The sequence below is a fragment of the Anoplolepis gracilipes genome, chromosome 17 (genome assembly GCF_047496725.1).
Source record: "Anoplolepis gracilipes chromosome 17, ASM4749672v1, whole genome shotgun sequence".
NCBI classification, from domain to species: Eukaryota; Metazoa; Arthropoda; class Insecta; order Hymenoptera; family Formicidae; genus Anoplolepis; species Anoplolepis gracilipes.
The window spans coordinates 3,783,837-3,928,015 of NC_132986.1; the positions used below are offsets into that span (position 1 = coordinate 3,783,837).

General features: G+C 36.1%; 7 pseudogenes; 5 read left to right on the forward strand and 2 right to left on the reverse strand.

Annotated features, from left to right (window-relative positions):
* Positions 1 to 69,091: 69,091 nt before the first annotated feature.
* Positions 69,092 to 71,642, reverse strand: LOC140675332 (NADH-ubiquinone oxidoreductase chain 5-like; annotated as a pseudogene).
* Positions 71,643 to 73,031: 1,389 nt separating this feature from the next.
* LOC140675333 (cytochrome b-like) lies at positions 73,032 to 100,012 on the forward strand (annotated as a pseudogene).
* Positions 100,013 to 106,292: 6,280 nt separating this feature from the next.
* On the forward strand, positions 106,293 to 106,964 carry LOC140675334 (cytochrome c oxidase subunit 1-like; annotated as a pseudogene).
* A 1,963-nt stretch (positions 106,965 to 108,927) lies between these two features.
* Positions 108,928 to 109,596, forward strand: LOC140675281 (ATP synthase subunit a-like; annotated as a pseudogene).
* Positions 109,597 to 109,666: 70 nt separating this feature from the next.
* On the forward strand, positions 109,667 to 110,444 carry LOC140675297 (cytochrome c oxidase subunit 3-like; annotated as a pseudogene).
* Positions 110,445 to 113,323: 2,879 nt separating this feature from the next.
* On the reverse strand, positions 113,324 to 115,664 carry LOC140675335 (NADH-ubiquinone oxidoreductase chain 4-like; annotated as a pseudogene).
* Positions 115,665 to 115,778: 114 nt separating this feature from the next.
* Positions 115,779 to 116,870, forward strand: LOC140675264 (cytochrome b-like; annotated as a pseudogene).
* The last annotated feature ends 27,309 nt before the right edge of the window (positions 116,871 to 144,179 follow it).

Here is a 144,179-nt window from a genome sequence, read left to right on the forward strand (position 1 = left end):
AGATATATATATCTCACTCTTTTGAATAACTCACAGTTCAGGCTATTCACACTTATAAAATTACAAATTGACTCACATTCTGATACTACTCTCAAGAATTATAAAGTTAAAATACTATATCAAGAAATTTGCAAATTTTGAATGAAATTAAATAATCGATCCATCAGTGTAAGAGAATTAATTACTCGCTATACTTAATTTAATAATAAAAATAACGGAGCATCCCTTGCTTAATCTCTTTTTCCTATTTTCCATCGGAGACAGTGATTTTGAAACAATAAATTATATCGCTGGCCTCCACCACATCATATTCCAGTGTACATTTCTTTATATGACACCTCACCACACAGTGCTGAACCTGCAAAGAACCATACTCTTATTAACATATATATACATCTACATAAAAGCAATAACAATTTTAATAATCTTTTCTTATTATATGAATAGATGCATCAACGATATTTATGAAAAATAAAATCATATTACAACAGTTGACTTAAGGAAAGAGATATCTACATTCAATACAAATCCAAATCATTTAATTTCTCAATTTAACTTTGTTCTTCATATTAAAGCAGTCATTAATTAATGAGAAATTTGCTCTTACATTATACAAGTCGTAGATTAAAACTTTCAAAATCAATACATTTGAAATTGCTCCGACGGTGAATTCTACTATACAACAGTAAGTACGTAATCCCTCATAATTACTATCATGTACCACCATAATCCTTATCCCAATTCTAATATAGTTGAAAATTTGTCAAACTAATCACAATCTATTTATAATTTCAAAATTGAAATTTTCTAATCATAATTATTGCTCCAACTTAAAAATTGAATAAATTCAGAACTAAATTGCAGATATAATTATAGAATCTTTTTTCCTTTCATCTTTAATTCGAGTGTCATTGTGCGTCACGTTCATTGTATATGCGATATTTGTCATGGTGTCATGGAGTTCCTAGAACTTCCTCAGCCTCTCGTTAGTGCCGAGTGAATTGTATTCTGACCATCAGACTATATCAAATATACAATAATGGGATTCAACGCGTCTGCTTAACATTCTTAATCATCTTCAAATACATATATCATAAATTTAATCGCTTTATTTCCAACTTTCTTAATTTTTTTTTCTTATCAAATAAAATAAAATAAATGAGGCTTCAGACAACTGATTTTGAAATTCAACAAAATCCTTTTGTTGACCCTGAAGTCATATTAGAAACTTTAATCCAATTTATAGAAGAAAATAGAGAAAACATTATTTACGATTTAGATAATATCATTAAAGAGTTTTTAAATCAAGGTTCTATTATTATCATTTCAGATCAGTAAAAAAATCCCCCGATTTATTAGTTCCTAGTACATATTGATCCTGCTCTCGGCGAAGCCCTGGGTATAGCCGATTTAGACAGATTACCCAAAAAACTAAATAGAGAGCAACCCTGTTATTGACACCTAGGTAGACGATAACAGTGGGTCACAGCACGTCACACTGCATGCCGGTGAAGTGACAGCGTCGTGGAACGGGTCAGGAGCCGAGGACTCCGCCGTATGGTTTCCCGGTGGAGGGTATGTGAAATATCCGACGGATGCTGGGTTCTGACTATCCGGTGGAGAGGCGGCTGTTCGGACCGTTAGGTAAGAGCCGTCTTGGTATAGCGACCGAATGAGGCGCTTCAGTTGATGAGCGCGCCCTGATCGACGTGACCGACCCATGACGCAGCTAAGGAAGTAAGCGAAATTATAATCAAAGCCATGGTTGAATACACGGGGGAATATAGACAGGGGTTAGGGATAGTAAAGCGAGTGATGAAAAAGGGAAAAGAAAAAAAAACATACACACAGAACCAAAGGGGTCGGTTATGATAGGTGATAAGGGGCTCGTACACGCGCTAATGTAAATTGCTAAACGAGTTAACTTGACTTTATCTGACGGGTTGTTGGGACAGGGTGACCCTTAATGAATTTGCTTTAATTTAATATTTATTTTATATTTCAGACCAAGAAGAGCGATCGGAGGAATTGTGAGAGAAGCCCTGAGAGAGGCGCGGTTCGTGGACTGAGAGGAGGCAGATCGCCCTGAGAGAGGCGCGCTGCACGCTAGGAGGCAGAATGCCCTGAAAGAGGCGCTCCTCGGAGATGAGAGTCGTTCGCCCTGAGAGAGGCGTGCGACGTAGATAAAGGTAGTCCGGCCCTGAAGGAGGCGCACTACGAGGGATGAAGGCAGAACAGCCCTGAAAGAGGCGCACTGCTAGAAGGGACGTAGAGTCGCCTTGAAAGAGGCGCATTACGTAGGAAGGATGTAGATCGCCCTGGAAGAGGCGCACTACGGTGTAGGTAAGGATGGTTATCGCTCTCTGTCTGATGACACTCCCTATGAAGACGTCCGAATAAAATATTAATCTCTTCAATTATAAGTTACAGATATCTGAGGCTCTGGGTATGTCAAGGCGGACGTCGCGGACCTTGCCACTGGTGAGCGGATAAGGAAAAAGAAAAGAAAAAAAATAAAAGAAGAAGCTATAAGGAATACAAGAACGCCCTGGAAGAGGCGCGCACTGACGCAGGATAACCGGAACGCCCTGGGAGAGGCGCGCGTCGCCGCAGGATGAAAAAGAGAGCCCGACGTAGGCGTGAAGGAATAATGACCTCGTCAGATAAGTAGCACTAATTTGCCCGATAATTTCAGTATTAAAATTAGAATAGAAAGCTTGTCTCTATATTTACAGGTGTGGACACGAGAGATTAACGGCGAGAAGAATTGACACCGAGAAGATGACCGACGCCCGGAATGGACAGGGGCCGCGAACTGACACAGGTATGTATATTTCGAGTAATTTACACGTAAACAATATGATTAATGATCACACGAATATATCTTAATAATAACGACAACGTACTCACTTCACTAAATTATTATGTGTTACAGGAACCACTGGGGAACACACTGTCACGCAGGTGTATACGAGAATGTGGATCTACAATAATATTAAGATTACAACATCAGTTAATAGAACCTTCCTTTGACTATAATTTCACGCGAGGACAGGTTTCGGACGCTTAAACGATATTAGATAGGCGGCATTAATAATAATCTGATTGTCTGGAGAAGAGAAGATATAACACTTATATTGTTGATAGAGGTAATTTACTGTGAATGAAAATTAAGATAAAATGTCTTTGAAAGTGATAGATAGAATTCGATATGTATTGTGAACGCCGTGAAAATCGAAAAAGAGAAAGGAAATATAATAGTGACAGTGGAAACAATTAATCAAGAATAAATTTATACGACAGTAAACGCAAGAACTGAAAGCTAATTAATAGTATTCGCGATATGCTAGTCTCGAAGTCTCTCTGAGTTAATGATTTTGTGTGAATAATACCGACTAATGAACTAGAAACACTGATTCGAAGATATAATATTAATTACACTGTGTGAAAATTTGCAAGAGCGTATGTATGATCGAATGCTATAAAGATAACTGATTATTAAATCGTATGAATGACTGTCTGTACGTACAATGAATTTACTGTATGAATCGAATATGAATATTGGGTAAACTGTCTAATTGATCGAATATCGACTGCTGATCGAATACTGACTATGCCGAATGAACTGTATGAATTAACTGTCGAAGCGTAAACTGAATGATCTGAACTGTCTGGGCGAAAACTGAATACTCAATGTTGAGCGCACGGTGCTCCCGTTTATATACCCGTGGTCGCTGAGGGCTCCCACCTTCTGAATTGTAGCGCGCGCAACGTGGTCCGATCCTGATCACGCTTGATTGTCATGGGTAACACGCGCCGGGCAATAGTAAGCGGTCACGGTGTTTGTCCGAAATTTTCACGTGATCCGGCGGTTCCTGAATGTTCTAGAAGCTTCGGGACTAGCATTATAATATAATATTTATATCGTTATTTCTAGATATATCGCAATTATTACTAGCGTTACGATAACTTATCTGATTAATTACTTATCGCCGCATTTTATTATAGCGTTGTACTTAAATAATTGTAGAGATATGAGAGCATTTCGCTGATTAACTTATTAATTAACAATTATCTATGATGTCGCATAATGTTATTCGTGGATTACAAGGTCTAAATTAGTCCACAGACGTTAAACTCGCTATTATATAATTATATGTATGTATATCATTATAACTAGTAGTAAAAGTTTATATATATATAAGTAATAATGGTATAAATGCACATGTAATATGCCGTGATATATTTACAATGAATGGATGAGGAGTGTGTAAGTGTGTATAAATGCATAAATTTATGACAAGTTTATATTGTGAGAGATTGAGTGTGTAATTTAAATAATGCGTATGTAATATATATGAATTAGCTATAAGATCCGAAACTATTGTGTTACCATGTATATGATACATTGATTATGCGTATGTTAATATATGAGTATGCCTGTAATAAGTTTATAATAGGTTTATTGAGAATGCGTCGTTTGTGCGTACTATTGCGTCACCGTGTATATAAATTATTTATAGGATGTGTGTATTTGCGTGTTACTGGGTGGATAACATGTCTATAATAGTCAAGATACTGATTAAATATTGTGTAGATGATAAGTTTATAACGCGCGTATTTTTGTATTACCGGGTATATTAGGTGACTTATGTTATATAATTTTATGTTGTGTTTATTACGGAGCGTGTATCTGTGTAATTATTTCTGGGTGTTCATTATGCGTTTATACTTGATTTATGTAATGTATGATGTGTGTATTATTGTACTACCGTGTATATAGGTATGATCATTTTGTTAATTATCCATATGTATATTGTAATTATTATTCATATCCAATAAAATAAAAAAGGGGTTTTAAGAATATTATCGTGTTCAAGTTATTTCGGACACCTTGTATAAGTAAGAGATAATTAATTAATTGTATATATTTGTGTGTGATTGTCTAACTTTCGTTATCTTCCAGAGCTTTATTCGTTTTAAATTCTTTATGGGATATGTATATTATTTTCACTATAATATGTATATATATATATATATGTATCATGAGTGGTCCATTTTAATTAATAATGATTTTAATTGATCACTTAAATGTTGTCTGAGCCTCGAGGCCCAGGTCATTATAATTTGCCTTTAAAATATCTGTGGATTATGATTTCTGCAGCGAGTCGCATATATATGTATATATATATATATATATATATATGTATATGTGTATGCCCCGAGTTATCTTCATGGTTGATATATGAAATAATTATAAATGATAGCTGAACGGATTTTTATTAGCAAACCAAATTGGATTCATGATAAGGAATTATTATGCAGATGATGGGTTTGATCAAATCTTTTATTGTTGTTAAAATTTGAATTTACTGAAATCACTGCGCTGCGGTGGAGTATGAGTAAAATTGACAAGTTATTATATTTGGGTGACAAAATCATTAGATATGTATGTTATTGTGGTATTAATTTGGCTTTGGGATATAAAACTGCATTTAATAGTGAAGGCATAATTATATATTGGAGGTGCGGATTAAAATAAATGAATTATTAAAATCGAAAGTATGAGGTGTTTCTGTAGTAAAATGGGTCTATAACAACGTACGCTTAACTTTTTATTACGGGGCTTTAGCCCTATAAGTTGCTACTTTTTTTGGTTCTTTATGAGTCGAGGCGCCAGGAAATAATTAATTAAGAACCCTGGGCGGGTTTTTTATGTGATGTTTAAACCATTAAAAATTGGGTACTTTTCGATGTTGCGACAACTTTTGATATATTGAGAAAAGTGATTTAGACTGTGCATAGAAAGTTGCAATTGCGCATACGACTTACTTGGCTTGCTCAGTTTTAATAATTAATGAAAGTTCATATATAGGGTGTCCCAAAAGTACCGATCGGAGTGTATCATATGAAGCTTATGGAATTTAACCAAATGAATCAGTCGGTTGTTAAACACTATTTTATACTAATGTTTGGATAATATGACAATGTTAGTTTATATACCGGATGTCAATTTATTAAGGTAAACATCTGTAAGGAGTTGTATTTCCGCTTATTTGCAGTTATGATCTCTTTCTATGCGTCATTTTAGCTTGTTATATAGATTTTCTTTATATTTTTGTTATACCGGGTGGTGGTTAATTCTCGATGCGTGTGTCTATGGTGATGTGTACGTGTATGTTTGTGTTTAGTAAGAGTGATGACGGCGAGGTGGAGTGAACATTGACTTATATTATCGCTATTACTTAATTTATGCTATTCTATTGACGCGTACTTAATATTATGTTTCCTTTTTATTTTTCAGGTACTGCAACTAGAGTGACAAAACTAAATGGGTAATTATAATGAAATTAAGATGTTCGACTGATTTAGTAGGCCGTTTCTCTTCCTTTTTTCATGTGCTGAGGATACGGACTAGAAGGTGATATACCGGGTGGCCGGAAAATAGGTAAGAATTTTCATTGGACAACTAATTAATTATTTTCCTTTATTTTTAGGTAGGTGATAGGAGAGAACCAGTGATGGGGATGAAAGAAGAAAAAGAAACAAAAAAAAAATGTTCTAGCCGGAAACATAATGAAAAGGTATTTATCGGCTTAATCTATTTTTGCTAATAAGTATATGTATATATATATATATATAAAAAGAAGAAGAAAAAAAAGATTTTTATAGGCGCTTAACGCTTACTATTGTCTACTTAACAGATGGCGTATGGCGTCAACGGACGGCGACTGGTGTCAAGCGGAGGCGCTGGACGTGACACGATTAATAATGCGTTCTCTGCTATGGCACTACGATAAATAATTTAATAAAACAAAAATAGAAAAGAAATAAAAAGTTGAAAAACGCGGTCTTCTAGTAATACATCAATAAACAAAGAATAAATAAAAAGAAAAGAGAAACGGCATTGTTCGTATGAATCAGACAGATATAAAGACCGATATATACAGGGTGTCCCAGAACAACCTTCCGTCCGTAAAATGACGTATTTCTGACACAATTCTAAGACAATTTTTCCTTTACCAAAATTTGATTTGAACCATAGTTTTTGAGTTATAAGCAAAAATAATTAGCAAATCGCACGTCGAGTATAGAAGGCAGGCAGAAGCGGCGCGGCGCACAGCGAGCGCGAGCGCAGCTGACCGTTCGACGAGTGATTACCGCGGTATGAGTCGCTAACTATTTTATCTTATAACATAAAATTATACTTTAAATAAAATTTTGGTAAAGAAGAAAATGTCTTATAATTACGTCAGGAATAAGTGTTTCTTAAAATAACGTTACTTTAATGACCAAAAGTTGTTCCGAATCGCCGGCCGTTAGACGCTGCGATCAGCTGATTGCTACACGCGATATGTGTATGTCTGAGTGTGTGCGTAAAAGGAAGGAACAGAGTGAGTGAAAGAAAGAAAATAAAGATGCCAAAACTTCATATTTGGACACCCCTAACAACAACCCCCGAACAAGATTTTCATCTCCTTTTCCATAAATTATAGTAAAAAATAAGCTTATTTGTTTATAAACAAATAATTAATTAACATATAAAATAATAATTTTAATATATAATTATATAGCTGAGTAATTATTAAAATACTCCTTATGCATAAAACCTACAAACAATCCATTTATTAATTAACAATAATTTATAAACAATACCTTATTTTTTTCATCTAAAATTCAATCAAGTCATTATAACTAAATTCTTTTATAATTACAAAAAATTATTTTCATCAACAAATCATACAATAACACAAAAAACAAGATACACGCTGAAAATAACAAAGAAACAAATTCATCATTTAACAAACAAAATACGCAACAAAAGCAAAACACACCTACCCTTTCATCTCCTCTTCGTAATACGCTAACACAAAACATTAATTTCGATCAGCATCCCTACGGGCAGGAGCACTGCCAAGGTGCGACGTCGACCTAGGTCGACATCCCAATACTCTCTCGATTATCCCTCATTTCCTACAAAAAACGTAACATTCCAAGCTATAATTATTTTTACGCACACATCTTTTGATTCCACTACTATTATTACAAATCACTCTCACATTACTTACATAGAAAGGGGATCCTTATCTCCGCCGGCGAACGACGATTCCGCTCTCGCGTCGGTGCGAACCCCTTCCTCTGTTCTCGGCCCAGGCGGTCGATCTTCTATAATTGCTCTCCCTTACTCTCCTCTAAACCCCGCAGATGCGGATGACTTACCTCCTTCGTGCGTAGTTACAAATAAGCAACCTAAGATAAATAATCATACACATCATTACATACCCACCAATCAGCGTGCACCAAATCATACGAAATACAGCGATCTACACAAAGTGCAAATAGTCAATATGGTAAATGAGAAGATACACTGGAACAACTTAAGAAACTCGCCGGAAATACTCACCCAGTGTGAACACAACTAGACGAAAGACTCTACACCGGACAGAATTACTCAAATAATACGACTCTTGCGCCTCGATCATCTTAACGACCTGGAAAAAGGAAACATATTCTAACTAATAAAGCGGCCAGTGACAGATTCTACATACCAGGGGAATATCTGGACCAAACTTCACTCAGCAATCACTCATAAAATAATCACTTCGGACGAGATACCGATACACACCAAGCAGTATAGATTCCCGCCCATACACCGAGAATAAATAAATAAGCAGGTCAACAGTTTCTTCAGAAAAATATAGTGACACCATCCACTTCACCGTACAGTTCCCTTGTCTGGATCGTTCCGAAGAAACCGGATTCAGCTGGAAACAAGAGATGGCGAATGGTCATCGATTACAGGAGGTTCAACAAAAAAAACGCTAGGAGATGCCTACCCTCTGCCAAATATCAGCGATATCCTCGACCAGTTGGGCAGTGCAAAATATTTCTCCGTCCTCGACCTCGCCAGCGGGTTTTATCAAATCCCAATGGATCCCAAGAATGCGCACAAGACCGCCTTCTCTACATCACATGGCCACTACCAATTCTCCAAGATGCCATTCGGGCTCAAAAACGCACCGGCCACTTTCCTACGATTGATGGACCAAATATTGACCGGATTGCAAGGTATAGAACTCTTGGTGTACATGGACGACATAGTGATATACGCAAGCTCATTACGGAACCTTGATATTAAAATGGATAAACTAATGAAACGTCTAAAAGCCGCCAATTTCACCTTACCAACCAGATAAATGTGAGTTTCTGCGACATGAAGTCGTCTACCTCGGGCACGTAATTACAGACACTGGTGTACGCCCAGATCTTCATAAGGTCTCAGCTGTTAAAAACTTTCCAGTTCCAAGGAGTCTGAAAAACATATGGCAATTTCTAGGGTTATCAGGCTACTACCGCCGCTTCATCCCTGACTATTCGGGAATAGCCAAGCCAATGTCGGACCTCTTAAAGAAAAATTGCACCTTCTCATGGAACGAAAATACACATGCTTTCGAAACTCTTCGAAAACGACTCTGCGAAGAACCAGTACTGCAATTCTCGGATTTCACGCGAGAATTTCTGCTCACTACGGACGCATCCGACTACGCTATCGCTGGAGTCCTAAGCCAAGGAACAATCGGCCAAGACTTGCCAATCGCGTACACGTCTAGAGTACTCAATTCAGCCGAAAGGAACTACTCGATGACAGAAAAAGAGCTGCTAGCCATAATTTATTGTGTCGGACACTTCAGACCTTACCTCTACGGGCGCAAGTTCACGCTCGTGACGGATCACCAACCGCTCGCCTGGTTAAACCGAGTGAAGGACCCAATCTCTCGCCTTATGCGATGGCGCCTGAAACTCGAAGAATACGAATACACAGTCGCATACAAAGCAGGTGTCACCAACAAAAATGCCGATGCTCTATCCAGGAATCCTATAACCGCTACTAGTTCCATCTTTTTAATCGAAAAGAAACGCATACATCTCCCTCAAAAAGTACGAGACCTAATTACAAGCACGGACGATGACAGTTCTGATGATGAAAGGTGTCGGAAAATACCTACCAGAAGGCCTACAGTCGAGAGTGAAATAACCACTTCACGGCCCTATATTGTAGCCTCCGATTCTTCTGAGGAAATATTCGACAGTAAACCTCCATCATCCGGTCTACCTCCACCCACATTTTCCCATCCTTCATCTTCTCCACATCTTACGAATTACCCGCAAACACCACTATTAACTACGAAAAGAGTCTTGGACCCCTTTGACGAACAGACGGACAATGAACATGACGATAACGCAGCGCAATTTCAGTCACGAGAAAAAACAATCACACTTACCTTCGATACCTTCAGAATCTCCACCCGATCCCGCCGCAGAACCGTCGGACGAAACCACTGGAGACGACAACAGCGATAAGGAACCCGACACCTTGGAAATTCTTCCTAAAGAGGAAACCCTGCAAATGAGACCAGAATTAATAACCACCCATAGCACAAGATGCCGTATTAAGGAACGCAATATACCATTACTGAATTGCAACGATAACATAATCATACTGGTCACCGTTGATAAACACCCCTTCGATAAGGGAGCTCTGGAATTAATGCAAGATGGATACCTACCTCCGCTAGACGACTTAATGCTCGGAAGAGCGCGAGTCTATCCATCCATAGACGTGGGACGTCACATCATAATACTACCTGCAAAAGAAAAAAGAACTACATTATTGGACGAAGAAATCTTAAAGGAATGTTTCAGATCAACCCTCGACGTGATGACGGATTTACAACTACACACTGTTAGCATACGAGAGACATCCAGCCTTGACACGATACCATGGGACCGAGTTTTACAGGCACTGCAAGCGATACTCTCCGAAAGGCCCGTCACCATCAGCGTAAGTCATGGACCAACCGTCACTCCTCCGGTAGAGGACCATACAGCGATAATCCGTGAAAATCACGAATATACCGTCGGTGGACATAAGGGCATCACGAAGACGTACCAGCGAATTAAACAAAAGTTTTCATGGAACAAAATGAAAAGCGATATAATAAACTATATCAGGAATTGCCGAACATGTCAATCTATGAAACTAGTTAGAAGAAAGACTCGACAATCAATGATATTGACCGACACACCTGGACACGCCTTCGACAAAGTGGCTCATAGTGGGACCACTCAGAACCACTTCTAGCGGCAACTCATACGTCCTAACGATGCAAGATCTCCTCACCAAATACTCAGTATACGCACCGCTACCAGACGCTAGAGGCGAAACCATGGCGAACGCCTTTATTCACTACTTTATCTGTCGTTTTGGATGTCCCCGAAGCATACTCACCGACCAAGGAACGAACTTCACCGGTACTCATAAAAAGCGTAACCAAAAAATTCCGTATCCAACACTTCCGAACGACTGCTCACCACCCACAATCTAATGGGTCACTCGAAAGGTCATACCTCGTTCTAATGGAATACCTGAAGTGCTTCGTCAATAAAGAAGAAGCCTGGGACCACCTCATTGAGCGTGCCAGTTTTTCATATAATACCTCGGTACACGAAGGTACCGGGTACACACCTCACGAACTAATCTTCGGACATATCGCCAGAGTTCTATCGGGATACAAACCCGAAGAACACCCTGAAACATATAATTCGTATTTAACAAATCTATTCGAAAGCATACAAAAGCACTACAAGAAGTCGCTAGAGCCAACCTCATTAGAGCTAAAGAACATTCCAAGACCTACTACGATAAACGCGTAAACCCGACGATTTTTAACGCAAACAATAACGTCTTTCTACTAAACGAGAGTAAAACAGATAAATTTGGAAAAGAATATCATGGTCCGTACCGCATTATCGAAATCCTCGATCACGAAAACGTGCGAATTCAAATTAATAAATCAACGCGAATAGTACACGTCAATAGACTATGGAAAGCCTATTACGGCGAACCACGATGACTACTTTTTTTGTTTCAGATTAGAATACTCAGTTACCTTCTCCATTTTCTGGTTCAGACAGGATCATGCCGTTCTACATTTTTCTCTTAAGCAGAATCAACATAGGGTTTACAATGACTCCACTGATCGTCTTCCTAGTGTATCTGGCAACCCAGGACTGTAACGCCCTCGTAGGCTACGACTGGAACACGCCGTGCGAGGACCACAATCTCGCTGCTCGATAACGACGCCTGTCGACTACACGGGAAGTTTCCAATCACTCGAGACGTGGAGATCCTCGCAACGCCCAGACTCTCCACAGCGGACGTCCTAGGCTGCCGCATAGAGATAAACTACGTGACCAGCCGCATGGACCACACCACGAGAGAATCTACAACACCTACCAGCAATAAACGACACATTACTTACCTGTATCTGCCCCGGTATGCATGCGCGTACACGCAGAAAGGAAACTGCAATTTGGGAACCTGACCCTCAACGGCCTTTCCGCCAACCGTGTGAATAGCCGCACTATTTCGCTGACCGAAGCTGGCAATGCCCACAACCCGCCACCAGATGATCTGAAAACAAAATGCATCATATACTTGCACAGAACGTTCAAACGGACCATTGTCAAGATCGACACGATGGAAAACAAGATATTCTTACCTAGTTGTGCTAGCTGCACATACACCAATCTAGAATGCACCGACGAAGAGGGCTTTCATAATTTCTGATCCCCCTTCGTTCATGGAGGATGCACTCAACTACGGCATACCGTCCTGTATAGAGGAATTGCCAAAAGACTACAAATCGCAGGACACCTCACAGCATACACCTTGACGGTGGAAAACACCAACCTGTTAGTGTTTGCTCAAGTGCGCTACGACATCTGCAACGTTACAATAATACAGACCGAAAACCCCCGACTAGTAATACGGGAAATCAACGACTCCTATATGAAGAATCAACCATCTGTCAATAAAATGCACCAATCTCATCACAATAAAGTGCAACGATCTCATCACATTCTTTTTTTTCTTTTCTTTCTTATATATGAGCCGTTTATTTTGAAAGTGGCGTAAGTCCATTTATGTTCGAATCGAGATATTGAAGGGTTTGCGTTGGATTAAATTTAAAAATATGGGTAGCAGATAACATAGTAGAATAATGTATTTGGGTTTCTAAGAGTGTTAAATTTATCATCCCAATTAGCATAATTAACATTATTTAAGAAATAATATGTTTTTGATGGCTATGAATGGACTTTTACGCCACTTTCAAAATCAATGAAATGACGTTTTCAATTCTTAAGAAAGCACAAGTCCATAGGAAAAGTAAATTTTCCTTGAAATAAAAATAAATGTATACACTTTTATGTTATAAAATCAAAAAAATATTCAACTTATATTCTTTGTTAAATAATTTTTACATTAAAATTAATAATGTTTTATTAATTATTATTCAGTCTTCTCCAGTTTGTGTATACGGGAGGGATTTAAAATAACTATGTGCAGGTGGTTAGGTTAGGTATATAATGTAATAAATCCATTAAGTCCTTGTATTTTAGGATTGCGAGTGGTCTCGTTTTTTTGTATAGTAGTACCAACTTGATATTATTAAAGTTTTTCGGTCTTCCTCATTGCGGTAGTACATCCAATGTTTTGAATGGTGCATCCTCGTTCATTGTCGTCTTGTAGAATAACTTATATGGATCGCTTCTCAAAAATCTTATCCAACATATTTTAAACCAATTTACTCTTTCTCCGTCAGTATTTTTTAGCCTTTTAAAAGTCGCGTTTTCTAGAGACTTAATTGAAATGAATTCCTCACGTTTCATTTCATTTAGAATGAACTTATTCTTTCGACACTTTTTTATGACTTCGTAAAATTCCTGAGGGACAAACAATAAATTGTTTTTTCTTAACGCCATTTCTACAACTCCGAAATCTCTATCATTAGGTAGAAATGAATGCCCTGATAGCAGGAACTTATGATCAATGATATCTACATTATTTTTGGTAGATTGAACAATTTTTAACCATGTCTATTTTAACCACAGCTATTTTTTTAACCACAGCTATTTTCATGTTCCTGTTTTGTCCTAAACACATATCGCTGTAAGCTATAATATGCCTTTCGTTCCTAAGAGTTTTTAGATGCTTCAGGATACATGATGCTACTTTCTGTGAACCTCTGGATGCGATGGTTCATCCCAGACATACATGTGAACATTATCATCATGGAAGTAGCGAAAACCCAGATTTAAAATGTACAAATTACGCTTGTAATATGCAACTGAAGTAATTAGCTTTGGATAAGGCAGTGCTTTTTGTAAGTCGAAAGAAAAACTGAAATAGTGACCAGAATTATGTAATGCCAAATTTTGGTCTTTTTTTAATGATTCTCTTGCCAATTCTGCCTGTCTTAAATGAGCATCGTGTTCGTTTATAAGATTTGTCTTTTCTTTATCATTATTCGATGCCTTTAATTTTAATGTTTAAAAGATCACACTTTTGGCAAGTATCTTTCCGCGGCTGATGAAAATGTAAATTGAAGTCTTCTTTAAAGATTCTCCTATAAGTCCATTCATTAACAGCGTTAGTATTATTTTCTTTACATTTAAGCAGGTATAGGTGAAACATCTTTCTTATGTTTAGATCCGGCTGTAAGAATTTCCTGTTAGGATAGTGGGATCTAGTGTAATGAGATTCAAATTGAGGAAAGCTTTGAATGTGATTATGAACAGATTGTTTTTCTTCTTCAGAAATTTTTCTGGATGATCCACTTTTACGACCCCGCATATCATTTCCTGGATTTTCAGATTTTACAATACGGTTTAATCGTTCCTCACTTATATTAAACGTGTTCAAGAAAAAATTTTTACAGACTGGGAATTTTCTGTGATCAGTAGATAAAAAATACTTAAAAGTATAGTTTCTTGGCGATTCTTTACCATTTCTTAACCGTTTTCTTTTGACACTCATGCGCTCAGTAGCCTCAGTAAAGTAATATATTTTGTTTATTAAAATCACCCAAATTCCAAAATCTATCGAAAATCTTTTTCCTTTCTTCTGCATGAAAGTATTTTATACAACTCTTTGCACAGTGGCAATCTTTGTTTTGGAACACTTTAGCAGGGATAATTTTTTAATTTTGGGTATAATATTTTTTTCCTACATTCCGTTGGACTTTTCGTAATTTTTGAATATAAGTGTTATCGTTCTTAGTATTTTTGTTGTGGAATCGTCTGCGTCATTAGATTCACTTTCTGTTGAAGAATATGTTTCTATAATTCTTTTTCTTTTTTGAATATTTCCAAAATTAAAATGAGTAATTTTTAGATCATCTTCACTTTCTGATTCCAAAAATCTTTTTTTGGTATTAATTCGTATGGGTATAATTTCTGTACATAACAAAAAAATCCAAATTTCCTTTAAATTTTTAATTATAATTTAATAATTATAATTAAAAATTTGAAGGAAATTTGGATTTTTTTTTGTTATGTACAGAAATTATAACATGTTAAATTATAACATGAAATTATAACAAATACACATGTTCACATAATATGTGAAAGTTATTTTAATTACCTGTGTCACTGTCGGATGTATCTTGAAGATGAGCATTTTCCAACATGTTGAAATTTATAATATTACAAGTAAAGCACAAATTAAGCAATCCGAATTTAAGAAAACTGTAGAAATAAGTAAAAATACTCAGCAAGTGAAACAACACTGTCCATCACTCTGGTTTTCAACGCAGACTGCGCGAAAACAATGTGCTTCTTTCTGTGGACAGGCGCTGTTTTGCGTGCTGTGACTCATCCGATACACGGAAGTTAAAGTCCTAAGTTCGAGACACCATTTCAGTGTTTTTTTATTTTTACATTGAAATTTACACTCGAACTTTCACAAGTTTTCTCTTCGGATATTTTAATATATTCAATATTCTTATACAGTTTTTTAATTTGTTACAAACAAATTATTAACAAATTGCTGAAAATTACAAGGGCATATCCGGAGATCCGTATGAATCCGTTAGCGGATCGAAAGTGAAATTTGAAATTAAATTGTTTACAACAAATTCATTGCACATTGATAATTCAACTGCTACTTTGATAATTAAACATAAAGCTGTGATCTCATAAAATTTTATTGCACAATATTTTCCATATCCATTTGAAACTCTCACAATGGGACTTACGCCACTTTCAAAATAAACTTTTTCATCATTTCATTAACCAGCAAATTTTCGTGTTACAAAATCTTAATGATTTTAAATATATTAGTAACAATTTGCTTTAGAATGAAAAGATCATGTAAAAATGTAACTATTAAGGTAGCTAACTCGATTTTTTTGGAAAATGGACTTACGCCACTTTCAAAATAAACGGCTCATATATATATATATATATATATATATATATATATATATACATATATATATATAATATATATAATATTAGTGAAATTAGATAAATGCGATAAATACCTTTTTATTATGTTTCCAGCTAGAACAAATTTTTTTTTCTTCTTTCTTCTTTTATCCTCACCACTGGTTCTCCCCTACCTGAAAGTAAAAAGAAATAATTAATCAGTTATCCATCGAAAATACTTACCTATTTTTCGGTCACCCGGTATATCATCTTCTGGTTTGCATCTTCAGCACCTGAAAAGAAAAAAAAATTAATTATCAAATCGGTCAAAATATCTTAATTTCATTTAACTACATTATAATTATCCATCTGGTCCTGTCACTCTAGTTGCAGTACTCTAGTTGCAGTGAAAAATAAAAAGGAAACATAATATTAAGTAAGTGTCACTAGAATAGCTTAAATTAAGTAATAGCGATAATATAAGTCAATATTCACGTCACTTCGTCACCATCACTCTTACTAAACACAAACATGCACGTACACATCATCATAGACACACTCACCAAGAATTAACCATCCACCCGGATGGGTATAACAAAAATATAAAGAACAAGCTAAAATCACGCAAGGAAAGAGATCATAACTGCAAGTGAGCAGAAACACAACTCCCGACATATGTTCACGTTAATAAATCGACACCCAGTATATAAATCAACATTGTCATATTATCCAAACATTCATATAAAATAGTGTTTAACAACCGACCGATTCATTTGGTTAAATTCCATAAGCTTCATATGATACACTCCGATCGGTACTTTTGGGACACCCTATATATGAACTTTCTTTAATTATTAAATCTGAGCAAGTCAAGTAACTCGTATGTGCAATTGTAACTTCCTATGCATAGCCTAAGTCACTTTTTCCAATATATCAAAAGTTGTCGCAACGCAGAAAAGCACCCAATTTTTAATGGTTTAAACATCACATAAAAAACTCGTCCAATGACCTTAATTAACTATTACCTGGCGCCTCGACTCATAAAGAACCAAAAAAAGTAGCAACTGATAGGGCTACAGCCCCGCAATAAAAAGTTAAGCGTACATTGTTATAGACCTATTTTACCCCAGAAATACCTCATATTTTCAAATTTAATAATTCACTTATTTTAATCCGCATCTCTAATGTATAATTGTGCGTTCACTATTAAATGCAGTTCTATATCCCAAAGCCGAATTAACACCACGTACATATATAATGGTTCCGTTACTCAAATATAATAACTTGCCAATTTTACTCGAACTCCACCGCAGCGCAGTGATTTCAGTAAATTCAAATTTTAACAATAATAAAAGACACGACCAAACCCATCATCTCCATAATAATTCCTTACCATAAATCCAATTTGGTTTGCCAATAAAAATTCGGTCAGCCATCATTTATAATTATTTCACATATCAATCATGAATATAATTCGGTGCATACACACACATATATGTATATATATATATATATATGCGACTCGCTGCAGAAATCATAATGCATAGATATTTTAAAGGCAAATTATAATGACCTGATAAGAACTCTTCGAGGTTCAGACAACATTCTCCTTGTTGTGCGCCACCTTGCCGTGTTGAGGAGGCTTAACCCTGAAACCCCATGGAACACCCACACGGCTTCGGCCAAGTTGGGTGAACCTCCGGGGTGGAAGGGGAACTAAGTGCGCACAGTACCCTTTATAAAGATATAAGGGGAGACCCAGCGACTCCCTTAGGGATGACGCCCACCCTTTGGGGTTTAAAGTGTCATCCCAATTACTGGTTGGCAGCCCCGACTTTAATTGCCCGGTGGCGCGGCACCGTTGGGGGAAGATTACTCCCCGCTCGCGATACGGCTGGGTGCTCCCGGCCCCATGAAAGTGCTACGTGTGTGGGTGCTCCCGCCGCGCAGCGTTCCTCCGGAGGAACGTGGGTGCCGGCTTCGGCCAGTGTCTCACAGTGGAGGAGGCTTTTCCCTCGTGGACAAGCGGCTCAGGGGTGGTTTATCCTTGAATGCGCGGCCGCGAGGGGGAGCCGTGCGGGTCGATGGTGTTCCGGAACTCCCGGGCCCATCGGGCCGGACGTGTTGGACGGGCCGGTATAGTTCCGGAACTCCCGGACCTACTGGGCTGGGCCGTTCCGGGTCGCTCGGACTTATTCCGAGGTCGGGGCTGGGACGGCGGAGGGGCCGACGCGGGTCGTGGACGGGCACAGCCCAGCGTCTCCGGGTCGGTCCAGCTGCTTGGACTTATTCTAAGGTGTCGGCCTGGCAGCGGTTATTGGGTGCCGCCGGCGGTGCATCGCGACCGTTTCCCCTTCCAAAGCGGTGCACCGTCGGTGCCCCCTTCGAGGACTTTGGCCTCGGAGGGAGCGATGACACGGTATGTTGGCTGCCATGGAGGGCAAGACTGGGCCGAGGAGCGGCGACCCAGTCCCATACGTCCATGGGGCCCCCCGGTTGGCACCACCCGCTGCGGTACCTGCGAGTGCAACCGACAAGTGGTTGCAGCCCGGATGAGCGAATTTCATCAAAAGACAACATGACAGTGACAACCCAGGAATAACCAACAACCTGAAAGAAGAAGAAAAATGTAAATATTGTAAAAAGTAGTGAGTAAGGAAAATAGATTAAAAATAAAAAATAATTAGAGAAATACAAATAAAACTTATATCTAAGTAAAATAATCACTGAAAGCGAGCGAAATTTATTTTATTAGCGTAACGTTTAAAACGATGAAAAGCGAGCGCAATAAAAAAGTCAAAGTTTATTTTCAATGAAATTGTGCGAAATTTACGAAAGATATTGCAATAGAATAAGTTTTAGTTTGTAAGGCAAAAGCGAAATTCAATCAGACTATAAAAGTTATTTTATATTCGAAAAACAAACTTTATATAGCGAAAACCGAAATAAAGTTTTTATTTTTAACAAATACCTAACAGAAATTAATTCATGTTAGAAGAATTGATTATAATTTTAATAAAAGATTAAAATTGAGAAAAATACTATAATTTTACTTTCAAGAATAATTATAATATAATCGAAATAAATAGAACCTTATTGATTTACAATTATGAATATATAAAATATATTATAAAAAAGATTAAAAGTTATTTTAAATAATAATCAAAAGTTACGAGTATAAATACATAGAAAAAAATTTCTTACCAAGCAATGGAAACAAAATTTTAGTTTATAGTAAAGATAAAACGATAGAAAAAAGTACTTCAATGTTCAGAATCATTATAAAAAATTATTAAAGTACAGATATGAAATATTCGATATATAGAAATACCTAAAATAATAAATGAACATTGAGATACTTATTTCTAAGGCAAAAAACAATAATAAAGAAGAAGAATTAGAATTAATAAAAGTTCATTTTATAAAATTAAAGAATCGTAACAATAGCGATAAGGACACATTATAATAAGTTAAGATAAATAAAATAAAATAAAAATAAAAATAAAAATAAAAAATGAAAAATCCAGTCCAACGCCAAAGCGCGAACCATGAAGAGCGACGCTCATGACCAGGCGTTCCGATTGGCAGGCAACATCACAGGGTTCTGATTGGCAAGCGATACCATGGTGGGGACTGCAAAAAGAAAAAAAGTATGTAAGAAGAGATGCTGGACGAGCGAGAAGCAGCATTTGTATGGCAAGCTCGGGCGGAAGCTCTTGCCGAATCTCTAACGAGTTTCACCATACCATCGCGAAATACGCGAGCGCTCAAAAACCACAAACACTTATAACGCGCACAATACAGATAAACACTGTGATACGTGATAATCGGATCGTTAATTAAATGTATTAATAAACACGTTCGAAAGTAAAACTACGCGATTATCGAAATTGTATGTTGCGAACAGTGACATTAACTTAACTTATAAATAGTCTAAAGCAAAGCTTGTATGACATTTATGGATCCGTAAAATATTATACGTAATAAATCACAAACGTGTGACTGTTGTAGCGAATATTAAAGTCAAAGTGTTGTGAGACATTGGTAAAGAATTATCAAATACCTGAAATCAACTATTAGTGATTTTAAACTGAATAAAAGTTAAAGTTTAACTTACCTGTGTGTAATTGAATATTCTAATCCCTGTCCGTGAATTGGTGATCCTGTTGCATCGTGGGAAAGCTGATCCTTGAGGCGGCGTTGTTCATCGTCCGTACCTGATGCTGATCCAGCGGAGACCTAAAACAAAGAAAGAGGGTTAATTAGGAGATAATCACGGAATTCCGAGTCGAATAGACGAGGCGATTATACCAGGACATCGAAGTTCAATCAACCTTGGTATTTGTATAGGATAAAGTATCTGGCGACCGTTAACAGTGGCGAAAGCAGTGCAACCTGATGACTGGTGAGTTCAGCATATTGTTAGTATGCGATACGAGTTCGGTCACACGAGATCGGAGGCGCAGGACCCCTGAAAGCTCATGGATGCGTAAAAACCTCCATGGGTTAGTAAGGGGCTGGGACCAGTGCCGGGGATGCCCATCCCCCGGCCCGTGTCGTATGCCACCCCCCCCGGGGGAACTTGGGGCCCCGTCGTGGAGTGATGCCGGTCATGTTTCGGGACACTCTGCGGCAGGTGAGAGTACAGCCTGGGTGGCGGAGCCGCAGCGGGGCGTGGGATTAATTCAGAAATGGATTTTGATTACGTTTCTAAATTGTCGGTGGCGGTAGAGGACGAGAAAATTCGTCTCTCTGAGGAGATAGGGGGAGCTGTTGACTTCGACGAGGAAGTTCTTGTCAAAAAGACCCCTCCCAAGGTCACTGGTGTGGTGACGATTAATCGTCAGGGGGAAGCAAAGGTCGCCTCAGGAACGGTGGCGAAGGGGACCTTGGGAGAGGCTCTGGTAGTGCTCTCCAGGCTCGACGGCCAGAACCCTGCGGGACCAACAACCCGGCAGCGAAGAAAGAAGGGGAGACCCGAGGCAAACCGGGTCTGGCATCGTCAAAAACGAGGTTAAAAGACGGAGCCGGGGGGGGTCCAATAAAGACCTGTGGTGGAGAGCCCTACTCCAATCCCCTATGCACTGCCAACTGGTAGTAGCAAAGGTAGCCGGAGGAACTCTGGTTCCAGAAGGTCCTCCAGGGTCGCGTCACCGACCGGTTGAGCGCGTCGCGCCGATCCCGATTGCGAACATCCTTCGCTTCGGAGGGTGAGGAGACGGCGCTGCTCACTGACGAGGAGCAGTTTGACCTGGAGACTCCTGAGGAAAGGGGACGAGGTAGACCGCCGACAGTGGAGCAATACTACCTCAAACAGGAAGCGGACAGGCTCGCCCGAGAGAGGGTCAAAGCCAACAAAACCTGGACACGTCCGTCCCGTTTGAGTACAAGGGAGGGAAAATCGTCAGGTTGGTGGACACCTTCAGGGAAGAGTTCAGCCAGGCCCCGGAAGACAACATTTTTGGTCGCCTCCTTATTGGGGCCAACTCCATCCTGAAGGTTGCCCGGCTCTTGGGGAACCTGCAGGGTCCGCTCCAGGGCCTCCTCAGAAACACGGCAGCGGAGATAAGAGCCGCTTCATGCGCTCTCAACAAGTACCTCGCGAGGGAGAGGGATCCGCCGGAGATGACCTCCGGAAAGAGGTCTCCTTTCTCAGGAGAGAGCTGGAACAGAGCTGGAAAGAAATCGAGGCCCTTAGGGTGGAGAGGTTCTGCTCTGTTGCCGCTGCGGCCCCTGTCCCTGCCTCACCCAGGGTTATCAATGTGGAGAAGGTCCACCTGGACGTTCATGGCCTGAGGAGTGGAAAAGTCCCTCCCCAAAGAGACGACGTCTCCCACCCCACGGGCCAGGAAAAACCGATGGAGACGGAGCCCTCCCCCGTACCCCTCGTATCCTCCGATCTCGAGCACCCCCCGGGAGTACTGACGAGCATGCTCGTCGCTAGATTGGGGGCCTGAAGAAGGACATGGAGGAGATCAAGACCCTCCTGAGGAACTTGATCTCCTCCCGCAAAGGCCTTAAGGAGCTCTCGGATGAGGCTCGTAAGCCGAGGAAGAAAGAAGTTGCCGGCGCGAAGGAGAGTAAGGTAGAGGTTATCTCTCTCCAGACCCCAAAGCCCCAAAGGGAGAGAAAGTACCCGAGGCGAGTGAGAGACAAGCCCCAGCTTAGGATAGAAAGAAAAAGAGTAATAAAGGGAGGGAAAGTGGATCCAACACCCCCGCCGCCAACACCGCTCACACCCCCATCCCTCCCGCTGCAGCCCCTGGGCCCAACGGGCTGAGGAGGCAGACCGGTGCCGATGCCCCATCCCCGGCAACCGCTAAGCCGCAGGTGAAGACCTGGGCCACTGTGGTCGGGAGGAAGAAGGGACGAAAAGGCGGAAGCACGATCGCTCCCCCCTCTACATCCCCTCCTTCCTCGAAGGTGAGGGACACTGCCCCCCGAACCCCAACGCCTGGAGCGAAAAGGAAGACCCCGGGGAAGACCACTGCAGCCAATAAACCAGTTGCTAGGAAGCAGCCACGGTCGGCTGCAGTGGTGGTCACCTGTGCCCTCGTCCTGGAGATCCCCGGGGTCGAAAGCGGGGAGAGGGCCGCTAAACTGGTCTCTGCCCTGCAAGAGGCTTTCGAGGAAAGAGAGGGAGTTAAAGTTTCGCGCCCTGTCAAGACGGCGGAAGTTAGAATCCGCCGCCTTGATGAATCCATTGCCGCGATGAAGCTGGCCGCGGAAGTAGCGCTGGCTGGCGGGTGCGGGGCGGCCGACATCAAAGTTGGCCGCTTCACACAGGCAGCTGATGGCCTTAGGGCCGTCATAGTTACATGCTCCGTCCCGGCGGCAAACAAAACTTGCCAAAGCTGGGACGATCTAGATTGGGTGAAGTAGAGGGACGGTCGAGCTACTGCCCGTCCGCCCTTTACAATGTTACCGTTGCCACACGCGTGGCCACGTGCAGGCTGTATGCAGCGGACGTGTATTGCGGCGGACAGGAGCCAGCAGTGCTACCACTGCGGCAAGACTCGGGCATGCTGTCTCGGACTGCACCAAACAGCCCAACTGCCCGGTCTGCAAGGAGAGGGGGCTCCCGGCGGGCCACAAAGCCGGAGGACCAGCATGCCCTCTTCTCCGTAAAAAAAAGAAGGTGAAATCACCTGATGACGACCGCTGGGTGGGTGATACCTTGGGATCGGTGGCTATTGTAGCCGGGCCCGCTGCAGGTGCCCCTCTCCCCGTTTTGCGCGCCCAGGAGGAGGAATTTGTAGCGGCGGACTTGGGGCCCATCACGGTGGTGGGGGTGTACCTCCTCCCAGCTTGTCCGTTCGGAAATACGGCGGCCGTCTAGACGAGGCTGCCTGCCTTCGCGGCCTGGCACCGCGCTCGGCCGTCGTCGCGGGGCACTTTAACGCCCACTCTCCTATGTAGGGTTCCCCTGCGAACGAATCCCAATGGAAGGCTGGTGGAGACTTGGGCCGCTGCCGAAGACCTTCGGATCCTCAACCAGGACAGCGGCAACACATTCGTGGGGCACCGAGGCGGTTTCATCGTGGATTTCACGTGGGCTAGCATCGCTGCCCTGCGAAAGGTGTCGGAGTGGTACGTGCTGGACCACGTAGAAACCGGATCAGACCACTTATACGTCTGGTTCCGGGTGGTCCTCACGTGCAACGACACCCTACTCCCGCCAACAACGGCGCCTCCGAGGAGGTTGAGATGGGCCTTAAAAAAGCTGGATGAGGACAAACTCCTGGCCTGCATCCATACGACCTGCTGACCCGACGAAGGCAGGACGTGTGATATCACCGATCCCAATGCCGAGGCAAATCGCCTCATGTCTGGGGTCGTCGACGCGTGCGCCGCGTCAATGCCCCTTGTCCTGGAAGGGTCGGTGAGAAGAAGGACTTAACCTACTGGTGAGCGCCGGAGATTGCTGCCTTACAATCTGAATGCGCCCACCAGGGTCGTCGTCTTCGTCGGGCCACTAGACGATTAGGACCGGACCACCCAGACACGCGGAACGAACGCCTAAACTATGGCGTGATAAGAACTCGCCTTGGCGCCGAGATAAGAGGCGCCAAGCGTCGGGCATGGGAGAAGTTTATCGCCTCCCTCGACGAGAATCCCTGGAGGTGCCCGTACAAAACCGTCTTCAGGAAACTGAAGAAGTCGGGCGCCCCAGTGATAGACTCCCTGGACCCCCAGCATCTTGACGATATCGTCGAAACTCTGTTCCCCGGCGACCCGTTAGAGCCAACTGGCGCGTTGGCCTTGATGCCCGCGACCGGAGCGATCCCTGCCGGGTGGACAGAGAAAATGGGGGTCACAGGGAGGGGATGGAAGAGATTCTCGAGAGGCTACGGGAGAGGCCCCCGGGACTGACGGAGTTCATCGAAGAATATGGAGGCTGACCTTCGATAAACTCGCGAGTGTCCTCAGTAGACTGTTTTCCGCGTGTCTGAAGAGGGAGGTGTTCCCGTAGCGATGGAAGAGGGGCAATCTGGTCCTTCTTCCAAAGGCGAGAAAAGGCTCCCTCAGCCCTGGGGCATATCGGCCCATATTCCTGTTAGACGAGGCCGGCAAAATGCTGGAACGCATCATAGCCGGCCGTATAGTCAGGCATATAAAAGAGGTAGGACCCGACCTAAATGACCGGCAGTTTGACTTCCGCGAGGGGAGATCTACGACGCGATCTTGCGTCTGAGATCCCTCGCGGAAGGTCATAGTGAGAGGAGCGGGGTGTCACTTGCGGTGTCTCTGGACATCGCAAATACATTCAACACTCTGTCCTAGGAGCGCATTCGGGAGGCCCTGAGAGATTTAGGGTCCCCGAGAATGGTCGGGGATTACCTCCGAGGCCGATATCTCCTTGCCCCGGAGCGGGACGGTCCGATGCAGGCCAGGCCTGTTACTAGGGGTGTTCCGCAGGGGTCAGTACTGGGCCCCCTGCTATGGAACATCGCCTACGACAGGGTCCTCACCGGCTGGCTTTCCCTAGACTGCGACCTAGTGTGCTACGCGAACGACACCTTGGTCGTGGCTGGAGGGGCCAATTGGATAGAGGCGCGCAACACGGCGAGGCTGGCGGTGACAGAGGTGGTGCGCCGAATAGAGGCGGTCGGGCTGAAGGTCGCGCTCCAAAAAACCGAGACCGTGTTCATGCACAACGGCTCTCATAGGGCGCCACCGGAAACCCGACTGACTCTGGGAAGAGTTATCCTCGTATCTGTGGAGCCGAGTTTTAAATATCTCGGCCTCCAGATAGACGGCACCTGGAGGTTCAGGGAGCACTTTGCTCTCCTAACCCCCAAAGTGGCCAAGGCCTCCGCGGCGTTGGGCAATCTCCTGCCCAACCTCGGAGGGCCTGGAGGCGTCGTCAGACGCCTCTGGTGCGGGACGGTCCAGGCCATGACCCTATATGGGGCCCTGGTCTGGACCGAGAGGGTCATGGGAGATCGCGTATTGCGCGAAACGCTTAGAAGAATTCAGCGTCTCATGGCCCTACGGGCGGCGCGGGCATACCGCACCGTTTCGCACAGGGCGGCCACGATCCTGGCTGGCCGGCCCCATGGGAGCTGGTGGCATGTTCTCACGCTGAAGTATATCGGCGGGTGCGTCAGCTCCGGGAGGCAGGAAATAACATCCCCATTACGGCCGAGATCAAGCAACAATTAAGGTGCCAGGCCCGACGGCTCTTTCTGGTGAGGTGGAGACGCCACCTCACCGTCGAAGAGACCCATGTGGGTCGAAGGACCGTCGAGGCCATAGCTCTCCGTCTATCGGAATGGTTGACGGGGAGCCAGGGTGTCTTTTTCAGGATGACGCAGGTACTCACCGGACACGGCTGCTTCGGTGAGTACCTGCACAGGATTGGAAAAGAGGGCACCACCTCTTGCCACCACTGCGAGGATGGGAGGGACACGGCGCAGCACACGTTGGACAGTAGTCCGGCGTGGGCAAATGAGCGCCGTGCCCTCACCGCAGTCATCGGTTTTGACCTTTCCCCCAGGGCGGTAATCGCCGCAATGCTGGAGGGGGAAGTCAAATGGAGGGCGGTGGCCTCCTTTTGCGAGATGGTTATGTCGCGGAAGGAGGCTGCCGAGAAAGATAGAGAGAGAGCGGCACGTTGTGCGACAACCTCGCCGACGTCGTCGTCTCCCTGCGAGACAGCCCGCTGTCCACGGGTTGCCGGCGGGGGGGCTATGCCACCCCACCTCCACCGCCTCGGAAAGGAAACGGATGACGGCAAAGGGGAGGAACGTAGCCCGGTGAAAAATCCACCGGGGTGCGAGTGCATTCCTCCCTCCTCTTACCACCTGCTGTCATCCGTTCAGGCGAAGGATGGACGGCCCCTCATGGATAGAGGGGCCGTATGACCTCCTCTCCCCTTGGTAAGGAGACAGGGAGAGTCCCCGGACCTAGACCCGGGACTGGGGGGGAGATCGGGGTAGGGACCCTGATCTTCGGACCTCGCACCTCCCCCCCCCATCTGGGGGGGAGGCGGGCTACGTGGAGAGGTGGTGTTCCTCCCGTAGCCCGAAATAATTAACATCACACGGCCGGAAGTCGGAGAGCATAGCCAGCTCTCCGACTAAGCGGTGTCGGCCCTCACCTGGCCGGCACCACGAGGAAGACATAAATGTCGAAGGGGGGAGTGTGGAAGATTATGCCACTGGCAATGCCCACGCTCCCCCCGTCAATCGACCAGGCCGGACACCCGCAAGAGTTTTAGTGAGTTAAAGTCCCACATAACCCGCCGACACTTCCTTCACGGGCTAATGTGAGGTCGGCGGGTATGCATGATGCATTTCCCCTGCCTTAACAAAAAAAAAAAAAAAAAAAGGCTCAGACAACATTTATGTGATCAATTAAAACCAATAATAATTAAAAGGGACCACTCATGATATATATATATATATATATATATATATATTATAATGAAAACAATATAAAAATCCCATATAGAATTTAAAACGAATAAAGCTCTGGAAGATAACGAAAGTTAGAAATAATAAGTGACAGTCACACGCAAATATATACGGTTAGTTAATTAACTTCTACTTATACAAAGTGTCTGAAATAACTTGAACATGATAATATTCTTAAAACCCCTTTATCATTTTATTGGATATAAATGATAATTACAATATACATATGCATAATTAACAAAATGATCATACCTACATACACGGTGGTACAATAATACACACACCATACACTACATAAACCAAATATAAACACATAATGGACACCCAGAAATAATTACATAGATACACATTCCATAATAGACACACCATATAATTATATGACAATAGTCACCTAATATACCCGGTGATACAAAAACACGTTATAGACCTATCATCTACACAATGTTTAATCGGTATCTGACTATTATAGACATATTATCCACCCAGTAACACGCAATTACACACATCCTATAAATAATTTATATACACGGTGACGCATTAGTACGCACAAACGACGCATTCTCAATAAACTTATTATAAACTTATTAAAGGCATACTTATATAATAACATACACATAATCAACATATCATATACATGGTAACACAATAGTTACGGATCTTATAGCTAATTCATACATATTCCATACACATTATTTAAATTACACACTCAATCTCTCACAATATAAACTTGTCACAAATTTATGCGTTTATACACACTTACACACTCCTCATCCATTCATTGTAAATATATCACGGCATATTACATGTGCATTTATACCATTATTACCTATATATATAGATATAAACTTTTACTACTAGTTATAATGATATACATACATACATATAGTTAATAGCGAGTTTAATGTCGGTAAACTAATCTAGACCTTATAATTCACGAATAATATTATGCGACATTATAAATAATTGTTAATTAATAAGTTAATTAGTTAAATGCTCTCATATCTCTACAATTATTTATGTTCAACGCTATAATACAATGCGACGATAAGTAATTAATCAGATAAGTTATCGTAACGCTAGTAATAATTGCGATATACCTAGAAATTAACGATATAAATATTATATTATAATGCTAGTCCTCAAGCTTCTAGAACATTCAGGAACCGTCGAATCACGTGAAAATTTCTGACAAACACCGTGACCGCTTACTATTGCCCGACGCGTGATACCTGCGACAAACAAGCGTGACCAGGATCGGACCATGTTGCGCGCGCTACGGTTTAGAAGGGTAGGAGCCCTCAACGACCGGGTATATAAACGGGTGCACCGTTCGTTCGACAGACATTCAGTATTCATTGGGCATTTGAGACAAATTATTCGTTCGATCCCGTATCGCTTAATTTCAGTATCCACACATCCACATATACCTGCGTGACAGTGTTATTCGCCCAGTGTTTCCTGTAACATATAATAGTTTAGTGAAGTGAATACGTTGTCATTACTATTAAGATATATTTGTGTAATTACTAGTCATATCGTATACGTGTAATTTATTCGAAATATACATACTTGTGTCAGTTCGCGGCCCCTGTCCATTTCGGGTGTCGGTCATCTTCGCGGTGTCAATTCTTCGCGCCGTTAATCCCTCGTGTCAACACACCTGTAAATATCGGGACAAACTTCATATTCTAATTTTGATACTGAAATTATCGGGCAAATTAGTGCTACTTATCTGACGAGGTCATCCTTCTTTCACGCCTACTTCGAGCTTTCTCGTTTTTCTTGCGTCGACGCGCGCCTCCTCCAGGGCGTTCTTGTAATCCTTATATTAATTTTTTTTTTCTTTCTCCTTATCCGCTCACTTCTGGCAAGGTTCGCGACGTCAGCCTTGACATACCCGGAGCCTCAGATATCTGTAATATATAAGTGAAAAGATTAATATTTTATTCGGACGTCTTCTTATGGAATGCTATTAAACAGAGAGCGTTAACCATCCTTACCTACATCGTAGCGCGCCTCCTTCAGGGCTGTTCTGCCTTCATCCCTCGTAGTTGCGCCTCCTTTGGGGCTACTACCTCTATCTACGTCGCGCGCCTCTTTCAGGGCGTTTTGCCTCCTAGCGTGCCTCTTTCAGGTTAGGTCGATCAGGTTCAGGGCGATCTACCTCCTCTCAGTCCACAAACCGCGCCTCTCTCAGGGCGTCTCTCACGATTTCTCCGATCGCTCTACTGGTCTGAAAAATAAATTAAATAGACATTAATAACAGTAAATTAAAATAAATTCATCAAGGCTCACCCTGTCCCTACATTTCGTCAGATAAGGTCAAGTCTAACCGTTTAACAACTTAGATCAACTCATATAGGTTTTTCCTTATTAGTTACCGTAAACAACTCTCCCTTTTTTTTGTGTTTTGTTCTCATCGTCGTTCGCGTTACCACCCCTAAGGTCTGCTTATATTTCGCCGCGTATTCAACCATGGCATTAACTATAAATTCGCTCACCTCCTTAGCAGCGTCATAGGTCGCTCACGCCGTTCAGGCCGTGCACATCAGCGGAAGCGCCTATCAGCTCACCTTCTAATACTCGTTCTTAATTTAGTCGTTCAGCCGTCCTGTAAGATATAAGTGTACATATACGTTTAACATAAAATAATAATAAACATACAAAAATTAGTTATATGTAATCAATCTGTATTCATTGCCCATTAACTTCACATCCTCCCCATTATCCATTACATCCCGACCGCTAGCTTCCGGTGCACCGCTACGCTGATCGTGACAAGGTTTACCGCTCGGCCACCGCGATCCGCGTACAACAGATCACCACAACCGCACCGCGCCCGCGCGCAGGACGTAACACCCTATTAGTTGTTACTTTTTTTGGTTCTTTATGAGTCAAGGCGCCAGGAAATAGTTAATTAAGGTCACTGGACGGGTTTTTTTATGTGATGTTTAAACCATTAAAAATTGAGTCCTTTTCGGTGTTGCGACAACTTTTGATATATTGGGAAAAGTGACTTAGACTATGCATAGGAAATTGCAATTGCATATACGAGTTACTTTGCTTGCTCAGATTTAATATTTAAAGAAAATTCATATATAGGGTGTCCCAAAAGTACCGATTGGAGTTTGTCGTATGAAGCTTATAGAATTTAACCAAATGAATCGGTCGGTTGTTAAACACTATTTTATACGAGTGTTTGGATAATATGACACTGTTGATTTATATACCTGGAGTCGATTTATTAACGTGAACATATGTCGGGAGTTGTGTTTCTGCTTACTTGCAGTTATGATCTCTTTCCTTGCGTGATTTTAGCTTGTTCTTTATATTTTTGTTATACCGGGTGGATGGTTAATTCTTGGTGAGTGTGTCTATGATGATGTGTACGTGCATGTTTGTGTTTAGTAAGAGTGATGGTGACAAAGTGACGTGAATATTGACTTATATTATCGCTATTACTTAATTTAAGCTATTCTAGTGACACTTACTTAATATTATGTTTCCTTTTTATTTTTCACTGCAACTAGAGTGACAGGACCAGATGGATAATTATAATGTAGTTAAATGAAATTAAGATATTTTGACCGATTTGATAATTAATTTTTCTTTCTTTTCAGGTGCTAAGGATGCAGACCAGAAGATGATATACTGGGTGACCGGAAAAAAGGTAAATATTTTCGCTAGATAACTGATAAATTATTTCTTTTTACTTTCAGGTAGGCGATAGGGGAGAACCAGTGGTGAGGATAAAAGAAGAAAAAAGAAAAAAAAATTTGTTCTAGCTGGAAACATAATAAAAAGGTATTTATCGCATTTATCTAATTTCACTAATATTATATATATATATATATATATATATATAGGTAAGAAAAGAAAAAAAAGAATGGGCGCTTAGCGCTTACTATTTCTACTCAACAGGTGGGCGTATGGCGTCAACGGACGGCGACTGGTGTCAAGCGGAGGCGCTGGACGTGACACCCCCCTCCTTAAAGGGATGCCGTACTGTCCTACCTTACCGATAAAACGCTAATATTTTTTAAACTCACCGATATCTTTGTTAATTAAAATGATTGATAAATCCTTTTCTACGATTGAAGTATTTTTAATAACAATGCGTGACAGCTATATTTCAAATAAAAAATCAAACATTTACAATTTTGTTATGACTTTCTTGCGTTAGGTCACAAGAATATTTATCTAATGTAAAAGTTCTGCAGCTTATTCATGCAGCAAATGTAGCTGGCTCGATAGGGATAACATAAGAGAGTATTAGTGAGCTTTTAGAAATAAGTTCGGAAGTCTAATAAAAAAGATAAATGTAGTTGAAATTTTCGTGTGCGTAAGATCAAGGCAAGAGAGAGAGACAGCGATAGATTTAATTCGCTGAAATTACAACAGATGGAGCTCAGGGATGTCAGTCGCTAACAGCAGTGACAGCACGCAGCACGCGGCAGCGTGGGAAAATATACACACTAAACTATATGCACATGAACACGGGCCATGTGTAATGTTGATTTGACAACTTTTGATAAGGTTAGATTGACATAACAAGGTTAGAATGACATAGGAAACAATTTCCTTTATGAATCAAAGAGGAAAGTAATAGTGCAGACTCTGCCTGAAGATTGAATTATTATATATATGCATATGTATAGTGAGTTATATTTTTGCATATGAATAGTGAATTAGAAAATTTACATATAATATGGTGCGAAAAGGATTATGGAGGCCTATATAAAATTGACAGTTTTGTTGTAACATATACAAATAATTTTGTGTATGACTCAAGGAGGAAAATAATTTTTACAAAATTTTATTTTTACAATTTTTAATTAACATTTTTAATTGTAATTAACTTAAGAATTATACACACCTCTTGACGTTGACGACTCTCTTCATTTGCATTGCTAGTAGATGGTTCATTTACAGTGCTAGAGCTGGTAATGAAGGTCGAAGACGACAGGAATTAGAGATCCTCATCTGTAAATTTTCATCATTTACTGGAATGTTCCATGCAGCTGCCTCTTCATGATTTGTTTCAGCGTTGATCCTTTCTTCTTACCGTGATTAGGCAAATTAAACGAATTAGAGCACTGGTCTGTACGCCAATGTACAGTTTCCTTTTTCCTCGCAACTTTCTGCATTGTGCTAAAAGTTTGTATATATTTAATAAACTTTTCAAATAATATTAAACTATATACTTTAAATAATTTACTTACTTTTTCTAAGTTCACAATTCTCGTAGAACGTACGTAAAACGAAATATTATACAAACAATAAAACACAAACGCATACACCGAATATTTTAACACGTCTATTCGTTCAAACGATCAAAATAGGACTGAAAACAGACGTGTCTAAACCAGTTTTGAAACGAGAGTTGCTAACTTCCCACTACAGGCCCGGTCCGGCCCGGTTTGGCGCGGCGGCGGCGCGGCACGGCTCAGCGGAGCGTCGCGCAGCGGAAGTTTATTTTATTTGGGATAATAAAAATAAAGTGTCCATTCTCGAAAAATACTTTTCTTTTAGAAAATTTGACGAGGAATTCAATGGTATTTTTTACAATTTCGTATCTATGGCGAGTGGTTGTTTAAACTAACTTTAAACAATTTATTTGTTAAACAATAGTGATTTTTCAAATTACATCAGGGACATCAATTTTGCGAGAAAACTGATGTTTTTAGCTTTAAAATAAAAAAAAAACCTTTTTGTTTCGTTAAAATTTACCGGAAATACGGCGATTTGAAAATGACCATGAAATGCATCGCGTTAAAATTTAAAATTTCGATATTTTCGAAAAAAATAAAAAAAAAACCCGATACACGTGTTCACTCATTTTGTATCTAGAACACGTCAAAAAATTATGAAGTGATTTAGCAATGGGTCAGTCAAAAACCGTTCGGTTTGTAAAAGAATGACTCATATATATATATATATATATATATATACAATAAACAATTATATTATCATTGAACCAAGCCTCAATTGTAGTGGTTCCTGACCAGTAAAAGAAAATCTCCTGATTATCAAAAGGGTCAAGACTTAGCTCTCGGCGACTCCCTGGGTATAGCCGGTTTAAACAGGTTGCCCTAAAAAACTAAATAGAGAGCAATAATTATAAACAATCCATTTGTTAACTAACAATAATTTATAAACAATATTATATTTTTTCTGATCGAAATTTTAGTCAAGTCATTATAATTAGACTCCTTTATAATTACAAAAAATTATTTTTCTTACATAAGTTAATTTACAAATTACTTGTAAAATCAAATAATAACGAATCTATTGGAGATACGAAATTAGAATTTTTTCTCAGTTATTCTATCCTACTTGTAAATTAATAATCTCTAACAAATTTTCTCCTCATGATTAATTAACACTAACGTTATATAATAACAATAAAAAACCACAAAATTTTATTACAAAATAAATATATAATTAACGAAATTTCTAATTTGCTTGAATTTTTGAGGATACACTTTTTAGCCAATTTTACATATTTTGGCCGCCATTTTGATTTTTTTTATTTCCGGACCTAATGATCCCAAATACCCTTAAAACTTCTTATTACTACTAAACTAAGATTTGTGCAAAACTTTGACTAAACTAAGACACCTTTAGAATTTTACTATTCAATAGATCACGATTTTGCACCTGTAAAGGTATCTACAATATACTCAATACGTGCACACAACAAAGATCAAATTTTTACCTCTATCTCTCTATATTAGCCTCAAATAAATTAATAATTAATGAAACCACAAGTAACCGACGCTGAAATACAACAGAATACTTCCCAAAAACCTGACACTATACTAGAAATATTAATACCATTTTTGGAAGAAAAAATAAAGAAAACATTATTTATAATTTAGACGATATTATCATTGAACCAAGCCTCAATTGTGGTTCCTGACCAGTAAAAGAAAATCTCCTGATTATCAAAAGGGTCAAGACTTAGCTCTCGGCGACTCCCTGGGTATAGCCGGTTTAAACAGGTTGCCCTAAAAAACTAAATAGAGAGCAACCCTGGTATTGACACTGAGGTGGACGATAACAGTGGATCGCGAGACGTGACACTCTTGAGCAAATATTTAATTTTAATTTTAATAATATCCTTTTGACACCCAGTATATAAGATATATATATAAGGTGATTTTTAATTTTAGTTCTAACAACCATTGCTTTGTAAAAAAAATAAATCTTCCATATAAATTTACTTTTTTAGTGGACGCGGATTAATATCGGCAGTATTTATATATTTTGTACATATATATATATGTTATATATATATATATATATATATATATATGTATACGGATAGATGTATTTTATTCGAGTATCGTCAGTGCGTCGTTTTTATATGTATTTAACTACTAGTTGTCCTTTTGAGAATAGGTGATTTTTACATCTAGTTTGATAAGTTTGGTCTAATTTTTGTAAGAAGTTAATTTGTTTAAAATTTATATTTATCAATATGAATATATAAAAATATATATATTTAGAATATATATATATATATATAACCGTAAGAGACTTTGACTTTAATTTTTAATTAATACTTATTATAATATAATTGAATAACTATGATTGTATGATTAATTTTTATATTCATTAAGGACAATATTACTTAATTATGATTTTGTATAAGCAAGCATTTGGTAATATGCCGAATTGTATATATATATAGCGTACATTTTATAATTGAACAGTATATTTGTGTTTTTTGAAAATTTTATTTTTGGCGGGACGTCACAAGAGTTAACTTTCGCAGCTGAATAAAATTAATATTAGAAAAACAAAAGCACCATATGTCAAAATAAAATCAATAAAATATACTAGAAATAAGAATATAGTCTCCCATATAAATATTTTCAAACATGTAAAATTAATCAATAAGACAAATGTGATGCAACGAGAGAGAAAGTATTCAAAATTCTTATAAGTAATATTATGTTGAGGAATAAATTATATATAACAATAATAGTCATTAAATCTCTCTCGCTGCAATACGAATAAGTCTTAGCGTGGTATGAAAAATTCCTAATTAATATGATGCACGCGGTAACAGCGACACAAAGACTCGTGAAATCACATATAATCAAGTAGCCTAAACATCCTAACGATCAGCGAAGAAGCTTCTTCTTAATCTAATAAACCGATACTTGATTACCATTTCAGTTGAAGCAAGTGATTATAAAGAAATCACTTGAGTATAATTGCGAGAGCTTCCTCGAAATATAACAATGGATACTTGATTATAAAGTTCGTATTATCTTATTGAAATTGATATCGAAGAACTCACTCGGTTCCAATAACTCCAGAGGAGGAGACTTCCCTCTCCAAACCAAAGTCCATCTCCATACGAACAAGATCAACCAACCAGAAGGAACTTGAGTCCTTCTAATAACTAGTGGAAGGAGAGGTTGAGAGTGGGGACGAACCTAAAGAGTCAGTTGAGCGTATGGACTGCTGAGCAGTCGTAATTCAGAAGTCGTGAAAAGTCGTCCTAAGTTGTAGAATCTCTGAGTCTTTGTTCGCTGCGTCCTAGAATATAATTCAACTTAACTTTTCTGACTACTACTTTGTGTCGTCAAGGTAGAGTCTTTTAATATTTTAAGATTTATCTACTCCGCGACTCGTTTTAAATTAACTTAGATTTAATACTATATTACCATTGATATCTTTAATCTCGGTACAGTGCGGACGTACCTCTCGTTTTAATTAATAACATTATCATAGCAACTTATATACTTGCAACCTTGTAAAATTATTTTGATATTTGAAATATACCAGCTTATTCTTGCATTACTTCAAGTGAATTGTTAGATCCAGTGTTCCTACATTCCAGAGCCAACATTTACTATAAACAATTAGATATTTTACAAATTATTACTACAATATTAACTAAATATCAAAGACATTAGAATCTTATCATTTACTCTATCTGGATAAAGCGATAGCGAGTCCCGAGCCTGGGAAAGAGCAAAGTGACGTGCCCCTCGTTACAGTTCAGGCAGAGCTGAGACTTAGTCGATGAGCTGGGCGTCGTTTAATCCAGATTATTAACAAAAGTTAATTTAGCAAAATAAAAATAATTTACGATAATTTATAGTAGATGCCTGGTACTCGCCGCGCCGGTAAAAAGTATAAACAGTTACGCGCCGCTTTACGCCAACAACGGCAGCTTCAAAACCAAATTAATGCTTTTAATCAAACAACTGGAAATGGTGAAGAACTTATTATAGACGTACCAAATAATCACAGAATCGTTGTTGACTCTTCGAGTGGCCGCAGGCCTTAGAGCCAGTTGACATCCCCAGCACCCGAAGAACCTTCGAGTTCATTGGATGGCCTGGACCACTGGCGCAGATTGAACTATTTCTTCCTGAGATCTCTGTCGCAGACATCCCCGAATCTGATCCACGAAGACCAGCACGCGAGAAAACACAGGAAAATTCACAATAATAAAATATTATTAAAGTAAGTAACATATATATATATATATATATATATATATATATATATATTTATAATTTTTTTTTATATATCGCTTAATATTATTTTAATTCAACATCATTTTAATTGCACGTTAGTAATCATATTACTACTTTATCTTTATATCATTAAAATTATAAAAAAAAATAAAAATATAAATAAATTTTTTTTTATTTGCAATTGCTTTCACTATATTAAAGTATTTTCTCTATCATTTAATAATATTATTCTAAATATAGAATACGTAAAAATTTCATCATATATATATAATATAATAAAATAAATAAAACATAGTAATAGTAATATAATTGTAAGTACACACATATATATATCATTGTTCATGTAATAAGCTGTTCCACCCTTAGCTCCTAGATATAACTCGCGAAGAAAAAATAAAAAAAAATTATTTGAAGCAACGTATATATATATACACATATTTCACTAAATAATTAACCATAACAATAAATCTTCATAATAAGGTTTTTAAGACAAATAAAGTATTAATAAGAATCTTTTTAAGCATACGTATAAGTATTTGTGAAAACAATAAACTTTTTCTTTATTTATAGATTAATATTAAATTATTAATTATTAGTCTTTCTAATTATAATAAAAGAATAAAAAAAATAGAAATATATATATATATATATATATATATATATATATATATATATATAAAAGGAAGATTCGCGATACTTATCTTAATAAATAATGTCATAAGGAGCATCCTTCTTATAACTACCACTTTCCTTCTCCATCAAAGACGGTGACTTTTTAAATAAATAATAGCACCGGCCTCTAATTAACCAGTGTGAATTCGTTTATTTGTACACCATCTTCCCTTGAAAAAAAAGAAAAAAAAAACAAAAATTAAAACATACTTTATTTAACACATTATTATTATTTAGCATATTATTATCATTTTATTATGAAATAAGAAAATCCATTCAAAGCATTCATGAGTCACAAAATCCCCTACATAATTATAAATAATCAATTCTTTCTCATACTCATTACTATATGAGTATGAGTAACTTGTTCATTTATCTCTATCTCTCTATATTAGCCTCAAATAAATTAATAATTAACGAAACCACAAATAACCGACGCTGAAATACAACAGAATACTTCCCAAGAACCTGACACTATACTAGAAATATTAATACAATTTTTGGAAGAAAATAAAGAAAACATTATTTATAATTTAGACAATATTATTATTGAGCTTATGAACCAAGCCTCAATTGTAGTGGTTCCCGATCAGTAAAGAAAATCTCCTGATTATCAAAAAGGTCAAGACTTAGCTCTCGGCGACTCCCTGGGTATAGCCGGTTTAAACAGGTTGCCCTAAAAACCTAAATAGAGAGCAACGCTGGTATTGATGCTGAGGTGGATGATAACAGTGGATCACGAAAATCGTGACACCGTACGATTATGTTATCGTTGCAATTTAGTAATGGTATATTGCGTTTAATACGGCATCTTGTGCTATGGGTGGTTATTAATTCTGGTCTCATTTGCAGAGTTTCTTCTTTGGGAAGAATTTCCAAGGTGTCGAGTTCCTTATCGCTGTTGTCGTCACCAGTGGTTTCGTCCGGCGGTTCTGTCACGGGGTCGGGTGGAGTTTCTGGAGGTATCGAAGGTAAGTGTGGTATTGTTTTTCCTCGTGACTGAAATTGCGCTACGTTATCGTCGTGTTCATTGTTCGTCTGTTCGTCAAGGAAGTCCAAGAGTCCTTTCGTAATTAACGGTGGTGATTGTTGGTAATTCGTGAAATGTGGGGAAGGTGAAGGATGGGAAGATGTGGGGGGAGGTGGACCGGGTGATAGAGGTTTACTGTCGAATATTTCTTCAGAAGAGTCGGAAGCTACAACATAGGGCCGTGAGGTGATTATTTCACTCTCGACCGTAGGCCTTCTGGTAGGTACTTTCCAACGCCTTTCATCATCAGAACTGTCATCGTCAGTGCTTGTAATTAGGTCTCGTACTTTCTGAGGGAGACGTATGCGTTTTTTTTCGATCGGAAGGATGGAAACAGTAGCGATTATAGGATTTCTGGACAGGGCATCAGCATTTTTGTTCGTGACACCTGTCTTGTATGCGACTGTATATTCGTATTCTTCGAGTTTCAGGCGCCATTGCATAAGGCGAGAGGTTGGGTCGTTCACTCGGTTTAACCAGGCGAGCGGTTGGTGATCCGTCACGAGCGTAAACTTGTGCCCGTAGAGATAAGGTCTGAAGTGTCCGACGCAATAAATTATGGCTAGCAGCTCTTTCTCTGTCGTCGAGTAGTTCCTTTCGGCTAAATTGAGTACTCTGGACGTGTACGCGATTGGCAAGTCTTGGCCGATTGTTTCTTGGCTTAGGACTCCAGCGATAGCGTAGTCGAACGCGTCCGTAGTGAGCAGGAATTCTCGCGTGAAATCCGGAAATTGCAGTACCGGTTCTTCGCAGAGTCGTCTTCGAAGAGTCTCAAAAGCGTGTTGTGTATTTTCGTTCCATGAGAAGGTACTGTTTTTCTTCAGGAGGTCCGATATTGGTTTAGCTATTCCTGAAAAATCGGGGATGAAGCGGCGGTAGTAGCCTGATAAGCCTAGAAATTGCCGTACGTTTTTCAGACTCCTTGGAACTGGAAAGTTTTTAACAGCTGAGACCTTCTGGGGGTCAGGGCGTACGCCAGTATCTGTAATTACGTGCCCGAGATAGACGACTTCATGTCGCAGAAACTCACATTTATCTGGTTGTAAGGTGAGATTGGCGGCTTTTAAACGTTTCATTAACTTATTCATTTTAATGTCATGTTCCCGTAACGAGCTCGCGTATATCACTATGTCGTCCATTTACACCAAGAGTTCTATACCTTGCAGTCCGGTCAATATTTGGTCCATCAATCGTTGGAAAGTGGCCGGTGCGTTTCTGAGCCCGAATGGCATCCTGGAGAATTGGTAGTGGCCATGTGGTGTAGAGAAAGCTGTTTTGTGCGCATCCTTAGGATCCATTGGGATTTGATGGAACCCGCTGGCAAGGTCGAGGACGGAGAAATATTTTGCACTGCCCAACTGGTCGAGGATATCGCTGATATTTGGCAGAGGGTAGACGTCTCCCAGCGTTTTTTCGTTGAGCCTTCTGTAATCGATGACCATTCGCCATTTCTTGTTTCCAGTTGAGTCCGGTTTCTTCGAAACGATCCAGACGGGGGAACTGTACGGTGAAGTGGATGGTGTCACTATATTTTTCTGAAGGAGTTCGTTGACCTGTTTATTTATTTCTTCTCGATGTATTGGCGGGAATCTATACTGCTTGGTGTGTATAGGTATCTCGTCCGAAGTGATTATGGGTGATTGCTGAAGTTTGGTCCAGATAATTCCCCTGGTATGTAGAATCTGTCATTGTGTCATTTTATTAGTTCGAAAACATTCTCTTTTTCTAGGTCGTTAAGATGATCGAGGCGCAAGAGTCGTATTATTTGAGTAATTCTGTCCGGTGTGGGGTCTTCCTTGTAATTGTGTTCGCGCTGGATGAGTATCTCGGGAGAGTTCCTTAAGTTTTTCCAATGTATCTTCTCGTTTATCATATTAACTATTTGCATTTTGTGTATGTCGTTGTATTTCGCAAGATTAGATGCACGCTGATCAATGAGTGTGAAATGATGTGTATTATTATTTGTTTCAGGTTGCTTATTTGTAACTACGCACGAAGGGGGTGAGTCATCCGCTTCTGCGGGGTTTAGAGGAAAGTAAGGAAGAGCAATTATAGAAGATTAACCTCCTGGGCCGAGACCAGAGGAAGGGGTTCGCACCGACGCGAGAGCGGCATCGTCGTTCACCGGCGGAGATAAGGATCCCCTTTCTGTGTAAGTAATGTGAGAATGATTTGTGATAATAGTATTAGAACCAAGGGACGTGTGCGTAGAAACGATTGTAGCTTGAAGTGTTGCATTTTTTGTAGGAAAGGATGGGGGATAATCGGGAGAGGTATTGGGATGTCGACCTAGGTCGACGCCACACCTTAATGCGACAAGAGGAAGGCAGTGCTCCTGCCCGTAGGGATGATAGTCGGGATCAACGTTTTGTGTTGGTGTATTAAGAAGAGGAAGAGAGAGGGTAAATGTGTTTTGCTTTTGTAGCGTATTTTGTTTGTTAAATGATGAGTTTGATTGTTTGTTGTTTTCAATGTGTATCTTGTTTTTTGTGTTATTGTGTAATTTTTTCGGATGTTTATTTTTGCATGTAGTAAAATTATCTTGACTCGTTGCAGGTGCAGTGCGTGCTTCTTGGGTGAGAAGGCTTTTGTTCGCTTGAATTTTGACGGGACTATTGCCCGATGGGCTAGAGGGTTGCCTCAGAGGCTCCCTGGCAGGGGGATCCTGCGATATTTTCGTTACTTCTGTTAACGTAACGGTAGGTATTATAATTTCGATTTCTTCGTCTAATGTATTCGTGATGCCGATATATGCCTTGTCGTTGATACACGTAACAAGCGCATCTCCGGCGAAGACCGCGTCGCGGGCGCGTATCGGGACGAGGTAACCCGTTTTAATTTCTGGATTAGCTATGCGGACCGTGATTCCCAGCTTCATACGTGAAAGTATGACGATGGACTCCTTGTCCTTGAATAGGAACGCGCAGTCGCGCCACGTGATTAACTTATTACCGTAATTAATGCACGCGTTATGTTCAGTGAAGAACGACGAACCTAATATGCCCTGTGTGATTATAGGGAATTCGTCGGCTACCACGTGGTAAACTACTGGGGTTTCCGAAACGTATGCTATGGCGGATCCCAGAGTGGTGACAACATTTTCGGTGATACCCGTTAATTGGATGGTCTCCTTGTTGTTGATTTGAATATCGGATTTAATGCAACCTTTCTTTATTATATTAGGCTGTGCTCCTGTATCGAGCATGAAGGCTGTTGGTCCTCGGAAAGACGGTGATGCGAGCTCGACGGCTGGTACGTTTCCGTCGTCTCCTCGGAGGACGTGAAGGGATCTGGTTTCCCTTCCATGCAGAGGGTGGAGCGGATTTGGAGAGGGCCTCGGGACGCTCCATTCACCGAGACCTCTATTCGGTTTCCCGAATTTCGCGGAGGTGAATTATTCATATTACTATTAGCGTGCGTATTATGAGAGTTATTGGAATAATTATTATTATTATTGAAATTATTATTATTATTATTGTTATTGTACTTTTCGCGATACTGTCGTTTACGACACTTGTGTATGGTGTCCGATCTTTTGGCAGTACCCGCAAATTTTTCGTTCGTGTGCATTCCCGGGACAGGACGGCGTATTCGCTACCACAGTCTGATTGCGTTGGAGAATTTGCGTCGCGGGGGCCGGTGCAGCGTTACTATTGTGATTATTGTTACCGTTCGCGTTTTGAGTGCTCTTATATCTTATCTCCTCTCTTTCTAGGCGTTTATTAATTGTGACCACTTTAGAGCAGGCGTCGAGGAGGCTACTAATATCCTTCAGCGCGAAGTTCTATTCTATATTCGCGTGGGAGTCCTTCGTAAAACGCTTCTAACGCGAAACCTTCTATTCCGGCAATCTCATTTTCGGATAACGGTCTACCGAGTTGGACTTGATCTCCTTCAATTATGGCCGTTTTCAGATCTTTAACACGCCCGATGTAGTCAAGTATGTGCTCGTTCGGCTTTTTGTATGCCATGCTTAATTGTCCGCGATAATAGTTCGAGCTTCTAGCAGGACCGAAAGTTCGCCTGAGGCAGTCGAGAAATTTCCACGGTCGGGTGGATTTCATCCTCTACGGCTAAATATGCGTGGTGCATTAATTTATTTCGTAGCATACGGACAAATAATGCTTCGTCTACCAACGGTACCGATTCTTTTGCCCTTTTGCATGCCCTAGCGAATTGTAGTACGGGAATGTTATGCCCATCGTATTTCGGCACCAGTTCGAGAGCGCAGATATGATTTCGGATATCCCGTAGGATAATGAGAACCGTCGATTCTGGCGGCTGAGGTCATGGGCTGGATACCGTTATACGAGGCGTTCGACATGTTAAACGATGGAGGCGCGTTATTTGTTACGTCCGCTGGGCTCGAGGCCTGCAAACCGGGTAGATTTTTAGCGAACGCGCGCATCATGTTTTCCAACATTTCAGTTCGGATTTTTAATTCTCTTTCTTTTTCGCGTAGGTCTCTAAAAGCTTCCTCATGATTTTCGCGTTCTATGTTCCCCGAGAGATCATCGGATTGAGCCATATTTAAAGGTAAGTATTTATTATCGATGGTATAGCAAAACTCGCGATTGCAAACGATTGTGCGTATATAATTTCTTTTTGTTGCAGGTATGCGAAACGGAATTGCGTACAATTACCAGTTGTCACGATTATGAACAGGTAATTATCACCAAAGAGGTTAGTGGTTAAATTAGTTTGGATACATATAACATGGATACATATATTTTACGAAGAATTTTGAAAGTAGTATTAAGGTATAAGGATTAATGGACAACAACCGATTTATTTATTTATTGAGGTTTGAAAAGACTTTAATTGTAACTTTATTTTTAATTTCCTTTGAGACTAGTAAAAGAAATAATTCGCGATGATGATTTTAAGAAAGAAAGATTTTCTTGGGAAAATGTACTCGTTTTCAATAACGAAGAGTAGTAACTTTTATTTTTACACTGATTTTTAGCGGTAATATCCCACCTTCTGTCACCAGATGTTACGTTCTGGCTCGCGAGCGAGGTGCGGTTGCGGTGGTTGGTGTACGCGGATCGCGGTGGTCGAGCGGTAAACCTGTCCCAATCAGCGTAGCGGTGCACCGGAAGCTAGCGGTCGGGACGTAATGGATAATGGGGAGGATGTGAAGTGAGTAGACAATGAGTACAGATTGTTTACGTATACTAATTTTTATGTATATATCATTATTTTATACTAAACATATATGTACAGTGATATTTTATTATATTTTACAAGACGATTAGACAACTAAATCACGGACGAGTATCGGGAGGCGAATTGATAGGTGCTTCACCGACCGGCAGGATGCATACTCGCCCAAAGAAAGGCTGGGAGGAAATGATCTTCGGTTGCGTAATCCCGAAGTCTATCAACGACGGGGGCACGGGCCACGGACGGTATTCGATAGGCGGTAAGAGCCTATGTGAGGAAGCGACAGCCCCGCTACTGGATGCCGGTGGAGTGACAGCGTCGTGTAACGGGTCAGGAGCTGACGGCTCCGCTGTATGGTTTCCCGGTGGAGGGTATGTGAAGTACCGATGGATGCTGAGTTCTGACTATCTGGTAGAGACGCAACCGTTCGGACCGTCAGATAGGAGCCGCCTTGGTATAGTGACCGGATGAGGCGCTTCAATTGATGAGCACGCCCTGCTCGACGTGACCGACCCATGACGCAGCTAAGGAGGTAAGCGAAATTATAATCAACGCCATAGTTGAATACGCGGAGGGGTATAGACAGGGGTTAGCAATAGTAACGCGAGTGATGAAAAAGGAAAAAGAAAGAAAAAAAAGAAAAAACATATACGCGTTAAAGTAAATTGCTAAACGAGTTGACTTGACCTTATCTGACGAGTTGCGGGGACAGGGTAAGCCTTAATGAGTTTACTTTAATATTTATTTTATATTTCAGACCAAGAAGAGCAATCGGAGGAATTGTGAGAGACGCCTTGAGAGAGGCGCGGTTCATGGACTGAGAGGAGGCAGATCGCCCTGAGCGAGGCGCGCTGCACTTTAAGAGGCGGAATGCCCTGAAAGAGGCGCTCCTCGGAGGTGAGAGTCATTCGCCCTGAGAGAAGCGTGCGACCTAGATAAGGGTAGTCCGGCCCTGAAGGAGGCGCACTACGAGGGATGAAGGCAGAGCCGCCCTGAAGGAGGCGCACTGCTAGAAGGGACGTAGAGTCGCCCTGAAAGAGGCGCACTACGTAGGAAGGATGTAGATCGCCCTGGAGGAGGCGCCCTACGGTGTAGGTAAGGATGGTTATCGCTCTCTGTCTAATGACACTCCCTATGAAGACGTCCGAATAAAATATTACACTCTTCAATTATAAGTTACAGATATCTGAGGCTCTGGGTATGTCAAGGCGGACGTCGCAGACCTTGCCACTGGTGAGCGGATAAGGAAAAAGAAAAGAAAAAAAAAATAAAAGAAGAAGCTATAAAGAATACAAGAACGCCCTGGAGGAGGCGCGCGTCGCCGCAGGATGAAAGAAAGAGCCCGATGTAGGCGTGAAGGAAGGATGACCTCGTCAGATAAGTAGCACTAATTTGCCCGATAATTTCAATATTAAAATTAGAATAGAAAGCTTGTCTTTATATTTACAGGTGTGGACGCGAGAGATTAACGGCGAGAAGAATTGACACCGAAAAGATGACCGACGCCCGAAATGGATAGGGGCCGCGAACTGACACAGGTATGTATATTTCGAGTAAATTACACGTAAACAATGTGATTAATGATCACACGAATATATCTTAATACTAACGACAACGTACTCACTTCACTAAATTATTATGCGTTATAGGAACCATTGGGGAACACACTATCACGCGGGTGTACACGAGAATGTGGATCTACAATATTATTAGTATTACAGCATTAGTTAATAGAACTTTCCTTTGACTATAATTTCACGCGCGGACAGGTTTCGGACGCTTAAACGATATTATAGATAGGCGGCATTAATAATAATCTGATTGCCTGGAGAAGAAAAGATATAATGCTTATATTGTTGATTGAGGTAATTTACTGCGAATGAAAATTAAGATAAAACGTCTTTGAAAGTGATAGATAGAATTCGATATGTATTGTGAGCGCCGTGAAAATCGAAAAAGAGAAAGGAAGTATAATAGTGACAGTGGAAACAATTAATCAAGAATAAATTTATACGACAGTAAACGCAAGAAACTGAAAGCTAATTAATAGTATTTGCGATATGCTAGTCTCGAAGTCTCTTTGAGTTAATGATTTTATGTGAATAGTACCGAGTAATGAACTAGAAAACACTGATTCGAAGATATAATATTAATTACACTGTGTGAAAATTTGTAAGAGCGTATGTATGATCGAATGCTATAAAGATAACCGATTATTAAATCGTATGAATGACTGTCTGTACAATGAATTTACTGAGTACTGTATGAATCGAGTATGAATACTGAGTAACTGTCTAATTGATCGAGTATTGACTGCTGATCGAATATTGACTATGCCGAATGAACTGTATGAATTAACTGTCGAAGCGTAAACTGAATGATCTGAACTGTCTGGACGAGAACTGAATACTCAATATGATCTGAACTGTCTGGGCGAAAACTGAATACTTTTAATGACCTGAACTGTCTGGGCGAGAACTGAATACTCTAATAATGAGCGCACGGTGCTCCCGTTTATATACCCGTGGTCACTGAGGGCTCCTTCTGAATTGTAGCGCGCGCAACGTGGTCCGATCCTGGCCACGCTTGTTTGTCACGGGTATCACGCGCCGGGCAATAATAAGCGGTCACGGTGTTTGTCCGAAATTTTCACATGATCCGGCGGTTCCTGAATGTTCTAGAAGCTTCGGGACTAGCATTATAATATAATATTTATATCGTTATTTCTAGATATATCGCAATTATTACTAGCGTTACGATAACTTATCTGATTAATTACTTATCGCCGCATTGTATTATAGCGTTGTACTTAGATAATTGTAGAGATATGAGAGCATTTCGCTGATTAACTTATTAATTAAGAATTATCTATGATGTCGCATAACGTTATTCGTGGATTACAAGGTCTAAATTAGTCTACAGACGTTAAACTCGCTATTATATAACTATATGTATGTATATTATTATAACTAGTAGTAATAAGTAATAATGGTATAAATGCACATGTAATATGCCGTGATATATTTACAATAAATGGATGAAGAGTATGTAAGTGTGTATAAATGCATAAATTTAAGACAAGTTTATATTGTGAGAGATTGAGTGTGTAATTTAAATAATTCGTATGGAATATGTATGAATTAGCTACAAGATCCGAAACTATTGTGTTACCATGTATATGATACACTGATTATGCGTATGTTAATGTATGAGTATGCCTGTAATAAGTTTATAATGTTTATTGAGAATGCGTCGTTTGTGCGTACTAATGCGTCACTATGTATATAAATTATTTATAGGGTGTGTGTATTTGCGTGTTACTGGGTGGATAATATGTCTATAATAGTCAGCTACTGATTAAACATTGTGTAGATGATAAGTTTATAACGCGCGTATTTTTGTATCACCGGATATATATTAGGTGACTATTGTTATATAATTTTATGGTGTGTTTATTAAGGAGCGTGTATGTATGTAATTATTTCTAGGTGTTCATTATGCGTTTATACTTGGTTTATGTAGTGTATGATGTGTGTATTATTGTACCACCATATATATAGGTATGGTCATTTTGTTTATTATGCATATGTATATTGTAATTATCATTCATCCTCAATAAAATGATAAAGGGGTTTTAAGAATATTATCGTGTTCAAGTTATTTCAGGCACCTTGTATAAGTAAGAGTTAATTAATTAATTGTATATATTTGTGTGTGACTGTCTAACTTTCGTTATCTTCCAGAGCTTTATTCGTTTTAAATTCTTTATGGGATATTTATATTGTTTTCACTATATTATGTATATATATATATGTATCATGAGTCCATTTTAATTATTATTGGTTTTAATTGATCAGTTAAATGTTGTCTGAGCCTCGAGAAGTTCTTGTCAGGTCATTATAATTTGCCTTTAAAATATCTGTAAATTATGATTTCTGCAGCAAATCGCATATATATATATATATATATATATATGTGTATGTGTATGCACCGAGTTATCTTCATGGTTGATATATGAAATAATTATAAATAATAGCTGACCGAATTTTTATTGGCAAACCAAATTGGATTCATGGTAGGGAATTATTATGCAGATGATGGGTTTGTTCGAATCTTTTATTGTTGTTAAAATTTGAATTTACTGAAATCACTGCGCTGCGGTGGAGTATGAGTAAAATTGACAAGTTATTATATTTGGGTGACAAAATCATTAGACATGTACGTTATTGTGGTATTAATTCGGCTTTGGGATATAAAACTGCATTTAATAGTGAAGGCATAGTTATATATTGGAGGTGCGGATTAAAATAAATGAATTATTAAAGTTGAAAATATGAGGTGTTCCTGGAGTAAAATGGGTCTATAACAATGTGCGCTTAACTTTTTATGGCGGGGCTGTAGCCCTATAAGTTGCTACCTTTTTTGGTTCCTTATGAGTCAAGGCGCCAGGAAATAATTAATTAAGGTCACTGAGCGGGTTTTTTATGTGATGTTTAAACCGTTAAAAATTGGATGCTTTTCGATGTTGCGACAACTTTTGATATATTGAGAAAAGTGATTTAGACTGTGCATAGGAAGTTGCAATTGCACATACGAGTTACTTGGCTTGCTCAGTTTTAATAATTAATGAAAGTTCATATATAGGGTGTCCCAAAAGTACCGATCGGAGTTTATTATATGAAGCTTATGGAATTTAACCAAATGAATCGGTCGGTTGTTAAACACTATTTTATACTAATGTTTGGATAATATGACAATGTTAATTTATATACCGAGTGTCAATTTATTAAGGTGAACATGTGTCGGGAGTTGTATTTCCGCTTATTCGCAGTTATGATCTCTTTCCTTGCGTGATTTTATATAGATTGCTTGTTATATAGATTTATATAGCTATATAGATAGCTTGTTATATAGATTTACTTTATATTTTTGTTATACCGGGTGGTGGTTAATTCTCGATGCGTGTGTCTATGGTGATGTGTACGTGTATGTTTGTGTTTAGTAAGAGTGATGACGACGAGGTGGAGTGAACATTGACTTATATTATCGCTATTACTTAATTTATGTTATTCTATTGACATGTACTTAATATTATGTTTCCTTTTTATTTTTCAGGTACTGCAACTAGAGTGACAAAACTAAATGGGTAATTATTATAAAATTAAGATGTTCGACCGATTTGATGAGCCGTTTCTTTTCCCTTTTTCAGGTACTGAGGATGCGGATCAGAAGGTGATATACCAGGTGGCCGGAAAATAGGTAAGAATTTTCATTGGACAACTAATTAATTATTTTCCTTCATTTTTAGGTAGGTGATAGGGGAGAACCAGTGATGGGGATAAAACAAGAAAAAGAGAGAAAAAGGATGTTCTAACCGGAAACATAATAAAAGGTATTTATCGGCTTAATCTATTTTTGATAATAACTATATGTATATATATATAAAAGGAAAAAGAGAAAAAAAATTTTATAGGTGCTTAACGCTTACTATGTCTACTTTAACAGGTGACGTATGGAGTCAACGGACGGCGACTGGTGTCAAGCGGAGGCGCTGGACGTGACAGAGGCTTGATTTAAAAACTCTTTTATGATATTGTCTAAATTGTAAATAATATTTTCTTTATTTTCTTCTATAAATTGGATCAAAGTTTCTAATATGACTTCAGGGTCAACGAAAGGATTTTGTTGAAATTCAGAATCAGTTGTCTGAGGCCTCATTTATTTTATTTTATTTGACAAGAAAAATTAAGAAAGTTGAAAATAAAGCGATTAAATTTATGACATATGTATTTGAAAATGATTAAGAATGTTACGCAAATGTGTTGAATCCCGTTATTGTATATTTGATATAGTCTGGTGGTCAGAATACAATTCACTCGGCACTAACGAGAGGCTGAGGAAGTTTTAGGAACTCCATGACACCATGACAATTATCGTGTATGCAATGAACGTGACGCACAATGACACTTGAGTCAATTAAAGATGAAAGAATTAAATTTTAAAATTATATCTGCAATAGTTCTGAATTTATTCAATTTTTAGTTGGAGCAATAATTATGATTGGAAAATTTCAATTTTGAAATTATAAATAGATTGTGATTAATTTGACAAATTTTCAATTATATTAGAATTGAGATAAGGATTAAGGTGGTTTGTGATAGTAATTATGGGGGATTAAGTACTTACTGTTGTAGTATAGTAGAATTCAACGTCGGACCAATTACAAATATATATTGATTTTGAAAGTTTTAATTTACGACTTGTATAATGTAAGAGCAAATTTCTCAGTAGTTAATAACTGCTTTAATATGAAGAACAAGGTTAAATTGAGAAATTTAAATAATTTGGATTTGGATTGAATGTAGATATCTTTTTCCTTAAGAGAAAGTCAATTGTTGTAATATGATTTTATTTTTCATGAATTTCGTTGATGCATCTATTCATGTAATAAGAAAAGATTATTAAAATTGTTATTGCTCTTATGTAGATATATGTATATGTTAACAAGAGTATGGTTCTTTGCAGGTTCAGCACTGTGTGATGAGGTGTCATATAAAGAAATGTACAATTGGAATATGGTGTGGTGGAGGCCAGTGATATAATTTATTGTTGTCAAAATCACGGTCTTCGATGGAAAATAGGAAGAAGAGATTAAACAAGGGATGCTCCGTTATTATTATTATTAAATTAAGTGTAACGAGTAGTTAATTCTCTTACATTGATAGATCGATTATTTTATTTCATTCTAAATTTGCAAATTTCTTGGTATAGTATTTTAACTTTATAATTCTTGAGAGTGGTATCAGAATGTGAGTCAATTTGTAATTTTAAAAGTCAATAGTCTGAGCTGTGAGATTCAAAAAAGTGAGATATATATATATATATATATATATATATATATCTTGTATGTATGTCTATTAACTATATAAAATTTTTATTTTGGAGCTTGAAGGTGGAACAGTTTATTGCATTAGTCGTAAAAGCATATGTCTAGATTGTAATTATAATTGTTTTGCAAAATTGAAGTTGTTAAAGTAATATGATGTCATATAAAGGTCAAGCACGATGTGTTATAAATAGTGGTTCAATTCGGAATTCTTTTTCTTTTTTTATTATATTTTGTTGGAATATGAGTGCGTTTTCTTTTTTATTAAAATAGTAATATTCTTCTTGATTGATCATATGCGCATGTGTGTGTATGTATTTAAAATAGTGACTTACATTTATTAATGTCTCTAGTTTTGCTGATTTTCCTGGGCCTATTCCTCGTACTCTGGACGTCGTGGATCTCCCTCAGGGATGTCAGTGGTAGAGGTTGAGGCAGGATGCAGCTTGATTTCAACCAAAATTCCGGGCCAGCCAATAAATTCGAAGGTTCTTCGCGAGATGGGAACTTCGACTGAGTCAGAAGCAGGAAGCTGATCGAAAAGTTCTACGACAATTCTTTGATTGTCCGGTACATTAATTGAATTATCTTTTTCTACTTGGCTGAGACCGTTATCACTGTTCGAAATTTGTCTCTGTCGACGTAAAGCGGCACGTAGTTGTCTATGTCGTTTATCGGCGTGACGAGAACCAGGCATTTACTATTAATTATAATCAAAATTTTATTCTAATTCGAAAAGTTATTCATTTCAGTTTGACAATCTGGATCAAGCGACATTCAAGCAGCTCATCGACTAAGTCTCAGCTCTGCTCGAACTAACACGAGGGGCACGTCACTCTGCTCTATCCCAGGCACGGGTCTCGCTAACGCTCAAGATCCAGACGTACGTTAAATATTTAATCGATATTAAATTAATTATAGTAAATACTGGTTGGAGGTGAAGGAATACTGTATTAAAATAATTAACTTGTGAATATTCTGAAATAAGCGACTATGTATTTTAAAAGCTTGAAGATTTTACAGAGATTGCAAGTAATGATTATAAATGTTGGTCACAATTCGAATGTAAAAGGTACAACCGCACTGTACCAGAAATTGGAAAATAATTAACAATAAAGTAGTAATTCTAAATTATAATGTAGAGTGAGTCGAAGCTCTAAATTATAATATAAGACGAGTCGCGAAGACGACAAAGTAGCTGACGAAAATTAAGTTAAAATTGACTTTAGGACAGTGAATGTATAAAGACACAGAGACGACTTTTCACGACTTCGGACTAACGTTTCGGAGAGATGTTGAAGTGACTTATTAAGATGAAGTTTAGAAAGCGACTTTTTAGGTTGAAGGTAGGAAGACGACTTTTTAGTTTGAATGATGGGGAGCGACTTTTAGGTTGAAGGTAGGAAGACGACTGTTTTAGATGACCGGTGGTGAACGACTGCCTTTGTCCGCAAGCTCGACTGACGTTCTGCGCTCCGTCCCCACTTTCGGGTCTCTCCCTCTAGGCGTCCGGTGGATCCAAGACTTCCCGGGTTGGCTATGTCATCCGGTGGAGATGGATTCTTGATCTTGGTGAGGGAACTCTCCGTCTTCGAAGACGTCAGAAGTGGTGAGCTCTTCTTAATCTCAGTTTGATATTCAACGTGAATATCAAGAGGCACGTTGTTATAATATTTAGTTTCGTCGAGTCTCTGCGTCGAGAGATATGAATAATATTCGGTTTCATTAGTCTCTTTGTCAATAGATAGGAGTAATATTCGATTTCACTAATCTCTGCGTTGATAGATAGTATTTAGTCTCGCTGAGTCTTTGTGTCAATAGATAAGAATAATATCAGGTTTCATCGGGTCTCTGCGTCAAGAGATAAGAATAATATTCGATTTCACTAAGTCCTTCTCGCCGTCGCCTATTGCGTCATCATGTGAATGAAAGGCTCTTTGTATTATAATAATTTCGCACTCTTATATTATAATTCTTTTTACAGCAAGAGAGACTTATTAATTTAACTATAGCAAGAGTTATTATTCGTTCTTAAAGTTATTATGTCTCATCATTAATATTTCTTTTCTTTTCACTTATTAATTTATGCTATTATATTTAAATTTCCTTTAATTTTCTCTCTTGTTGTATCACATATTTTATATTGACATATCTGCTTTTATAATAGTATCCATATGGAAGATTTAATTAATGCAATTTTAATACTGTTATTTTTAATTTATAATTCCTTTCTATCGTGATTCCTTATGGTTTCACTTTAGCATAGGAGACTAGCTCTCCTTTAAATATATATATATATATATATATAGACATATATGTATAATACTTGTCGTGCGTTATCTTTTTAGAATATTACTTTTTCATTAATTACACTAAGAGAAAGTCTTCCATGTAGATTTACATGTTGATATATAATATCAGCTTATTAATATTATTAAATATATTAACTTATATGTATTTCTCAATGTTAGTGTGCGTATACCTTTCGAAATGTGCTTCACTGAATAATATTTTTCTTTTTCTTTTATTATTTTCCTTTTGTTATAGTTATGAAAATGTAAAATTCATAAAGCGATTGTTAGTATGATTTAACTCTAATATAATTAGTTTGCAAGTGTTTCTGTTATAATCGCGTAATTGAATTTCAACGATTCTGATATTACAGTAATATTTTATTTCCATATATTTTAGTAAAGAGAATTTTAGCTTTTATTTGGAAAACTAATATATAGTAGTCTAATGATTACAATTTTTTTTTTATTTCTTTACTGATAAGGTCAGTATTATTTTGTTAATACTTCTATGCAAGCAACGTCCAATTTAATAGCTATATAATACTATGCTTGATTAAATATTTTATTAAGTTCAAGTTGAGATATATATGTATATCATACTTTGTGTTCATATTTCTAGTGGTACGTTTATATTTTGAAAAATTTAATTTGAAATTTTGGCGGGACGTCACACTAGCAATGTTTTCATACAATACAAGCATACATGAAAGCACTAAATTTTCTCCTTTTGAATTAATTTTTGGAAGAATAGCACGATTACCTTCATCTAACATTATAGTGGAAGAAAATATAGATCCTACATATACCGAATATTTAACAGATTTATTTAATCGATTGTGCGACACACAAGAAGAAGCGCGACAAAATTTAATTCAATCCAAAAACAGAAGCAAGCACTACTACGATAAACTCATTCACGTACAAGAATTTAAACAGGGAGATCACGTATTTTTATTAAAAGAACCAGCTAAAGGAAAATTCTCTGATCAATATATTGGACCCTTTGAAGTACTTGAAACATTGCCCAACAATAACATCAAAGTTTTATTTAAAAACTCGTCGAGAGTTGTTCACACAGATAAATTGAAGATAGCTCACATTGAACCAGGATGAAATGCTAAGAACGATTTTTTGATTTCAGATGTGTTGGCCCCGCCAATGATCAACAATAGATCCTTTATACAAAACTTCACCCGCCTTTTCACGAGTACAATAACGATTACACATTACGTGGTTCGTTAAAGCCACCGGATATACCCACACCAAACGCGGATACTTAATCTGCGCAACCTGTTACTCCTCCCTGCTGTCTGAATATTATAGATATAAACACCTAACATATAAAATACGAAAATACGAATAGAAAAATTTTACATACATATATAAGGAAGAAATAGATATAAAACAATAGAGAATAGAGTTATATATAAGTGCTTCTATTAAAGAAATATATATATATACAAGTATTATCTTTTCAGCAAAAGAATTCATTCCTTGAAGACATTGACGACCTAATAGTAATAACTTTTGAATACATGTAAATTAAATATATATATATATATTTCTACGTAGTAATAGTTATTCATAAAATGTGTAGACCTAAGCCTTATAGATATAAGCCTTATAGATATAAGCCACCTTATATTCTGACGCATTGCCCTGGAATTTTCTCTTATCATTGTTATAATGTTCAGTATATTAAAGTGGAAGATAATCGATATTGCGTCACCTGCTTCAGATTAATTCAACAAAATTTTCAAGCGTATGGACTTATACAATTCCATGGTATATATAGTGATATTTTTCAAGAAGAAAATTGCTATATTTGCGGAAATGACATAATTACCTATACTTCTGTAAAAGAATGTTCTACTTGCTTCATGCACTATTTAGCGATATGTTGCGTACTCAGAAAGAGAGAATTAGATCCAAATAATGTAGAAGAGTTATTATATGATTGCGATAAAACAGAAGTAAAGATACTATTAATGCATGAACCAACAAATGAAATGAAAAGACCATAAAATAAAGTAAAAATATATTCTATTCATACAAATATACATGCAAAAATAATAAATTGTATCTGCTTATTTACAGATATGATGTATCATTTAGTATTATTAATCACTGCGCAAACGTCCCTCGCCTTTCTCGGTTTTTAATGCGGAGGGCAACATTTAAATATTACATCAGTTTCGTTGTTGGATGTGGGAGAATGCAATCTTCCACATAAAACACCAAACTCTACGGATACTTATATCCAACTCCTTCAATTATCTGAGTATAATCATGCGTATATAATACAATGTAAGGTCGAAATTTCAAGAACTATATATTACTGTGGCATGCACTCGCATGTTTCGATCGTGCATAACGGACGTGCTGACTATATACATGAAACCGGACACTCACAGTGCAAACGAATGTTTCGTGATGGTACTCTTTCGCTAGGAGCAAGAGTTTTAATCGACGGCATCTGAGTCAACCAAACCGCCTCCTACAGCATCACCATGGCTGGAAGCGTAGGCAACGATAAAAAATGCAAAGGCACCCAGTATTCCGACCACTATGGAACATGGGACGACGTTGTCGTGCAAGCTGTCGCCAGAATATCTTTGAAATCAGCAACCAGCGTCGAACCGCAGTTCTTACTGTCACATCCGCCCTTTTCAACGTTTTGGCGCAGACTGAACCCACCACCCATCGGTGATAATACTTCGGGAGGAGGCAATCTCGCAGCAACCGTATCCTCTGTTGAGGTTTTAACGGTGCTTTCGTAAGTAGCTCGACGGCCAGAGCTAACGGCGGGATGTGTGCACATTCCCTAGCACCTTGGTAATCATTGCCCAGGTACGTCCAAATCTCCGTTGGGGATCTCTGCGGTATCACCACTCCCCCCAGTGTGAAGCTTGGTGTTGTTTCCACTTAACCTTCTTGTCTCGTCCTGAAGGCACTAGAGATAGGACGCCTGTCTTATTAGCGTTAATACTGAGCCCACACCGCGCTAAGGCTTCATGCAGCCGAGTCAAATTCTTCTGCAAGCCAACCTTGGTAGATGACAGGAGTACAATGTCGTCAGCGTAACCCAGCACGTCGACCACCCTTCCACCGATTCTATACCCAACATCCTCCAAGAGAAACCCAAGTGTCCGATCCACGACCAGATTGAACAGTAGGGGCGACAGAGGATCTCCTTGTCTCACACCACGTCCCAGTTGCATCCTCGACACTACACCATCGGCGCCTTGGATCACCGTGGCGGCATTATCATATGCGGCTCTGACATACTCTCGGAAGGCCAATGGCAACCCTGCTTCCTCGAGTGTCTTATGTATTGCGTTATGCGATACCGTGTCGAATGCCTTCGACAGGTCCACACACGCCACATGGAGTGCCCTCTTGCTCCTTCTAGCGTCGCCCAGCAATGCCGTCAATGTCGTGACGTTCTCGCAAACGCCATCGACCGGCCGAAATCCTCGCTGACGCTTATCAAAAATGTCCAGAGCCGATAGTCTCTTTGCCAATATCTTATGTAAGTGTCTCAACACAACGGAGCCTATACTCAGAGGTCGATAATCCGACGGCTTAGGCCGTTCCGGCATCTTCCCCTTTTCTAGGAACACCGTCCTGGTAGTGGTGATCGAGGCGGGAGCCTCTCCTGCTAGGAGCAACAGGTTGAACAGCAAGGCCCGGATCGGCATTCCAAACACGAGGCACTATGTCATCCAAACCTGGCGCAGAACCAATCCTTACGGAAACCCGACCAACCTCAGTAACTGAGATCGGGTCCCAGAGCGAGGACTTATCGGCCGGTGGGTTGCTAGACCCAGCCGCGCCCTCACCGACGCCTTCGAGATGAATCCCTCTGGCCATCGGTGGATGTCTCCGGGTGGAACTGGCTCGTGTCCTTGACTCTCCGTACCGCTCCCGCAACGACGCCAAGTCTCCATCCGCACCACTGGACGCCTCCATAATGGCACGCCAGTATTCGCGGAATTCAACCTCGGACGGCCGTGTACGTTCGGAGTTTCCATCGAGTATTCTCGCAAGGCACGTCTTGAAGTTTTTCTTATATAGAGATTGCACAATTGCATATTCTCTAATTCTCATTTGCTTCCTACTACTCTCTTTGTTCTTTGGAGGATTGCGCCTCGCTGTTTTTGCTCGTCGAGGAGAGCGCGCGGTCTGTACCGGGAAGACCTTGCCCAGCCATCTCTCAATGGCATGGACGTCGTATCTTCCCTCCAGAAATTCTCTAGCCGTAACCAATAGAGAACCAGCCTCGTAGCTACGGAAGCATCGGACCTGCTCTATGAGCTCCTCCACCGCGCTTCGAAGCCTCTCAACACCCGTACTTGGGTCGTGAGGTAAAGGCTGCGGCGCCGCCATCATACCAGGGTTTTCCCCTTCGTCCGTCTCAATGGCGGCAGGGCCAGCGACTCCTGTCATCATCGCTTCTGCCCTGTTGCTTGTGCCGTCCACGTCTGGTCCTGACGCGATTTCCTGGCTGAACTGAAGGACCAGCCTCCGGTAAGCCTCTTGTCGACGCTTACCTTTGACCGCTTCCAACGTTTTATGGGGGAACATCTCCTGGAGGTGTTGGTTCATGAAGAGAACCCCCGCTGAGGCGGCTGCAGCCTCACTCCTCGCCATGAGACGGATTTCCTCCTCTGACTATCTGGCCCTGACTCGCTCGACATTGATAGCGCTGTTGGCTTCCTCGGGGTGGGCACGTACAACGTGTAACCCCAGGCCACGCGTGTTCCGGAACTCCCTTCCGCAGTGCCTACAGTGAACTGGGTTCATCTGAGACACCTGCATGTTGGCATTATCGCTATTAATCGCGGGAGAACCGTCGCCTCCAACGGGGGTCGCTACACCACCCGCCACACCGCCTCTAGCACGCAGTGCCCGGGCCATCCGAGAACCCGGGCGGTGAGATTCTCTTTCATTTGTACTCATCATATTTACTGCGTGGTGGGGAGCAAACGGTATATCAACCGAGAGTCCCCGAAAAGCCTCACCTTTCTTGGCCCCACAACTCACCATAGGATTCGGCACATGGGCACAAGACCCTTTAGGGCGCACTAACGCTGAGACACCATTTAGCCGCTACGCAATTAAGCCGTAGTGTTACCAGAAGTACCACGAGGAGGTAGGATGCTCAACTTGAACGTGAGAGGATCACGGGCGGTACCTACGGACGACGCGCGGGTCTTCACGCCGAGCGACTGTGTCCCGACGCCGCCGTTCTCGGGCGGTACCTACGGACGGGATCACGGGCGGTACCTACGGACGACGCGCGGGTCTTCACGTCGAGCGACCGTGTCCCGACGCAGCCGTTCTCGGGCGGTACCTACGGACCTACTAATAGGCGCCGTATGGAGTTCGCTCACACATCTCTTACTTCACCTAGCACGAGGACCCGTGAATCAACGAGGAATGGAACCAGAAGAAGATCCATCTTCTCGGAAGCCAATGAGTCCTATCCCAATAACACCGACAGCACCCAAAAATGAGTCAACTATCGTGAATGCAACAACGGTAAATACAACCACCCCTATTCCCATTGTTTACACTGACCTTCGAGAACGATTGAATGATATCGAACAAATCCCTTCGATAACATCGGGAATTTGTTCTTAAATAAGAGGAGGGGGTGTGACGTCCCACCAAAAAATTTCAAATTAAATTTTTCAAAATATAAACGTACCGCTAGAAATATGAACACAAAGTATGAGATATACATATCTCAACTTGAACTTAATAAAATATTTAATCAAGCATAGTATTATATAGCTATTAAATTGGACGTTGCTTGCATAGAGTATTAACAAAATAATACTGACCTTATCAGTAAAGAAATAAAAAAAATTGTAATCATTAGACTACTATATATTAGTTTTCCAAATAAAAGCTAAAATTATCTTTGTAACAGAAACACTTGCAAACTAATTATATTAGAGTTAAATCATACTAACAATCGCTTTATAAATTTTACATTTTCATAACTATAACAAAAAAAAAATAATAAAAGAAAAAGGAAAATATTATTCAGTGAAGCACATTTCGAAAGGTATACGCACACTAACATTGAGAAATACATATAAGTTAATATATTTAATGATATTAATAAGCTGATTTTATATATCAACATGTAAATCTACATGGAAGACTTTCTCTTAGTGTAATTGATGAAAAATTCTAATATTCTAAAAAGATAACGCACGACAAGTATTATACATATATATCTATATATATATATATATTTAAAGGAGAGCTAGTCTCCTATGCTAAAGTGAAACCATAAGGAATCACGATAGAAAGGAATTATAAATTAAAAATAACAGTATTAAAATTGCATTAATTAAATCTTTCATATGGATACTATATATAAAAGCAGATATGTCAATATAAAATATGTGATACAACAAGAGAGAAAATTAAAGGAAATTTAAATATAATAGCATAAATTAATAAGTGAAAAGAAAAGAAATATTAATGATGAGACATAATAACTTTAAGAACGAATAATAACTCTTGCTATAGTTAAATTAATAAGTCTCTCTTGCTGTAAAAAGAATTATAATATAAGAGTGCGAAATTATTATAATACAAAGAGCCTTTCATTCACATGATGACGCAATAGGCGACGGCGAGAAGGACTTAGTGAAATCGAATATTATTCTTATCTCTTGACGCAGAGACCCGATGAAACCTAATATTATTCTTATCTATTGACACAGAGACTCAGCGAGACTAAATACTATCTATCAACGCAGAGATTAGTGAAATCGAATATTACTCCTATCTATTGACAAAGAGGCTAATGAAACCGAATATTATTCATATCTCTCGACGCAGAGACTCGACGAAACTAAATATTATAACAACGTGCCTCTTGATATTCACGTTGAATATCAAACTGAGATTAAGAAGAGCTCACCACTTCTGACGTCTTCGAAGACGGAGAGTTCCCTCACCAAGATCAAGAATCCATCTCCACCGGATGACATAGCTAACCCGGGAAGTCTTGGATCCACCGGACGCCTAGAGGGAGAGACCCGAAAGTGGGGACGGAGCGCAGAACGTCAGTCGAGCTTGCGGACAGAGGCAGTCGTTCACCACCGGTCATCTAAAACAGTCGTCTTCCTACCTTCAACCTAAAAGTCGCTAACCACTTATCATTTTAATAAGTCGTTCATCATAAGTTAAACAGTAGACGTGAAGAAGTCATCCTAAGTGATAGAATCTCTGAGTCTTTGTTCGCTGCGTCCTAAAATATAATTCAACTTAGTTTTTCTGACTACTACTTTGTGTCGTCAAGGTAGAGTCTTTTAATATTTTAAGATTCATCTACTCCGCGACTCGTTTTAAATTAACTTAGATTTAATACTATATTACCATTGATATCTTTAATCTCGGTACAGTGCGGATGTACCTCTCGTTTTAATTAATAACATTATCATAGCAACTTATATACTTGCAGCTTTGTAAAATTATTTTGACATTTGAAATATACTAGCTTATTCTTGCATTACTTCAAGTGAATTGTTAGATCCAGTGTTCCTACATTCCAGAGCCAACATTTACTATAAACAATTAAATATTATACAAATTTATTACTACAATATTAACTAAATATTAAAGTCATTAGAATTTTATTATTTACTCTATCTGGATAAAGCGATAGCGAGTCCCGAGCCTGGAAAAGAGCAAAGTGACGTGCCCCTCGTTACAGTTCAGGCAGAGCTGAGACTTAGTCGATGAGCTGTCTGGGCGTCGTTTAATCCAGATTGTTAACAAAAGTTAATTTAGAAAAATAAAAAATAATTTACGATAATTTATAGTAGATGCCTGGTACTCGCCGCGCCGGTAAAAGGTACAAACAGTTACGCGCCGCTTTACGCCAACAACGGCAACTTCAAAACCAAATTAATGCTTTTAATCAAACAACTGGAAATAGTGAAGAACTTATTATAGACATACCAAATAATCAAAGGATCGTTGTTGAACTCTTCGAGTGGCCGCTTAGAGCCAGTTGACATCCCCAGCAACCGAAGAACCTTCGAGTTCATTGGATGGCCCGGACCACTGGCGCAGATTGAACTATTTCCTCCTGAGATCTCTGTCGCAGACATCCTCGAATCTGATCCACGAAGAACAGCACGTGAGAAGACACAGGAAAACTCACAAAAATAAAATACTTTAAAGTAAGTCACACACACACATATAAATATATATATATATACACATATTTTTTCTTTTCTTTTATCTCTTAATATTATTTTAATTCAACATTATTTTAATTACACATTAGTAACCATATTACTACTTTATCTTATAATCATTAAAATTATAATAAAATTTTTAGAAAATTTTATTTGCAATTGCTTTCACTATATTAAAGCATTTTCTCTATCATTTAATAATATTATTTCAAATATAAAATACGTAAAAATTTCATTATACACACATATATATATATATATATATATATATATATATATATATATATATATATAATATAATATATAAAACATAGTAATAGTTAATACAACTGTAAGTACACATATATATATATTACTGTTCATACAATAAACTGTTCCTCCCTTAGCTCCTAGATATAACTCACGTATAAAATAGCAACGTATACATATATATATATATATATATGTCTATACTTCACTAAATTAACTATAACAATAAATCTTCATAATAAGCTTTTAGACAAATAAAGTATTAATAAGAATCTTTCCAATCATGTATAAGTATTTATGAAAACAATGAATTTTAACCTTATTTATAGATTAACATTAAATTACTAATTATTAATTTTTCTAATTATGACAAGGGAACAAATAAATAAATAGAAACATATATATATAAAAGAAAGATCCGCGATACTTATCTTAATAAATAATGTCATAAGGAGCATCCTTCTTATAACCACTTTCCTTCTCCATCAGAGACGGTGACTTTTTAAATAAATAATAGCACCGGCCTCTAATTAACCATATTCCAGTGTAAATTCATTTATTTGTACACCATCTTCCCTTGAAAAAAAAAAAACACAAAAATTAAAACATACCTTATTCAACACATTATTATTATTTAGCATATTATTATCATTTTATTATAAATAAGAAAATCCATTCAAAGTATTCATGAGTCACAAAATCCCCTACATAATTAAAAATAATCAATTCTTTCTCATATTCATTACTATATGAGTATAACTTGTTCAAAATTATATATTAATTCATATCAAGCAATTAACAAATCATATTGAGAAAGTTTTTAACCCCTTCTTCTCAATCTATAATAAAACCGAGTCAATTTGTTTATAAATAAACAATCAAGTGACATGTTAAGATAATAATTTTAACATACATTTGCACATTAGGGTAATTGTTAAAACCCTCCATACACATATACTTATAAACAATCCATTTGTTAACTAACAATAATTTATAAACGATATCATATTTTTTTCATCAAAATTTTAGTCAAATTATTATAATTAGACTCCTTTGTAATTACAAAAAATTATTTTTCTTACATAATTTAATTTATAAATTACTTGTAAAATCAAATAACAACGAATCTATCGGAGATACAAAGTTAGAAATTGTCTCAGTTATCCTATCCTACTTGTAAATTAATAATTTCTAACAAATTTTCCTCCTCATGATTAATTAACAATAACGTTTTGTAATAACAATAAAAACCATAAAATTTTATTACAAAATAAATAAATAATTAACGAAATTTCCAATTTGCTTGAAACTTTGAGAATACACTTTTTAGCCAATTTTACACATTTTGACATTTTTTATTTCCGGACCTAATGATCCCAAATACCTTTAAAACTTCTTATTACCACCAAACTAAGATTTATGCAAAACTTGAACTAAATTAAGACGACTTTAGAATTTTGCTATTCAATAAATCACAATTTTGCACCTGTAAAGGTACTACTTTAACTGGTTTATTTTATGCAGTATTCCCTGAATATCTTATAATCAAAATTTCGTAAACTCACCCTTAATTGGTTACAAAATATTTCCATTTGTTTATAAAACGTCAGCCATCTTGTTCTTACTGGTTCATCCTGGGAAGATCGGACCAATTCCATTATAAAGGACTTGAAATGACGATAATCTGTCCTTAATCTCGCCTCTCCAAATCAGTCTATAATAATTAATTAAATGAATTAATTATAAGTGTTATAGAATTTCTTAAATAATAAGTTAGGATAATTCTTAACAGTCATTACTAAATAATAAAGACAAAATCCTACTTTAGAGCCACCCTATATACATATCTCATATACCGGGTGTCAAAGAATCATTGATCATAGAAATTTAAATTTTCAATATCTACAATACACTCAATACGTACTCACAACGAACATAAAATTTTTATCTCTATCTCTCTATATTAGCCTCAAATAAATTGATAATCAATGAAACCAAGAGTAACCGACGCTGAAATACAACAAAATTCTTCCCAAGAACCTGACACTATACTAGAAATATTAATACAATTCTTGGAAGAAAATAAAGAAAACATTATTTATAATTTAGACGATATTATTATTGAGCTTATGAACCAAGCTTCAATTGTAGTGGTTCCCGATCAGTAAAAAAATCCCCTGATTATCAAAAGAGTCAAGACTTAGCTCTCGGCGGCTCCCTGGGTATAGCCAGTTTAAACAGGTTGCCCTAAAAAACTAGAGAGCAACCCTGGTATTGACACTGAGGAGGACGATAACAGTGGATCGCGAGACGTGCGAGCACGTAACACTAATATTCATGGCAAAGCTTACTTGCCTCTTTTTAATACTAATGATGAAGAGTATAACATAGAAATACCTTCATTCACTCTGCAGGAATTTGACACCATTGATACCCAAGAGAATCTATATTCTTCTTGTGGTGCCGACGGAACCCGAGGGTTATCCAAGGCTACAGTTCGTTGTGTCTCTGATTATGATTCTTCTTACCAATTCTCTTCTTCTTCCGAAGAAGACGAAGATGATTTTTCTACGTCTCATAAAGGCTTCTGCAATGTCGTTGATTTCCGAAAGCATCGGATGAGCACGAGCCATTCTTCAACTCATAATCCGTCTCAGTTAGACGAGATCCTTTTTGAAACACCGCCAGAAAGCGCGGAACTTATTTTAAACCTCCTAAGGTTGGAACATTTAAATAAGGAAGAAAGGAATAATCTTCAAACACTGGTTTATAATAATCTAGATAGATTCCATTTGCCTAATAATAAATTGGGAACCATACATGTAACCCATAATTCTATTTATACCACGGATGACTCTCCGATACACACCAAGCAATATCGCTTTCCTCCTATGCATAAAAAAGAAATTGACAAACAAATAACTAAATTACTACGAGACGATATGATAGAATATTCTCTCTCACCTTATAATTCATCATTATGGATCGTCCCTAAGAAACCCGATTCTTCTGGAAATAAAAAATGGCGAATGGTCATCGATTATCGCGCTCTTAATGAAAAAACAATTGGAGACGCTTATCCCCTTCCCAACATAACTGATATACTTGATCAACTAGGAAGCGCTAAATATTTCTCAGTTCTTGACCTCGCTTCAGGATTTCACCAAATACCAATGGAAAAATAATTGTTTCAAATGGCAAAAAGATCAAGAATATGCTTTTAATAATTTCAAAGACCAACTATGCAACAAACCGATATTACAATATCCCGATTTTAACAAACCCTTTAATTTAACTACTGATGCATCCGGATATGCAATCGGCGGAGTACTAAGTCAAGGACCAATCGTAAAAGATCTTCCAATCGCCTATACATCTAGAGTACTTAATAAAGCAGAACAAAATTATTCGACCATTGAGAAAAAATGTTTAGTTATGGTATATTGTACGAATCATTTTAGACCCTATTTATATAGCACTATATTCACCATCGTAACAGATCATAAACCTCTAGTATGGTTACATTCTATCAAAGATCCAACTTCAAGACTTTTAAAATGGCGAATCAAATTATCCGAATATGATTACGATATACGATACAAAAAGGAAACGTTAAATAATAATGCATTGTCAAGAAACCCAACTGTCCAAGTCCTGCCCTTGTCACGTGCTGTGACTCACTGTTATCGTCTACCTAGGTGTCAATAACAGGGTTGCTCTCTATTTAAGTTCTTGGGTAATTTGTCTAAGTCGGCTATACCCAGGGCTTCGCCGAGAGCAGGATCAATGTGTACTAGGAACTAATAAATCAGGGGATTTTTTTACTGATCTGGAATGATGATAATAGAGGCTTGATTTAAAAACTCTTTTATGATATTGTCTAAATTGTGAATAATATTTTCTTTATTTTCTTCTATAAATTGGATTAAAGTTTCTAATATGACTTCAGGGTCAACGAAAGGATTTTGTTGAAATTCAGAATCAGTTGTCTGAGGCCTCATTTATTTTATTTTATTTGATAAGAAGAAAAAAAAATTAAGAAAGTTGAAAATAAAAAGGTTAAATTTATGACATATGTATTTGAAAATGATTAAGAATGTTAAGCAAACGCGTTGAATCTCGTTATTGTATATTTGATATAGTCAGGTGGTCAGAATACAATTCACTCGGCACTAACGAGAGGCTGAGGAAGTTCTAGGAACTCCATGACACCATGACCATTATCGCGTATGCAATGAACGTGATGCACAATGACACTTAAATTAATTAAAGAGAAAATAAAATTCTAAAATTATATCTGCAATAGTTTTAAATTTATTCAATTTAAAGTTGGAATGATTGGAAAATTTCAATTTTGGAATTATAAATAGATTGTGATTAATTTGACAAATTTTCAATTATATTAAAATTGAGATAGGGATTAAGGTAGTTTGTGATAGTAATGGTGGGGGATTAAGTACTTACTGTTGTTGTATAGTAGAATTCACCGTCGGAGCAATTCCAAATATATACTGATTTTGAAAGTTTTAATTTACGACTTGTATAATGTAAGTGCAAATTTCCCAGTAATTAATGACTGCTTTAATATGAAGAACAAGGTTAAATTGAGAAATTTAAATGATTTGGATTTATATTGAATGTAGATATCTCTTTCTTTAAGAGAAAGTCAACTGTTGCACTATGATTTTATTTTTCATAAATATCGTTGATGCATCTATTCACGTAATAAGAAAAGATCATTAAAATTTTTATTGCTCTTATGTAGATATTTATATATGTTAATAAAAGTATGGTTCTTTGCAGGTTCAGCACTGTGTGGTGAGGTGTCATATAAAGAAATGTACAACTGGAATATGGTGTGGTGGAGGCCAGTGATATAATTTATTGTTGTCAAAATCACTGTTTTCGATGGAAGATAGGAAGAAGAGATTAAACAAGGGATGCTCCGTTATTTTTATTATTAAATTAAGTGTAACGAGTAGTTAATTCACTTACATTGATAGATCAATTATTTGCAAATTTATTGATATAGTATTTTAACTTTATAATTCTTGAGAGTAGTATCAGAATGTGAGTCAATTTGTAATTTTATGAGTCAATAGCCTGATCTGTAAGTTATTCAAAAGAGTGAGATATATATATATATATCTAGTATGTATGTCTAGTTAACTGTATAAAAGATTTTTATTTCGAAGCTTGAAGGTGGAACAGTTTATTGCATTAGTCGTAAAAGCATACGTCTGGATTGTAATTATAATTGTTTTGCAAAATTGAAATTGTTAGAGTAATATGATGTCATATAAATGTCAAACACGATGTGTTATAAATAGTAGTTCAATTCGGAATTCTTTTCTTTTTTTATTATATTTTGTTGGAATATGAGTGCGTTTTCTTTTTATTAAAATAGTAATATTCTTCTTGATTGATCATATGCGTATGTATTCAAAATTGTGATTTACTTTTATTAATGTCTCTAGTTTTGCTGATTTTCCTGGGCCTTTTCCTCGTACTCTGGACGTCGTGGATCTCCCTCAGGGATGTCGGTGGTAGAGGTTGAGGCAGGATGCAGCTTGATTTCAACCAAAGGTCCGGGCCAGCCAATAAATTCGAAGGTTCTTCGCGAGATGGGAGCTTCAACTGAGTCAGATGCAGGAAGCTGATCGAAAAGTTCTACGACAATTCTTTGATTGTCCGGTACATTAATTGGATTGTCTTTTCCTACTTGGCTGAGACCGTTATCACTGTTCGAAATTTGTCTCTGTCGGCGTAAAGCGGCACGTAATTGTCTATGTCGTTTACCGGCGCGACGAGAACCAGGCATTTACTATAAATTATAACCAAAATTTTATTCTAATTTAAAAAGTTATTCTTTTCAGTTTGACAATCTGGATCAAGCGACATTCAAGCAGCTTATCGACTAAGTCTCAGCTCTGCTCGAACTAACACGAGGGGCACGTCACTCTGCTCTATCCCAGGCACGGGTCTCGCTAACGCTCAAGATCCAGACGTACGTTAAAGATTTAATCGATATTAAATTAATTATAGTAAATACTGGTTGGAGGTGAAGGAACACTGTATTAAAATAATTAACTTGTGAATATTCTGAAATAAGCGACTATGTATTTTAAAAGCTTGAAGATTTTACAGAGATTGCAAATTATGATTATAAATGTTGGTCACAATTCGAATGTAAAAGGAACAACCGCACTGTACCAGAAATTGGAGATTAATTAACAATAAAGTAGTAATTCTAAATTATAATGTAGAGTGAGTCAAAGCTCTAAATTATAATATAAGACAAGTCGCGAAGACGAGAAAGTAAAGTATTATTAAAGATTTACCTTGACGACACAAAGTAGCTGACGAAAATTAAGTTAAAATTTATTTTAGGACGCAGTGAATGTATAAAGATACAGAGACGACTTTTCACGACTTCGGACTAACGTTTCGGAGAGATGTTGAAGTGACTTATTAAGATGAAGTTTGGAAAGCGACTTTCAAGGTTGATGGGTTGTTGGCGACTGTTTTAGATGACTGGTGGTGAACGACTTTTTAGTTTGAATGATGGGGAGCGATTTTTTAGTTTGAATGATGGCGAGCGACTTTTTAGTTTGAATGATGGGGAGCGACTGACTCGGTCCGCAAGCTCGATTGACGTTCTGCGCTCCGTCCCCACTTTCGGGTCACCTCTCTCTAGGCGTCCGGTGGATCCAAGACTTCCCGGGTTGGCTTAATCGTCCGGTGGAGATGGATTCTTGCTCTTGGTGAAGGAACTCTCCGCCTTCGAAGACGTCAGAAGCGGTGAGCTCTTCTTAATCTTAAGTTGATATTCAGCGGCGAATATCAAAAGGCTCGTTGTTATAATATTTAGTTTCGTCGAGTCGCTGCGTCGAGAGATAGGCATAATATTCGATTTCACTGGTCTCTGCGCTGACATAATATTTAGTCTCGCTGAGTCTCTGCGTCAATAGATAAGAATAATATTCGGTTTCATCGGGTCTTTGCGTCAAGAGATAAGAATAATATTCGATTACACTAAGTCTTTCTCGCCGTCGCCTATTGCGTCATCATGCGAATGAAAGGCTCTTTGTATAATAATAATTTCGAGAGAAAAAATTTGATTAATTTCTATTAATCTAAAAGAATCTCCCCAAATAAAATTTATTTTTTTGAAATAATATTTTTTTGAGCTTCTAACTCAATATTTAATGAAAGATTTCATTTTATTTCGTAAATTTAGTAAATATTTAATTAAAACTATTAGCTAAAACCAAAAAAGAGGTAAATTATTGTTAATAATTATATTGAATTTATAAAAATTCTAGTTCATTTTTCTTTATTATTTATTTATATAGTTTAATTAATAAAAACCTTATATTTTCATTATAAAAATAATAAATTTTGTATTTATAAATAAATTATTTAAAAATAAAATCTTATTATCTTAATATCTTCAATATTATGCTTTACAAAAATTTAAGCTATTTAAATATAAATTACTTTAAAAATTAATTAATAAAAAAAATAATCAATAAAATTAACACTGAAATAAAAATAAATATATAAATTTTAAATAATTTTATTTTAATTACTAACCTATTTATTATTCTATAAATAATTTTCTTTCCTATAAATTCAACCCATATTTTATCTATCTCATAAATGTTTAATCTACAAACTATAATAAGACTATAAATTCATATATATATATATATATAATTTATAAATCATATAGATCTAAAAAAATAACTAAATATTAATATATTAATTAAATTTTTAATAGATACAATCAACCTTAATAATATTCCCACAAATAATAATAACATTGTAGTTATTTTTACATTTACACTCATATATAAAAAATAATTATCAAAAAAAAAATATTCACATTAATATAGATCCTCTAATTAATCTTAAAATTAATAAAACAAACATTGATAAATTCATTAATTTATCTTCTTTATAGTAATAAAATCTTGAATTTTTAAATGAACCAAAATAAATATAATATATCAATCGTAAAGAATATGATACAGTAAGAGAAATTGACAAAGTAATTATTATTAATAAAAAAATATTAATATTATTTAAATAAATAATTTCTATAATTAAATCTTTAGAATAAAATCCGGCTAAAAAAGGAACTCCCATTAATGCCAATCTAGAAATATAAAATCTTATTATAGTAAATGGAATAAACTCATTTAAATTACCACATAATCGAATATCCTAATTATTATTCATTAGATGAATTATAACCCCCGCACACATAAATAATAATGACTTAAAGATTGCATGAGTCAAAAGATGAAAAAAGGCTAAAAAATTAAACCTTAAACTTAAAATTATTATTATTAATCCCAGCTGACTTAAAGTAGACAAAGCAATAATTTTTTTTAAATCATTCTCAAAATTTGCCATTAACCCAGATATAAATATAGTAAAAATTGAAATATATAATAAAATTTTCTCAATACCCCTATTCATTAAATATTTATTAAAACGGATTATTAAATAAACCCCCGCAGTAACCAAAGTTGATGAATGAATCAAAGCTGACACTGGGGTTGGGGCGGCTATAGCTATTGGTAATCAAACAGAAAAAGGAATCTGAGCACTTTTTGTAACTGCTGCTAAAACAATTATTCCTAAAATTAACTTATAATTTCCCATAAAACTTAAACCTCAACTCCCAAATGTAAATATTAACCCAATTCTTATTAATAATCCAATATCCCCAATTCGATTGCATAAAACTGTCACTATCCCAGAATTATATGATAAATAATTCTGATAATAAATCACTAAACAATAAGAAGTTAATCCTAGCCCATCTCACCCAAATAAAATTCTAATTAAATTAGGGCTGATAATTATTAAAATTATTGATAAAACAAATATAATTACTAACTTAATAAACCGATCAATAAATATATCATCGCCTATATAAATTATTCTATATAATATAATTATTGAAGAAATTAATATAACTACCCCAATAAATAATGATGAAACTCAATCAAATAAAATATAAAATTCTACATTAATTGAATTAAAATTAAAAAAAATCATCATTCCATCATATATCTTAAGTTCATTAGATTTAAATATAATCTTATAAAAAAAATAATATAAAAATAATTATTATAAAAAATGAATAAATAAATAAATTTATAATAATCTAAGATAAATTTTTTTTATATCATTAATTTCACAAATTAATATTTTATTTTAAACTACTTAAATAAATAACATTATAATAAAATAAAGTAAATAATAAACATTTACTTATTTATTAATTAATATTATTTATATTAACTAATATAATAAAATTAAATTCTATTTAAAAAAATTAATGTATTAAACTTAAGTTTAAAATTATTAAAATTAAAGGAATTAAATGAATCAAAATAATCATATAATCTTTTAAATAAATTATTGAAAATTTTTCCTCAAAATAGTTAAACCCATGCTGAATATATGAATATAAATATAATGAATAAGCACTCCTAAAAAAACAAATCATTATTATATAAATAATAACAGATATCTCCCATCTAATTAAAACTCTAATTATAAAAATCTCCCTAAAAAAATTTAAAGAAAAGGGGAAAGAAAAATTAGCAGCACATAATAAAAATCATCAAATTCTTAAAGATGGGAAAATATTTAATATTCCTTTATTAAAAAAAATCAATCGACTCCCTGACCGCTCATAATATAAATTCACCATAAAAAATAAACCCGATGAACATAGGCCATGAGAAATTATTAAAATATAGGCACTAATAAATCCTAATTTTATTATTGTTAATATTGAACATATTATCACATTTATATGCACAACAGATGAATAAGCCACCAAACTTTTTATATCAATCTCAACTAAACATAAAATACCAATAAACAATCTTTCTACAATTCCAACCCTAAAAATTACATATCTATACTTATTCCTTTGAAAAATAAATATTATAATAAAACGTAATAAACCATACCCCCCTAACTTTAATAAAACAGCAGCTAAAATTATTGACCCATAAACAGGTGCTTCAACATGAGCCTTGGGCAACCAAACATGAAAAATAAAAATTGGTAGTTTAATAAAAAATGCTATAAAATAAACTAAATAATTTCAAAACCCCATATTAATTATTATATTTTTTATCAATAAATTAAAATCAAATGTTATATTATGCTTATAAATTTCAAATAAATAAATTAATAAAGGTAAAGAAATAAATATTGTGTATATTAAAAGATAATAAGATGCTGAAGTTCGTTCAAAATTTAACCCTCAATAAATAATGACAATAAATATAGAAATTAATCTTAATTCAAACATTAAATAAAATAATATCAAATTTATAGAAGAAAAATAAATAATTAAAATTAATAATATAATTTCAAATATTAACATCTTTTTCTCATAATTTTTTTTAATTAACCTGTCACACCCCTCCTCCAATTGAATAACTATTCTTATTAAAGCTAAAATTCAAAATCTTAAAACTAATAAAAAAAAAATAAATAAAAATTAAATCCTATAAATACCCCAGCCCTAATTCAAATATCATCCTTAAATATAAATTTAAATAAAAATAAAAATCTAAAAATAAAACATGAATTATAAAAAAATATAATTTTTTTATTTTTTATTAATAAAATTATAAATATAAAAAAAAATAAAAATTTTATCATATTAATTCAAAAAATAAATAACAGAAATTTTATTACACTATAGTTTATACTAAAACATTAATTTTGTAAATTAAAGATATTTATTATAATAAATTCGTATAAATTATTAAATATTTTAATATAAAATAAATATTAAATAAATTTTTAATTTTTTTAATTAAAACTTATTAATATTAAATAGATAATATAACTCATTCCCATGAAAACGAACAATAATTACTAATAAGGTTAACCCCAAAACTCCTTCACACACCCTAAAAACTAAATAATAAATTATAAAAATCTCTTATTAAATTTAATAATAATAAAATAATTATATATATATATATATACATATAAATTAATAAATCAATATAAATAATTATATAATTATTTTATTATATAATTCAAAAAAATAAATCTATTTATGCCATTAATCTCCAAAATTAATATTCTTTTTCTAAACTATTTTTTGAAATTAATTAGATTTTCATTAATTTTTATCAATATATTCAATTTATTTAATTTAATTAAACTAATTTTTTTCAATTCCTCTTATTTATGAACAAAGAATTACTTACTTTTACTATTTTAATTTTTTTAATATTTTTTATTATTTTATTTTTCCTAGCTGCTAATAATAACTCTATTCATCCTATCTGAATAATTATTTCTATTTTAATTTTTAGAATACTTATTTGCATAAATCTTTCAATTTGACAATCTAATTATATTTATTCTATTATATTATTCTTAATTATAATTAGAGGCTTATTAATTATTTTTCTTTATTTTACAAGATTAATCTCAAATGATCAAAATAAACTTAATAATTATAATCCCTATTTGCTTATATTATTCATTTTAAATTGATTATTATTAATTAGATATATATATTTCAATTTTCCTTGATCTAACTTATTTAAAAATAAATTTAATTATAATGATTCAATAGTAATCTTAAAATTTAATGAAATAAATTTTCAAAATATTATTAATCTTTATGAATACCCATATAATAATATAACTATTAGCTCAATATTTTATCTACTAATTTCATTATTTACTATTATCAAGATTTGTTCTATTAAATTATTCACCATACGTAAAATCAATTAAAAATTTATTTATGAATAAAAACTTAATAATATTAATTAATAACTCCTTACTTAAACTTCCAACACCAATTAATATTTTTTATTGATGAAATTTTGGATCATTATTAGGAATATTTTTATTTATTCAAATTTTAAGGGGCTTTTTATTATCCATACATTATTGCCCTAATATAAACTATGCTTTTAATAGAATTATTCACATCATTCAAAATGTAAAATTAGGATGATTACTACATAATATTCATATAAATGGGGCTTCAATATTTTTTATCTGTCTATATATCCATGTAAGACGAGGATTATACTATAATTCTTATAAACTCTTTAATACCTGAATAATTGGAGTAAGAATCTTCCTAATCTCCATAGCAACAGCTTTTTTAGGGTACGTTTTACCATGAAGCCAAATATCATTCTGAGGGGCAACAGTCATTACTAATTTAATTTCTACAATTCCCTACATAGGAAATATAATCGTCCAATGAATTTGGGGAGGATTCTCTATTAATAACGCAATCTTAAATCGATTTTACTCCCTTCATTTTATTCTTCCTTTCCTAATTATATTAATAGTTATTTTACATTTATTTTTCTTACATAACACAGGATCTTCTAATCCTTTAGGAACTAACAGAAATCTTTATAAAATTCATGTTTACTTCACTATAAAAGTGTCACGTCCAGCGCCTCCGCTTGACACCAGTCGCCGTCCGTTGACTCCATACGTCACCTGTTAAGTAGACATAGTAAGCGTTAAGCACCTATAAAATTCTTTTATTTTCTTTTTCTTTTTATATATATAGTTGTTATCAAAAATAGATTAAGGCCGATAAATACCTTTTATTATGTTTCCGGCTAGAACATCCTTCTTTTTTCTCTCTTTCTCTTCTTTTTCTTCTCTTTTCTTGTTTTATCCCCATCACTGGTTCTCCCCTATCACCTACCTAAAAATGAAGGAAAATAATTAATTAGTTGTCCAATGAAAATTCTTACCTATTTACCGGCCACCCGGTATATCACCTTCTGGTCCGCCTCCTCAACACCTGAAAAAGGGAAGAGAAACGACCAAGTCGGTCGAACATCTTAATTTTATTATAATTACCCATTTAATTCTGTCACTCTAGTCGCAGTACCTGAAAAATAAAAAGGAAACATAATATTAAGTACGCGTCGATAGAATAACGTAAATTAAGTAATAGCGATAATATAAACCAATGTTCACTCCACCTCGTCGTCATCACTCTTACTAAACACAAACATACACGTACACATCACCATAGACACACGCATCGAGAATTAACCACCACCCGGTATAACAAAAATATAAAGTAAATCTATATAACAAGTAAAAATCACGCAAGGAAAGAGATCGTAACCGCGAATAAGCGGAAATACAACTCCCGATACATGTTCACCTTAATAAATTGACACCCGGTATATAAACTAATATTGTCATATTATCCAAACATCAGTATAAAATAGTGTTTAACAACCGACCGATTTATTTGGTTAAATTCCATAAGCTTCATATAATAAACTCCGATCGGTACTTTCGGGACACCCTGTATATGAACTTTCATTAATTATTAAAACTGAGCAAGCCAAGTAACTCGTATGTGCAATTGCAACTTCCTATGCACAGTCTAAATCACTTTTCTCAATATATCAAAAGTTGTCGCAACATCGAAAAGCACCCAATTTTTAACGGTTTAAACATCACATAAAAAAACCGCCCAGTGACCTTAATTAAATATTTCCTGGCGCCTTGGCTCATAAGGAACCAAAAAAGGTAGCAACTTATAGGGCTACAGCCCCGCCATAAAAAGTTAAGCGCACATTGTTATAGACCCATTTTACTTCAGGAACACCTCATATTTTCAACTTTAATAATTTATTTATTTTAATCCGCACCTCCAATATATAATTATGCCTTCACTATTAAATGCAGTTTTATATCCCAAAGCCGAATTAATACCACAATAACGTACATGTCTAACGATTCTGTCACCCAAATATAATAACTTGTCAATTTTACTCAAATTCCACCGTAGCGCAGTGATTTCAGTAAATTCAAATTTTAACAATAATAAAAGATTCGATCAAACCCATCATCTGCATAATAATTCCTTACCATGAATCCAATTTGGTTTGCCAATAAAAATCCGGTCAGCTATCATTTATAATTATTTCATATATCAACCATGGAGATAACTTGGTGCATACACATATACATATATATATATATATATATGCGACTCGCTGCAGAAATCATGATCCACAGATGTTTTAAAGGCAAATTATAATGACCTGACAAGAACTCCTCGAGGCTCAGACAATATTTGAGTGATCAAGTAAAACCAATAATAATTAAAATGAACTACACAAGATAAATATATGTATATACATATTATAGTGAAAACAATATAAATATCCCATAAAGAGTTTAAAACGAATAAAGCTCTGGAAGATAACTAAAGTTAAATAGTCACACTTAAATATATACAATTACTTAATTAACTCTTACTTATACAAGGTGTTTGAAATAACTTGAACGTGATAATATTCTCAAAACTTCGTTATCATTTTATTGAGGATGAATGATAATTACAATATACATATGCATAATAAACAAAATGACCATACCTATATATACGGTGGTACGATAATACACACATCATACACTACATAAACCAAGTATAAACGCATAATGAACACCCAGAAATAATTACATAGATACACGCTCCTTAACAAACACACCATAAAATTATATAACAATAGTCACTTAATATACCCGGTGATACAAAAATACGCGCGTTATAAACTTATCATCTACACAATGTTTAATCAGTATCTGACTATTATAGACATATTATCCACCCAGTAACACGCAAATACACACACTCTATAAATAATTTATATACATAGTGACGCATTATTACGCACAAATAAAGCACTCTCAATAAACCTATTATAAACTTATTACAGGCATATTCATATATTAACATACACATAATCAATGTATCATATACATGGTAACGCAATAGTTTCGGATCTTATAACTAATTCATACATATTCCAAGCGTATCATTTAAATTACACCCTTAACCTCTCACAATATAAACTTGTCTTAAATTTATGCATTTATACACACTTACACACTCCTCATCCATCCATTGTAAATATACGGCATATTACATGTGCATTTATACCATTATTACATATATATAAATATATAAACCTTTACTACTAGTTATAATGATATACATACATACATATAGTTATATAATAGCGAGTTTAACGTCTGTAGACTAATTTAGACCTTGTAATCCACGAATAACATTATGCGACATCATAGATAATTGTTAATTAATAAGTTAATTAGCGGAATGCTCTCGTATCTCTTCGATTATTTAAGTACAACGCTATAATACAATGCGGCGATAAGTAATTAATCAGATAAGTTATCGTAACGCTAGTAATAATTGCGATATATCTAGAAATAACGATATAGATATTATATTATAATGCTAGTCCCGAAGCTTCTAGAACATTCAGGAACCGCCGGATCACGTGAAAATTTCAGACAAACACCGTGACCGCTTACTATTGCCCGGCGCGTGATACCCGTGACAAACAAGCATGACCAGGATCGGACCACGTTGCGCGCGCTATAATTCAGAAGGTGGGAGCCCTCAGCGACCACGGGTATATAAACGGGAGCACCGTGTGCTCATCATCAGAGTATTCAGTTCTCGCCTAGACAGTTCAGACAATCAGAATATTCAGTTCTCGCCCAGACAGTTCAGATCATTAGACAGTTCAGATCATATTTAGTATTCGGCTTTCGCCCGACAGTAAAATCTGTTGTACGGTTCGTTCCGACCATTCAGTTTTCGCATAATCAGTATTCGATCAGCAGTCAATACTCGATTCATACAGTACTCAGTAAATTCATTGTACGTACAGACAGTCATTTATATGATTTAATAATCGGTTATCCTTATAACATTCAATCATACATACGCTCTCGCAAATTTTCGCGCAGTGTAATTAATATTATATCTTCTAATCAATGTTTTCTAGTTCATTACGGTATTATTCACACAAAATCATTAATTGAGAGAGACTTCGAGACTAGCATATCGCGAATACTATTAATTAGCCTTCAGTTCTTACGTTTATTGTCGTATAAATTTATTCTTGATTATTTGTATCCACCGTCACTATTATATTTCCTTTCTCTTTTTCGATTTCCACGGCTTTCACAATACATATCGAATTCTATCTATCATTTTTAAAGACATTTTATCTTAATTTTCATTCGCAGTAAATTATTTCTATCAACAATATAAGTGTTATATCTTTTCCTCTCCAGGCAATTGTTAATGCCGCTTATCTATAATATCGTTTACGCGTCCGAAACCAGTCCGCGCGGAAATTATAGTCAAAGGAAAGTTCTATTAATGTTGTAATACTAATATTGTAGATCCACATTCTCGTGTATACCCGCGTGACAGTGTGTTCTCCAGTGGTTCCTGTAACACATAACAATTTAGTGAAGTGAGTACGTAGTCGTAATTATTAAGATATATTCGTGTAATCATTAATCATATTGTCTGCGTGTAATTACTCGAAATATACATACTTGTGTCAGTTCGCGGCCCCTGTCCTTTCCGGGCGTCGGTCATCTTTTCGGTGTCAATTCTTCTCTCCGTTAACCTCTCGCGTCCATACCTGTAATTATAAAGACAAGCTTTCTATTCTAATTTTAATATTGAAATTATCGGGCAAATTAGTGCTACTTATCTGACTAGGTCATCCTTCCTTCGAGCCTACGTCGGGCTCTCTCTCTTTCATCCTGCGGCGACGCGCGCCTCCTCCAGGGCGTTCTTGTATTCCTTATAGCTTCCTCCTTTATTTTTTTTCCTTTTTTTTCTCTCTTATCCGTTCACCAGTGGCAAGGTCCGCGACGTCCGCCTTGACATACCCAGAGCCTCAGATATCTGTAACTTATAATCGAAGAGATTAATATTTTATTCGGACGTCTTCATAGGGAGTGTCGTTAGACAGAGAGCGATAACCATCCTTACCTACACCGTAGGGCGCCTCCCCCAGGGCGACTTACATCCTTCCTACGTAGTGTGCCTCTTTCAGAGCGATTCTACGTCCCTTCTAGCAGTGCGCCTCTTCCAGGGCGGCTCTGCCTTCATCCTTCGTAGTGCGCCTCCTTCAAGAGCCGGACTACCTTTATCTAGATCGCACGCCTCTCTCAGGGCGAACGACTCTAACCTCCGAGGAGCGCCTCTCTCAGGGCATTCCGCCTCCTAGCGTGCAGCGCGCCTCGCTCAGGGCGATCTGCCTCCTCTCAGTCCACGAACCGCGCCTCTGTCAGGGCGTCTCTCACAATTCCTCCGATCGCTCTTCTTGATCTAAAATATAGAATAAATATTAAATTAAAGTAAACTCATTAAGGCTCACCCTGTCCCCGCAACCCGTCAGATAAGGTAAAGTCAACTCGTTTAGCAATTTACTTTAACGCATATGTTTTTTTTTCTTCACTTTTCTTTTTCTTTTTCCCTTTTCATCACTCGCGTTACTATTGCTAACCCCAGTCTATACCTCTCCGCGTATTCAATTATGGCGTTGATTATGATTTCACTTACCTTCTTAGCTGCGTCATGGGTCGGTCACGTCGAGCAGGGCGTGCTCACCAATTGAAGCGCCTCATCCGGTCACTATACCAAGGCGGCTCCTACCTGACGGTCCGAACTGACGGTGCGTCGCCACCAGGTAGTCAGAGCCCAGCATCCGTCGGGTATTTCACTTACCCTCCACCGGGAACCCATACATCGGAGTCATCAACCCCTGACCAGCTACACGACGCCGTCACTCCACCGGCATCCAGTAGCGGGGTCGTCGCTTCCTCACATAGGCCCTTACCACCCATCGAATACCGTCCGTGGCCCTTGCCCCCGCCGTTGATAGTGTTACGTCCCGCCGCTGTCACCAGTTGTTACGTCCTCTGCGTTCGCGAGCGAGGTGCGGTTACGATGGTTGGTGTACGCGGATCGCGGTGGCCGAGCGGTAAACCTGTCACGATCAGCGTAGCGGTGCACCGGAAACTAGAGGTCGGGACGTAATAGATAATAGGGAGGATGTGAAGTGAGTAGACAATGAATGCAGATTGTTTACGTATACTGATTTTTATGTATTTATCATTATTTTATAATAAACATATATGTACAGTTATATTATATTTTTCAAGACGATTAGACAATTAAATCACGGACGGTTATCAGGAGGCGAATTGATAGGTGCTTCAGCGGACGACAGGATGCATACTCGCCCGAAGAAAGCCTGGGAGGAAATGATCCTCGGTTGCGTAATCCCGAAGTCTATCAACGGCGGGGGCACGGGCCACGGACGGTATTCGATAGGCGGTAAGGGCCTATGTGAGGAAGCGACGACCCCGCTACTGGATGCCGGTGGAGTGACGGCGTCGTGTAGCTGGTCAGGGGTTGATGACTCCGATGTATGGGTTCCCGGTGGAGGGTAAGTGAAATACCCGACGGATGCTGGGCTCTGACTACCTGGTGGCGACGCAGCTGTTCGGACCGTCAGGTAGGAGCCGCCTTGGTATAGTGACCGGATGAGGCGCTTCAATTGGTGAGCACGCCCTGCTCGACGTGACCGACCCATGACGCAGCTAAGAAGGTAAGCGAAATCATAATCGACGCCATAGTTGAATACGCGGAGGGGTATAGACTGGGGTTAGTAATAGTAACGCGAGTGATGAAAAGGAAAAAAAAAACATACGCGTTAAAGTAAATTGGTAAACGAGTTGACTTGACCTTATCTGACGGGTTGCGGGGACAGGGTGAGCCTTAATGAGTTTACTTTAATTTAATATTTATTCTATATTTTAGATCAAGAAGAGCGATCGGAGGAATTGTGAGAGACGCCCTGACAGAGGCGCGGTTCGTGGACTGAGAGGAGGCAGATCGCCCTGACAGAGGCGCGCTGCACGCTAGGAGGCGGAATGCCCTGAAAGAGGCGCTCCTCGGAGAAGAGAGTCGTTCGCCCTGAGAGAGGCGTGCGACCTAGAGAGGGGTAGTCCGGCTCTGAAGGAGGCGCACTACGAAGGATGAAGGCAGAGCCGCCCTGAATGAGGCGCACTGCTAGAAGGGACGTAGAATCGCCCTGAAAGAGGCACACTACGTAGGAAGGATGTAGGTCGCCCTGGAGGAGGCGCCCTACGGTGTAGGTAAGAATGGTTATCGCTCTCTGTCTAATGACATTCCCTATGAAGACGTCCGAATAAAATATTAATCTCTTCGATTATAAGTTACAGATATCTGAGGCTCTGGGTATGTCAAGGCGGACGTCGCGGACCTTGCCACTGGTGAGCGGATAAGGGAAAAGAAAAGAAAAAAAAAGAAAGAAAGAAAAGAGAAAAAAAAAAATTATATAGGAAGAAGCTATAGGGAATACAAGAACGCCCTGGAGGAGGCGCGCGTCGCCGCAGGATGAAAGAGAGAGCCCGAAGTAGGCTTGAAGGAAGGATGACCTCGTCAGATAAGTAGCACTAATTTGCCCGATAATTTCAATATTAAAATTAGAATAGAAAGCTTGTCTTTATATTTACAGGTATAGACGCGAGAGGTTAACGGCGAGAAGAATTGACACCGAAAAGATGACCGACGCCCGGAATGGACAGGGGCCGCGAACTGACACAAGTATGTATATTTCGAGTAATTACACGTAAACAATATGATTAATGATTACACGAATATATCTTAATAATTACGACAACGTACTCACTTCACTAAATTGTTATGTGTTACAGGAACCACTGGGAAGCACACTGTAACGCGGGAGTACACAAGAATGTGGATCTACAATATTAGTATTACAACATTAGTTAATAGAACTTTCCTTCGACTATGATTTCACGCACAGACTGGTTTCGGACGCGTAAACGATATTATAGATAGGCGGCATTAACAATTGCATGGAGAGGAAAAGATAATACGCTTATATTGTTGATAGAAGTAATTCACTGCAAACGAAAATTTAGATAAAATATCTTTAAAAGTGATAGATAGAATTCGATATGTATTGTGAGCGCCGTGGAAATCGATAAAGAGAAAGGAAATATAATAGTAACAGTGGATACAAGTAATCAAGAATAGATTTATACGACAGTAAACGTAAGAACTGAAGGCTAATTAATAGTATTCGCGATATGCTAGTCTCGAAGTCTCTCTGAATTAATGATTTTGTGTGAATAATACCGTAATGAACTAGAAACCACTGATTCGAAGATATAATATTAATTACACTGCGCGAAAACTTGCGAGAGCGTATGTATGATTGAATGTTATAAGGATAACCGATTATTAAATCGTATAAATGACTGTCTGTACGTACAATGAATTTACTGGGTACTGTATGAATCGAGTATTGACTGCTGATCGAATACTGATTATGCGAAAACTGAATGGTCGGAACGAACCGAACAACAGATTTTACTGTCGGGCGAAAGCCGAATACTAAATATGATCTGAACTGTCTAATGATCTGAACTGTCTAGGCGAGAACTGAATACTCTGATTTTTGAGCACACGGTGCTCCCGTTTATATACCCGTGGTCGCTGAGGGCTCCCACCTTCTGAATTATAGCGCGCGCAACGTGGTCCGATCCTGGTCATGCTTGTTTGTCACGGGTATCACGCGCCGGGCAATAGTAAGCTATCACGGTGTTTGTCCGAAATTTTCACGTGATCCGGCGGTTCCTGAATGTTCTAGAACCTTCGGGACTAGCATTATAATGTAATATCTATATCGTTATTTCTAGATATATCGCAATTATTACTAGCGTTACGATAACTTATCTGATTAATTACTTATCGCCGCATTGTATTATAGCGTTGTACTTAAATAATTGTAGAGATATGAGAGCATTACGCTAATTAACTTATTAATTAACAATTATCTATGATGTCGCATAATGTTATTCGTGGATTACAAGATCTAAATTAGTCTACAGACGTTAAACTCGCTATTATATAACTATATGTATGTATGTATATCATTATAACTAGTAGTAAAGGTTTATATATTTATATATATGTAATAATGGTATAAATGCACATGTAATATGCCGTGATATATTTACAATGGATGGATGAGGAGTGTGTAAGTGTGTATAAATGCATAAATTTAAGACAAGTTTATATTGTGAGAGGTTGAGTGTGTAATTTAAGTGATACGCTTGGAATATGTATGAATTAGTTATAAGATCCGAAACTATTGTGTTACCATGTATATGATACATTGATTATGTGTATGTTAATATATGAATATGCCTGTAATAAGTTTATAATAGGTTTATTGAGAGTGCTTTATTTGTGCGTACTAATGGGTCACTATGTATATAAATTATTTATAGAGTGTGTGTATTTGCGTGTTACTGGGTGGATAATATGTCTATAATAGTCAGATACTGATTAAACATTGTGTAGATGATAAGTTTATAACGCGCGTATTTTTGTATCACCGGGTATATTAAGTGACTATTGTTATATAATTTTATGGTGTGTTTGTTAAGGAGCGTGTATCTATGTAATTATTTCTGGGTGTTCATTATGCGTTTATACTTGGTTTATGTAGTGTATGATGTGTGTATTATCGTACCACAATATATATATAGGTATGGTCATTTTGTTTATTATGCATATGTATATTGTAATTATCATTCATCCTCAATAAAATGATAACGAAGTTTTGAGAATATTATCACGTTCAAGTTATTTCAGACACCTTGTATAAGTAAGAGTTAATTAAGTAATTGTATATATTGAGTGTGACTATTTAACTTTAGTTATCTTCCAGAGCTTTATTCGTTTTAAACTCTTTATGGGATATTTATATTGTTTTCACTATAATATATATATATATATATATGTATTATGAGTGGTTCATTTTAATTATTATTGGTTTTAATTGATTACTTAAATATTGTCTGAGCCTCGAGGAGTTCTTGTCAGGTCATTATAATTTGCCTTTAAAACATCTGTGGATTATGATATCTGCAGCGAGTCGCATATATATATATATATATGTATATGTGCATGCACCAAGTTATCTCCATGGTTGATATATGAAATAATTATAAATGATAGCTGACCGGATTTTTATTGGCAAACCAAATTGGATTCATGGTAAGGAATTATTATGCAGAAGATGGGTTTGATCGAATCTTTTATTATTGTTAAAATTTGGATTTAATGAAATCACTGCGCTGCGGTGGAATATGAGTAAAATTGACAAGTTATTATATTTGGGTGACAGAATCGTTAGACATGTACGTTATTGTGGTATTAATTCGGCTTTGGGATATAAAACTGCATTTAATAGTGAAGGCATAATTATATATTGGAGGTGCGGATTAAAATAAATAAATTATTAAAGTTGAAAATATGAGGTGTTCCTGAAGCAAAATGGGTCTATAACAATGTGCGCTTAACTTTTTATGGCGGGGCTGTAGCCCTATAAGTTGCTACCTTTTTTGGTTCCTTATGAGTCAAGGCGCCAGGAAATAATTAATTAAGGTCACTGGGCGGGTTTTTTATGTGATGTTTAAATCGTTAAAAATTGGGTGCTTTTCGATGTTGCGACAACTTTTGATATATTGAGAAAAGTGATTTAGACTGTGCATAGGAAGTTGCAATTGCACATACGAGTTACTTGGCTTGCTCAGTTTTAATAATTAATGAAAGTTCATATACAGGGTGTCCCGAAAGTACCGATCGGAGTTTATTATATGAAGCTTATGGAATTTAACCAAATGAATCGGTCGGTTGTTAAACACTATTTTATACTAATGTTTGGATAATATGACAATGTTAGTTTATATACCGGGTGTCAATTTATTAAGGTGAACATGTATCGGGAGTTGTATTTCCGCTCATTCGCAGTTACGATCTCTTTCCTTGAGTGATTTTAGCTTGTTATATAGATTTACTTTATATTTTTGTTATACCGGGTGGTGGTTAATTCTCGATGCGTGTGTCTATGGTGATGTGTACGTGTATGTTTGTGTTTAGTAAGAGTGATGACGACGAGGTGGAGTGAACATTGGTTTATATTATCGCTATTACTTAATTTACGTTATTCTATTGACGCATACTTAATATTATGTTTCCTTTTTATTTTTCAGATACTGCAACTAGAGTGACAAAACTAAATGGGTAATTATAATAAAATTAAGATGTTCGACCGACTTGGTGGGTCGTTTCTCTTCTCTTTTTCAGGTGCTGAGGAGGCGGACCAGAAGGTGATATACCGGGTGGCCGGAAAATAGGTGAGAATTTTCATTGGACAATTAATTAATTATTTTCCTTCATTTTAGGTAGGTGATAGGGGAGAACCAGTGATGGGGATAAAACAGGAAAAAAGAAGAAAAAGAAGAAAAAAAAAAAAAAGGAAAAGGATGTTTTAGCCGGAAACATAATAAAAGGTATTTATCGGCTTAATCTATTTTTGATAATAACTATATATATATATATATATATAAAAAGAAAAGGAAAGTAAAAGAATTTTATAGGTGCTTAACGCTTACTATGTCTACTTAACAGGTGACGTATGGAGTCAACGGACGGCGACTGGTGTCAAGCGGAGGCGCTGGACGTGACACCCCCCTCCTTAAAAGTGGAGCAGCGTGAAATGATGCGACGGTGAGCTCGTTGAACTCGGCTTACGGTGCGGTTGATAGACGGTTGATCTTTCGTTCCAAGTGCAAGTAGGCTTCTCGCAGGTTGGCGATCTCTGAAGATATGGCGGGAGTCCTCTCCTTGGAAGAGTGGTGAATCGTCATCGTATCCGTGGATTCATGAGAGATGTCCTTCTGGATTCGGTGATCTATCATTGGGCGCGATAATGGAGAATTGCTGAGTGTCTTGGCAGGTGTTTCCTGTTTGGTTGGTTTTTGAGAGTTGGCACTATCATCAGTCATTAACATATCATCATTTGTTAATATGTTTTTATTTTTCAGGCTCGAGTTTCGATAGCTTAACTTTCTTGCTAGGCTTTTCAAGATGATAAATAAGGTGAGTATTATAATTCCACCAATAACTGTTGTTGTTACCGAGACCTCCACGATGTATACAGGGCTCGAGTGGTCTGGTCGTCCTGGAGAGTCGTCTGTGCTTGGATTCTGTACGTCCGAGTGCTCGTGAATCTCGTTTAACTCGTCGATATGTTGACCCCATGGTAGCGTTCTTGATTGGAGGCCTTGAGGATCGATAGCAGACACTTTCAACTCTGGAGTGAATACGTACCATTTGTTTCTCATTTTGTACATTGCCGTAGCAAGCGGATCGCATTCAATTTCTGTGCCTTCGCCAGATATAACGCGTGTTCTTGGCTTTAGGTACATGGGCTTCCCGTCTATTATTACTGGGAGCTCCTGGAAACAGCTTTCCGTGGCCCTGATCCGTGCAGGTACAGGAGTACATCGAAATACTTGTACAGCTTCCCCTCGTACGCGCGCTGAGTATCCTGGTGTTTTTGTGACGGCGTACGCAAATGATGGAGGGTCTTGGTGAGCCATGGCGGTCAAGGCGTGTAATTTTGTTACTTCCGTGAGGCATTTCCTCATGACAAGGTCTTCGTAGGTATTTTCTACGCTCAGGTCTGTCTTTGTGTTACTCTTGTACGAAAAGTACGAGTGGTGAGATCGGTGCACCTTATTTACGGATGGTTGATTCTTTACGTAAGAGTCGTTGATTTCCCGTATTACTAGTCGGGGGTTTTCGGTCTGTATCACAGTGGCGTTGCAGACGTCGTGACGCGCTCGAGCAAACGCGAGCAGGTTGGTGTTTTCTACCGTTAAGGCGTATGCCGTGGGACGTCCCGTAATTTGTAGTCTTTTGGCAATTCCTCTATACAAGACGGTATGCCGTAGTTGAGTGCATCCTCCGTGAACAAAGGGGGACCAGAAATTATGAAAGCCCTCTTCGTCGGTGCATTCAAGGTCGATGTATGTGCAACTAGCACCACTAGGTAAGAATATCTTGGTTTCCATCGTGTCGATCTTGACAATGGTCCGTTTGAACGTTATGTGCAAGTACACGTTTATGACGCGTTTTGTTTTCAGGTCGTCTGATGGCAGGTTGTGGGCGCTGACGGTTTCGGTCGGCGGAATAGTGCGGCTATTCACGCGGTTGGCGGAAAGGCCGTCAAGGGTCTGGTTCCCGAATTGCAGTTTCCCTTGTGCGTGTATGTGCATGCATACAGGAGCAGATACAGATAAGTAATGTCGTTTATTGCTGGTAGGTGTTGTAGATTCCCTCGTGGTGTGGTCCGTGTGGCTGATCACGTAGTCTATCTCTATGCGGCAGCTTAGTACGTCCGCTGTGGTGAGTCTGGGCTTCGCGAGGATCTCCACGCTCACATCTCGGGTGATTGGAAGCTTCCCGTGTAATCGACAGGCGTTGTTATCGAGCAGCGAGATTGTGGTCCCGTTGTCGCACGGCGTGTTGCAGTCGTAGCCTACGAGGGCGTTGCAGTCCTGGGTTGCCAGATACGCTAGGAAGACGATCAGTGAGGCCATTGTGAACTCTATGTTGATTCTGCTTAAGAGAAAAATGTAGAACAGTACGTTCCGGTCTGAACCAGAAAATGGAGAAGATAACTGAGTAATCCAATCTGAAACAGAAGAAAGGTAGTCATCCTGGTTCGCCGTAGTGGGCTTTCCGTAGTCTATTGACGTGCACTATTCGCGTTGATTTATTAATTTGAATTCGCACGTTTTCGTGGTCGAGGATTTCGATAATGCGGTACGGGCCGTGATATTCTTTTCCGAATTTATCTGTTTTACTCTCGTTTAATAGAAAGACGTTATCGTTTGCGTTGAAAGTCGTCGGGTTTACGCGTTTGTCGTAGTAATTTTTGGAGCGCTCTTTAGCCCTAATGAGATTAGCTCTAGCGACTTCCTGTATATCACAGATTTTTTCGAACAGGTTTGTTAAGTAGGAGTGATATGTTTCAGGATCTTCTTCGGGGTTGTGTCCCGATGGAACTCTGGCGACACGTCCGAAGATCAATTCGTGAGGTGTGTACCCGGTACCTTCGTGTACTGAGGTATTATACGAAAAACTGGCACGCTCAATGAGGTCGTCCCATGCTTCTTCCTTATTGACGAAGCACTTCAGGTATTCCATTAGAACGAGGTGCGACCTTTCGAGTGACCCATTAGATTGTGGATGGTGAGCAGTCGTTCGGAAGTGTTGGATACGGAACTTTTTGGTTACGCTTTTCATGAGTACACCGGTAAAGTTCGTCCCTTGGTCGGTGAGTATGCTTCGGGGGCATCCAAAACGACAGATAAAATAGTGGATAAAGGCGTTCGCCGTGGTTTCGCCTCTAGCGTCTGGTAGTGGTGCGTATACTGAGTATTTTGTGAGGAGATCTTGCATCGTTAGAACGTATGAGTTGCCGCTAGGAGTGGTTCTGAGTGGTCCTACTATGTCGAGAGCCACTTTGTCGAAGGCGCGTCCAGGTGTGTCGGTCAATATCATTGGTTGTCGAGTCTTCCTTCTGACTAGTTTCATAGATTGACACGTTCGACAATTCCTGATGTAGTTTAATATATCGCCTTTCATTTTGTTCCATGTAAACCTTTGTTTAATTCGCTGGTACGTCTTCGTGACGCCCTTGTGTCCACCGACGGCAGATTCGTGATTTTCGCGGATTATCGCTGTACGGTCCTCTACCGGAGGGGTGACGGTTGGTCCATGACATATGCTGATGGTGACGGGCCTTTCGGAGAGTATCGCTTGCAGTGTCTGTAAGACTCGATCCCATGGTATCGTGTCGAGGCTGGGTGTCTCTCGTATGCTAACAGTATGTAGTTGTAATTCCGTCATCACGTCGAGGGTTGATCTGAAACATTCCTTTAAGATTTCTTCGTCCAATAATGTTGTTCTTTTCTCTTTTGCAGGTAGTACTATAATGTGTCGTCCCGCGTCTATGGATGGATAGACTCGCGCTCTTCCGAGCATTAAGTCGTCTAGCGGAGGTAGGTATCCATCTTGCTGTAATTCCATAGCTCCTTTATCGAAGGGGTGTTTATCAACGGTGACCAGTATGATTGTGTTATCGTTGCAATTCAGTAATGGTATGTTGCGTTTTTTTATACGGCATCTTGTGCTATGGGTGGTTATTAATTCTGGTCTCATTTGCAGAGTTTCTTCTTCGGGAAGAATTTCCAAGGTATCGAATTCCTTATCGCTGTTGTCGTCAACAGTGGTTTCGTCCGGCGGTTCTGTCACGGGGTCGGGTGGGGGTTCTGGGGGTATAGAAGGTAAGTGTGATATTGTTTTTCCTCGTGACTGAAATTGCGCTACGTTATCGACGCGTTCATTGTTCGTCTGTTCGTCAAGGAGGTCCAAGAGTCCTTTCGTAATTAACGGTGGTGATTGTTGGTTATTCGTGAAACGTGGGGAAGGTGAAGGATGGGAAGATGTGGGGGGAGGTGGACCGGATGATAGAGGTTTACTGTCGAATATTTCCTCAGAAGAGTCGGAAGCTACAACATACGGCCGTGAGGTGATTATTTCACTCTCGACCGTAGACCTTCTGGTAGGTACTTTCCGACGCCTTTCATCATCAGAACTGTCATCGTCAGTGCTTGTAATTAGGTCTCGTACTTTCTGAGGGAGACGTATGCGTTTTTTTTCGATCGGGAGAATGGAAACAGTAGCGGTTATAGGATTTCTGGACAGGGCATCGGCATTTTTGTTCGTGACACCTGTCTTGTATGCGACTGTATATTCGTATTCTTCGAGTTTCAGGCGCCATCGCATAAGGCGAGAGGTCGGGTCCTTCACTCGGTTTAACCAGGCGAGCGGTTGGTGATCCGTCACGAGCGTAAACTTGCGCCCGTAGAGGTAAGGTCTGAAGTGTCCGACGCAATAAATTATGGCTAGCAGCTCTTTCTCTGTTGTCGAGTAGTTCCTTTCGGCTGAATTGAGCACTCTGGACGTATACGCGATTGGCAAGTCATGGCCGATTGTTCCTTGGCTTAGGACTCCAGCGATAGCGTAGTCAGATGCGTCCGTAGTGAGCAGGAATTCTCGCGTGAAATCCGGGAATTGCAGTACCGGTTCTTCGCAGAGTCGTCTTCGAAGAGTCTCAAAAGCGTGTTGTGTATTTTCGTTCCATGAGAAGGTACTGTTTTTCTTCAGGAGGTCCGACATTGGTTTAGCTATTCCTGAAAAATCGGGGATGAAGCGGCGGTAGTAGCCTGATAAGCCTAGAAATTGTCGTACGTTTTTCAGACTCCTTGGAACTGGAAAGTCTTTAACAGCTGAGACTTTCTGGGGGTCAGGGCGTACGCCAGTATCTGTAATTACGTGCCCGAGATAGACGACTTCATGTCGCAAAAACTCACATTTATCTGGTTGTAAAGTGAGATTGGCGGTTTTTAAACGTTTCATTAATTTATCTATTTTAATGTCATGTTCCCGTAACGAGCTTGCGTATATCACTATGTCGTCCATGTACACCAAAAGTTCTATACCTTGCAGTCCGGTCAATATTTGGTCCATTAATCGTTGGAAAGTGGCCGGTGCGTTTCTGAGTCCGAATGGCATCCTGGAGAATTGGTAATGGCCATGTGGTGTAGAGAAAGCTGTTTTGTGCGCATCCTTGGGATCCATTGGGATTCGATGGAACCCACTGGCGAGGTCGAGGACGGAGAAATATTTTGCACTGCCCAACTGGTCGAGGATATCGCTGATATTTGGCAGAGGGTAGGCGTCTCCTAGCGTTTTTTCGTTGAGCCTTCTGTAATCGATGACCATTCGCCATCTCTTGTTTCCAGTTGAGTCCGGTTTCTTCGGAACGATCCAGACGGGGGAACTGTACGGTGAAGTGGATGGTGTCACTATATTTTTCTGAAGGAGCTCGTTGACCTGTTTATTTATTTCTTCTCGATGTATTGGCGGAAATCTATACTGCTTCGTGTGTATAGGTATCTCGTCCGAAGTGATTATTTTATGGGTGATTGTTGAAGTTTGGTCCAGATATTCTCCTGGTACGTAGAATCTGTCATTGTGTCGTTTTATTAGTTCAAAAATATTCTCTTTTTCTAGGTCGTTAAGATGATCGAGGCGCAAGAGTCGTATTATTTGGGTAATTCTGTCCGGTGTAGAGTCTTCCTTATGATTGTGTTCGCGCTGGGTGAGTATCTCGGGTGAGTTCCTTAAGTTTTTCCAATGTATCTTCTCGTTTACCATATTAACTATTTGCATTTTGTGTATGTCGTTGTATTTCGCAAGATTAGATGCACGCTGATCGATGAGTGTGAAATGATGTGTATTATTATTTGTTTCAGGTTGCTTATTTGTAACTGCGCACAAAGAGGGTGAGTCATCCGCTTTTGCGGGGTTTAGAGGAAAGTAAGGAAGAGCAATTATAGAAGATTGACCGCCTGGGCCGAGACCAGAGGAAGGGGTTCGCACCGACGCGAGAGCGGCATCGTCGTTCGCCGGCGGAGATAAGGATCCCCTTTCTGTGTAAGTAATGTGAGAATGATTTGTGATAATAGTATTAGAATCAAGGGACGTGTGCGTAGAAACGATTGTAGCTTGAAGTGTTGCATTTTTTGTAGAAAGGGATGGGGGATAATCGGGAGAGGTATTGGGATGTCGACCTAGGTCGACGCCGCACCTTGGTGCGACAAGGGGAAGGCAGTGCTCCTGCCCGTAGAGATGATAGTCGGGATCGACGTTTTGTGTTGGTGTATTAAGAAGAGGAAGAGAGGGGGTAAATGTATTTTGGTTTTGTAGCGTATTTTGTTTGTTAAATGATGAGTTTGATTGTTTGTTGTTTTCAATGTGTATCTTGGTCTTTGTGTTATTGTGTAGTTTGTTTGGTTGTTTATTTTTGCATGTAGTAAAATTATCTTGACTCGTTGCAGGTGCAGTGCGTGCTTCTTGGGTGCGAAGGCTTTTGCTCGCTTGAATTTTGACGGGACTATTGCCCGATGGGCTAGAGGGTTGCCTCAGAGGCTCCCTGGAAGGGGGGTCCTGTGATATTTTTGTTACTTCTGTTAGCGTAACGGTAGGTATTATAATTTCTACTTCTTCGTCTAATGTATTCGTGATGCCGATATATGCCTTGTCGTTGATACACGTGACAAGTGCATCTCCGGCGAAGACCGCGTCGCGGGCGCGTATCGGGGCGAGATAACCCGTTTTAATTTCCGGATTAGCTATGCGGACCGTGATTCCCAGCTTCATACGTGAGGGTATGACAATGGACTCCTTGTCCTTGAATGGAAACGCGCAGTCGCGCCACGTGATTAACTTATTACCGTAATTAATGCACGCGTTATGTTCAGTGAAGAACGACGAACCTAATATGCCCTGTGTGATTATAGGGAATTCGTCGGCTACCACGTGGAAAACTACTGGGGTTTCCGAAACGTATGCTATGGCGGATCCCAGAGTGGTGACAACATTTTCGGTGATACCCGTTAATTGGATAGTCTCCTTGTTGTTGATTTGAATATCGGATTTAATGCAACCTTTTTTTATTATATTAGGCTGTGCTCCTGTATCGAGCATGAAGGCTGTTGGTCCTCGGAAAGACGGTGATGCGAGCTCGACGGCCGGTACGTTTCCGTCGTCTCCTCGGAGGACGTGAAGGGATCTGGTTTCCCTTCCATGCAGAGGGTGGAGCGGATTTGGAAAGGGCCTCGGGACGCTCCGTTGACCGAGACCTCTGTTCGGTTTCCCGAATTTCGCGGAGGTGGATTATTCATATTACTATTAGCGTGCGTATTATGAGAGTTATTGGAATAATTATTATTATTATTGAAATTATTATTATTATTGTTATTGTACTTTTCGCGATACTGTCGTTTACGGCACTCGTGTATGAGGTGTCCGATCTTTTGGCAGTACCCGCAAATTTTTCGTTCGTGTGCATTCCCGGGACCGGGCGGCGTATTCGCTACCGCAGTCTGATCGCGTTGGAGAATTTGCGTCACGGGGGCCGGTGCAGCGTTACTATTGTGATTATTGTTACCGTTCGCGTTTCGAGTGCTCTTGTATCTTATCTCCTCTCTTTCTAGGCGTTTATTAATTGTGACCACTTTAGAGCAGGCGTCGGGGAGGCTACTATATCCTTCAGCGCGAAGTTCTATTCTATATTCGCGTGGAAGTCCTTCGTAAAACGCTTCTAACGCGAAACCTTCTATTCCGGCAATCTCATTTTCGGATAACGGTCTACCGAGTTGGACTTGATCTCCTTCAATTATGGCCGTTTTCAGATCCTTAACACGCCCGATGTAGTCAAGTATGTGCTCGTTCGGCTTTTTGTATGCCATGCTTAATTGTCCGCGATAATAGTTCGAGCTTCTAGCGGGACCGAAAGTTCGCCTGAGGCAGTCGAGAAATTTTTCCACGGTCGGGTGGATTTCATCCTCTACGGCTAAATATGCGTGGTGCGTTAATTTATTTCGTAGCATACGGACAAATAATGCTTCGTCTACCAACGGTACCGATTCTTTTGCCCTTTTGCATGCCCTAGCGAATTGTAGCACGGGGATGTTATGCCCGTCGTATTTCGGCACCAGTTCGAGAGCGTCGCGCAGATATGATTTCGGATATCCCATAGGATAATGAGAACCGTCGATTCCGGCGGCTGAGGTCGTGGGCTTGATATCGTTATACGAGGCGTTCGACATGTTAAACGATGGAGGCGCGTTATTTGTTACGTCCGCTGGGCTCGAGGCCTGCAAACCGGGTAGATTTTTAGCGAACGCGCGCATCATGTTTTCCAACATTTCAGTTCGGATTTTTAATTCTCTTTCTTTTTCGCGTAGATCTCTAAAAGCTTCCTCATGGTTTTCGCGTTCTATGTTTCCCGAGAGATCATCGGATTGAGCCATATTTAAAGGTAAGTATTTATTATCGATGGTATAGCAGGACTCGCGGTTGCGAACGATTGTGCGTATATAATTTCTTTTTGTTGCGGGTATGCGAAAGCGGAATCGCGTACAATCACCAGTTATCACGATTATGAACAGGTAATTATCACCTAAGAGGTTAGTGGTTAAATTAGTTTGGATACATATAACATGGATACATATATTTTACGAAGAATTTTGAAGTAGTATTAAGGTATAAGGATTGATGGACAACGACCGATTTGTTTATTTATTGAGGTTTGAAAAGACTTTAATTGTAACTTTACTTTTAATTTCCTTCGAGACTAGTAAAAGAAATAATTCGCGATGATGATTTTAAGAAAGAAAGATTTTCTTGAGAAAATGTACTCGTTTTCGATAACGAAGAATAGTAACTTTTATTTTTGCACTGATTTTTAGCGGTAATATCCCACCGCTGTCACCAGTTGTTACGTCCCGCCGCTGTCACCAGTTGTTACGTCCTCTGCGTTCGCGAGCGAGGTGCGGTTACGATGGTTGGTGTACGCGGATCGCGGTGGCCGAGCGGTAAACCTGTCACGATCAGCGTAGCGGTGCACCGGAAACTAGAGGTCGGGACGTAATAGATAATAGGGAGGATGTGAAGTGAGTAGACAATGAATGCAGATTGTTTACGTATACTGATTTTTATGTATTTATCATTATTTTATAATAAACATATATGTACAGTTATATTATATTTTTCAAGACGATTAGACAATTAAATCACGGACGGTTATCAGGAGGCGAATTGATAGGTGCTTCAGCGGACGACAGGATGCATACTCGCCCGAAGAAAGCCTGGGAGGAAATGATCCTCGGTTGCGTAATCCCGAAGTCTATCAACGGCGGGGGCACGGGCCACGGACGGTATTCGATAGGCGGTAAGGGCCTATGTGAGGAAGCGACGACCCCGCTACTGGATGCCGGTGGAGTGACGGCGTCGTGTAGCTGGTCAGGGGTTGATGACTCCGATGTATGGGTTCCCGGTGGAGGGTAAGTGAAATACCCGACGGATGCTGGGCTCTGACTACCTGGTGGCGACGCAGCTGTTCGGACCGTCAGGTAGGAGCCGCCTTGGTATAGTGACCGGATGAGGCGCTTCAATTGGTGAGCACGCCCTGCTCGACGTGACCGACCCATGACGCAGCTAAGAAGGTAAGCGAAATCATAATCGACGCCATAGTTGAATACGCGGAGGGGTATAGACTGGGGTTAGTAATAGTAACGCGAGTGATGAAAAGGAAAAAAAAAACATACGCGTTAAAGTAAATTGGTAAACGAGTTGACTTGACCTTATCTGACGGGTTGCGGGGACAGGGTGAGCCTTAATGAGTTTACTTTAATTTAATATTTATTCTATATTTTAGATCAAGAAGAGCGATCGGAGGAATTGTGAGAGACGCCCTGACAGAGGCGCGGTTCGTGGACTGAGAGGAGGCAGATCGCCCTGACAGAGGCGCGCTGCACGCTAGGAGGCGGAATGCCCTGAAAGAGGCGCTCCTCGGAGAAGAGAGTCGTTCGCCCTGAGAGAGGCGTGCGACCTAGAGAGGGGTAGTCCGGCTCTGAAGGAGGCGCACTACGAAGGATGAAGGCAGAGCCGCCCTGAATGAGGCGCACTGCTAGAAGGGACGTAGAATCGCCCTGAAAGAGGCACACTACGTAGGAAGGATGTAGGTCGCCCTGGAGGAGGCGCCCTACGGTGTAGGTAAGAATGGTTATCGCTCTCTGTCTAATGACATTCCCTATGAAGACGTCCGAATAAAATATTAATCTCTTCGATTATAAGTTACAGATATCTGAGGCTCTGGGTATGTCAAGGCGGACGTCGCGGACCTTGCCACTGGTGAGCGGATAAGGGAAAAGAAAAGAAAAAAAAAGAAAGAAAGAAAAGAGAAAAAAAAAATTATATAGGAAGAAGCTATAGGGAATACAAGAACGCCCTGGAGGAGGCGCGCGTCGCCGCAGGATGAAAGAGAGAGCCCGAAGTAGGCTTGAAGGAAGGATGACCTCGTCAGATAAGTAGCACTAATTTGCCCGATAATTTCAATATTAAAATTAGAATAGAAAGCTTGTCTTTATATTTACAGGTATAGACGCGAGAGGTTAACGGCGAGAAGAATTGACACCGAAAAGATGACCGACGCCCGGAATGGACAGGGGCCGCGAACTGACACAAGTATGTATATTTCGAGTAATTACACGTAAACAATATGATTAATGATTACACGAATATATCTTAATAATTACGACAACGTACTCACTTCACTAAATTGTTATGTGTTACAGGAACCACTGGGAAGCACACTGTAACGCGGGAGTACACAAGAATGTGGATCTACAATATTAGTATTACAACATTAGTTAATAGAACTTTCCTTCGACTATGATTTCACGCACAGACTGGTTTCGGACGCGTAAACGATATTATAGATAGGCGGCATTAACAATTGCATGGAGAGGAAAAGATAATACGCTTATATTGTTGATAGAAGTAATTCACTGCAAACGAAAATTTAGATAAAATATCTTTAAAAGTGATAGATAGAATTCGATATGTATTGTGAGCGCCGTGGAAATCGATAAAGAGAAAGGAAATATAATAGTAACAGTGGATACAAGTAATCAAGAATAGATTTATACGACAGTAAACGTAAGAACTGAAGGCTAATTAATAGTATTCGCGATATGCTAGTCTCGAAGTCTCTCTGAATTAATGATTTTGTGTGAATAATACCGTAATGAACTAGAAACCACTGATTCGAAGATATAATATTAATTACACTGCGCGAAAACTTGCGAGAGCGTATGTATGATTGAATGTTATAAGGATAACCGATTATTAAATCGTATAAATGACTGTCTGTACGTACAATGAATTTACTGGGTACTGTATGAATCGAGTATTGACTGCTGATCGAATACTGATTATGCGAAAACTGAATGGTCGGAACGAACCGAACAACAGATTTTACTGTCGGGCGAAAGCCGAATACTAAATATGATCTGAACTGTCTAATGATCTGAACTGTCTAGGCGAGAACTGAATACTCTGATTTTTGAGCACACGGTGCTCCCGTTTATATACCCGTGGTCGCTGAGGGCTCCCACCTTCTGAATTATAGCGCGCGCAACGTGGTCCGATCCTGGTCATGCTTGTTTGTCACGGGTATCACGCGCCGGGCAATAGTAAGCTATCACGGTGTTTGTCCGAAATTTTCACGTGATCCGGCGGTTCCTGAATGTTCTAGAACCTTCGGGACTAGCATTATAATGTAATATCTATATCGTTATTTCTAGATATATCGCAATTATTACTAGCGTTACGATAACTTATCTGATTAATTACTTATCGCCGCATTGTATTATAGCGTTGTACTTAAATAATTGTAGAGATATGAGAGCATTACGCTAATTAACTTATTAATTAACAATTATCTATGATGTCGCATAATGTTATTCGTGGATTACAAGATCTAAATTAGTCTACAGACGTTAAACTCGCTATTATATAACTATATGTATGTATGTATATCATTATAACTAGTAGTAAAGGTTTATATATTTATATATATGTAATAATGGTATAAATGCACATGTAATATGCCGTGATATATTTACAATGGATGGATGAGGAGTGTGTAAGTGTGTATAAATGCATAAATTTAAGACAAGTTTATATTGTGAGAGGTTGAGTGTGTAATTTAAGTGATACGCTTGGAATATGTATGAATTAGTTATAAGATCCGAAACTATTGTGTTACCATGTATATGATACATTGATTATGTGTATGTTAATATATGAATATGCCTGTAATAAGTTTATAATAGGTTTATTGAGAGTGCTTTATTTGTGCGTACTAATGGGTCACTATGTATATAAATTATTTATAGAGTGTGTGTATTTGCGTGTTACTGGGTGGATAATATGTCTATAATAGTCAGATACTGATTAAACATTGTGTAGATGATAAGTTTATAACGCGCGTATTTTTGTATCACCGGGTATATTAAGTGACTATTGTTATATAATTTTATGGTGTGTTTGTTAAGGAGCGTGTATCTATGTAATTATTTCTGGGTGTTCATTATGCGTTTATACTTGGTTTATGTAGTGTATGATGTGTGTATTATCGTACCACAATATATATATATAGGTATGGTCATTTTGTTTATTATGCATATGTATATTGTAATTATCATTCATCCTCAATAAAATGATAACGAAGTTTTGAGAATATTATCACGTTCAAGTTATTTCAGACACCTTGTATAAGTAAGAGTTAATTAAGTAATTGTATATATTGAGTGTGACTATTTAACTTTAGTTATCTTCCAGAGCTTTATTCGTTTTAAACTCTTTATGGGATATTTATATTGTTTTCACTATAATATATATATATATATATATGTATTATGAGTGGTTCATTTTAATTATTATTGGTTTTAATTGATTACTTAAATATTGTCTGAGCCTCGAGGAGTTCTTGTCAGGTCATTATAATTTGCCTTTAAAACATCTGTGGATTATGATATCTGCAGCGAGTCGCATATATATATATATATATGTATATGTGCATGCACCAAGTTATCTCCATGGTTGATATATGAAATAATTATAAATGATAGCTGACCGGATTTTTATTGGCAAACCAAATTGGATTCATGGTAAGGAATTATTATGCAGAAGATGGGTTTGATCGAATCTTTTATTATTGTTAAAATTTGGATTTAATGAAATCACTGCGCTGCGGTGGAATATGAGTAAAATTGACAAGTTATTATATTTGGGTGACAGAATCGTTAGACATGTACGTTATTGTGGTATTAATTCGGCTTTGGGATATAAAACTGCATTTAATAGTGAAGGCATAATTATATATTGGAGGTGCGGATTAAAATAAATAAATTATTAAAGTTGAAAATATGAGGTGTTCCTGAAGCAAAATGGGTCTATAACAATGTGCGCTTAACTTTTTATGGCGGGGCTGTAGCCCTATAAGTTGCTACCTTTTTTGGTTCCTTATGAGTCAAGGCGCCAGGAAATAATTAATTAAGGTCACTGGGCGGGTTTTTTATGTGATGTTTAAATCGTTAAAAATTGGGTGCTTTTCGATGTTGCGACAACTTTTGATATATTGAGAAAAGTGATTTAGACTGTGCATAGGAAGTTGCAATTGCACATACGAGTTACTTGGCTTGCTCAGTTTTAATAATTAATGAAAGTTCATATACAGGGTGTCCCGAAAGTACCGATCGGAGTTTATTATATGAAGCTTATGGAATTTAACCAAATGAATCGGTCGGTTGTTAAACACTATTTTATACTAATGTTTGGATAATATGACAATGTTAGTTTATATACCGGGTGTCAATTTATTAAGGTGAACATGTATCGGGAGTTGTATTTCCGCTCATTCGCAGTTACGATCTCTTTCCTTGAGTGATTTTAGCTTGTTATATAGATTTACTTTATATTTTTGTTATACCGGGTGGTGGTTAATTCTCGATGCGTGTGTCTATGGTGATGTGTACGTGTATGTTTGTGTTTAGTAAGAGTGATGACGACGAGGTGGAGTGAACATTGGTTTATATTATCGCTATTACTTAATTTACGTTATTCTATTGACGCATACTTAATATTATGTTTCCTTTTTATTTTTCAGATACTGCAACTAGAGTGACAAAACTAAATGGGTAATTATAATAAAATTAAGATGTTCGACCGACTTGGTGGGTCGTTTCTCTTCTCTTTTTCAGGTGCTGAGGAGGCGGACCAGAAGGTGATATACCGGGTGGCCGGAAAATAGGTGAGAATTTTCATTGGACAATTAATTAATTATTTTCCTTCATTTTAGGTAGGTGATAGGGGAGAACCAGTGATGGGGATAAAACAGGAAAAAAGAAGAAAAAGAAGAAAAAAAAAAAAGGAAAAGGATGTTTTAGCCGGAAACATAATAAAAGGTATTTATCGGCTTAATCTATTTTTGATAATAACTATATATATATATATATATATATAAAAAGAAAAGGAAAGTAAAAGAATTTTATAGGTGCTTAACGCTTACTATGTCTACTTAACAGGTGACGTATGGAGTCAACGGACGGCGACTGGTGTCAAGCGGAGGCGCTGGACGTGACAATAGACTTCGGGATTACGCGACCGAGGATCATTTCCTCCCAGGCTTTCTCCGGGCGAGTATGCATCTTGTCGTCCGCTGAAGCACCTATCAATTCGCCTCCCGATAACCGTCCATGAATTAGTTGTCTAATCGTCTTGAAAAATATAATATAACTGTACATATATGTTTAATATAAAATAATGATAAATACATGAAAATTAGTATACGTAAACAATCTGTACTCATTGTCTACTCACTTCACATCCTCCCTATTATCCATTACGTCCCGACCTCTAGTTTCCGGTGCACCGCTACGCTGATCGTGACAGGTTTACCGCTCGGCCACCGCGATCCGCGTACACCAACCACCGTAACCGCACCTCACTCGCGAACGCTCGAGGACGTGACAACTGGTGACAAATTACGGGACGTAACAAAAGATAATATTACTTTTATGGTTTTCATCATAATTTTTTGAATTATTAATCTAGAATATCCATATATATTTAGTGACCCTGATAACTTTCTTCCCGCAAATCCTATAGTTACACCTATTCATATCCAACCTGAATGATATTTTCTCTTTGCTTATGCTATTCTTCGATCAATCCCTAATAAACTAGGAGGTGTTATTGCCTTATTAATATCAATTTTAATCTTATATACCCTCCCTCTCCTAACCCCTAAATTCAATTCATTAATAATTTATCCTATTAACCAACTATTATATTGAATTTTTTTAAACACATTTATTCTCCTTACTTGAGTTGGTGCCCAAGTAATTGAATATCCATTTATTAGAATTAGTCAAATTTTATCAATTATTTATTTTCTTTATTTTATTCTCATATTTACTATAATAAAAATCTGAGATATTATTTTATTAAAATAAAAATTTATTTTTATCATTTATATTTAATTTATTAGTCAATAAAAAAATTATAAACTCATAAGTTAATGATCTTGATTAACAAGTTTATGTTTTGAAAACATAATAAAGAAATTCAAAATTTTCTATTAACTTCCAAATTACTTATTTTAATCTCACACGACGCAACATAAAAAAAAATATTTTTATATTTACCTTTTAATTTTTATTACACTTTTATCTAACTTACAAATTTAATCAATATAATAAATTATTTTAACCACTACACAACCTCTCCTATTATAAGACAATAATTATTATAAATTTTATCCTTAAAATTAAAACCAAATACATTAAAATAATGGGCAAAATAATCTTCCAACATAAATATATTAATTCATCATATCGCATTCGAGGCAATAATCCACGCATAAAAATAATCAAAGATCTTATTAAATTAATTATAACAAACATTAGTATAGGGAATAAAAACAAATTAGTAAATAAAATAACCCTAATAAATCTAAAAAAAATAATCATACCATATTCAGATAAAAAAATTAATGTAAACCCCCCTCTAAAATACTCAATATTAAACCCCGAAACTAACTCTGATTCACCTTCAATAAAATCTATAGGCCTACGATTTAATTCAGCCAAAACCCTAATAAAATATAACAAAAATAAAGGATATAAACTAACTACCAAATATAAATTTGATATTTATAAAAATCTAAAAAAGAATATCTTTCTCTTATAATCATTAAAATTAAAATAATTAAAATAAACCTTACTTCATAAGATAATATTTGAGCAACAGATCGCATAGACCCTATTATTGAATAAATTGAATTTGCTGACCATCCTATAAAAATAATGAAATACCCACCAATAGATATAAAAATAATTATTAATAAAATAGAATAATTTAAGTAATAAAAATTAATAATAAGCGGATATAATAATCACATAGATAATATAGTTACAAATCTCATCAAAGGAGTTAAATAAAATAATCGATAATTAGATTTATAGACATAAAATAATTCTTTATTTAATAATTTAATAGCATCACTAAAAGGTTGCAAAATACCAACTAATCCTACCTTATTAGGACCTTTACGTATCTGAATATACCCTAAAAATTTCCGTTCCAATAAAGTTAAAAAAGCAATCCCTAACAATAAAATTAACAATAAAATTAATAAATTTAACAAATTTAAAACTAAATAATAATAAATATTTTTAATTATTACTTATATAAATTATTTTTATATATTTATAAATTCTAAATTTATTACACTATTCTGCCAAAGTAATCTATTATTTTTATAAAATTAATATGATTCTTTACTTTAAAAAAAATTTCAAATAAAAAGTCCTTTCGTACAAATTTATTTACACTTTAATTATAGATAAAATCCGATCTGGCTTACGCCGATCTAAACTCAAATCATGTAAAATTTTAATAGTCGAACAGACTAAATAATTAAATTTTTCCATCTAATTTTTATTTTAATTCAACATCGAGGTCGCAATCATTTTTTATAATATGATCTTAAAAAAAATATTACGCTGTTATCCCTAAGGTAATTAATTTTTCAATAATTTTTTTAAAAAAACTTATTCATATTTTCATAAATATATGATTCATTTATTAAATAAAATTAAAAAAAGTTTATAAAATTTTTTTGTCCTCCCAACTAAATATAATTTTATACTAAATTTACAAACTAACCTATTTTAATAAAAATTATATTAAATTCTATAGGGTCTTATCGTCCCATAATATTATTTGAACATTTTTATTCAAAATTTAAATTTTTATTATTTAATTTAAAAAGCTTAAATCTCATCCATTCCTTCATTCCAGCCTCCAATTAAAAGACAAATGATTATGCTACCTTAGCACAGTCAAATTACTGCGGCTATTTAATATATATATCATTGAGCAGAACAAATCTTTAATTATTTTCTAAAAACCATGTTTTTATTAAACAGGTGAACTTAATTTTATTTAAATATATTAAATAAATTTATTTTGCCTAATTTTTTAATTAAATATAAATTATTAATTATTATCAAATATTTAAAAATATATTTTATAAATAATACTAATTTTATCATTATTAATTTTTAATTTAAATTAATAAAAATATTTTTTTAACTTATTAAATTTATTTTAATTTTAAAATCATAATTAAACTATGTTAAAATAAATAAATTATTAAATTTTTTCAAAAAATTTAAAATTTTAAAACCATTTTTATAAAATTTTTATAAATAATATTAATAAATTTTAAAATTAATTTATAGATTATCCCATAAATTTTTAATATAAATCAATACTTATTATAAATAAAAATTATTTCAAACTTTAATAAAAATTTACGTATTTAAATTTATATCTAAATTAAATTTATATAAAAAAAAACTAGATATCAAAAAAATTGATTAAAATATCTTCTCTAAATAAATATTAAAAATAATTTTTTTATATTAAATTTTATTTATTTATTTAACTCTTTTTCTTTCGAGAAATTTATTTATCAATAATTTTTTTTTAATAAACCCTGATACAAAAAGTACATTTAACTAAAATTACTTTAAAAAATTTTTTTTATTTTCATTTACATTACATTATCATTAAAATTAAAATAATTATTTTAAAATTCTTACTAAAACTTTTTTTTTTAATATAATTTTATTTAATAATTTATAATATTTTTTTCTACATTTATTTTATTATTATTAATTTATTTATTAATTATAATAAAAATTTAATAATTTTTAATTAATCTTTTCAATGTAAATGAAAAATTTTTATTTAAACTAAAATTTTTTTTTATTCTAAATACATTTTCCAATATATTTACTTTGTTACGACTTTTTCCATAAATTTTTATTAATGAAAATGACGGGCGATTTGTACATATTTTAATTAAAATTCAATTTAAATATTTTTTTAAATTTACAATTAAATTCAATATTTATAAAATTTTAAAAATTTATTTTAATTAATTAAAATTAAATGTAACTCATTTAAACCTTAATTATTCTACATTTTGATTTGAATTATAATTATAATTAAATTTTTAAATTATTAATCTTTTAATATAATTTTTCAACAACAATATATAAAAATTAAATTAAGTAATTCTATTCGTGGATTATCAAATTAATTAACAAGTTCCTCTAAATCATAAAATACCGCCAAATTTTTTATTTTTAATGAATAACATTTAATATTTAATTATATTTTATTTTCATTTAAATAATAGGGTATCTAATCCTAATTTATTAAATAAATTTTTTTAATTTTATTATTATTCTTTAAATAAAATTATTTAACTTTTAATATCTATTCATATTTCACCATAAAAAAATAAATTAGTTAAATATATTTATTTTATATATTTTATATTTATATATAATTATTTTAATTTATTTTTATTTAAAGTATAACCGCAATTGCTGGCACTTTATTTATTAATAATAAATTATAATTTTCTATTATAAATTTTCATTTAATTAATTATTATAAATATTAATTTATATATTATTAAATTATTTAAATTTTATATAATTTTTTAAGATTTTATTTATACTTTAAATTATAAAATAAATTTATAAAAAAAAAATTAATTTTTAATTATATTTATTAATTATTAAAAACAAATTATAAAAATAATTTAAATTTAATATTAATATAAATATAAAATTTAATTTATAATATATATAAAAAAAAAATTAAATAATATTTCCACCCTTTTTTTTATATTATCATTATTATTAATTATTAATAATTATTTAAATATATTAAAATATTTTATTAATAAATAATTTTTTTTTCTATATTTAAATTTTTAATATTTTAAATTAAAAATAATGATTAATAAGTTTTAATTAATTAATATTAAATAATTAATGTTAATTAAATATATTAAAAATAATTTATTAATTATATATTTATAAAAATAATTAAAATAATTTATTAATATTAAATAATAATTGTTAAATAATATTAATGTATATATAAATAAATACTTAAATTTTTAATTTTTTTTTACTTTTCTATAAAACCCTGCTCACCCTTAAATTTATATAAATAAGATTTTTAATTATTATTATTAATTATTTTATTTATAAATAAGTTTTTTAAATTTGAATTTTAATAATATATTTTTTTTTTTATAAATACATATAATTAAAATAGTCAATTATTAAATTTAAATAAAATTATCGCCCATCTCAAATTTTATTTTAACTAATTATACCTTTTTAATTTTATAATAACATTACTTTTAAAAAATCAATTTTTATAATAATTTTTATCTATAACCATTTTATTATTTAATTTATTAATTAATCAACTACTTAATAAATTCTTTTATCATTTTTTACTAATACAAATATTATTTACTTAAATTTACTTATAGCCTTTCTTTTAAATTAAGTTTACTTATATTTAATTTTAACTAATGATTAATAATTAATTTTTAAAAATATTATACTAATTTATACTTATTTAATTAAAATAAGTAAGCTAATTCTCTAAGCTTTTAGGTTCATACCCTAAATATAGAAATTTTATCTTTCTCTTATTTAATTAATTATTTTTATTGTTTAAATTTTATTAATAACTAAAAATTTATTTAATGATATGCCTGATAAAAGGATTATTTTGATAGAATAAATCATACATAATTTATATATGTTTTCATTTAAATTAATTTTTTTTTATATTTAATAGATTTAAACTATCTCAAAAAATTTCAAAAATTTTTATGCTTCATAATACATTAAAATATAATAACTAATATTTATTCAATATTTATCCAAAACTTAACATAATTAAAAAATTAATTTTATTTATACACAACATAATTTATTCATAAAATTTTTTCTAATATCTTATTTAATTTATTTTTCTTTTATTTCTTTATTTTTATACGATTTATTAATAATTTGATTTATTATAGAAATTAATAATTTTTTATTCATTTGTTTTTTATCAATTAAATTAAAAAATAAAAAAATTATTTTTTTATATTATCTTATTCAAGCCTTAGCTTCCTTAATAATAATGTTAACTTTAATTATTAATAATTTTATATACATACAAATAAATTTTATTATAATTAATTTTTTTATCTCTATTATAATTAAACTAGGGGTCCCCCCCATTTCATTGATGAATCCCATCTGTAGCTATTTATTTAGATTGATATTCATTATTTATTTTTTTAACAATTCAAAAAATTATTCCTTTATACATAATTTCACTTATTAATCCTCCAATTTTTTTACTATACTTTATAATTTTAACATCTGCATTTGTCTCCACCTTTAAAATAATTAATTCAATAAATTTTAAAATTTTATTAAGATTTTCTTCAATTAACCAAACCGGGTGAATATTAATTTTAATTTATTTTAAAACCCTATTTTGATTTTCATATATAATATTTTATACGCTTATCTTATTAATTATTATTATAATTTTTGTATATTTTAAAATTTCATTTAGATTTTCTTTAAATAATAACTTTTCTTCAATTAATTTTAATTTAATTTGTTTATTTTTAATTTTTAATTTAGCCAGAATTCCCCCACTAACGTTTTTTATTTTTAAGTGAACTATAATCTATATTTTTTTATTAAATTCAAATTTTATTTTTATTTTAATGATTTTAAATTCTTTCATTTTAATTTACGTTTATATTAATTTAATAAATCTAATAATATATTTTTATTCAATTAAAATTAAGCTCTTTAATAAACCAATATATATATTTAAATTTTCTTATTCATATAGATTATTTAATTTTTTCATGATTTTAAGCTTAATTTTTTCATTAATTATAATTTCAATTTAATTTATATACAATTTTTTAAAATTAAATATATTATTTTCACCATACTTAATTAATAAATTTTAAATATTAAGATTTTAAGTTAAATTTATAAACTTTAAACCTTCAAAGTTTACAATAAAATTTTTAAAAATTTTTAAATCTTAAAGTTGATATTTTAATTTTTTATTAAAAAATTTCTTTAAATTTGCAATTTAATATTTTTTAGTTAAACTATAAAATATATAAAAAATTTTATTTTTATAATATTTAATGTAATATCAGAAAATTAAAATTTTCTTAAATAAATTTACAATTTATTACTTAAATCAGACATGATATTTATTATTACCTCACTTAAACTTAGTAAATAATTTTATTATCAATAAAAATATTCTATGAATAAGTGACTTTATTCAACTAATCATAAAGATATTGGCATTCTATATTTTTTATTTGCAATTTGAGCTGGGATAATTGGATCTTCTATAAGAATAATTATTCGTTTAGAATTAGGATCATCTAATGCACTAATTAATAATGATCAAATTTATAATTCAATAGTTACTAGACATGCATTTATTATAATTTTCTTTATAGTTATACCATTTATAATTGGAGGATTTGGAAATTTTCTTGTTCCTTTAATACTCGGTTCCCCTGATATAGCCTACCCTCGAATAAATAATATAAGTTTTTGACTTCTACCCCCCTCACTTTCTTTACTTTTATTAAGTAATTTTATTAATGATGGAACTGGGACCGGATGAACAGTTTATCCCCCCCTAGCTTCTAATATATTTCATAATGGTCCTTCAGTAGATTTAACAATTTTTTCTCTTCATATCGCCGGAATATCTTCTATTCTAGGGGCTATTAATTTTATTTCCACAATCTTAAATATACATCACAAATATCTCTCAATTGATAAAGTACCCCTTTTAGTTTGATCAATTCTCATTACAGCAATTCTCTTGCTTTTATCTCTCCCAGTTTTAGCCGGAGCAATCACAATACTTTTAACGGATCGAAATTTAAACACTTCATTTTTTGACCCATCAGGAGGAGGTGACCCCATCCTCTATCAACATTTATTTTGATTTTTTGGTCACCCCGAAGTTTATATTCTTATTCTCCCAGGATTTGGGCTAATTTCTCATATTATTATAAATGAAAGAGGAAAAAAAGAAACTTTTGGCGCTTTAGGAATAATCTATGCTCTTATAGCAATTGGATTTTTAGGCTTTATTGTTTGGGCCCATCATATATTTACTATTGGATTGGATGTTGATATCCGGGCTTATTTTACTTCTGCAACAATAATTATTGCAATTCCAACAGGAATTAAAATCTTTAGTTGAATTACAACACTTCATGGCACAAAAATTAATTATAATTCCTCTCTTTGATGGGCCATAGGATTTATTTTTTTATTCACAATGGGAGGATTGACTGGAATTATACTATCTAATTCCTCAATTGATATTATTCTTCACGATACATATTATGTTGTTGCCCACTTTCATTACATCCTTTCCATAGGGGCCGTATTTGTCATTATTGCAAGATTTATTCACTGATTTCCTCTTATTACAGGATATTCTTTAAATAATTACTTTTTAAATATTCAATTTATCTCAATATTTGTAGGTGTAAATTTAACATTTTTCCCACAACATTTTTTAGGATTAAGAGGTATACCTCGACGATATTCAGATTATCCGGACACTTATCTCTCATAAAATATTATTTCTTCAATTGGTTCATTAATTTCCATCATCAGATTAATTTTTTTAATATATTTAATTTGAGAGGCCCTATCATCTAAACGCCTTGTCTTAAATATATTCTACTTAAATCCTTCATTAGAATGACTAAGAAAATTTCCACCCGTTAATCACAGATATAATGAAATTCCTTCAATTTAATTAATAATTATCAACTTTAAAAAATTTTAATATGGCAGATTAGTGCAATAGATTTAAACTCTATACATAAAGGTAAATTCTTTTATTAAAAATAAATACTTGAATAATTTCTCTTCAAAATTCTAACTCGCCTACATTTGATATAATAATTTTTTTTCATGATTTTACTATAATAATTTTAATTTTCATTACTTTATTAATTCTTTTTATTATAATTTCAATAATTAATAATAAATTTACTGACCGATTTATACTTCAGGGACACACTATCGAATTAATTTGAACTATTTTTCCAATATTTATTTTAATTTTTATTGCTATTCCATCAATTAAAATTTTATATTTAACTAATAAAATATTTAATAATAAAATTACCCTAAAATCTATTGGACATCAATGATATTGAAGATACGAACTCTCAGATTTTTTAAATATTGAATTTGATTCATTTATAATTCCTACTAATGAATTAACCCCCAATGAATTTCGTCTATTAGATGTAGATAATCGTTGTGTCCTTCCATATAATTATCCCATTCGTATTTTAACCACATCTATAGATGTAATTCATGCTTGAACAGTCCCATCCTTAGGGATTAAAATAGATTCAACACCTGGACGACTAAACCAATCAATGTTAATTATAAACCGACCAGGCCTTTTTTTTGGCCAATGCTCTGAAATTTGCGGTATAAATCATAGATTTATACCCATTGTTATTGAATCAACAAACTTTCTTAACTTCAAAAACTGACTTCTTTCTTTTAATTAATTTTTTATTTTAATTAAATAATTAATAACTATAAAATATAATTTTTACATTCATTAAATGACTGAAAGTAAGTTTTGACTTTTTAAGTCAAATTATAATAGATCTAACACCCTATTTTTAATATAAAGAATTAGTTTAATATTAAAAACATTAAATTGTCAATTTAAAAATATTTTCACCTTTACAAAAATATTCTTTTATACCACATATAATACCAATAATATGAGCAATAATGTTAATTTTATCTATATCTTCGCTTTTTGTAATTTTAAGTATTATTTATTTTTACCCTATCAATTTAAAAATTAGTTATAATAATAATAATAATATAATTTTAAACGGCCCTAAAAAATGAATTTGAAGATGATAATAAATTTATTTTCTATTTTTGATCCCTCAACTAGAATTGATCTTTCTTTAAATTGGTTAAGAACTTTAATTATTTTTCTTATTTTTCCATATCAATATTGACTTATCCCCTCTCGCTTACATATATTTTTTAATTTTTTATTAAATTTTCTAATAAAAGAATTTAAAATTTTAATTAATTATTCCTATTCTAATTTAATTATTTTTATTAGTCTATTTTTATTTATTATTGTAAATAATTTCATAGGCCTATTCCCCTATATCTTTACATCTTCTAGTCACTTAAGTTTTAATCTTTCTTTATCCCTATCCTTATGAATTTCTATAATATTATTTAGAATTTTAAATTATACTAATGATTTCTTTTCTCATCTTACCCCTCAAGGAACCCCATTCATCCTGATGCCATTTATAGTTATTATTGAATCAATCAGCCTGATTATCCGACCCTTTACATTGGCAATTCGTCTAACAGCTAATATAATTGCAGGACACCTACTTTTATCATTACTAGGGTCTTCTGGGCAAATTATTAATAATTTCTTTATTTTTTTAATTATAATCTTCTCTCAACTTTTATTATTTATTCTTGAATTATCTGTATCAATTATTCAAGCCTATGTATATTCCATCCTCTCTACATTATACAGAAGAGAAATTTAATTAATTTAACTATTTCAAATAAATAAATAAATAAATAATAATTATAATCAAATTTTGTAATATTATCATTATGACAAAATCACACCAAAATCACTCATTTCACTTAGTATCAATTAGACCTTGACCTATTATTATTTCTTTCAGATTATTTAATAACTTAATTTCAATAATTATGTGATTCCATAAATTAGATTATTTAATTATAATTTCTATTCCTTGCACATTATTATGTATATATCAATGATGACGAGATGTAAGACGAGAGTCAACATTTCAAGGATCCCATACAATTAATGTATATATTGGTCTTCGCTTAGGAATAATTTTATTTATTATCTCAGAAATTTTTTTTTTTTATTTCCTTTTTCTGAGCTTATTTTCATTCTTCCTTAGCCCCTTCCATAGAAATTGGCCAATTATGACCCCCCTTAGGCATTAAACCATTCAATCCATTTGATATCCCCCTAATAAATACTATTATTCTTTTATCCTCTGGCATAACAGTAACTTGAACACATCATTCTATCTTAAATAAAAACTTTAGTGAAAGGCACCAAAGTCTCTTATTAACAATTATACTTGGGATTTATTTTACCTCCCTCCAAATAATTGAATATCTTGAATCTCCTTTTTCAATTGCTGACTCTATTTATGGATCAACCTTTTTCCTAGCTACTGGATTCCACGGAATTCATGTAATTATTGGAATATTATTTCTTTCAATTTGTTTACTTCGCATAAATTTTCTTCATTTTAGAAGATCTCACCATTTTGGATTTGAGGCAGCAGCCTGATACTGACATTTTGTAGATGTTGTTTGATTATTTTTATATATCTCTATTTACTGATGAAGATACTAAAATATTATTTAATTTAAATTAATTTATTACCTTATAAATTTATATAGTATATCCCATATTACATTTAATTTCCAATTAAAAAAATTAATAAAATTTTAATATAAATAATTTTAACTTTTATTTACATAATTACATTTTTTACTATTCTATCAACTCTAATTTTATTAACTAATTTATTTATCTCATCTAAATCATTATCAAATCGAGAAAAAATCTCCATTTGAATGTGGGTTTGATCCCCTATCTAACTCTCGGCTCCCATTTAGAATTCAATTTTTTTTAATTAGTTTAATTTTTTTAATTTTTGATATTGAAATTACCCTACTAATCCAATTAATTTACATATTATATTTTATAAATAAAATTATTATTTTTTCCTCATTATTGTTTATTTTCATTCTAATTTCTGGCCTGATCATTGAATATTTAGAAAAATCAATTGATTGAAAAACTAATTAAAATTTATAATTCTTACATTCATAAATTTATTTTTATTCTTAATAAATTTTATCTAGGATTTTAGTTAATCATGAATAACATTTAAATTGCAATTAAAAATTAAATATCTTAATATTTAAATCTTAATTTTCTTTTAAAGTAAATAGTTACATTTAATTTCGACTTAAAAATTTGATTAATTTCTATTAATCTAAAAGAATCGCCCCAAATAAAATTTATTTTTTTGAAATAATATTTTTTTGAGCTTCTAACTCAATATTTAATGAAAGATTTCATTTTATTTCGTAAATTTAGTAAATATTTAATTAAAACTATTAGCTAAAACCAAAAAAGAGGTAAATTATTGTTAATAATTATATTGAATTTATAAAAATTCTAGTTCATTTTTCTTTATTATTTATTTATATAGTTTAATTAATAAAAACCTTATATTTTCATTATAAAAATAATAAATTTTTTATTTATAAATAAATTATTTAAAAATAAAATCTTATTATCTTAATATCTTCAATATTATGCTTTACAAAAATTTAAGCTATTTAAATATAAATTACTTTAAAAATTAATTAATAAAAAAAATAATCAATAAAATTAACATTGAAATAAAAATAAATATATAAATTTTAAATAATTTTATTTTAATTACTAACCTATTTATTATTCTATAAATAATTTTCTTTCCTATAAATTCAACCCATATTTTATCTATCTCATAAATGTTTAATCTACAAACTATAATAGGACTATAAATTCATATATATATATATATATATAATTTATAAATCATATAGATCTAAAAAAATAACTAAATATTAATATATTAATTAAATTTTTAATAGATACAATCAACCTTAATAATATTCCCACAATTAATAATAACATTGTAGTTATTTTTACATTTACACTCATATATAAAAAATAATTATCAAAAAAAAAATATTCACATTAATATAGATCCTCTAATTAATCTTAAAATTAATAAAACAAACATTGATAAATTCATTAATTTATCTTCTTTATAGTAATAAAATCTTGAATTTTTAAATGAACCAAAATAAATATAATATATCAATCGTAAAGAATATGATACAGTAAGAGAAATTGACAAAGTAATTATTATTAATAAAAAAATATTAATATTATTTAAATAAATAATTTCTATAATTAAATCTTTAGAATAAAATCCGGCTAAAAAAGGAACTCCCATTAATGCCAATCTAGAAATATAAAATCTTATTATAGTAAATGGAATAAACTCATTTAAATTACCACATAATCGAATATCCTAATTATTATTCATTAGATGAATTATAACCCCCGCACACATAAATAATAATGACTTAAAGATTGCATGAGTCAAAAGATGAAAAAAGGCTAAAAAATTAAACCTTAAACTTAAAATTATTATTATTAATCCCAGCTGACTTAAAGTAGACAAAGCAATAATTTTTTTTAAATCATTCTCAAAATTTGCCATTAACCCAGATATAAATATAGTAAAAATTGAAATATATAATAAAATTTTCTCAATACCCCTATTCATTAAATATTTATTAAAACGGATTATTAAATAAACCCCCGCAGTAACCAAAGTTGATGAATGAACCAAAGCTGACACTGGGGTTGGGGCGGCTATAGCTATTGGTAATCAAACAGAAAAAGGAATCTGAGTACTTTTTGTAACTGCTGCTAAAACAATTATTCCTAAAATTAACTTATAATTTCCCATAAAACTTAAACCTCAACTCCCAAATGTAAATATTAACCCAATTCTTATTAATAATCCAATATCCCCAATTCGATTGCATAAAACTGTCACTATCCCAGAATTATATGATAAATAATTCTGATAATAAATCACTAAACAATAAGAAGTTAATCCTAGCCCATCTCACCCAAATAAAATTCTAATTAAATTAGGGCTGATAATTATTAAAATTATTGATAAAACAAATATAATTACTAACTTAATAAACCGATCAATAAATATATCATCGCCTATATAAATTATTCTATATAATATAATTATTGAAGAAATTAATATAACTACCCCAATAAATAATGATGAAACTCAATCAAATAAAATATAAAATTCTACATTAATTGAATTAAAATTAAAAAAAATCATCATTCCATCATATATCTTAAGTTCATTAGATTTAAATATAATCTTATAAAAAAAATAATATAAAAATAATTATTATAAAAAATGAATAAATAAATAAATTTATAATAATCTAAGATAAATTTTTTTTATATCATTAATTTCACAAATTAATATTTTATTTTAAACTACTTAAATAAATAACATTATAATAAAATAAAGTAAATAATAAACATTTACTTATTTATTAATTAATATTATTTATATTAACTAATATAATAAAATTAAATTCTACTTAAAAAAATTAATGTATTAAACTTAAGTTTAAAATTATTAAAATTAAAGGAATTAAATGAATCAAAATAATCATATAATCTTTTAAATAAATTATTGAAAATTTTTCCTCAAAATAGTTAAACCCATGCTGAATATATGAATATAAATATAATGAATAAGCACTCCTAAAAAAACAAATCATTATTATATAAATAATAACAGATATCTCCCATCTAATTAAAACTCTAATTATAAAAATCTCCCTAAAAAAATTTAAAGAAAAGGGGAAAGAAAAATTAGCAGCACATAATAAAAATCATCAATTTCTTAAAGATGGGAAAATATTTAATATTCCTTTATTAAAAAAAATCAATCGACTCCCTGACCGCTCATAATATAAATTCACCATAAAAAATAAACCCGATGAACATAGGCCATGAGAAATTATTAAAATATAGACACTAATAAATCCTAATTTTATTATTGTTAATATTGAACATATTATCACATTTATATGCACAACAGATGATCAAGCCACCAAACTTTTTATATCAATCTCAACTAAACATAAAATACCAATAAACAATCTTCCTACCTAAATTCCAACCCTAAAAATTACATATCTATACTTATTCCTTTGAAAAATAAATATTATAATAAAACGTAATAAACCATACCCCCCTAACTTTAATAAAACAGCAGCTAAAATTATTGACCCATAAACAGGTGCTTCAACATGAGCTTTGGGCAACCAAACATGAAAAATAAAAATTGGTAGTTTAATAAAAAATGCTATAAAATAAACTAAATAATCTCAAAACCCCATATTAATTATTATATTTTTTATCAATAAATTAAAATCAAATGTTATATTATGCTTATAAATTTCAAATAAATAAATTAATAAAGGTAAAGAAATAAATATTGTGTATATTAAAAGATAATAAGATGCTGAAGTTCGTTCAAAATTTAACCCTCAATAAATAATGACAATAAATATAGAAATTAATCTTAATTCAAACATTAAATAAAATAATATCAAATTTATAGAAGAAAAATAAATAATTAAAATTAATAATATAATTTCAAATATTAACATCTTTTTCTCATAATTTATTTTAATTAACCTGTCACACCCCTCCTCCAATTGAATAACTATTCTTATTAAAGCTAAAATTCAAAATCTTAAAACTAATAAAAAAAAATGAATAAAAATCAAATCCTATAAATACCCCAGCCCTAATTCAAATATCATCCTTAAATATAAATTTAAATAAAAATAAAAATCTAAAAATAAAACATGAATTATAAAAAAATATAATTTTTTTATTTTTTATTAATAAAATTATAAATATAAAAAAAAATAAAAATTTTATCATATTAATTCAAAAAATAAATAACAGAAATTTTATTACACTATAGTTTATACTAAAACATTAATTTTGTAAATTAAAGATATTTATTATAATAAATTCGTATAAATTATTAAATATTTTAATATAAAATAAATATTAAATAAATTTTTAATTTTTTTAATTAAAACTTATTAATATTAAATAGATAATATAACTCATTCCCATGAAAACGAACAATAATTACTAATAAGGTTAACCCCAAAACTCCTTCACACACCCTAAAAACTAAATAATAAATTATAAAAATCTCTTATTAAATTTAATAATAATAAAATAATTATATATATATATACATATAAATTAATAAATCAATATAAATAATTATATAATTATTTTATTATATAATTCAAAAAAATAAATCTATTTATGCCATTAATCTCCAAAATTAATATTCTTTTTCTAAACTATTTTTTGAAATTAATTAGATTTTCATTAATTTTTATCAATATATTCAATTTATTTAATTTAATTAAACTAATTTTTTTCAATTCCTCTTATTTATGAACAAAGAATTACTTACTTTTACTATTTTAATTTTTTTAATATTTTTTATTATTTTATTTTTCCTAGCTGCTAATAATAACTCTATTCATCCTATCTGAATAATTATTTCTATTTTAATTTTTAGAATACTTATTTGCATAAATCTTTCAATTTGACAATCTAATTATATTTATTCTATTATATTATTCTTAATTATAATTAGAGGCTTATTAATTATTTTTCTTTATTTTACAAGATTAATCTCAAATGATCAAAATAAACTTAATAATTATAATCCCTATTTGCTTATATTATTCATTTTAAATTGATTATTATTAATTAGATATATATATTTCAATTTTCCTTGATCTAACTTATTTAAAAATAAATTTAATTATAATGATTCAATAGTAATCTTAAAATTTAATGAAATAAATTTTCAAAATATTATTAATCTTTATGAATACCCATACAATAATATAACTATTAGCTCAATATTTTATCTACTAATTTCATTATTTACTATTATCAAGATTTGTTCTATTAAATTATTCACCATACGTAAAATCAATTAAAAATTTATTTATGAATAAAAACTTAATAATATTAATTAATAACTCCTTACTTAAACTTCCAACACCAATTAATATTTTTTATTGATGAAATTTTGGATCATTATTAGGAATATTTTTATTTATTCAAATTTTAAGGGGCTTTTTATTATCCATACATTATTGCCCTAATATAAACTATGCTTTTAATAGAATTATTCACATCATTCAAAATGTAAAATTAGGATGATTACTACATAATATTCATATAAATGGGGCTTCAATATTTTTTATCTGTCTATATATCCATGTAAGACGAGGATTATACTATAATTCTTATAAACTCTTTAATACCTGAATAATTGGAGTAAGAATCTTCCTAATCTCCATAGCAACAGCTTTTTTAGGGTACGTTTTACCATGAAGCCAAATATCATTCTGAGGGGCAACAGTCATTACTAATTTAATTTCTACAATTCCCTACATAGGAAATATAATCGTCCAATGAATTTGGGGAGGATTCTCTATTAATAACGCAATCTTAAATCGATTTTACTCCCTTCATTTTATTCTTCCTTTCCTAATTATATTAATAGTTATTTTACATTTATTTTTCTTACATAACACAGGATCTTCTAATCCTTTAGGAACTAACAGAAATCTTTATAAAATTCATGTTTACTTCACTATAAAAGATAATATTACTTTTATGGTTTTCATCATAATTTTTTGAATTATTAATCTAGAATATCCATATATATTTAGTGACCCTGATAACTTTCTTCCCGCAAATCCTATAGTTACACCTATTCATATCCAACCTGAATGATATTTTCTCTTTGCTTATGCTATTCTTCGATCAATCCCTAATAAACTAGGAGGTGTTATTGCCTTATTAATATCAATTTTAATCTTATATACCCTCCCTCTCCTAACCCCTAAATTCAATTCATTAATAATTTATCCTATTAACCAACTATTATATTGAATTTTTTTAAACACATTTATTCTCCTTACTTGAGTTGGTGCCCAAGTAATTGAATATCCATTTATTAGAATTAGTCAAATTTTATCAATTATTTATTTTCTTTATTTTATTCTCATATTTACTATAATAAAAATCTGAGATATTATTTTATTAAAATAAAAATTTATTTTTATCATTTATATTTAATTTATTAGTCAATAAAAAAATTATAAACTCATAAGTTAATGATCTTGATTAACAAGTTTATGTTTTGAAAACATAATAAAGAAATTCAAAATTTTCTATTAACTTCCAAATTACTTATTTTAATCTCACACGACGCAACATAAAAAAAAATATTTTTATATTTACCTTTTAATTTTTATTACACTTTTATCTAACTTACAAATTTAATCAATATAATAAATTATTTTAACCACTACACAACCTCTCCTATTATAAGACAATAATTATTATAAATTTTATTCTTAAAATTAAAACCAAATACATTAAAATAATGGGCAAAATAATCTTCCAACATAAATATATTAATTCATCATATCGCATTCGAGGCAATAATCCACGCATAAAAATAATCAAAGATCTTATTAAATTAATTATAACAAACATTAGTATAGGGTATAAAAACAAATTAGTAAATAAAATAACCCTAATAAATCTAAAAAAAATAATCATACCATATTCAGATAAAAAAATTAATGTAAACCCCCCTCTAAAATACTCAATATTAAACCCCGAAACTAACTCTGATTCACCTTCAATAAAATCTATAGGCCTACGATTTAATTCAGCCAAAACCCTAATAAAATATAACAAAAATAAAGGATATAAACTAACTACCAAATATAAATTTGATATTTATAAAAATCTAAAAAAGAATATCTTTCTCTTATAATCATTAAAATTAAAATAATTAAAATAAACCTTACTTCATAAGATAATATTTGAGCAACAGATCGCATAGACCCTATTATTGAATAAATTGAATTTGCTGACCATCCTATAAAAATAATGAAATACCCACCAATAGATATAAAAATAATTATTAATAAAATAGAATAATTTAAGTAATAAAAATTAATAATAAGCGGATATAATAATCACATAGATAATATAGTTACAAATCTCATCAAAGGAGTTAAATAAAATAATCGATAATTAGATTTATAGACATAAAATAATTCTTTATTTAATAATTTAATAGCATCACTAAAAGGTTGCAAAATACCAACTAATCCCACCTTATTAGGACCTTTACGTATCTGAATATACCCTAAAAATTTCCGTTCCAATAAAGTTAAAAAAGCAATTCCTAACAATAAAATTAACAATAAAATTAATAAATTTAACAAATTTAAAACTAAATAATAATAAATATTTTTAATTATTACTTATATAAATTATTTTTATATATTTATAAATTCTAAATTTATTACACTATTCTGCCAAAGTAATCTATTATTTTTATAAAATTAATATGATTCTTTACTTTAAAAAAAATTTCAAATAAAAAGTCCTTTCGTACAAATTTATTTACACTTTAATTATAGATAAAATCCGATCTGGCTTACGCCGATCTAAACTCAAATCATGTAAAATTTTAATAGTCGAACAGACTAAATAATTAAATTTTTCCATCTAATTTTTATTTTAATTCAACATCGAGGTCGCAATCATTTTTTATAATATGATCTTAAAAAAAATATTACGCTGTGTCACGTCCAGCGCCTCCGCTTGACACCAGTCGCCGTCCGTTGACTCCATACGTCACCTGTTAAGTAGACATAGTAAGCGTTAAGCACCTATAAAATTCTTTTACTTTCCTTTTCTTTTTTATATATATATATATATATAGTTATTATCAAAAATAGATTAAGCCGATAAATACCTTTTATTATGTTTCCGGCTAAAACATCCTTTTCCTTTTTTTTTTTCTTTTTCTTCTTTTTTCCTGTTTTATCCCCATCACTGGTTCTCCCCTATCACCTACCTAAAAATGAAGGAAAATAATTAATTAATTGTCCAATGAAAATTCTCACCTATTTTCCGGCCACCCGGTATATCACCTTCTGGTCCGCCTCCTCAGCACCTGAAAAAGAGAAGAGAAACGACCCACCAAGTCGGTCGAACATCTTAATTTTATTATAATTACCCATTTAGTTTTGTCACTCTAGTTGCAGTATCTGAAAAATAAAAAGGAAACATAATATTAAGTATGCGTCAATAGAATAACGTAAATTAAGTAATAGCGATAATATAAACCAATGTTCACTCCACCTCGTCGTCATCACTCTTACTAAACACAAACATACACGTACACATCACCATAGACACACGCATCGAGAATTAACCACCACCCGGTATAACAAAAATATAAAGTAAATCTATATAACAAGCTAAAATCACTCCAGGAAAGAGATCGTAACTGCGAATGAGCGGAAATACAACTCCCGATACATGTTCACCTTAATAAATTGACACCCGGTATATAAACTAACATTGTCATATTATCCAAACATTAGTATAAAATAGTGTTTAACAACCGACCGATTCATTTGGTTAAATTCCATAAGCTTCATATAATAAACTCCGATCGGTACTTTCGGGACACCCTGTATATGAACTTTCATTAATTATTAAAACTGAGCAAGCCAAGTAACTCGTATGTGCAATTGCAACTTCCTATGCACAGTCTAAATCACTTTTCTCAATATATCAAAAGTTGTCGCAACATCGAAAAGCACCCAATTTTTAACGATTTAAACATCACATAAAAAACCCGCCCAGTGACCTTAATTAATTATTTCCTGGCGCCTTGACTCATAAGGAACCAAAAAAGGTAGCAACTTATAGGGCTACAACCCCGCCATAAAAAGTTAAGCGCACATTGTTATAGACCCATTTTGCTTCAGGAACACCTCATATTTTCAACTTTAATAATTTATTTATTTTAATCCGCACCTCCAATATATAATTATGCCTTCACTATTAAATGCAGTTTTATATCCCAAAGCCGAATTAATACCACAATAACGTACATGTCTAACGATTCTGTCACCCAAATATAATAACTTGTCAATTTTACTCATATTCCACCGCAGCGCAGTGATTTCATTAAATCCAAATTTTAACAATAATAAAAGATTCGATCAAACCCATCTTCTGCATAATAGTTCCTTACCATGAATCCAATTTGGTTTGCCAATAAAAATCCGGTCAGCTATCATTTATAATTATTTCATATATCAACCATGGAGATAACTTGGTGCATGCACATATACATATATATATATATATATATGCGACTCGCTGCAGATATCATAATCCACAGATGTTTTAAAGGCAAATTATAATGACCTGACAAGAACTCCTCGAGGCTCAGACAATATTTAAGTAATCAATTAAAACCAATAATAATTAAAATGAACCACTCATAATACATATATATATATATATATATATATATATTATAGTGAAAACAATATAAATATCCCATAAAGAGTTTAAAACGAATAAAGCTCTGGAAGATAACTAAAGTTAAATAGTCACACTCAATATATACAATTACTTAATTAACTCTTACTTATACAAGGTGTCTGAAATAACTTGAACGTGATAATATTCTCAAAACTTCGTTATCATTTTATTGAGGATGAATGATAATTACAATATACATATGCATAATAAACAAAATGACCATACCTATATATACGGTGGTACGATAATACACACATCATACACTACATAAACCAAGTATAAACGCATAATGAACACCCAGAAATAATTACATAGATACACGCTCCTTAACAAACACACCATAAAATTATATAACAATAGTCACTTAATATACCCGGTGATACAAAAATACGCGCGTTATAAACTTATCATCTACACAATGTTTAATCAGTATCTGACTATTATAGACATATTATCCACCCAGTAACACGCAAATACACACACTCTATAAATAATTTATATACATAGTGACCCATTAGTACGCATAAATAAAGCACTCTCAATAAACCTATTATAAACTTATTACAGGCATATTCATATATTAACATACACATAATCAATGTATCATATACATGGTAACGCAATAGTTTCGGATCTTATAACTAATTCATACATATTCCAAGCGTATCACTTAAATTACACACTCAACCTCTCACAATATAAACTTGTCTTAAATTTATGCATTTATACACACTTACACACTCCTCATCCATCCATTGTAAATATATCACGGCATATTACATGTGCATTTATACCATTATTACATATATATAAATATATAAACCTTTACTACTAGTTATAATGATATACATACATACATATAGTTATATAATAGCGAGTTTAACGTCTGTAGACTAATTTAGATCTTGTAATCCACGAATAACATTATGCGACATCATAGATAATTGTTAATTAATAAGTTAATTAGCGTAATGCTCTCATATCTCTACAATTATTTAAGTACAACGCTATAATACAATGCGGCGATAAGTAATTAATCAGATAAGTTATCGTAACGCTAGTAATAATTGCGATATATCTAGAAATAACGATATAGATATTACATTATAATGCTAGTCCCGAAGGTTCTAGAACATTCAGGAACCGCCGGATCACGTGAAAATTTCGGACAAACACCGTGATAGCTTACTATTGCCCGGCGCGTGATACCCGTGACAAACAAGCATGACCAGGATCGGACCACGTTGCGCGCGCTATAATTCAGAAGGTGGGAGCCCTCAGCGACCACGGGTATATAAACGGGAGCACCGTGTGCTCAGAAGATCAGAGTATTCAGTTCTCGCCTAGACAGTTCAGATCATTAGACAGTTCAGATCATATTTAGTATTCGGCTTTCGCCCGACAGTAAAATCTGTTGTACGGTTCGTTCCGACCATTCAGTTTTCGCATAATCAGTATTCGATCAGCAGTCAATACTCGATTCATACAGTACCCAGTAAATTCATTGTACGTACAGACAGTCATTTATACGATTTAATAATCGGTTATCCTTGTTACGTCCCGCCGCTGTCACCAGTTGTTACGTCCTCTGCGTTCGCGAGCGAGGTGCGGTTACGATGGTTGGTGTACGCGGATCGCGGTGGCCGAGCGGTAAACCTGTCACGATCAGCGTAGCGGTGCACCGGAAACTAGAGGTCGGGACGTAATAGATAATAGGGAGGATGTGAAGTGAGTAGACAATGAATGCAGATTGTTTACGTATACTGATTTTTATGTATTTATCATTATTTTATAATAAACATATATGTACAGTTATATTATATTTTTCAAGACGATTAGACAATTAAATCACGGACGGTTATCAGGAGGCGAATTGATAGGTGCTTCAGCGGACGACAGGATGCATACTCGCCCGAAGAAAGCCTGGGAGGAAATGATCCTCGGTTGCGTAATCCCGAAGTCTATCAACGGCGGGGGCACGGGCCACGGACGGTATTCGATAGGCGGTAAGGGCCTATGTGAGGAAGCGACGACCCCGCTACTGGATGCCGGTGGAGTGACGGCGTCGTGTAGCTGGTCAGGGGTTGATGACTCCGATGTATGGGTTCCCGGTGGAGGGTAAGTGAAATACCCGACGGATGCTGGGCTCTGACTACCTGGTGGCGACGCAGCTGTTCGGACCGTCAGGTAGGAGCCGCCTTGGTATAGTGACCGGATGAGGCGCTTCAATTGGTGAGCACGCCCTGCTCGACGTGACCGACCCATGACGCAGCTAAGAAGGTAAGCGAAATCATAATCGACGCCATAGTTGAATACGCGGAGGGGTATAGACTGGGGTTAGTAATAGTAACGCGAGTGATGAAAAGGAAAAAAAAAACATACGCGTTAAAGTAAATTGGTAAACGAGTTGACTTGACCTTATCTGACGGGTTGCGGGGACAGGGTGAGCCTTAATGAGTTTACTTTAATTTAATATTTATTCTATATTTTAGATCAAGAAGAGCGATCGGAGGAATTGTGAGAGACGCCCTGACAGAGGCGCGGTTCGTGGACTGAGAGGAGGCAGATCGCCCTGACAGAGGCGCGCTGCACGCTAGGAGGCGGAATGCCCTGAAAGAGGCGCTCCTCGGAGAAGAGAGTCGTTCGCCCTGAGAGAGGCGTGCGACCTAGAGAGGGGTAGTCCGGCTCTGAAGGAGGCGCACTACGAAGGATGAAGGCAGAGCCGCCCTGAATGAGGCGCACTGCTAGAAGGGACGTAGAATCGCCCTGAAAGAGGCACACTACGTAGGAAGGATGTAGGTCGCCCTGGAGGAGGCGCCCTACGGTGTAGGTAAGAATGGTTATCGCTCTCTGTCTAATGACATTCCCTATGAAGACGTCCGAATAAAATATTAATCTCTTCGATTATAAGTTACAGATATCTGAGGCTCTGGGTATGTCAAGGCGGACGTCGCGGACCTTGCCACTGGTGAGCGGATAAGGGAAAAGAAAAGAAAAAAAAAGAAAGAAAGAAAAGAGAAAAAAAAAAATTATATAGGAAGAAGCTATAGGGAATACAAGAACGCCCTGGAGGAGGCGCGCGTCGCCGCAGGATGAAAGAGAGAGCCCGAAGTAGGCTTGAAGGAAGGATGACCTCGTCAGATAAGTAGCACTAATTTGCCCGATAATTTCAATATTAAAATTAGAATAGAAAGCTTGTCTTTATATTTACAGGTATAGACGCGAGAGGTTAACGGCGAGAAGAATTGACACCGAAAAGATGACCGACGCCCGGAATGGACAGGGGCCGCGAACTGACACAAGTATGTATATTTCGAGTAATTACACGTAAACAATATGATTAATGATTACACGAATATATCTTAATAATTACGACAACGTACTCACTTCACTAAATTGTTATGTGTTACAGGAACCACTGGGAAGCACACTGTAACGCGGGAGTACACAAGAATGTGGATCTACAATATTAGTATTACAACATTAGTTAATAGAACTTTCCTTCGACTATGATTTCACGCACAGACTGGTTTCGGACGCGTAAACGATATTATAGATAGGCGGCATTAACAATTGCATGGAGAGGAAAAGATAATACGCTTATATTGTTGATAGAAGTAATTCACTGCAAACGAAAATTTAGATAAAATATCTTTAAAAGTGATAGATAGAATTCGATATGTATTGTGAGCGCCGTGGAAATCGATAAAGAGAAAGGAAATATAATAGTAACAGTGGATACAAGTAATCAAGAATAGATTTATACGACAGTAAACGTAAGAACTGAAGGCTAATTAATAGTATTCGCGATATGCTAGTCTCGAAGTCTCTCTGAATTAATGATTTTGTGTGAATAATACCGTAATGAACTAGAAACCACTGATTCGAAGATATAATATTAATTACACTGCGCGAAAACTTGCGAGAGCGTATGTATGATTGAATGTTATAAGGATAACCGATTATTAAATCGTATAAATGACTGTCTGTACGTACAATGAATTTACTGGGTACTGTATGAATCGAGTATTGACTGCTGATCGAATACTGATTATGCGAAAACTGAATGGTCGGAACGAACCGAACAACAGATTTTACTGTCGGGCGAAAGCCGAATACTAAATATGATCTGAACTGTCTAATGATCTGAACTGTCTAGGCGAGAACTGAATACTCTGCTTTTTGAGCACACGGTGCTCCCGTTTATATACCCGTGGTCGCTGAGGGCTCCCACCTTCTGAATTATAGCGCGCGCAACGTGGTCCGATCCTGGTCATGCTTGTTTGTCACGGGTATCACGCGCCGGGCAATAGTAAGCGATCACGGTGTTTGTCCGAAATTTTCACGTGATCCGGCGGTTCCTGAATGTTCTAGAACCTTCGGGACTAGCATTATAATGTAATATCTATATCGTTATTTCTAGATATATCGCAACTATTACTAGCGTTACGATAACTTATCTGATTAATTACTTATCGCCGCATTGTATTATAGCGTTGTACTTAAATAATTGTAGAGATATGAGAGCATTACGCTAATTAACTTATTAATTAACAATTATCTATGATGTCGCATAATGTTATTCGTGGATTACAAGATCTAAATTAGTCTACAGACGTTAAACTCGCTATTATATAACTATATGTATGTATGTATATCATTATAACTAGTAGTAAAGGTTTATATATTTATATATATGTAATAATGGTATAAATGCACATGTAATATGCCGTGATATATTTACAATGGATGGATGAGGAGTGTGTAAGTGTGTATAAATGCATAAATTTAAGACAAGTTTATATTGTGAGAGGTTGAGTGTGTAATTTAAGTGATACGCTTGGAATATGTATGAATTAGTTATAAGATCCGAAACTATTGCGTTACCATGTATATGATACATTGATTATGTGTATGTTAATATATGAATATGCCTGTAATAAGTTTATAATAGGTTTATTGAGAGTGCTTTATTTGTGCGTACTAATGGGTCACTATGTATATAAATTATTTATAGAGTGTGTGTATTTGCGTGTTACTGGGTGGATAATATGTCTATAATAGTCAGATACTGATTAAACATTGTGTAGATGATAAGTTTATAACGCGCGTATTTTTGTATCACCGGGTATATTAAGTGACTATTGTTATATAATTTTATGGTGTGTTTGTTAAGGAGCGTGTATCTATGTAATTATTTCTGGGTGTTCATTATGCGTTTATACTTGGTTTATGTAGTGTATGATGTGTGTATTATCGTACCACCGTATATATAGGTATGGTCCTTTTGTTTATTATGCATATGTATATTGTAATTATCATTCATCCTCAATAAAATGATAACGAAGTTTTGAGAATATTATCACGTTCAAGTTATTTCAGACACCTTGTATAAGTAAGAGTTAATTAAGTAATTGTATATATTGAGTGTGACTATTTAACTTTAGTTATCTTCCAGAGCTTTATTCGTTTTAAACTCTTTATGGGATATTTATATTGTTTTCACTATAATATATATATATATATATATATATGTATTATGAGTGGTTCATTTTAATTATTATTGGTTTTAATTGATTACTTAAATATTGTCTGAGCCTCGAGGAGTTCTTGTCAGGTCATTATAATTTGCCTTTAAAACATCTGTGGATTATGATATCTGCAGCGAGTCGCATATATATATATATATATATGTATATGTGCATGCACCAAGTTATCTCCATGGTTGATATATGAAATAATTATAAATGATAGCTGACCGGATTTTTATTGGCAAACCAAATTGGATTCATGGTAAGGAATTATTATGCAGAAGATGGGTTTGATCGAATCTTTTATTATTGTTAAAATTTGGATTTAATGAAATCACTGCGCTGCGGTGGAATATGAGTAAAATTGACAAGTTATTATATTTGGGTGACAGAATCGTTAGACATGTACGTTATTGTGGTATTAATTCGGCTTTGGGATATAAAACTGCATTTAATAGTGAAGGCATAATTATATATTGGAGGTGCGGATTAAAATAAATAAATTATTAAAGTTGAAAATATGAGGTGTTCCTGAAGCAAAATGGGTCTATAACAATGTGCGCTTAACTTTTTATGGCGGGGCTGTAGCCCTATAAGTTGCTACCTTTTTTGGTTCCTTATGAGTCAAGACGCCAGGAAATAATTAATTAAGGTCACTGGGCGGGTTTTTTATGTGATGTTTAAATCGTTAAAAATTGGGTGCTTTTCGATGTTGCGACAACTTTTGATATATTGAGAAAAGTGATTTAGACTGTGCATAGGAAGTTGCAATTGCACATACGAGTTACTTGGCTTGCTCAGTTTTAATAATTAATGAAAGTTCATATACAGGGTGTCCCGAAAGTACCGATCGGAGTTTATTATATGAAGCTTATGGAATTTAACCAAATGAATCGGTCGGTTGTTAAACACTATTTTATACTATTGTTTGGATAATATGACAATGTTAGTTTATATACCGGGTGTCAATTTATTAAGGTGAACATGTATCGGGAGTTGTATTTCCGCTCATTCGCAGTTACGATCTCTTTCCTTGAGTGATTTTAGCTTGTTATATAGATTTACTTTATATTTTTGTTATACCGGGTGGTGGTTAATTCTCGATGCGTGTGTCTATGGTGATGTGTACGTGTATGTTTGTGTTTAGTAAGAGTGATGACGACGAGGTGGAGTGAACATTGGTTTATATTATCGCTATTACTTAATTTACGTTATTCTATTGACGCATACTTAATATTATGTTTCCTTTTTATTTTTCAGATACTGCAACTAGAGTGACAAAACTAAATGGGTAATTATAATAAAATTAAGATGTTCGACCGACTTGGTGGGTCGTTTCTCTTCTCTTTTTCAGGTGCTGAGGAGGCGGACCAGAAGGTGATATACCGGGTGGCCGGAAAATAGGTGAGAATTTTCATTGGACAATTAATTAATTATTTTCCTTCGTTTTAGGTAGGTGATAGGGGAGAACCAGTGATGGGGATAAAACAGGAAAAAAGAAGAAAAAGAAGAAAAAAAAAAGGAAAAGGATGTTTTAGCCGGAAACATAATAAAAGGTATTTATCGGCTTAATCTATTTTTGATAATAACTATATATATATATATATATATAAAAAGAAAAGGAAAGTAAAAGAATTTTATAGGTGCTTAACGCTTACTATGTCTACTTAGCAGGTGACGTATGGAGTCAACGGACGGCGACTGGTGTCAAGCGGAGGCGCTGGACGTGACACCCCCCTCCTTAAAAGTGGAGCAGCGTGAAATGATGCGACGGTGAGCTCGTTGAACTCGGCTTACGGTGCGGTTGATAGACGGTTGATCTTTCGTTCCAAGTGCAAGTAGGCTTCTCGCAGGTTGGCGATCTCTGAAGATATGGCGGGAGTCCTCTCCTTGGAAGAGTGGTGAATCGTCATCGTATCCGTGGATTCATGAGAGATGTCCTTCTGGATTCGGTGATCTATCATTGGGCGCGATAATGGAGAATTGCTGAGTGTCTTGGCAGGTGTTTCCTGTTTGGTTGGTTTTTGAGAGTTGGCACTATCATCAGTCATTAACATATCATCATTTGTTAATATGTTTTTATTTTTCAGGCTCGAGTTTCGATAGCTTAACTTTCTTGCTAGGCTTTTCAAGATGATAAATAAGGTGAGTATTATAATTCCACCAGTAACTGTTGTTGTTACCGAGATTTCCACGACGTATACAGGGCTCGAGTGGTCTGGTCGTCCTGGAGAGTCGTCTGTGCTTGGATTATGTACGTCTGAGTGCTCGTGAATCTCGTTTAACTCGTCGATATGTTGACCCCATGGTAGCGTTCTTGATTGGAGACCTTGAGGATCGATAGCAGACTCTTTCAACTCTGGAGTGAATACGTACCATTTGTTTCTCATTTTGTACATTGCCGTAGCAAGCGGATCGCATTCAATTTCTGTGCCTTCGCCAGATATAACGCGTGTTCTTGGCCTTAGGTACATGGGCTTCCCGTCTATTATTACTGGGAGCTCCTGGAAACAGCTTTCCGTGGCCCTGATCCGTGCAGGTACAGGAGTACATTGAAATACTTGTACAGCTTCTCCTCGTACGCGCGCTGAGTATCCTGGTGTTTTTGTGACGGCGTACGCAAATGATGGAGGGTCTTGGTGAGCCATGGCGGTCAAGGCGTGTAATTTTGTTACTTCCGTGAGGCATTTCCTCATGACAAGGTCTTCGTAGGTATTTTCTACGCTCAGGTCTGTCTTTGTGTTACTCTTGTACGAGAAGTACGAGTGGTGAGATCGGTGCACTTTACTTACGGATGGTTGATTTTTTTCGTAAGAGTCGTTGATTTCCCGTATTACTAGTCGGGGGTTTTCGGTCTGTATCACAGTGGCGTTGCAGACGTCGTGGCGCGCTCGAGTAAACGCGAGCAAGTTGGTGTTTTCTACCGTTAAGGCGTATGCCGTGGGACGTCCCGTAATTTGTAGTCTTTTGGCAATTCCTCTATACAAGACGGTATGCCGTAGTTGAGTGCATCCTCCGTGAACAAAGGGGGACCAGAAATTATGAAAGCCCTCTTCGTCGGTGCATTCGAGGTCGATGTATGTGCAACTAGCACCACTAGGTAAGAATATCTTGGTTTCCATCGTGTCGACCTTGACAATGGTCCGTTTGAACGTTATGTGCAAGTACATGTTTATGACGCGTTTTGTTTTCTGGTCGTCTGATGGCAGGTTGTGGGCGCTGACGGCTTCGGTCGGCGGAATAGCGCGGCTATTCACGCGGTTGGCGGAAAGGCCGTCAAGCGTCTGGTTCCCGAATTGCAGTTTCCCTTGTGCGTGTATGCGCATGCATACAGGAGCAGATACAGGTAAGTAATGTCGTTTATTGCTGGTAGGTGTTGTAGATTCCCTCGTGGTGTGGTCCGTGTGGCTGATCACGTAGTCTATCTCTATGCGGCAGCTTAGTACGTCCGCTGTGGTGAGTCTGGGCTTCGCGAGGATCTCCACGCTCACATCTCGGGTGATTGGAAGCTTCCCGTGTAATCGACAGGCGTTGTTATCGAGCAGCGAGATTGTGGTCCCGTTGTCGCACGGCGTGTTGCAGTCGTAGCCTACGAGGGCGTTGCAGTCCTGGGTTGCCAGATACGCTAGGAAGACGATCAGTGAGGCCATTGTGAACTCTATGTTGATTCTGCTTAAGAGAAAAATGTAGAACAGTACGTTCCGGTCTGAACCAGAAAATGGAGAAGATAACTGAGTAATCCAATCTGAAACAGAAGAAAGGTAGTCATCCTGGTTCGCCGTAGTGGGCTTTCCGTAGTCTATTGACGTGCACTATTCGCGTTGATTTATTAATTTGAATTCGCACGTTTTCGTGGTCGAGGATTTCGATAATGCGGTACGGGCCGTGATATTCTTTTCCGAATTTATCTGTTTTACTCTCGTTTAATAGAAAGACGTTATCGTTTGCGTTGAAAGTCGTCGGGTTTACGCGTTTGTCGTAGTAATTTTTGGAGCGCTCTTTAGCCCTAATGAGATTAGCTCTAGCGACTTCCTGTATATCACAGATTTTTTCGAACAGGTTTGTTAAGTAGGAGTGATATGTTTCAGGATCTTCTTCGGGGTTGTGTCCCGATGGAACTCTGGCGACACGTCCGAAGATCAATTCGTGAGGTGTGTACCCGGTACCTTCGTGTACTGAGGTATTATACGAAAAACTGGCACGCTCAATGAGGTCGTCCCATGCTTCTTCCTTATTGACGAAGCACTTCAGGTATTCCATTAGAACGAGGTGCGACCTTTCGAGTGACCCATTAGATTGTGGATGGTGAGCAGTCGTTCGGAAGTGTTGGATACGGAACTTTTTGGTTACGCTTTTCATGAGTACACCGGTAAAGTTCGTCCCTTGGTCGGTGAGTATGCTTCGGGGGCATCCAAAACGACAGATAAAATAGTGGATAAAGGCGTTCGCCGTGGTTTCGCCTCTAGCGTCTGGTAGTGGTGCGTATACTGAGTATTTTGTGAGGAGATCTTGCATCGTTAGAACGTATGAGTTGCCGCTAGGAGTGGTTCTGAGTGGTCCTACTATGTCGAGAGCCACTTTGTCGAAGGCGCGTCCAGGTGTGTCGGTCAATATCATTGGTTGTCGAGTCTTCCTTCTGACTAGTTTCATAGATTGACACGTTCGACAATTCCTGATGTAGTTTAATATATCGCCTTTCATTTTGTTCCATGTAAACCTTTGTTTAATTCGCTGGTACGTCTTCGTGACGCCCTTGTGTCCACCGACGGCAGATTCGTGATTTTCGCGGATTATCGCTGTACGGTCCTCTACCGGAGGGGTGACGGTTGGTCCATGACATATGCTGATGGTGACGGGCCTTTCGGAGAGTATCGCTTGCAGTGTCTGTAAGACTCGATCCCATGGTATCGTGTCGAGGCTGGGTGTCTCTCGTATGCTAACAGTGTGTAGTTGCAATTCCGTCGTCACGTCGAGGGTTGATCTGAAACATTCCTTTAGGATTTCTTCGTCCAATAATGTTGTTCTTTTCTCTTTTGCAGGTAGTATTATAATGTGTCGTCCCGCGTCTATGGACGGATAGACTCGCGCTCTTCCGAGCATTAGGTCGTCTAGCGGAGGTAGGTATCCATCTTGCTGTAATTCCAGAGTTCCTTTATCGAAGGGGTGTTTATCAACGGTGACCAGTATGATTGTGTTATCGTTGCAATTCAGTAATGGTATGTTGCGTTTTTTTATACGGCATCTTGTGCTATGGGTGGTTATTAATTCTGGTCTCATTTGCAGAGTTTCTTCTTCGGGAAGAATTTCCAAGGTATCGAATTCCTTATCGCTGTTGTCGTCAACAGTGGTTTCGTCCGGCGGTTCTGTCACGGGGTCGGGTGGAGGTTCTGGGGGTATAGAAGGTAAGTGTGATATTGTTTTTCCTCGTGACTGAAATTGCGCTACGTTATCGACGCGTTCATTGTTCGTCTGTTCGTCAAGGAGGTCCAAGAGTCCTTTCGTAATTAACGGTGGTGATTGTTGGTTATTCGTGAAACGTGGGGAAGGTGAAGGATGGGAAGATGTGGGGGGAGGTGGACCGGATGATAGAGGTTTACTGTCGAATATTTCCTCAGAAGAGTCGGAAGCTACAACATACGGCCGTGAGGTGATTATTTCACTCTCGACCGTAGACCTTCTGGTAGGTACTTTCCGACGCCTTTCATCATCAGAACTGTCATCGTCAGTGCTTGTAATTAGGTCTCGTACTTTCTGAGGGAGACGTATGCGTTTTTTTTCGATCGGGAGAATGGAAACAGTAGCGGTTATAGGATTTCTGGACAGGGCATCGGCATTTTTGTTCGTGACACCTGTCTTGTATGCGACTGTATATTCGTATTCTTCGAGTTTCAGGCGCCATCGCATAAGGCGAGAGGTCGGGTCCTTCACTCGGTTTAACCAGGCGAGCGGTTGGTGATCCGTCACGAGCGTAAACTTGCGCCCGTAGAGGTAAGGTCTGAAGTGTCCGACGCAATAAATTATGGCTAGCAGCTCTTTCTCTGTTGTCGAGTAGTTCCTTTCGGCTGAATTGAGTACTCTGGACGTATACGCGATTGGCAAGTCTTGGCCGATTGTTCCTTGGCTTAGGACTCCAGCGATAGCGTAGTCAGATGCGTCCGTAGTGAGCAGGAATTCTCGCGTGAAATCCGGGAATTGCAGTACCGGTTCTTCGCAGAGTCGTCTTCGAAGAGTCTCAAAAGCGTGTTGTGTATTTTCGTTCCATGAGAAGGTACTGTTTTTCTTCAGGAGGTCCGACATTGGTTTAGCTATTCCTGAAAAATCGGGGATGAAGCGGCGGTAGTAGCCTGATAAGCCTAGAAATTGTCGTACGTTTTTCAGACTCCTTGGAACTGGAAAGTCTTTAACAGCTGAGACTTTCTGGGGGTCAGGGCGTACGCCAGTATCTGTAATTACGTGCCCGAGATAGACGACTTCATGTCGCAAAAACTCACATTTATCTGGTTGTAAAGTGAGATTGGCGGTTTTTAAACGTTTCATTAATTTATCCATTTTAATGTCATGTTCCCGTAACGAGCTTGCGTATATCACTATGTCGTCCATGTACACCAAAAGTTCTATACCTTGCAGTCCGGTCAATATTTGGTCCATTAATCGTTGGAAAGTGGCCGGTGCGTTTCTGAGTCCGAATGGCATCCTGGAGAATTGGTAATGGCCATGTGGTGTAGAGAAAGCTGTTTTGTGCGCATCCTTGGGATCCATTGGGATTTGATGGAACCCACTGGCGAGGTCGAGGACGGAGAAATATTTTGCACTGCCCAACTGGTCGAGGATATCGCTGATATTTGGCAGAGGGTAGGCGTCTCCTAGCGTTTTTTCGTTGAGCCTTCTGTAATCGATGACCATTCGCCATCTCTTGTTTCCAGTTGAGTCCGGTTTCTTCGGAACGATCCAGACGGGGGAACTGTACGGTGAAGTGGATGGTGTCACTATATTTTTCTGAAGGAGCTCGTTGACCTGTTTATTTATTTCTTCTCGATGTATTGGCGGAAATCTATACTGCTTCGTGTGTATAGGTATCTCGTCCGAAGTGATTATTTTATGGGTGATTGTTGAAGTTTGGTCCAGATATTCTCCTGGTACGTAGAATCTGTCATTGTGTCGTTTTATTAGTTCAAAAATATTCTCTTTTTCTAGGTCGTTAAGATGATCGAGGCGCAAGAGTCGTATTATTTGAGTAATTCTGTCCGGTGTAGAGTCTTCCTTATGATTGTGTTCGCGCTGGGTGAGTATCTCGGGTGAGTTCCTTAAGTTTTTCCAATGTATCTTCTCGTTTACCATATTAACTATTTGCATTTTGTGTATGTCGTTGTATTTCGCAAGATTAGATGCACGCTGATCGATGAGAGTGAAATGATGTATATTATTATTTGTTTCAGGTTGCTTATTTGTAGCTACGCACAAAGGGGGTGAGTCATCCGCTTTTGCGGGGTTTAGAGGAAAGTAAGGAAGAGCAATTATAGAAGATTGACCGCCTGGGCCGAGACCAGAGGAAGGGGTTCGCACCGACGCGAGAGCGGCATCGTCGTTCGCCGGCGGAGATAAGGATCCCCTTTCTGTGTAAGTAATGTGAGAATGATTTGTGATAATAGTATTAGAATCAAGGGACGTGTGCGTAGAAACGATTGTAGCTTGAAGTGTTGCATTTTTTGTAGAAAGGGATGGGGGATAATCGGGAGAGGTATTGGGATGTCGACCTAGGTCGACGCCGCACCTTGGTGCGACAAGGGGAAGGCAGTGCTCCTGCCCGTAGAGATGATAGTCGGGATCGACGTTTTGTGTTGGTGTATTAAGAAGAGGAAGAGAGGGGGTAAATGTATTTTGGTTTTGTAGCGTATTTTGTTTGTTAAATGATGAGTTTGATTGTTTGTTGTTTTCAATGTGTATCTTGGTCTTTGTGTTATTGTGTAGTTTGTTTGGTTGTTTATTTTTGCATGTAGTAAAATTATCTTGACTCGTTGCAGGTGCAGTGCGTGCTTCTTGGGTGCGAAGGCTTTTGCTCGCTTGAATTTTGACGGGACTATTGCCCGATGGGCTAGAGGGTTGCCTCAGAGGCTCCCTGGAAGGGGGGTCCTGTGATATTTTTGTTACTTCTGTTAGCGTAACGGTAGGTATTATAATTTCTACTTCTTCGTCTAATGTATTCGTGATGCCGATATATGCCTTGTCGTTGATACACGTGACAAGTGCATCTCCGGCGAAGACCGCGTCGCGGGCGCGTATCGGGGCAAGATAACCCGTTTTAATTTCCGGATTAGCTATGCGGACCGTGATTCCCAGCTTCATACGTGAGGGTATGACAATGGACTCCTTGTCCTTGAATGGAAACGCGCAGTCGCGCCACGTGATTAACTTATTACCGTAATTAATGCACGCGTTATGTTCAGTGAAGAACGACGAACCTAATATGCCCTGTGTGATTATAGGGAATTCGTCGGCTACCACGTGGAAAACTACTGGGGTTTCCGAAACGTATGCTATGGCGGATCCCAGAGTGGTGACAACATTTTCGGTGATACCCGTTAATTGGATAGTCTCCTTGTTGTTGATTTGAATATCGGATTTAATGCAACCTTTCTTTATTATATTAGGCTGTGCTCCTGTATCGAGCATGAAGGCTGTTGGTCCTCGGAAAGACGGTGATGCGAGCTCGACGGCCGGTACGTTTCCGTCGTCTCCTCGGAGGACGTGAAGGGATCTGGTTTCCCTTCCATGCAGAGGGTGGAGCGGATTTGGAAAGGGCCTCGGGACGCTCCGTTGACCGAGACCTCTGTTCGGTTTCCCGAATTTCGCGGAGGTGGATTATTCATATTACTATTAGCGTGCGTATTATGAGAGTTATTGGAATAATTATTATTATTATTGAAATTATTATTATTATTGTTATTGTACTTTTCGCGATACTGTCGTTTACGGCACTCGTGTATGAGGTGTCCGATCTTTTGGCAGTACCCGCAAATTTTTCGTTCGTGTGCATTCCCGGGACCGGGCGGCGTATTCGCTACCGCAGTCTGATCGCGTTGGAGAATTTGCGTCACGGGGGCCGGTGCAGCGTTACTATTGTGATTATTGTTACCGTTCGCGTTTCGAGTGCTCTTGTATCTTATCTCCTCTCTTTCTAGGCGTTTATTAATTGTGACCACTTTAGAGCAGGCGTCGGGGAGGCTACTATATCCTTCAGCGCGAAGTTCTATTCTATATTCGCGTGGAAGTCCTTCGTAAAACGCTTCTAACGCGAAACCTTCTATTCCGGCAATCTCATTTTCGGATAACGGTCTACCGAGTTGGACTTGATCTCCTTCAATTATGGCCGTTTTCAGATCCTTAACACGCCCGATGTAGTCAAGTATGTGCTCGTTCGGCTTTTTGTATGCCATGCTTAATTGTCCGCGATAATAGTTCGAGCTTCTAGCGGGACCGAAAGTTCGCCTGAGGCAGTCGAGAAATTTTTCCACGGTCGGGTGGATTTCATCCTCTACGGCTAAATATGCGTGGTGCGTTAATTTATTTCGTAGCATACGGACAAATAATGCTTCGTCTACCAACGGTACCGATTCTTTTGCCCTTTTGCATGCCCTAGCGAATTGTAGCACGGGGATGTTATGCCCGTCGTATTTCGGCACCAGTTCGAGAGCGTCGCGCAGATATGATTTCGGATATCCCATAGGATAATGAGAACCGTCGATTCCGGCGGCTGAGGTCGTGGGCTTGATATCGTTATACGAGGCGTTCGACATGTTAAACGATGGAGGCGCGTTATTTGTTACGTCCGCTGGGCTCGAGGCCTGCAAACCGGGTAGATTTTTAGCGAACGCGCGCATCATGTTTTCCAACATTTCAGTTCGGATTTTTAATTCTCTTTCTTTTTCGCGTAGATCTCTAAAAGCTTCCTCATGGTTTTCGCGTTCTATGTTTCCCGAGAGATCATCGGATTGAGCCATATTTAAAGGTAAGTATTTATTATCGATGGTATAGCAGGACTCGCGGTTGCGAACGATTGTGCGTATATAATTTCTTTTTGTTGCGGGTGTCACGTCCAGCGCCTCCGCTTGACACCAGTCGCCGTCCGTTGACTCCATACGTCACCTGTTAAGTAGACATAGTAAGCGTTAAGCACCTATAAAATTCTTTTACTTTCCTTTTCTTTTTATATATACATATATATATATATAGTTATTATCAAAAATAGATTAAGCCGATAAATACCTTTTATTATGTTTCCGGCTAAAACATCCTTTTCCTTTTTTTTTTCTTTCTTTTTCTTCCTTTTTTTTCCTGTTTTATCCCCATCACTGGTTCTCCCCTATCACCTACCTAAAAATGAAGGAAAATAATTAATTAATTGTCCAATGAAAATTCTCACCTATTTTCCGGCCACCCGGTATATCACCTTCTGGTCCGCCTCCTCAGCACCTGAAAAAGAGAAGAGAAACGACCCACCAAGTCGGTCGAACATCTTAATTTTATTATAATTACCCATTTAGTTTTGTCACTCTAGTTGCAGTATCTGAAAAATAAAAAGGAAACATAATATTAAGTATGCGTCAATAGAATAACGTAAATTAAGTAATAGCGATAATATAAACCAATGTTCACTCCACCTCGTCGTCATCACTCTTACTAAACACAAACATACACGTACACATCACCATAGACACACGCATCGAGAATTAACCACCACCCGGTATAACAAAAATATAAAGTAAATCTATATAACAAGCTAAAATCACTCAAGAAAAGAGATCGTAACTGCGAATGAGCGGAAATACAACTCCCGATACATGTTCACCTTAATAAATTGACACCCGGTATATAAACTAACATTGTCATATTATCCAAACATTAGTATAAAATAGTGTTTAACAACCGACCGATTCCTTTGGTTAAATTCCATAAGCTTCATATAATAAACTCCGATCGGTACTTTCGGGACACCCTGTATATGAACTTTCATTAATTATTAAAACTGAGCAAGCCAAGTAACTCGTATGTGCAATTGCAACTTCCTATGCACAGTCTAAATCACTTTTCTCAATATATCAAAAGTTGTCGCAACATCGAAAAGCACCCAATTTTTAACGGTTTAAACATCACATAAAAAACCCGCCCAGTGACCTTAATTAAATATTTCCTGGCGCCTTGGCTCATAAGGAACCAAAAAAGGTAGCAACTTATAGGGCTACAGCCCCGCCATAAAAAGTTAAGCGCACATTGTTATAGACCCATTTTACTTCAGGAACACCTCATATTTTCAACTTTAATAATTTATTTATTTTAATCCGCACCTCCAATATATAATTATGCCTTCACTATTAAATGCAGTTTTATATCCCAAAGCCGAATTAATACCACAATAACGTACATGTCTAACGATTCTGTCACCCAAATATAATAACTTGTCAATTTTACTCATATTCCACCGCAGCGCAGTGATTTCATTAAATCCAAATTTTAACAATAATAAAAGATTCGATCAAACCCATCTTCTGCATAATAATTCCTTACCATGAATCCAATTTGGTTTGCCAATAAAAATCCGGTCAGCTATCATTTATAATTATTTCATATATCAACCATGGAGATAACTTGGTGCATGCACATATACATATATATATATATATATATGCGACTCGCTGCAGATATCATAATCCACAGATGTTTTAAAGGCAAATTATAATGACCTGACAAGAACTCCTCGAGGCTCAGACAATATTTAAGTAATCAATTAAAACCAATAATAATTAAAATGAACCACTCATAATACATATATATATATATATATATTATAGTGAAAACAATATAAATATCCCATAAAGAGTTTAAAACGAATAAAGCTCTGGAAGATAACTAAAGTTAAATAGTCACACTCAATATATACAATTACTTAATTAACTCTTACTTATACAAGGTGTCTGAAATAACTTGAACGTGATAATATTCTCAAAACTTCGTTATCATTTTATTGAGGATGAATGATAATTACAATATACATATGCATAATAAACAAAATGACCATACCTATATATACGGTGGTACGATAATACACACATCATACACTACATAAACCAAGTATAAACGCATAATGAACACCCAGAAATAATTACATAGATACACGCTCCTTAACAAACACACCATAAAATTATATAACAATAGTCACTTAATATACCCGGTGATACAAAAATACGCGCGTTATAAACTTATCATCTACACAATGTTTAATCAGTATCTGACTATTATAGACGTATTATCCACCCAGTAACACGCAAATACACACACTCTATAAATAATTTATATACATAGTGACCCATTAGTACGCACAAATAAAGCACTCTCAATAAACCTATTATAAACTTATTACAGGCATATTCATATATTAACATACACATAATCAATGTATCATATACATGGTAACGCAATAGTTTCGGATCTTATAACTAATTCATACATATTCCAAGCGTATCACTTAAATTACACACTCAACCTCTCACAATATAAACTTGTCTTAAATTTATGCATTTATACACACTTACACACTCCTCATCCATCCATTGTAAATATATCACGGCATATTACATGTGCATTTATACCATTATTACATATATATAAATATATAAACCTTTACTACTAGTTATAATGATATACATACATACATATAGTTATATAATAGCGAGTTTAACGTCTGTAGACTAATTTAGATCTTGTAATCCACGAATAACATTATGCGACATCATAGATAATTGTTAATTAATAAGTTAATTAGCGTAATGCTCTCATATCTCTACAATTATTTAAGTACAACGCTATAATACAATGCGGCGATAAGTAATTAATCAGATAAGTTATCGTAACGCTAGTAATAATTGCGATATATCTAGAAATAACGATATAGATATTACATTATAATGCTAGTCCCGAAGGTTCTAGAACATTCAGGAACCGCCGGATCACGTGAAAATTTCGGACAAACACCGTGATAGCTTACTATTGCCCGGCGCGTGATACCCGTGACAAACAAGCATGACCAGGATCGGACCACGTTGCGCGCGCTATAATTCAGAAGGTGGGAGCCCTCAGCGACCACGGGTATATAAACGGGAGCACCGTGTGCTCAAAGAGCAGAGTATTCAGTTCTCGCCTAGACAGTTCAGATCATTAGACAGTTCAGATCATATTTAGTATTCGGCTTTCGCCCGACAGTAAAATCTGTTGTACGGTTCGTTCCGACCATTCAGTTTTCGCATAATCAGTATTCGATCAGCAGTCAATACTCGATTCATACAGTACCCAGTAAATTCATTGTACGTACAGACAGTCATTTATACGATTTAATAATCGGTTATCCTTATAACATTCAATCATACATACGCTCTCGCAAGTTTTCGCGCAGTGTAATTAATATTATATCTTCGAATCAGTGGTTTCTAGTTCATTACGGTATTATTCACACAAAATCATTAATTCAGAGAGACTTCGAGACTAGCATATCGCGAATACTATTAATTAGCCTTCAGTTCTTACGTTTACTGTCGTATAAATCTATTCTTGATTATTTGTATCCACTGTTACTATTATATTTCCTTTCTCTTTATCGATTTCCACGGCGCTCACAATACATATCGAATTCTATCTATCACTTTTAAAGATATTTTATCTAAATTTTCGTTTGCAGTGAATTACTTCTATCAACAATATAAGCGTATTATCTTTTCCTCTCCATGCAATTGTTAATGCCGCCTATCTATAATATCGTTTACGCGTCCGAAACCAGTCTGTGCGTGAAATCATAGTCGAAGGAAAGTTCTATTAACTAATGTTGTAATACTAATATTGTAGATCCACATTCTTGTGTACACCCGCGTTACAGTGTGCTTCCCAGTGGTTCCTGTAACACATAACAATTTAGTGAAGTGAGTACGTTGTCGTAATTATTAAGATATATTCGTGTAATCATTAATCATATTGTTTACGTGTAATTACTCGAAATATACATACTTGTGTCAGTTCGCGGCCCCTGTCCATTCCGGGCGTCGGTCATCTTTTCGGTGTCAATTCTTCTCGCCGTTAACCTCTCGCGTCTATACCTGTAAATATAAAGACAAGCTTTCTATTCTAATTTTAATATTGAAATTATCGGGCAAATTAGTGCTACTTATCTGACGAGGTCATCCTTCCTTCAAGCCTACTTCGGGCTCTCTCTTTCATCCTGCGGCGACGCGCGCCTCCTCCAGGGCGTTCTTGTATTCCCTATAGCTTCTTCCTATATATATTTTTTTTTTTCTCTTTTCTTTCTTTCTTTTTTTTTCTTTTCTTTTCCCTTATCCGCTCACCAGTGGCAAGGTCCGCGACGTCCGCCTTGACATACCCAGAGCCTCAGATATCTGTAACTTATAATCGAAGAGATTAATATTTTATTCGGACGTCTTCATAGGGAATGTCATTAGACAGAGAGCGATAACCATTCTTACCTACACCGTAGGGCGCCTCCTCCAGGGCGACCTACATCCTTCCTACGTAGTGTGCCTCTCTCAGGGCGATTCTACGTCCCTTCTAGCAGTGCGCCTCATTCAGGGCGGCTCTGCCTTCATCCTTCGTAGTGCGCCTCCTTCAGAGCCGGACTACCCCTCTCTAGGTCGCACGCCTCTCTCAGGGCGAACGACTCTCTTCTCCGAGGAGCGCCTCTTTCAGGGCATTCCGCCTCCTAGCGTGCAGCGCGCCTCTGTCAGGGCGATCTGCCTCCTCTCAGTCCACGAACCGCGCCTCTGTCAGGGCGTCTCTCACAATTCCTCCGATCGCTCTTCTTGATCTAAAATATAGAATAAATATTAAATTAAAGTAAACTCATTAAGGCTCACCCTGTCCCCGCAACCCGTCAGATAAGGTCAAGTCAACTCGTTTACCAATTTACTTTAACGCGTATGTTTTTTTTTTCCTTTTCATCACTCGCGTTACTATTACTAACCCCAGTCTATACCCCTCCGCGTATTCAACTATGGCGTCGATTATGATTTCGCTTACCTTCTTAGCTGCGTCATGGGTCGGTCACGTCGAGCAGGGCGTGCTCACCAATTGAAGCGCCTCATCCGGTCACTATACCAAGGCGGCTCCTACCTGACGGTCCGAACAGCTGCGTCGCCACCAGGTAGTCAGAGCCCAGCATCCGTCGGGTATTTCACTTACCCTCCACCGGGAACCCATACATCGGAGTCATCAACCCCTGACCAGCTACACGACGCCGTCACTCCACCGGCATCCAGTAGCGGGGTCGTCGCTTCCTCACATAGGCCCTTACCGCCTATCGAATACCGTCCGTGGCCCGTGCCCCCGCCGTTGATAGACTTCGGGATTACGCAACCGAGGATCATTTCCTCCCAGGCTTTCTTCGGGCGAGTATGCATCCTGTCGTCCGCTGAAGCACCTATCAATTCGCCTCCTGATAACCGTCCGTGATTTAATTGTCTAATCGTCTTGAAAAATATAATATAACTGTACATATATGTTTATTATAAAATAATGATAAATACATAAAAATCAGTATACGTAAACAATCTGCATTCATTGTCTACTCACTTCACATCCTCCCTATTATCTATTACGTCCCGACCTCTAGTTTCCGGTGCACCGCTACGCTGATCGTGACAGGTTTACCGCTCGGCCACCGCGATCCGCGTACACCAACCATCGTAACCGCACCTCGCTCGCGAACGCAGAGGATGTAACAACTGGTGACAGCGGCGGGACGTAACAACTGGTGACAGCGGTGGGATGTAACAACTGGTGACAGCGGTGGGATATTACCGCTAAAAATCAGTGCAAAAATAAAAGTTACTATTCTTCGTTATCGAAAACGAGTACATTTTCTCAAGAAAATCTTTCTTTCTTAAAATCATCATCGCGAATTATTTCTTTTACTAGTCTCGAAGGAAATTAAAAGTAAAGTTACAATTAAAGTCTTTTCAAACCTCAATAAATAAATAAATCGGTCGTTGTCCATCAATCCTTATACCTTAATACTACTTCAAAATTCTTCGTAAAATATATGTATCCATGTTATATGTATCCAAACTAATTTAACCACTAACCTCTTAGGTGATAATTACCTGTTCATAATCGTGATAACTGGTGATTGTACGCGATTCCGCTTTCGCATACCCGCAACAAAAAGAAATTATATACGCACAATCGTTCGCAACCGCGAGTCCTGCTATACCATCGATAATAAATACTTACCTTTAAATATGGCTCAATCCGATGATCTCTCGGGAAACATAGAACGCGAAAACCATGAGGAAGCTTTTAGAGATCTACGCGAAAAAGAAAGAGAATTAAAAATCCGAACTGAAATGTTGGAAAACATGATGCGCGCGTTCGCTAAAAATCTACCCGGTTTGCAGGCCTCGAGCCCAGCGGACGTAACAAATAACGCGCCTCCATCGTTTAACATGTCGAACGCCTCGTATAACGATATCAAGCCCACGACCTCAGCCGCCGGAATCGACGGTTCTCATTATCCTATGGGATATCCGAAATCATATCTGCGCGACGCTCTCGAACTGGTGCCGAAATACGACGGGCATAACATCCCCGTGCTACAATTCGCTAGGGCATGCAAAAGGGCAAAAGAATCGGTACCGTTGGTAGACGAAGCATTATTTGTCCGTATGCTACGAAATAAATTAACGCACCACGCATATTTAGCCGTAGAGGATGAAATCCACCCGACCGTGGAAAAATTTCTCGACTGCCTCAGGCGAACTTTCGGTCCCGCTAGAAGCTCGAACTATTATCGCGGACAATTAAGCATGGCATACAAAAAGCCGAACGAGCACATACTTGACTACATCGGGCGTGTTAAGGATCTGAAAACGGCCATAATTGAAGGAGATCAAGTCCAACTCGGTAGACCGTTATCCGAAAATGAGATTGCCGGAATAGAAGGTTTCGCGTTAGAAGCGTTTTACGAAGGACTTCCACGCGAATATAGAATAGAACTTCGCGCTGAAGGATATAGTAGCCTCCCCGACGCCTGCTCTAAAGTGGTCACAATTAATAAACGCCTAGAAAGAGAGGAGATAAGATACAAGAGCACTCGAAACGCGAACGGTAACAATAATCACAATAGTAACGCTGCACCGGCCCCCGTGACGCAAATTCTCCAACGCGATCAGACTGCGGTAGCGAATACGCCGCCCGGTCCCGGGAATGCACACGAACGAAAAATTTGCGGGTACTGCCAAAAGATCGGACACCTCATACACGAGTGCCGTAAACGACAGTATCGCGAAAAGTACAATAACAATAATAATAATAATTTCAATAATAATAATAATTATTCCAATAACTCTCATAATACGCACGCTAATAGTAATATGAATAATCCACCTCCGCGAAATTCGGGAAACCGAACAGAGGTCTCGGTCAACGGAGCGTCCCGAGGCCCTTTCCAAATCCGCTCCACCCTCTGCATGGAAGGGAAACCAGATCCCTTCACGTCCTCCGAGGAGACGACGGAAACGTACCGGCCGTCGAGCTCGCATCACCGTCTTTCCGAGGACCAACAGCCTTCATGCTCGATACAGGAGCACAGCCTAATATAATAAAGAAAGGTTGCATTAAATCCGATATTCAAATCAACAACAAGGAGACTATCCAATTAACGGGTATCACCGAAAATGTTGTCACCACTCTGGGATCCGCCATAGCATACGTTTCGGAAACCCCAGTAGTTTTCCACGTGGTAGCCGACGAATTCCCTATAATCACACAGGGCATATTAGGTTCGTCGTTCTTCACTGAACATAACGCGTGCATTAATTACGGTAATAAGTTAATCACGTGGCGCGACTGCGCGTTTCCATTCAAGGACAAGGAGTCCATTGTCATACCCTCACGTATGAAGCTGGGAATCACGGTCCGCATAGCTAATCCGGAAATTAAAACGGGTTATCTCGCCCCGATACGCGCCCGCGACGCGGTCTTCGCCGGAGATGCACTTGTCACGTGTATCAACGACAAGGCATATATCGGCATCACGAATACATTAGACGAAGAAGTAGAAATTATAATACCTACCGTTACGCTAACAGAAGTAACAAAAATATCACAGGACCCCCCTTCCAGGGAGCCTCTGAGGCAACCCTCTAGCCCATCGGGCAATAGTCCCGTCAAAATTCAAGCGAGCAAAAGCCTTCGCACCCAAGAAGCACGCACTGCACCTGCAACGAGTCAAGATAATTTTACTACATGCAAAAATAAACAACCAAACAAACTACACAATAACACAAAGACCAAGATACACATTGAAAACAACAAACAATCAAACTCATCATTTAACAAACAAAATACGCTACAAAACCAAAATACATTTACCCCCTCTCTTCCTCTT